This window comes from Perissodus microlepis, chromosome 3 (assembly GCF_051167445.1).
Source record: "Perissodus microlepis isolate ML-2025 ecotype Zambia chromosome 3, ASM5116744v1, whole genome shotgun sequence".
Classification (NCBI taxonomy): domain Eukaryota; kingdom Metazoa; phylum Chordata; class Actinopteri; order Cichliformes; family Cichlidae; genus Perissodus; species Perissodus microlepis.
In genome coordinates, this window is record NC_140463.1 from 34586936 (window position 1) to 34693454 (window position 106519).

The following is a 106519-nucleotide window of genomic DNA, read 5'->3' on the forward strand; positions in this document are numbered from 1 at the left end:
CCACGGCCAAGCAGCTGCATCCAAGCATTACATTACCAAGAGCAAAGTGTTGGATGTGGTGGTGTAAAGTGTGCCACCACTGGACTCTACAGCAGTGGAGATCTGTTCTCTACAGTGACGAATCAAGCTTCTCCATCGTGTAATTTGATGGACAAGTCTGGGTTTGGCGGTTGCCAGGAGAACTGTACTGAGGCACTTCCATTGAAACCTCATACAAATACCTAGGTATTGTGATTGATGACATTTTTTCCTTTAAGCCACACATCAACCATGTATTAAAGAAACTAAGGCTGAAGTTAGGGTTCTTTTTCAGAAACGGATCATGTCTCTTTTTCACCATAAGTTGCTGCCACCTCCCTACCCCTCCTCCTATTGCGGTGACATAATTTACATGAATGCCTCTGCTCACTCTCTTCATCTGTTGGATTCTGTCGATCATGGGGCATTAAGATTTACAACAGGCTGTAAACCTTTAACACACCACTGTACTCTATATTTTCTGGTTGACTTGTCCTCAATGGCCTTACACAGGATGGTTCATCGGTATCACTTTATCTATAAATCTATTACTGGTTTACTGCCTTATTATTTAACAGAGTACATGTTACGCAAACAGTTTAGTCAATGACTAGACACTGTGCTTTTCAAAAGACGTACAAATGTTTTGGTGAAATCATCACCGTCTCATTGAGTTTCAATGGGAATACCTGTTGCACAAACATGGCATTACATACAGTGTGTTTGCATGTTTCTCATATCCCAGTACATTATTTGTGCTTAAAACACACTGACTACCTGTGTAATTAAAGGTTAAATTTAAAAGAAAACTTATATGACTGTACTGTGCAAATGTAAAGTTAGTGGAGGAGGGGGGTTGTTTTTCAGGAGTCTTTGGGAACAGTTTGGGGATTGCCCTTTCCTGTTCCAACATCACTGCACACCAGTGCATCAAAGAAAGGTCCATAAAGACATGAATGAGATCTTTTGAGGTGGAAGAACTTGACTGGCCATCACAGAGTTCTGACCTCAGCCTAATTGAACACCTTTGGGGTGAATTGGAGCGGAGACTGTGGGCCAGTGTGTGACCTCACAAATGTACCTCAGGCAGAATGGTCAGAAATTCTCATAAAACAGCCGTAAACCTAGCGGAAAGCCTTTCCAGAAGAGCTGAAGCTGTTATAGCTGCAAAAGCTGCAAAATATGGGCTGGTCAATTGACTTTTTTACCAGCTTGAAAAACACAGTCTTTTCAAGCAGAGATGTAGTAACTACAGAGGGATAAAGCTGATGAAGGTTAAGAAGTGAGGTGACGATGAGCAGCATAGTTTTATGCTAAGAGGGCTATGATGTTTGCTTTGGTAGTGTTAGTGGTGCTACAGTCTCCTCATGTGAGAGGGCTTTTTCTCATCCTTTCTGCCTTATTGCCATAGCTGAGATGTGTTGCAGCTCGTTAGCCACTGCATAAAGACTGCCATCTCAAACTGCCTTTTTTTGTTCCCTGGGATCTGATCTGCAGTGATCTTGTCTGTAAGTGTGTAACCCTGTGTGGCTTGGTGTGACTTATTTGTGGGTAAATCTGTACATTTACCCACATTTACAAGGCAAGTGTATTGGTTCACAGTGGAAGCTCACCTCTGGCCTCACTTCCACGACTTGAGCCTTTCTCTTGAGTCCACCAATCCGAGTGTTGGTACACGCTTAAAGGTACGTCTTGCCCATCTTGAGCTTGAAGCCAAAAAGAAGGAAAGTAAGGATGAGCTGGAGTTTAAGCTAAAGTGCCGGCAGCTAGAAGCTGAAGCTGCTATTAGAATCCATTAGCTGGAGTTGCAGTCTAGTAAACTGTCCACTAAGCCTTCTACTCCAACTTCCAACAAAGATGAAGATAATGACAGTGTTGTATGTGAACGTGCAAAAAGGTTACCACTTACAATAGGCGGCTGTCCTGGCAGAAGAGTTTGCTCTGACACAAAGATGTTTTGTGAGCAAACCCAAATCTTCCTCTCGTGACCAGATGTAGAAAGAGGTCAAGCTGCAGGTTGCCCAAAATTCTAAGTCAGAAAGATGATGTTCATACTGTCACCAAGTGTGACGTATATTTTCTGACTGTTTGACCCTTAAACATAAGCAGGTGCCTCAAGGACAACAAGACATTTATGAGGTGTGCGGTAGGAGTGACAGATGGGCTCAAGGGTGCCCATCTACCTTCACAGGGTTGACTGTGAAGGTAGATTCCCCTCCCTGAGCCTGATTCTTCCAGAGGTTTCTTTCTGTTAAAGGGGAGTTATTACGTCCCACTGTTGCCAAGTGTTTGCTCAAAGCGTGTCGTTTGACTGTTGGGGATTTCTCCATATGATTGTAGGGTCTCTGCCTGACAATATAAAGCACCTGAGATGACTGTTGTTGTAATTTGGCACTAAATATATGAAATTGATTTGAATTAGACTATGGGATACTTAGGGTTTTTTAACTGACTGGCTCTATATACTGCAAAGTGGTTAACGCATGCTTGAATTATAACCTAAAATGTTAGGGAACTAAATAATTACATATTGGAGAAGTGTGTTTTAAGCATATGAGAAACATGCAAACACACTGTATGACATTCCAAATTCATCAGTCACTGCACAGTACTGGATCAAAACGGCTGGCAGTTGTAGTGTTAATAAAGCTACTGTATGCTCCTGTGTGCGTCTGATCGTTACATACATTGAGGTTTAAACTAGAAACACTATGAAATAATCTCCCTCATAATCTCTCCTAACAGACCCGACGATGTTGCCTCTCATCACCCATCATGGACGCACCTTTGCCAGCGAGACGAACAGCTGCACCGACGGGCCCCTGGGGCTGCTCTCAACCTCTACAGCTGTGCCGGAGGATTTGTGTCACGCCACGGGACTCTTGCATGATCTGTCAGAGAACGCGCTGAATGTTGGTCGTCGTCCATCTCTCCGAGCGCTCAGTGATTGCTGGTGCCGCTTTGGGGATAGGCGGCCGTTTGACCTTTGAATGAATGCGTTGATGGGGGCCACTGAGTCCACTCTGGATCAGTTCCAGAGAGCATATAGATACAACAGTGAGGTCTAATGCAACAGCGCAACGCAGATAGGAAGAAGACTTGTGGAGGATTCATTCACAATGCTGCAGCATATTAACTGTTCTGACTGCAGGCTCTTTCATTAAAGAAAGGTATACACATGGATGAGAGTTACTGTTTCGTTTATAAAGCCTCACACTTTTTTTGCTAATTGTAGTGATTAGTTGGATGTAATAAATCCTTATCGTTAATCCTTTATTTAATACAACATCAGGGTTGTTAAAGTGTACTTAAATCAATTTTTGCTGATTTGGATCACATTCTTTCTACCCCAGGACGGTGACACGTAAAAAGAGACTACTCAACCAAAAATACATGCGTGGTATGTGAACGATAAACTCTATCACTGACGTTTGTTTCCAGTCTTTTTAAAATCATGATTTCCAGATTTTTTTATCCCAGGAAATAAAACAAAATCCACGACATAGATTGGTGCAAATGTTGTTGCCTGTCACACACCTGTCATTCAATCAGCAGCTCTATTTACAGTAGCATGATTTTGAACCAGGTGACCTCACCAACCACTCTCTCTCTCTCACACACACACACACACACACCCATACATGCCTGTGCATGGATAAATAGGTCACGACAAGGAGGAACAGTATTTACACACTGGGTTAGTTGGCTGTGTCATGTGGTGTTTGAGTGCGTGTTTGTGGTTGTGCGACTTTTTTTCGGTTGGATAACAGTAAAACACACACGCAGGTGACACTGTGACATTAAAAACTTTAACTCCTCGGCGCTTCGCTGAGTCTGTGAGGTGTGTTTGTACCGATTTGCCAGTCTTCAGCCTTCCTTGCTCACTCCAAATGAATTCATGTGATACTTTTTGGCTCTGTAATATCATCATCTTAATCCCCCCCGGTTGCGTACATAAACCCCTTAACTGTGCTGGAAGAGGCTCTACGCCACTATTCCGATGGTGTAAAGTTTCTCTGCATTTAGTGAGAGTCACACATGACTGTGCTTGGGGCCCTGGCTTTGGATGAGGGGTGTCGGGTTCTCCCACTGTTTGAGGGCAGCAAAAGGCAAAGGAGAGGGCGGCATGCTCTGACCAGAGAGTGGTGTGAGGTGGGGGTGTGTCTGCGAGGGGTGGTCATGAATCATTTCATTGGGAGATGTAGAGTAGATTTTTTTTTCCACTGAGCTTGCTTGCAGGATCTCCATTCCTCCCGCCCAATGCAAAACCCTCCCACAACACACTCCCTAATCTACGCCTTTGGTCCCTCCCCAAACTTTCCCCCTGACCACACCTACTGTACACTCCTAACTCAGGTGGCAGGGCCCAATTTTAGGGCCCACCTGTTGCCTGCTGGAAGAGGATTAAGCTTTGTTGTGTGCAACAGAGAAGGGAGGAAGGGGGGTTAAATGAGGCTGATGACCTCTTTGGCATGTGATCTGAAATAGAAAGGGATTTATATCTGTTGGGAAGGCAGACAATGGCGACCACAGTGGCAAAGACGAGCCCCCTTTTCACTTCCCCATTAGGGAAGTTGAGTCATAATGGCGGACTCCGACTTTTAGGTCACCTGACATTTAACATCTCCACAACTGTGTGTCCTCCATTTGCAGGTCCAGAAATGAAGTGATTAACCTTGAGCTGTCAGTGATAAGGGAGAAGCATCTTTGCACATGCTTTGCAGATTGAGTTTATCGTTCTTTGGGGGGGGGGTCTATGGCCATTACGCAACAAAGCTCATGAAAACGGTCCAAAATGAGACCAAATTTGGGCCTCTGCGTCGCTCTGGCTTACAGCTCCAGAGAATGATAAATTATTGTTGATTTAAACAGGAATCTGAAAATGTAATCACACCTTTTGTTATTTAATTCTTCATCTCTTAGCACCATAATAAAAACCAGACACCTCTTCTAAATAACCCCACCCCCACCCTCCTTCCACCACCACCTCTTCAGCCCAAGATAGATTAGGTCAGGAGAGCTTCCTGCTTGCGTCTTGACCTCTGTTGCAGGGCCTCTCTGCGTCTGCCTCCCCCCCACCCCGCCCCTCCTCCTGAGAGGCGTGCACGTGGGTATGCCGGTGTCAACTCTTTAACAGCTGGACAGGCAACACAAACTTCAAAGGAGAGAGGACAACCCGCGGGGCACAACGCACCAGAGCTCTTTGTTCTTCTCTTTTGGATTTAGTAGCTCGGTTCGATTTCAGTGCTAAAGTGCTCCAGTTTTAAGACGCCCGGGTTTGTCTCCGTTTGGCACCAGACGCATCTATCACCAGACTCCTACTGGGAGCCAGGAGTTGCCAAAATCATGCCGGCCGGGTTTCAGCAGCTTGGAGCGGAGGTAATTTCTTCTGGAGTTTGTTATAAACAGTTTGTTAATCTAGCTGTGCCTGTTTGGAGAGTTTCTGCAGGGATGTCCGTTATTTGTGAACTTTGCAATGTGTACTTTCAGCTATGGAAAGATTTTACGCACAGCACTTTTTCCTGACCTAAAACCTTTAAATATCTCCTGATTGTAGTGCGCTTCTTTAAAATAATCCCATGAGCCGTTATACACTTTTAACAGAATTTTAAAGGCAAAATCCAAATGTTGAGAAAGTCATGAATCTAGAAGAAGCTTTGAGTAACTCTGTTTCAAAGAGTGGGGGAAGCCTTTCTGTCCTTAGTGGTGACCTTGAGCTGCCAAAACTGAGTTTACAAGTCAGGCCTCATAACTGCAAGCTTATGACAGGCCACCGCCTTTATAAACAAACTCTATGTTTACTGCCCAGCTCAAACTCCATTGGAGAAATCGTTTCTAAGTGCTGGTTTTAAGCCTGACTTTCCCCTGATGTAGATTTCCATCATCTTATTAATAGGAAGAATAGGCTGCTATCCACGCTGAAATTAAGGCAACAATTCCCAAAGTTTCCCCCTTGGGAATAAACTGGAAACAGACTAAACTATGCTCGGATGTGGTGTGTGTGTGCGTGTGTGTGTGTGTGTGTGTGTTTGTGTTTAATGCAAAAATATTTCCCCTAAGCATAAAATCTGAAAAGGGGAAGAAGCAGTCACGTGCTTGTCTCTATTTAAATCACTTAAAGACTGAGATAACCTGCACAACCTGAGATAGCTTTGTGTTTAATCTGGGCTTGTGTTATATCTCACAGTAAATACAAGCAGGTGCAGATTCATGCATAATGCCTGGAAATTTACTGCAAAGTGTGCATGCAGTGAAGTGCGGGATGTGTAATGAAACATTAGTGGCCACTTCTGGCACTTTACCTTTTCCACAAGGACGCACACGCTCACCAGTACACACCTCTTTGTTGTGGTTTGTGAATGTTAAGCAGCACTTATCAAAAGCTCAACTCAGCAAGGTCAAGAGTTACAGATTTACACGGACAACATATTTGCAGAAGGTGGCTGAGCAGAACTGCGGGGTCAAATTAGGTCCAGCAAATTTTACCAGCATCACCAGCATCATGTTGCTGTTGTGTCAGTGCATAAGCCCACGTCACCAAAATGGAAAAAAAAAAGTTTTTAAGGAAGCTCGTTGTTTCGACAGTACCTGTCTGTGGTTGTGTGTTCATCCAACAGTTCATCACAGACTTCTTTGCCTTAAATCTTACAGGCGGAGTAACTCCAAAAGCACAAAAGACCTATAAATAAATGAAATTAAAAATGTTATAACCATGCTGGAGTGGAGGAAGTTCATATTCCCCAAGGTCATCCTGTCTGTCACCCTGCAGACAGGTGGCAGAGGGCTGATGGGAAACTGGAGGGAAGCTAAAGTTCAGGCGTCGACATGAAAGTAGTCAGAGAAGTCATGAACGGCACTGCAGAGATTGTCTCTAGTCAGGATCACGGTTATATATAGTTGACGTTAGCCGAGCAGCAGTGTTATGGGTGTGTGTGTGTGTGTGTGTGTGTGTGTGTGTGTGTGTGTGAGAGAGAGAGAGAGAGAGTGAGTGAGAGTGAGAGTTAAAAAGATAATCGTGGTTGTCCAACAGTTATCTTATTGTTACAGTTATGAAAACACTTTTCAGGATTATTCACTGTTCTGAAAAAAAAATGAGTTTTTTATTTGTAATTCACTTCTTTGTGTTTGTGTGTATCTATATGTGTGTGTGTGTGTGTTTCTGCTGCAGACAGTGACTGGAACCCTCGCTCTATCAGTCTTCACGGCTGTCCTTGGATCTTTGGAGTTTGGATATAACATCGGTGTCATCAATGCGCCACAGAAGGTAAAAAAAAGAAAGAAAGACAAATGGACATAATATAAAATGAAAGGATAAAACATGTAACACTGGTGTCATGCACGAGTCTAACACTGTCATTTAACCAGACGTCAACAAAGTCGCTTCGCCTGATTTTACAAGGTGGTGTGTTTTGACACCACAACGCGCTGCCTGGTGATGTTTAGACAATAAACCAAAAAGAATAAAACTATGTCATGTGAAGCCTTCCGAAGCAAAGTCAGGTGACCACAGACACAGCAGGGTGTCTGTGTCATCACAAAAATGACAACACATCCTTGCTCCAGGTGTCATGGAAACAAGGAAATATTTCTGTTTGCATGATGAGAAAAAGGCGTGAGAAATATGATTCATTTCCCACATCTGAAAGCAAATTTTGTGTGTTTATCCGCATTTATCTCTTTAAACAGAGCGGCCCTTTATTTGTGTATCACGGTACTTGGACGCTGTGTAGAAAAGCCTTTTGCATTTATGGGCATTTAGTCTCAGCTCTAACATCCATCATTAAAATCCTGGCACGGTCAGGACAGCTATCAACTAAACCTTTCTGATACTTGGGAAAATGTGAGCATAATTATCTACAGATCACTTGTTTGATTTAACAAAATACGTCTTTCTTACAAATAGTGTGACACAAAGAGCAACACTCCCTTTAAGGTCACCCTATTTTTAAGCCTTTTTAATCCTGCTTTCTTCTGATTGGCTGCCCCACGTAAAGCGATCGCTTAAACAGCAGCTGGGTGGGGCTGATTTGTGACCATGTTTGGGTTTTCCACTCTCTATGACATCATGTAGATCCAAGAACAGAGAAAAACCCTCTGGAACCGAGTATTTAGAGCACTCTGAACTCTAAACCTCTGGCTCTCGGTGGTTACTTGTACATACAAAGATCTCATTAACTGAAACCTCCCAGCACAAGTGTGTATATGTGAGATAATATAAGTCTATATTTAAAAAAAATGAGGAAAGCATTCTGAAAATATGAACTCATGGGAGTAAGCTGTTACTTACACGGTGTGCTTGTCTATTTAAATAGCCCATGGCCTGATTTACATAGTGCTCTTGCGGTCCATGCAGCCATTCAAAGCGCTTGACGCTGCAAGCCTTTATCTAATCCAAGTTCATATTTAAAGTGACATATAGCTTTTTTTTTCCTGTCGTAGTTCACTGTATTCAAAGCCATGCAGACAAGTGACTTAACCACCAGCCTTCAAGCAGCCCATTTTATATACTCCATGTTTACAAAAGCTGATTTTAAGCTCTACACGGGCCCTGTCTGCAAGACCTCGCTCCAAACTTACCTTCCGTTTTACCCAGTTTGTGCTGCTCTTCTCTCACTCCTCTAGTCACTTGCTCCAACTTATCTTGGCACTCCTTGCAGATCATTGAGGGGGACTACAATGCAACATGGATGTACCGGTACGGGGAGCCCATCCCCACGGGGACCCTCACCTCGCTCTGGTCGCTGTCCGTTGCCATCTTCTCCATCGGCGGCATGCTCTCCTCCTTCTGCGTGGGCTTTGTTTCTGAATGGCTGGGCAGGTGAGACAACGCAGGTCAAGCTTAGCCTTTTCTAGTGGTCTCGAGGGGATACGTTGCTTTTATCCTGATGGGTTCATGAAGCTAAGCCTATGAAATACTGTTTTATGAGATGGAGCAGATAGAACAGGCTGCAGCTCATTAATCTTACACTCTGCTTTAACTGTAACATTTAGAGGATGGTTTCCGTCTGTCCCCATGGTTGCACAGATTACTCAAAGCAAACCACAAGATTTTCTGGAAATCTGAAACAAACTGCACAAAGTCTGAATACATGAGCAAAGATTTAAAAAGGACGCATTTCTTCTTCCTGAATGACACACATGCTTCGCAGTCTCCTATTCGCAGTCTCCTTACATACAAATGAAAGGTCTGATTTTTCATGTGTACATGGATAGAAGCTGTAGGTTAATGAAGAGTGAAGTGGGTAGGGAGTTTGTCTGAAGTATCTTCAGTTAAAAAAAGAAAGAAAGCAGCACCCAGTCCACTCAAACACACACAAAAAGACACACTTATGTAAGGAAAGTAGGATTTTGCATGCAGCTGGAGTGGATCCATATAAACGTGGTTTTAAGGGTGAATGAAAAACAAGAAAGCAATTTTAAAAAGCACCACAAACAGAGACTTCAAGTTTTAATGCACTACAACGATAACCAAGTACCTAAAACTGTTTTAGGAAACAGCCAGGCAGACACGACAAAACACCACACAGTGTTCAACAGCAAATGATAAATCGTCATTATAAACAGAGCAATTAAAACCTTAATCTAAGCAAACGACAACACTAGTCCAAAGCCTTCTCTAGCTAGCCTTCATTGTGATACATAAGCATCTCCTTCTCAGTTCTATATAAGCCCAAAAATAAAACCAGTCATTCAGTGAAAGCTCTGTCCGGGATGTTATGACCCAGTTTCCCGCTGTAACCTGAGTCTGTGCAAACTGGGCTGCAGTCCACAGCTTCCACTGGCTGAAAGGACATCTTAACAGAGTCCTGAATGTGCAGCTTACATAAGCTTACAACCTCATCAGAAGCAACTTTTCAGTGACTTTTAAAATATATATATATAATAAAAAAACATTTTCAACCCAAGGTATTAACAGAATGTTACAAAATATATACGTGAGGTATCTTGTTGCTTGTGTCAAGTAAATTCCTGACAGTGTAAGCTGAGCTGTAGGAACCGTGCTACTTCTAAATTAGGTGGGAAAGACTCTTTTTTGGTTCTGATCATAGTCTAGTAAAGTAAAATAACACCAGACTGCAAAATCTAGTCACACCAATGTTACTTTTCTTTAATACTCCTCTGTGCCTTCTACAGGATTTTGTGGATCAACTAAATGTTAAAGTGCTGAATCAACCAGTTTCTGTGCGATACTGAATAAGTTTGTGTGATACTGCCCTCTAGTGGCTTCTTAGGGTTTTTCACTACTAAACAGTGTGCATATCCAAACTAGATGTGCACAACTCTGCTGGACAGAAAACCTGCTGTTTTATCATTTCAAAATGGTTTCAAAAATGCAGGTCTGTGCTTCTTTCAGGAGGAAAGCCATGCTTATAAACAACTTGTTTGCCTTTATTGGAGGAAGTCTGATGGGAATGTCCAAGCTCTGCCGCTCCTTTGAAATGATGATCCTTGGACGTTTTATCATTGGTGCCTACTGTGGTGAGCTGCCCACTGTCTCTTCCCTCTTTTACTCACCATTAATGTGTCCATTTAATGAGTGGTTTAACAATCTCTTGCTTCCTTAACTTTTCCTTTGATGCAGGATTGGCATCTGGCTTGACACCAATGTACGTGGGTGAGATAGCACCTACGAGTCTCAGAGGAGCTTTGGGGACGTTGCACCAACTGGCTATTGTCACTGGCATTCTCTTCGCACAGGTATGGCAGGAACGACCGTCTATAAATAGCATCGGCATCTTCTCTCTGTCTCCATGTCCCCGACATTCAGTGGGCCTTTCCAGGCCACGTTTAGAAAATCTGCTCACAAAAACCACATCTTGAATCCTCAAATCCATTCTCTTTGTCTGTGCACCTCCCCGTCTTTTCCTTTACTTCCACCTATGAAGGATTGTCTTTAGGTGCTTTATCATATTATCTTTTGAAATGTCACACACTCAAACTTGCTTCCTCTCCCTGTGCAGGTCCTCGGCTTGGAGTCGCTACTCGGCAGTGAGCACTTATGGCCTGTTCTGCTGGGATTAACTGTTGTGCCGACTGTACTTCAGATGGCTCTGCTGCCCTTCTGCCCCGAGAGCCCCCGATTCCTCTACATCGTCCGGTGTCAGGAGCACCACGCCAAGAGTGGTAAGTAGGGCTGCGTTATTTTAAGGTCTTGGTTTGCTATTATTATTCTTATTATGTAACTACAGCCACTGACGTTGTGAAGTTTTACATTATAAACTGGATTTTTAGTATTAGGGGGCAGATAGGGCCTTATAAAATAAGCTGCTGAGTTGCATTTTGGGAAATGTAGGATCTTTTTTTTTTTTTTTTGCAATTTCATTTCAATTCAATTCAATTTAATTTATATAGCGCAAAATCACAACAGCAGTCATCTCAAGGCACTTGATGTTGTAAGATAAAGACCCTACAATAATAAAGAAAAAACTGCACTTAGTGACAGTGGGAAGGAAAAACTCCCTTTTAACAGGAAGAAACCTTCAGTTCAACCAAGCTCAGCGAGGGGCAGTCAGCTACTGTGTTTCAGTTTGTCCCACTTTGACCCATATCACTTTATACTTTCTTATATATAACTGATGGAGACTAATGTTCGTACCTGAGAAGCGAAACTAACTCGAAGTGCCTGAAATCTGCATTCTTTCTTTTCAGTGTTGCCAACTTAGCGACTTTGTCGCTATATTTAGCGAGTTTTCAGACCCCCTTAGCGACTTTTTTTCTAAAAAGCGACTAGCGACAAATCTGGCGACTTTTTCTGGTATTACTGGAGACTTATTTATGAAGACTTTTTGACGTGAAAACGCGTATAGCTCTTACTCTCAACAGGCAGCAGTGCTGCTTTGGGCACCTCACCCTTGCCAAAGCGCTCCCAGGCGGAGGATAGTCCTCCCCCAGCTGCTATCAGGGCAGGAGACGTTCACACCTGTGCGTCCAAACAGCAAATGAATCGCGCATGAGCGAAGCCGCTGCTCCCGCACTGACTGTAACGCAGTCAGTTCTTTTACTGTTATGCTGTTTTGTGGATCACAAGGTTTAAAACTACTTATAAACACACACTCTCACACACAAAGTAACTCCACCAGAGTTCCAATTTCGGGTCACTTTTGCCGGTCCAGGCCCGGATAAAGGAGCAGGGTTGGAATTGTGACATTAAAAAACAATAATTGCTAAAATAAATTTAATTTGTAGTTCTAAATAAATTCTAACTGCATTTAGGACGTTTTTTACTCACTTTATGTGTCTTCCAGGATGTTATTTCTCTCTCCAACAACGTAGGTTACAATGACATTAGCATGACCAATTATGCAACTTAGGCGATGACGTCATTTGGCGACTTCTAGCGACTTTTAGGACAGCCAATAGCGATTTTCCTTACTGAGGAGTTGGCAACACTGTTTCTTTTGGCCAGCAGGGGGAGACTCCTCTGGTTGCAAAAAGAAGTCTGATTTTACAAAAGTCTTATCTCTGACCACAGTAAACTGTTTTTTCTGCTGAGTTTATGGCCTCAGTAATTACTTTAAAATATTTTTTAACTAATTCTGTAAATCATAGTCTCACGGTGAGTTAAATAGTAGATAAATCAGGTTATAGTTTAAACCACGGCTATTTGGCCTTGCCTTTACATGCTGTGTGGTGACTCCAGTTCCTCGGTCAGATCAACTCCTCACTCATGATGTCTGGGTTTATAAGCCAAAATTGCAATTGCCAAAATGCCTCAAGGTTTGGGTGATGTCATGTTACACACAACAGAAAATCTGGATATCTGTCACTTGAGTTTTTTTCAACTACTGTCTTATACAAAAAGTAAGGATTAATGATGACGGGTCTATGCCATCACATCATCAGACATTTACAGGACTCAATGTACAGAGTATCAGTTGGACTTACGGAATTAGCTGCTAAAATGTCAGATGAGTTTTTGTACATGAAAAAAAACTTCCTACATTTCTGCTTTCTGCAGGCCTGAGGAGGCTAACAGGCAGACAGGAGGTGGGTGACATGCTGGCAGAGATGAAGGAGGAGAAGCGGAGGATGGACATGGAGAGGAAGGTGTCCATACCCGAACTCTTTCGCTCTTCGCTTTACCGCCAGCCCATCATCATCGCCATCCTCCTGCAGCTCTCCCAGCAACTGTCGGGGGTTAATGCAGTGAGTCCTTGAAATTACACTGACTCACCTAAAGTTCCAGAAACAAGCAGTCCTTTAAAATCAGGAGCCAGTGCTGTTCAACATTGACCTAAATTTGTTTACTCCTCTGGCAGATCTTCTACTATTCCACCAGTATCTTCATGAAAGCAGGAGTCCAGAGTCCAGTTTATGCCACCATAGGAGCCGGGGTGGTGAACTGTGCCTTCACGGTAGTCTCGGTGAGAAATCGCACCGACGTGCCTTTATCGCACTTTTGAAATTCAATTTGGGAGCGTTTAAATAACTTTTTGAATTTGGAACAATAAACATTCACGCCCTGTCACAGAGTCACTCTATTACTGTTTAACACTGTTATCAAAGGGTAAACAAGATAAGAGGAGTCAAAATTAAGATGTACGACTTTAGCCGTAAGAGTGCCACGGCTTCAGGGTTACAGACTGACTATTGTGATTTGATACAATAGATTGTTTTATGAGCGCACGCTTGTAAAATCACTGCTAAACTATGGTTAACACTGTTTTAGAAGTCCTGAACTGCAGTTAGGTATATGGTAAATGTGGTTTTAGCATGATAGTGACCTGACGTTATACATATTTGAGAAAGAATCTGACAAAATAAAATGCTTTAGCTCCAAATGTCAGCTGAGGTTAACCCCCCATCCCCCCTTTACCTTCATATTAACAGCTTTTCCTGGTAGAGAGGACGGGTCGACGGACGCTCCACATGTTAGGACTTGGTGGAATGTGCATCTGTGCCGTCATCATGACCATGGCTCTTGCTTTACTTGTAAGTAAGCCCCGATCCAAAAAAAGGAAAATAAATAAAATCCAGACTATGGTATTCCAGACTTCGGTATTTTATCTATGATTTCTAGTCTCCACAAACATCTGAATCCACTTTTCTTCTGCTCTATAGGACAGTGTTCCATGGATGAGCTACATCAGCATGCTTTCTATCTTTGGTTTTGTGGCCTTCTTTGAGGTTGGCCCAGGTCCCATCCCCTGGTTCTTTGTAGCTGAGCTGTTCTCTCAAGGTCCAAGGCCAGCTGCCATGGCTGTTGCAGGCTTTTCCAACTGGACTGCCAACTTTATTATTGGCATGTGCTTCCAGTATGTCGCTGTGAGTATCCACAATGGATGTTGTGCATGTCCACAAATGGATTTCCATTTTTCACCCACTTCAGTTTTGTTTTGGCATTCTTTTTTGGCTCGACAATCTTTTATCCTCTTAGATAAACTGATTAGATTTTGGTCTTTAAAGGTCACCAACCTTACAAAATCAAATTTTTTATTCACATTTGAAAAGTTAAGTCTGGACAGACAGATGAAAACATGAAAACCGCTACTTGACCGGTTAATAGCGGCATGTGGCATCAAGTTTGCAATTCTTCCTTAAAGTTAAAGTTCAACTCTTTATAATCCGACCTTCTTCCCATCATTCCGCAGGACCTCTGTGGGCCATACGTCTTCCTGATCTTCGCAGCTCTTCTTCTGTTCTTCCTCATCTTCACATTTTTCCGGGTACCAGAGACACGGGGCAAGACCTTTGACCAGATTGCAGCCAATTTTCACCAGCATTCAGCTGGAGGGATGATGGATATGGATATGAGCATAGGCATGGGTATGGACATAGACAAACCCAGCACTGAGATGGACTACTTGGGGGAGGATACCATGAACTGAAGATGCCCCGTGGAACTGAGAAAAATGGAACTGAGCTCAGCTTGAGAAAAGTTGGGTAAAGGGGCATGACACCAAACTTTTATTTGCTAATATGTATATTGAGATCTTTATTTTTTTTTTCACATAGATTGTGGTGAAAAAGCAGTGTTAAAAGTGTGTGACAATTTGGGTGTTATGGAATTGTCCTTTGGTGGTAGCACTGCAGTACAGGGTTAATAGTTATGAATTCTGGCTTCACTTGAAAGGCTACGAACCAGTGGAGTAAAGGTCGACTGCTGTAGTTTCAAGGGAAGAAGATGCACATAAGAACAACCTGTCTGGCATTGACTGCCAGTGTAATAAGACTTTATTCCATGGTGATGGCAGTCAGTTGCAGTATTGACAGATGGATGTGGAGAGACTTGGGAATTCCTGCACTTTATAAACATATCTACAGTTTTCAAAGTTTTTAGGCATAGAAACAATAGGATGAGCAGCCAGGAGTGTGATGTTTTTACCAAAGATGGGAACACACATTTAAGAGGTTAACATATGAATTGATTTTTTGATCTCCAATGACAGGAATCACGTCGACACACTGTGGGTTTTGAATCTTTTTTGGTGCCAAATGAAGTGTGTCTGTAATACCCGGTATTTATAGCCGTTATTTACTCAAAGCAGATGTAGAAAAGGTAGTATGATGGGTAGGTAGTGTTTTTGTTCTTTAAGAACAGGTAACAGATGCATTTAATCATGTTATACTTTTAGAAACTGATTTTATGTGCTATGTTTATGTATCTAAAGTGTAACCTGGCATCAATGTAAAAATACCAGTCTGAAACTTCTCAAGGGGCATTATCAAGTGGACCAAAATGCCTCTGGAGTTGATTTCACAGACATTGCTCTGAACTCCTCCAGATATTAGCCGATGGAGGGGTCATCCCAGGACACGAGTGTCACATTCATATAGTCTGGACAGTTAATGGTCTTTCCCTGCCAGCTTCTGTCCACATGATTTCATTTGCACAAATTACAGCAAAGGTAATTCAAAGTTCATGTCGACAGGACTGCAACCAATCGGATTATAGTGTGACGCAGTACTGTGTGACCTGAAAGTGTAAACAGTTGTAACAAACTATCCTTGTTGGATGCATGGTTGCGATTGGCTCAGTATGGGTAGTGCTCTGGGGAAATGAGTTTCAGTAAAGAAACAAAATTTTGCCTCAGAAATTTGAACATGAGCCCTCATACTCCTCTGGTTGTTAGGTTACCAAAAGCATTTTCTGCATCAGTACCAAAACGCTGATATTTTGGGTTTTCACATGTGTTCTCAACTTAAGTGTGAAAGTACTCCTCTGATAATAGGAAACTCACTGCACCACAGAAATGCTACTTCTGATCAAGCCTTTTGTATTTCATGTGTACATAGTGTGTTTGAGGGTCTAGGTTTTAATTTCTTTACGCACTCCAGCTGGTGTTCGGCTTTGTAGGCAGACTCGAGAAATTTCCAAGTACAAGCACCGACTTTCAAGGTTTGTGCCACACAAAGTTTTTGTTGTGCTTTCTTTGCATCCGTCACGTGTGCCGTCTATTCTTTAATGTGTCAGACTTTTCAGAGATCTGTAATCTGTAGTGTGAATGTTGATGCAGAGGTTATGTAACCAGAGTGAAAGTACTGCAAATACTGTTAATGAAACCACCTGAAGAACCCTCATTTCTACACCTTCAATTTCTACACTACAACAGTAATCCAATTACTTTGGCAACATAAACATGGTACAAAGGCATCAGTGAATCTTGATTTGCAAACATGATTTATTAATTAGCATTTTAAGTATTAACATTGCACATAATCCCCTCCAAAGAAAAGCACACACACAAGTAAAACAAAAAGGAAATTAAGCTTCTTTCTAATCCAACCTCAACCAAGAAGATTAAGGGAGTAGTACGTTTCAAGAATTGATTTGAGGTGTTAACAGAACTAAACAGACTCCCATTATGCATCACCAATCGCAGACCTGCTTAGCTTTCCCCTCTTTAACCAAATTAATCAGAAGCCAAATTAAACTACATGATGGGCCCCTTCTGCTCTATTAAAGAAAATATTTCTAAGGGGGTGGAATAACATTTCCATTTTTTCCCTCTCTCCCCCTTTTTAAAAGCTGTACTTTCAATTTCTAAATGTGCACCCACCAACTACCTGTATCCCCTTACCCTGCGCTCCCTTCCCACCCTCTCCAGATGTCAGTGTGGACAGGACAAGACAAGATGAGGGGGTGGGGAAGGGGCCTGAAGGATGACTGAGAAGTGGTAGGATGGAGGATTGGGGGAGTGCAGGGAGGGGAGAGCAGTGCATGTGGTCTGAAATAGGTCCAGTCCTCCAACCCTAGGACCTATGAGAAACAAAAGAAAGCGCAGGAGAGATGGATTGAAAGAAAGACCACAAAAAAAAAAAAAAAAAAAAAAAAAAAAAAAAAAGACCTTTAATTTAAAAATAAAAAGGGCACTTTTAATCCCGAGCCAAGGATTATATTGAAAGAAAATCCAATTTCCCAGAATTTGAGCCAAAAATCTTCCCTGTGTTAAACAATAGTCTGACTCCAAACACAGGCAGCGTTCTCAAAGACTCCTTTCAATGCCATCATTCCGCCTTAAATCCATTTACTTGACTAAAGAGTTAATGTCCATCATCAGGCCCTCTGTGACAGACTGCTAATGTTGCACATGCAGCACAAGAAGTGCAACCCTACACCCTCATGTCTCCCACCCTGTCTAATCCAAGGTTGCGCCACTTTAGTGTGGGGTCCCACCTCTTGCCAAGGGTCGTGTGACCATCCTCGTGGTCATCACTCTGCTGGTGCTGGGACAGTTGTTGGAGCTGCCTGCTGAAGGGAAGAACACAGCTGAGATTTGTCAACAAAAACACCTACCAATGAAAAATGAACCAGCTGGGAAAGCAAAGAGCAACTTTAATGTCTTACCTCAGGCGATTTTATCGTTTTGGGGGAGATTTTGGGAGAGGTCTTTGGCGACTTTGATGTGGGTTTTGTATCAGATGGCTTTGAGGTCTGTGGTGGGGTGCTAGGCTCTGATGCAGACTTCTCTGTATCATTCTTCAATACATGGAAAAGACGTGAAAATATTAGTAAAATACCAAAGCTTTAGAACTTCAGAAGATCCAGCTAAACCATCATACAGGCACAAAACCATAGAAATTCATCTAATAGTTAGACTCCTGTCTACCATCTAGACAGTATAAATATTACAGGGACTTAAGGGTTTTCATTGTCAATCAGGCATATTTTCAGATGAGGCAAACTGTAGTTTTTCCACTCAAATTCTGATTAAAGCCAATGAGAATAACACACATTGACTGTAAAATATACAAAAACATCTACAGTACAAGTATATTTAAAAATGATGGCGGCTCTCAGTGCTGCCCCCCAGCCTACTATCAGATGCAACCAAGTTATAAATTTGAAAATCCTAGGTGATTTAGAGAAAACGTGACCTCTGACCTTGAGGTCAAGGTCCCTGAGATTTGAACTTGTACAAGACTTTTGTAGACACACCCATGGTATCCTTTGTCAGTCTGCCCCAGGGCAGCTGTGGCTACAACTGTAGCTTGCCTCCACCAGTGTTTTGTAAAGCGCTTTGAGGGCCCCGAAAAGCGCTATATAAATGCAATCTATTATTATTATTATTATTATTATTATTATTATTACTACTACTACATCACCTCGTTCTTGCATTCAAACTTAGGTGCGTTTCGCCCGCCAGCCCATCCGCCGGGCATGGTGACGATAAGTGTTCAGTATTTTACTGCTTGCATTAGAGCCTTAATATCTTCTGATAATCGTTTTCTGTGACCAGGACAGCTTGGCAGTGAAAAATAAGCTCATGTGGGTACTGATCTTTTCCTCCCCAAACATCACTAACAGCTCATCTGTGCATAGTTTCCTCACTGAGTGATCTTGATATAGCTGAAGATCAAAAATATCTTACTTTGGAGACAGAGGACTCTGAATTCCTTTGCCTGCGTCGTCTGAACTGGCGGCGTTGTTTCTGGCCTTGGCCCTCCCCTGCTTCTCCATTGGTCTGAGGGCTGTCAGGTGCCGCCGCTGCCGCCACCTCATGCTGTGGCTGCTGCTGCTTTAGCTCACTCTTCTCCAGGCTCTCTGCTGGTGCAGCCGCCTGCTGGTCTTCTACAGCCTGATTGGGAGGTGGGCGAGGACGGAATGGCCTGAATCCGAGGAAAGCACATTAAATTGCCTCAAGAATCAAGAAGTCCTTCAAACAGAATATCTAAGCAGGACCGTTAAGTTACCTGCGGTATGGGCGCCAGAATCTGCGTCGTGGCGGCCGCTGGGTCTGATCACTCTGTGTCTGATCACTCTGTGTCTGACCACCCTCTTCGTCTCCATCCTTCTGCTCGCCAACTTCACCCTAAATTGGAAAAACAGACAAAAGACCATTAACACAACATAAGTTTTCAACTACTTCAATCCATCTCAATGTCCAGCATCATCCTAAAGGTTGTAGTCTCCCTCACACCCATCTTTCCGCTTTAGCTTACATCTTGTGTCTCCGGCCGTGGCCTGCGCGGCCTACGGCGGCGTTGCTGAGGCCTCGCTCCCTCACTCTCTCCCGATCTGTCAGTATCAGGACCTTGGCCATCGACTGGTTTGTTCTGGTCGCCGGGCCGAGGGCTTCGGGGAAAGAACCGTCGACGGAATCGCCGTTTGTTGGGCGCATAGCGGCTTCCTTTTACCGGAACACCACCTGGACCGGTAACATTAGCTGCTTCGGAGCCCTTCGGAACAGAGACATGCCTGAAATGCTTTCTCCAAGAGCAGTTTTATTTAAACCTTTTTTAAACAGCCGAGAATGTCACATTTTGTCCCTGCCATACCTTAGCTGCTTCAATCACGTCAAACTCTACAATTTCCCCATCTCCAACGCTGCGGAGAAATTTCCTGGGATTGTTCTTCGTGATTGCTGTCTGAGGAAACATGGCTAGCATTAAAAATGTGGGTACAATTAAATCCCATGAAGAAGAAAAAGAAAGACCTTACCTGATGAACAAATACATCTTCTTTGGTGTCATTCCTGCAAGAAATAAAACTTCATTAGCAAACAATGGACTTAAAAAAGTGAGGAATACTAAAAAAAGTAAGGGAGAATTAAAAACACCTTACCTGTTAATGAATCCATACCCATTACGCACATTGAACCATTTCACTGTGCCTTGGACCAAAGTGGCTACAACAAGAGCAGATCAAAAGAATAAGGAAGTGTTCTAGAGCAAGTAGTCATTCAGAGCTCACACCGTTATCTTGATTACATCAGCGGTGACCTGCTCGCAAGTGGGAGCTCTATGGATCAATCATTAACCGCAAGACTTTGAAACCAGGCCTGCACTAGGTCACGAGGCGACATGGGAACACTTCTGACAATTAAGGAGTTCAAGACGAGTCACACGGACACCTGAACGATGTATTCTTCCTCACAGAGACAAGCTCAAAGCCGGCTCGTTTTTGTGTTTTACGGCAGTCTAAACTCATTTAATTTGGCCAAATTTCCTTCTGCAATGATTTGCAGCTGGGAGGGCACGTGCGCGTGTTTCGCTTACTAAGCGCGTGAACGACAGCTGATAAAGAAGAAAAATTGGGTCATGCGTTCAAAGTGTTCGGTTAACATGGATTTCTATACAGTCTGAATCAGCTCCATACCTACACAAACACAAATATCTGTGATTAAACCAGAGGCAGCCACTGGACTGACATGTGGGGAAAACTTTTTTTTCTTTTTGAAAAAAAAGCACCTGTGTCCTCGAGGCCTTTTATTATTATTAGGCGTGAGCTTTACAAGTCAATATGTGTGACAGTCAAATAACTTCGTTTTCAACAGCACGAGATTAAGCATTTTTTTTTTTTTTTTTTTTTTTTTTGGAATATAGTCCCTACAAAAACCTTAAAAACTCAACCTCAAACACGTGTTGCCTAAAAAGTACCACACCAGAGACAGCAGTGGCACCCCAGGCTGCTGTAATTAACAGAAATTCAACCAGCTTGCATCACACACTTCAAGAAATATCACAGAAGGAAGGGTAAAATATATATATATATAAACACACACATTGTTTTTCACATCCAGCCTCGGTCAGAAGGCGCTAACTTTAAACGTTTTCTGGATATTTACCAAGAAATCTTGGCGGATAGAGTACTTCTACACCCACCTATAACTTTCCTCTCCGGCTGTGGTTTGTCTTCCACCGGTGCCGATGGTGGAGCGCTCTGCGCCTCGGCGTCGGTCATGCTCGCTGTCGGGTTACTACACTTCCACTCCCGAGTCCCCTCCCTCCTACTCTTCCCGAAACTTTCCCAAGCGCCACTGCTAAGTTTTTATCCCGGCATCCCCTCGGACTGCCGGACGGAAGCCGCGCCCTCATTGGTTTCCACGAAAGCGCGAGCTCGAATCTGATTGGTCAAGCGAGGGCGGCAATTGGGACGGAAAATTGTCAGACATGAGTGAAATGAAGCTGTTTGTTTTTCATTTTATATATATATATATATATATTATTAAAAAAATAGAATCGACAATCGTCAGGTTCTATTTATATAAAAATAGTCTGTTTATGAGAGGCCGTTCATCTCTATCTATCTATATGTTATAGCTTAAAAACACAGCCTTGTAGTGTCTTTTTCACAGAACATAAATAACTGCAGAACTTAGCTGCTAGTGGGTAAACGTTTCTTTGTGATACAATGCTGTTTATATCGGTGGGTGAAAATCCCAATATGCATATACAACATGTAGACAGCCAATAGCTGCCAGCAATATAACAGCAACAGTGAAACTGTAGAAGTTAGACACATACAGTCTGATACACATTAGCATTTTTACCTGCTGTTAAACTGTTTCAGGTCTTCAAAAGAACTCAGAGTGATCTGGGAGCATTTTTCCCCATATGTAAATACAGCAATGAGAAGTTTCTGATATTTTTTTCTGCTCCTGAACAGCAAATTTCTCAAAATCTATATTTTTTTAAATGTCATTAATTAATTAATTAAAAATAAAAGCTCAGATTGGGGGGGGGGGGGGGGGGGGCATGACACTGTAAGTTTTCTGCCATATGGCACGGATGCTATGTAGACCAGTCAAATGTGGGATGCTTGGATCAGACACCAAATGACCACGGTATCAGAGTCACAGCATCTGGGGTACAAGAAGCTTAAGGCAAAAGTCAGTAGCAGAATCAGCTTTCTGGTACGTTTTAGATGGATGCTATTTGGATGGATGAAGAGTGCAATTTTAATTGCTCAAAATGTCCTTTATTTCACTATACCCCTGATTATTTATATTCGTCAGCACTTCTAGATACTTTTTTATTTGCATGTGTTATGTTCGCCACAGAAATAAGTTCTTATTTTTTTGCCCACTCAATGGTCAAAAATAGTTACATGTAAAAGGTCATCCAGAGAACTCAAATTTATTCTTCTTTTGTCCAAGAACTGAATCCCAAACTCTTGGAAATATTATTTAGCTGTCTGAAAAGATAGAGAAACTTGTTAGCACACTGGACAAATGGGCAGCACAAAATTTATGTTTTACAATACGTTAAAAATCAAAGGTTAGAAAATAAGTAATATGCTTATAAGTTTAAAGACTGGTATACAGGATTAACCAGAGCAGTGGTGAAGTAGCAGGTACCTTGAGTTTACCTAGAGTGGTAGTTGTTGCAGGAATTTAACTCTCTGCAGAAAAACTGGGCAGTCAGTTTAACATTTTCTCTGGGGGTTGTCCATGGGTCTCCATTATGTATCTCAGCGGTTTGAAATTTCTTTCTGTCATAAAGTTGAAAATACTTTTTTTCAAGATATTCAAACTCAAGACATAGACATCCACTGTCTGTAGAAGCCTGGTACCATTCAACTATGTTGTGTTTGTTGGAGTTACAGGCGTTAAGTTTTCTAGTAGTGAGCTAGAAAAATAGGTTACAGATGTCTGTGAAGGTTCTCAGTCATCCAGGTCATCGTAGTCAAAGGAGCTTGCAAAGAAAAGCGTCTGGACTTCTTTAAGTTACTTGAAGACGTTTCACCTCTCATCCGAGAAGCTTCTTCAGTTCTAAGGTCAAATGGTGGAGAGTCCCAGATATAAACCTAGTGGGAGTATCCCCCCACAGAGGGACAAAAGGACCCCCTGATGATCCTCTAATCGCCTGAGCCAAGGTGTGAAAGCGGGTGTGGGTCCCAATTCACTTGCATACCCACCACGGAGGCCGTGGAGACTGTCAGAAAACGACTACAAGAAGACAGCTCCTTGGAGGACAGGACCAACTTCACACCCGATCAGATTTGCACACTGTTAGACCTCTGCCTCACCACTACATATTTCAAATACAACGAAGGCTTTTACAGACAAAAACATGGCTGTGCCATGGGCTCCCCCGTGTCACCTATTGTAGCCAACCTTTACATGGAGGAAGTGGAAAGGAAGGCTCTTGGCTCTTTCAAAGGAAGAGTACCCAGCCACTGGTACAGATATGTGGACGACACCTGGGTCAAAATCAAGACACAAGAAGTGGAATCCTTCACTGCGCACATTAACGCTGTGGATAAAAACATCAAGTTCACCAGGGAAGACACAAAGGACAACTGTTTGCCTTTCCTGGACTGCGCTGTGCACATTGAAGGGAACGGCAAACTCAACATCGAAGTTTACCGGAAGCCCACACACACGGACCAGTACCTCCTCTTTGACTCCCATCACCCTTTGGAACACAAACTTGGAGTAATTAGGACCCTACACCACCGGGCAGAACATGTTCCCTCTAAGCCTGAAGGAAAAAAGAAGGAACACACACATGTAAAGGAAGCACTCAAAATGTGCGGCTATCCTAAATGGGCGTTCTTAAAGTCAGCAAAGAGGCACAGAAAAGAAGACCAGACACCAGCGAGGGAGGATAAGAAGGACAGACGCAACAACATTGTCATCCCCTATGTAGCCGGTGTATCAGAAAAACTTAGGAGAGTTTTCTCCAAGCATGACATCCCGGTGCATTTCAGACCCAGCAACACGCTCAGACAAAAACTGGTTCACCCGAAAGACAAAACGCCAAAACACAGACTTAACAATGTGGTGTATGCTGTACAGTGCAGCGAGAAATGCCCAGACCTCTACATTGGAGAGACCAAACAGCCACTTCACAAGCGCATGGCACAACACAGAAGAGCCACCTCCACAGGACAAGACTCAGCAGTCCATCTGCATCTTAAGGATAAAGGACACTCTTTCGAGGATGCCAATGTTCACATTTTGGACAGAGAGGACAGATGGTTTGAAAGAGGAGTGAAAGAAGCCATCTATGTCCACTGTGAGCGACCATCTTTGAACAGAGGCGGGGGTTTACGACACCAACTCTCTGCCATCTATAATCCAGTTTTGAGATCCCTTCCCAGACGCCTTAACGCCCACTCACATCCTGGGCCATCTGACCTCAGGAATTCGCATGATAAGGTGGGGCCAGGTTTCACAATGAACACACCCGAAACTCTGGCTGATTGGGACCCACACCCGCTTTCACACCTTGGCTCAGGCGATTAGAGGATCATCAGGGGGTCCTTTTGTCCCTCTGTGGGGGGATACTCCCACTAGGTTTATATCTGGGACTCTCCACCATTTGACCTTAGAACTGAAGAAGCTTCTCGGATGAGAGGTGAAACGTCTTCAAGTAACTTAAAGAAGTCCAGACGCTTTTCTTTGCAAGCTCCTTTGACTAGGTTACAGATGGTTTTTACATTAGTTTAACAGAAATAAATATTTTATAGGCATTTCATCACAGTCCTTACATCGACTCCACAAATCTTTCTAACTGAAATTCTAGGCAGCAGTTTTTACCTCTTGGTTTTCCAAGTTTCATTATTTTAATGGCTACAGTTTTTGGGGGCCCATTCCGACACATTTTGCAACTGTGCCATAAGACCCTTCTCCAAGCAGAGTTAATATTTGGTAGGATCTGGAGGTGAGCCAACCTAAACAGTTTAAATGTTTAATCCTGACCTGCGATGAATCCTTATCTTCGGCAAGCCAGGGACTGTTGTAAATTATCACAGCAGTTTAAAAAAAAGTACATCATAACTTCAGTCATCTGTTTAAAAACAAATTGCATGACTATAGGTAATGTTCCACTCAGCGCTGTCTCTCTGTGTTTTAACGAAGCCTTGTCTTCATTTTTGTCAATGAAGGCGACAGTAAACCAGGCTGAAAGTATTCATTCAGGTTTCATTTTTATTATGAAAAAGGAGCAGATCTTGATAAATGCATATATATGTATGTACTCCTTATATATACACTTCTTTTGTACCTTTTTTGGTTAGTATATTTATCTGTTATTTAAATTTGTGCGCTATGTGAGGCAGTATACGTGTAATATTGTTATGCTTGCACAATGACAATAAAGAGTCTTAAGTGTTTTTCATTAATTTAAATGCCTGTGTATTACATGACCTGGTATAAATGTTTGTCCAGTTATGTATCCATGTTTAAAAAAATAAGCCAACATAGATAGTCTGTGCACCAGACAATATCATATTCCTGGACCTGGAGACCTGGAATGTAAATGTGCACCTTGGGTCAGCTTCTGTTGTTTAAGTGTGCTATAAATAAAATAGATGTGACAGTGAACATAAAAAGGTTCAGGGATTTTTCACAGAGCAATGTTCTGTGGGCTACATACTGAACTTAGATTAGAGAAACAAACTATTGATCATATCGTGCCAGTATTGCTCAAGCACCAACATCAGCATTGGTATCGATGCTCTCGATATTTGGATCAATCCACCCACCTCTACCAAATAAAACCTGGCCAAGGATCAACTTTAAAATTGTACTTGATTGGTGGATGAGCTCTCTTCAGATGTTCGATAGTCATTTTTTTACCCATACATGTATTTCCCCGTTTGAGGACTGTTGCCTTGATGTGTAGGTTGCTGTGAATTTCCATGAAGTTAAAAAGGGGCAACAATAAGAGCCTTTTAATTTGGGGGTTAAGCTGCAGTATACCTTTAACTGCAGCCCTCATAGGTCATAGGACTCTAATTTCACAGCACTAAATTTAACCCAGCAGCTCCAAGAACTGCCAAGTTCAACGAGATAGTTCGCTGGATATGCAGATGCCATGGGTCTCTGGACAGAGAAAAGACGCTAATGAGAAGAGTAATAATTAGTAACAGAGGGAATTGCAGAATGCAGAGAGGCACACTGGCAGGATGGCAGCACTGACTCTGTGGATTAAGAATGTTTTCAGTGATCCGGGTTAAATTATAAGGGGATATACTTGTATCCTGTTTAAGGTCCTGTATGCAACCTTTTCTATGTAACTGTATTTTCTGGACAGTGTATCTGGTGGGCAATGTTCTACTGAACGCACTGCAGCTCTGGAACAGGAATTTAACAGATGGTAGTTTTAAGGAATAATTTCTGCTATTGGAAAAAAAATTGCACTCTGAAAACTGCTGTAAAATCCTTGGTACACACATTGGTCGTAGCGTTTACGAACTACACCCCACCGGGCAAGGTAAATAAGAGCAGGACTGAACGCACGCTGCGCTAGAAAAGCTACGCATGCGCAGAATACACCCAATTGTCGAGGTTTCGTGGACATTGGTATGAAAGTAGCATCAAGCCTCTATAAATTAGCCAGAGAAAGACCGGAAAAGTCAAAACTTCCCCTTCAGTATAAAAGCATGTTATTGTAATAATGAAAGGAGACGTGGTTTTGCGTTTTAACGAGCAGTTATATTATTTGTAGTATTGAATTGTAGTATTGTAGTACTGGGGCACAGCCAGCTTTCGTGTTTTATTGAGAAGCAGAAAATGAAAAAAAGGGTTCAAAATCTGGTCAATTCACACTCTGGTGTCATATTATTCTGTGTGCTTGTGTATCTGTAGCAGTATACACAGTGCTGCTTAGACGTCTTGTGCAACCCCTCATTTCTTTGTATTTTGGCTAGACAAATGGGAAATAGTTGGAGTGATTTATTGAAATACAAATATACAGGGTAATACAGCACATATAAGTACTGTCACTTGTGGGACACAGTTTTTTTCCAGCCCATTTCTTCTTTTGTCCTCCACTTGTTCATTTTCCTCCATTTTTTTAAGAACACACCGATTTTGTGGAGCTAAAAATAAATTCTGTTTTTGTTACAGGCTGCTTGTAACAAAGTCCCTAAAGATACAATCTTTGCTAAGTTGCCTGTTGGGTGCCTTTTTATGCCTGAATGATTAGGTCAGTGTGAAGTGGCTTAACAACAAGAACAAAAACACTCCTCTGAAAATGCATCCAATGTCCAAAGAGAAAAGACCTTCAGAGAGTCGGGAGAACTTTTGCTCAAGACCACTTTTAAGGTGTGTTCAAAGAGTGTGGCTCACTGGAAGCAAAATATAAAGAAATGAGGGGTGGCTTTAGACTTCTGCACATCAGACAGTACTGCATATCACACAGTACATTTACAGTGAGCCCACAGTGCATCTCTAACAGATCTAATTTTAAAGTGTACGCTGTCTTATTTATTTATTTATTTATTATTATTATTATTATCATTATTATTATTATTATTATTATTATTATTATTATCATCATTATATATTTTTCCTATCAAGAAGGCTTGCTCATGCAGTGATGTGAAATGTCAGTGTATTGCCATAAATACTGTAGACATTGCATTGAATGTGCTACACTGTAGCTACACTGCAGTATACACTCTATTCTAACTGCATGTAACTAATTAACCAGTGCTAGCTAACGTTACTGGATAACGAGCCCTCCCTTTGCCCTCTCTCCATCTGCAAACATTAGAATCACATAAAAAAAAAACTTCAGGCTGTATTTTATTTTTTAAAACCCTAGAAGAGCGGTCACAACTGCGCAATAAAGACGCAATAACATGGATGGGGACTTTATTTTGATAGTTCCAAAGGGAAGCGGGCAGTTTAGACTTCTTTTTTTCCCATGCCCTGACAGTGGTGGGGAGCTGGATGAGGGAAGAGACGGAGAAGGTGGAGTGCAGGGTACAGCCAGTACATACATAGCGGGGTTTAGGGCTCTGATTCTTTTGGGCCAGGCGGCTGAGTTTAGCGGCGGTGTACCTCTTTACGAGGTAAACTGCTCTCTGGGACAGGACAGGTGTGCTAAAAGACCCGGAATGAAAGCGGAATAAAGGAGGTAGCGAATAGCTTTTTATTTGTTTGTTTGGAGGAAAAAAAGAGACAGTTGGGGACATCGCAAACGAGCCACCAAGGAGGAAACAGGCTCCGGGCCAGACGACCCGTTAGCACGGACACTGAGAGGCAAAAGAGGAGGAGGAGGAGGAATAAGGGGAGAAAGGCTGACAAGTGACACAGGAGAGGAGACCCATTATCACTAGGGTGAGTTCCTAATCAAAACATCCTATAGACGGGGCGTGTTTGCGCCTGAGCAGATCAGTTATCCTGTGCACATGTCCGTCCGAAGCCCTGTTATAGTCCCTTTAACCCCAACCTCAGGCTGCCAGCAGCAGCCTAATTACCCAGAGCTCCAGCACACCCTCCGCTAACCCATCACATCCTGCTATAGTCTGGTTACACTGACGCTTTTCTCCCTGTTTCTTGTTTGGAGGGGGGGAGAGCGAAACATAGCCGTTTCGACATTATCATTATAATTTATTTTGCTCTTCAAATCCTAAAAAAGGCACTGCTGAAATTGTCAATGAGAGCAGACTCTGCCACCGCCTCTGTGAACTCTCACAGTCAGCGCACAAACTTGGCTAAAAACTCGCAGGCATCATCTCCTCGGACTGCTGCTGTAGCCATGGTATTAGCTTAGTCATTACTGTGAGGTACAGGCACAACATTCAGTCAAATTTCCACGTCTGTGGGCGTGTGGGCTCCCGGCGCCACTGTAATGCAGAAGCTTTCCTTAATGGTGCGGAGGGTTTAAGGGTCATAAAATGCTGTCTGTCCGCCTTCATCTGGAGGGCCTCGGCCAGAGTGCAGCCGCCAGTGCGCATGAATACGGGGGGTACAGCGACGTTGCAGCCGACGGGCCGTGGCACGTCCTGTGAGCTCTAGGCCGCAGTACACTGCGGAGTGAGCACACAGACTTTTACCACCCGGGGTGTGACTTACCGAAACATTTTTTTATTTTGCTTCACAACAAGCGGGTTTAATAAGTCACCTCTTTGATTTACTTATGGATTTCAAATGCGAGAGGAGTAGTTTTAGTCATTTGTACGCACAGAAAGATTTCCCAAAGTTAAAATGTTCGGATTCGTGAGTTAAACGTAAGAAATTGTGCGTAAATGATCAGTATTTCTTTATTCAGGTACGCATTTTGCACTTTGGGTCAACTTCCGTTGTTTAAATGCGCTATAGGCTCAAATAAAATAGACATGACAGTCAGCACAAAAAGATTCAGGCATAATCATGTTAGAAGTATACCCCACCACACACACTCCAAAAAACAAACACACAAACAAAAAAAAACCCACAATTCACACAAACACTACAGACAGAAACAAACTATTGATCCTGTCATCCTTGTATCGATCTGACACCGATACGAGCATCGATACTTGGACCAATCCGCCCACTTCTAGCTGTTAGTGTTGGTAGGACCGGTTAAGCTGGTAAAGATTAAAACTGGATTCAGTTTTAGCTGAAATGCTAAGTACATACACCTCCTTACTCTCCTTTTTTTTGGCCTCTGCAGCAGGCATGGCAGATGCAGAGCTGGATTTCCAGACTGGTGATGCTGGGGCATCCGCCACCTACCCCATGCAGTGTTCTGCCCTGCGCAAAAACGGCTTTGTTGTCCTGAAAGGCCGACCCTGCAAGATTGTTGAGATGTCCACCTCCAAGACTGGCAAGCACGGCCACGCCAAGGTCGGTAAATTCATATCTATCTGCAAAATAAGAATAATGACTGTAATAAAAAAGGTCTTCTCCAATGTGGACACAGTATAAATGCAGTTCTGAAATAATTTTCGTTGGAGCTTCAGCTGAGGGAGAATTAACGATGAGAGTCGGTGAATTAGCACTGCGAGGTCACGGTCACTAATATTAATGCATATGAACTGACGCTTTCAGCCTGTTCAAAAACATTGTGCCTCATCAGGGTTGTAGCTTTCAACTCTTCAAGTACTTGGAAAATTACATGTACTAAACTTGGAAATATTATTTCTAGCAAATCATGCCTTTCAGAGGATAGCAGGTAGCTGAAGTGCTCTCTTTGCACGCCCATTAGAAAGGAGATTGTTCATCCTGTGTGTGTTTGTGTGCGCAGGTGCACTTGGTTGGCATCGACATATTCTCTGGTAAGAAGTATGAAGATATTTGTCCCTCCACTCACAACATGGACGTCCCCAACATCAAGAGAATGGATTACCAGGTGAGACACAGATGCTGCGGCTCCCATGCTGGTAGGAGTAATTCTGCAGCTCCCGCAATGAAGTCGCTCAAAGCGACGTCTTTGATAAGACGTCTCTGTCACGCTGAGTTAACGTTCGTGTGACATTAGAAATCGAGCCTTTCCTTCTCCTCGCCTCTGTGAAAGCTTTGATTTGATCATTAGGAATGCGTTATTTGTCATTACCGGGAAATCAACGTCCCCGCCTTTGACAGCACAGCAATAACCACAAATATGCGTGTCGCTGTTTAATAAGCACAAGATTTTCTGATAGAATTTTTCCGGCTGCTCGAGGACAGTCGGCAGTTAGGTAGCAATTGCTTCCCGAGAAAAGGAGGAGGGAAGATTTGCAAGACGTGGACGCGGAGAAGGAAAGAGGAGATGCTGCCGTTAATGACGTCTTTTAATATCCTGTTAATCTTTCATGAGCGCACGGAAGGAAAACAGAACCCCGCGGCTTTATTACGCAGCCGCACATTTGAAAGCAAGAAGGCGCCGCATGGATATATCAAAGAGAGAAGAGGCAGAATTTGCTGTAGTTGTTTCAGTTTCAGGGTGCTGGTTCACTGATACAGTCGTGACCTCCCGGTGTCTAAAAATAGAACCAGGCCATCAATAATGTTAACAGTAACACTTTTGCTTTACCTGCTGTGACAAGCCAAAGTGTGGACTGGGGGAAAGACCCAGTTTAGATTAGGTGACTTTGAAATCCCCCAAAAATTAAAACCCGTTAAGCTCATTTCCACAAAAACATTTTAATTCTTGGATTCTGCTGTAGTAGCTTTGCATTCCTGAGAGTTTACATTAATCCGTTTTCATCTCATACTCTCCTACGGTGTCGTTTTAGTGCCTCTCTCATTTAAAAAATCTTCTTTTCTGATTGGCTGTGACTCGCAAACAGAAGGTTTTGAAAAGCATGTGATCACGTGGATTACTTGTCCTTATACTGACCTCCTTACTTAAACTTTGGCCGTGTTTAATCTGGGTATCCACCTGCAACACAGGAAGCTTTCCTAGTACTCCCTGAAGTGCACCCTGTGATTCAATAGCTTCTAGAAACAGCTCGTCTGTATGATTTTATTAGTCTTTCACATCACTGCAGAGGAATTTTCTCTTCTATAAAACATTACTTCAGTTCTTTCAGATTTGTGAGCCTCCAACAGTATTTCAGTCAGGTTTTGATGTGAACTTTGACCTTAGTTATTTTCTTTTTCACTCATTCTGTTGTAGATTTAAATGCTTAGGATCGTTGTTGTGCTGTATGACCCAGGTTAGCTTTAGCTGTCAGACGGATGTCCTCACGTTTGACTTTAGTGCTGACTATTGGCTAAATTTCCCAGGATGTGCACTCCTGAGACGACTGTGGTTTTGTGTTACCACACACCTAAATGCTCTAAATCTGCAAAGTGTGAAAACGTCTGCTTTTATAGAAGTTTTCAAACTTGCTGACGATCAGTTAATCAAGTGCATTTCATTGTCAGCATCTGATGCTTGTTACCCTCTTAATTCCTTATGGGAGCAGGAAGAGTGCAGTGACGTTTGCGCTGGGCTACATAGTCCTGTGAAAACTTTCTTGCACAATGCACTGACTAATGTCTTGTATGCACTATGGAGCTATTTAGCATCTTTCAGCATGTTGTTGTGGTTCTGCAGCAGCAGCTTTACAGTTTCGGCTCAGTCTCTCCCAGTGCTCAGGATGGGCAGTTAATCAGCTTTTACTCGCACCCTGACAAGCTGTGGTTTGTTTAGTTCATTTATTTGTTCTGTGTTATTTTATCGGTGGTCAAAAAGACATGTGAGTTGTAATTTTAGATATTCAGTATCCAGCAGCCATGCTCAGCACCAGGTGAAGATGAATACAGGAGAGCATATATCAGAGTCAGGTGTTTCTCTATAGAGTCGAGGGAGAGGAAAATTATAGATAATGTAAAAGAAAAATAAACATTTGTCATGTTCTAATGATTCCTCAAATGTAGACTTAAACCTTCTTTTTTTACCTCAAACCCATCACGTACCGATGGAAACTAGGTTACATCATATTTGTGCAGAGACCAGAGAGAGTATTGAGTGCTGCCGCTGTTGATCAGATATGCTGGATTAAACCATGTTGTGTGCAGCAGTATACTCAAGCTTACAAACTAACAACAAAACTACAGTTAATTAATTAAGGAACAGAAAGATGAAGATGATAAAGTCTCGCTGTGATTAAAGATCCTAATTCATTTAGAGTCTTCTGTCTCTTTTTTTCACTGTTTTTTTTTTTGTTGTTGCCCTGTGTCAGCTGATCGGGATCCAGGATGGCTACCTGTCCCTGCTCCAGGACAGTGGAGAGGTGAGAGAGGACCTGAAGATCCCAGAGGGAGACCTGGGAAAGGAGATAGAGAGCAAGCATGAAGCCGGAGAGGAGATCCTGGTGAGCACTGATGCCTTTTTCTCCCGCGCCTGATACCGGACAGCTTCCCCGGCTGCCTCGTTGCGAATTTAAATGATCGCACTTTACATAAGAACTTCTGCTCTTTCAGATCACCGTTCTAAATGCAATGGATGAAGAAGCTGCGATTGGCATCAAAGCCTTGGGGAAATAAGCCCGTGCAGGTAAATGCAGAGCTGCGGCTGTGGCAGCACGCAGCTGTTCTCTAACTCCTCCCGCAACCGCCGCCCTGACCCCAGCCTGCCTGAAGACAAGTGTGTGTGTGTCTGCGCTTGTGAGTGTGTCTCATGTAAAATTATGTATGTGCGTGAGTTCGGTCATTACACCACGCACCACCAGCATGCGCCATGCTAGTGCGATGTGTGTGTGAAGTCATGTACAGATGTTGTACATGAGTGGAGCAAGGGGAAGGCAACTCTGGACATCAAGATCCGAGGCTGAGGTTTGCTGTACAGATTTGGCCTTTGCTATTATTGAAAATAAATAAATATGACCTTATTTACAATTATTTACAATTACGAATATGCACTATACTGGAAATATCCATGTTTTTAAGTATGAATGCGTGTTTTTGTGTATATACTTGTTTGGACTGGATATGTTAGTGATGTCAGATGACAAAATGTTACAAATTCTGCAAATTCTTTTCAAATTTAATACTGTGTAAGGTGGTGGTTGCAGAGCAGGGTGACCTGGTGGATTTGCCTACCCCTTTAAAGAAACAGTTCACCCCCAAATCAAATATGTGTTTCCATCGGTAGTGCTGTTTATGAATCTAGACTGTTTAAGCATGAGTTGGCCGGTTTTGGAAATATCGTACAGTGGAACTAAATGCCCCGTCCATGACACTGTGTTACGTCCCCTAACACACACCATTGATGGAAAGAAAGAAAAAAGAATAGAAAAATCGTATTACCTTGCTGTGAGCAGTTTTGTGTAGGAACTATTTTGTTTCTCTGGAACTTCAACCGTGCTGTGCAGATGTGGCTGTACCTGAGGTGAGAGGCTCGAACTAATGGCACCTTGTAAACACCGATCCTCCTGGCTTAGCTGTCAGAAGTTGCCCACTGCTAGCTTGTCATAGCAAGCTGTTGAGCTACAGGATACTGTTGGTTGACATATATCCTGGTAATAAATACCTTACATTACCTAGACAACTAGAGCTTGTAAAGTCTATAAAGCAATGCATGACGTGCAGATTTCTTCCTGTGTTGATGCAGTTATTAATAATTGGCTAATTATCTATCTGCATTCTTTCTTTCCTTGTCAACATTTTGATGTTTCTTGATATTTAGTGTTGGATGAAAAATAGTCATCCGCCTATTAGACATACTTCTTAGTTCTTCTAAGACTTTATAACAAGAAAAAGTTAGTTCCAACAATGGTTTCATATTATCATTTTGTCAATTACAAGAATGCAAAACATTCTCAACTGAGAGACCGATCAGAACAAGAAAAAGGAGACACACTGAGGGCAAATTGAACTCCTGATCTCTCACTCAGTGGTTGATTTATTTTCCTGCTGAGCTAACAGATAAAACAATGAGGCAATTACATCACAGGGTTTTTAATGCTAACACTGGGACAGCACAAAAGTGGTGCTCGCAACTACAGGCTGACTGATTTATTGATATTATGGTGATATGCTGGTATTTTATCAGCCATTATTAGTTATATTGCTATCAGTAAAAGTAAAACAGAGATGGGAGAAACACTCTACAACCATGTTGCGAATGTTGATGCTGCAAAGTTTGTCCAGCAGAGGGCACTGTGTAACTCACAAACACTCAATGTTTGGGATGCAGCATAGTACAAGCAGCTAATTTGAGTTGGGCAAAGCGTAAACAAGTCAATAAACTTAAAAAAAAAAAAACTACATTGATAAACTAAAAGTATCAGTATCAGTTTTAACAGTCCAGGCAAGCGAAGTTCACCGTGCAATAAACAAGACAGAATGTACTTGTAGAGAAATGTAACTGATATAAAAGTGTTGATATTAAAATAAAATAAATAATAATTATCTGTGTGCGTGGAGTAGACTTTGTGTAGCGGTGTCTACACGGCCACCTTGTAGCAAAAAACAAAGCAGACACTAAGCTGCTTCACTGCAGTAATATGATCTGCATTCTTGCTTTGAAATAAGGGAACTCCATTCTTCGTGGAAACATCAGCATGTTGTCGTCACACCGTGATCAGGTTTGACTGCAAACACAGCATGCTTCGTGGGTCGCAGGGTTCAAATGGAACCTCAGAAAGAAAATAGTCCCTACATTAAACTGCTCACATCAAGGCTTGTGGACTTTTTTTTTTTTTACTCACAGCCAGGTCATAATTTCTGTTCAGATACTTTACTTCTTGGTTATATAATCAGAATCAGAATCAGAATACTTTATTAATCCCTGGGGGGGATTAATACATTATTTTACATTACATTATTTATACAAATACATTATTTTGGCACTATGATCATCACATTCAGGTTATCTCTACAGCCAGAACTGGGCAACTCATGCCAGAACCATCTAGATGGCTAGAAAACACCACAAACCCGAGGAAAACATATACAAGTTTGTCAAACTTGTGTTTCACAGTAACACTATTAAGAGCATGTGTATCATTCTTATGTATAAACATAAATGAAAAGCTGAAAGTTAATATTGTAATATTTGATCAGTGTTTATCTTTTTTCCTGTGGGTTACACTTTATTTTACAGCCTGTTACTTCCTGTGTTTCTAAAGAAGCAGCTCGCAGCCCTGTTGTAATTGTCGGGTCAAACCTGTTTATGCACTTTCTTTCCTGTAATTCGCCTCCACACTGTGGGCTGTAGAATAAAGTCACTGTTATCTGTGCAATGTTTCCTCTGCAGAGGCCAGTTAAACCATCTCATTAAAGTACATCTCTAAGGACAGATATATATATATTTTTTTTTTTTTCTTAAGCATCTTCCTTCCTGACTTCTCCTTTCCTTTCTTCTCATTCCTCCCTCCCTTCTTCCAATTCTGTTTCAGGGGTAATCGAGATGCACTGGACCTGGGGAAAGGAGGGGATATTGCCTCGTCAGTTATTCTCCCTCTTTGTTTTTCATACTCTCTCCCTCTCACAGTTTTCTGTCCTTGCTTCGGGTTCAATTAGTTAATAAATCATTGGAAATGTCAAACAGTTAAAAAAAAAAAAACATACTCCATGTACATACACGTGTCCAGGCGTAGTGGTAGGTCTCACAAAAGATGGAGGTGGTGTATGATTGAGTAGCTACTTACAAGCTGTTAAAGTCATGACTATTATTATTATTTGTCCCCGATTTATAAAGGGCTTCAACTCCACACCTGCATTGTTCTGTTGAGGCTTGCTGAGCGTGTACCATACAGGAGTAAATACATGCCTCGATTTTGTATTTCTGTATGTCACCATTTCAGCACCGGGCCCCTACAAGCCCCGCCCCCTCCTTCTGCCGTCATATCATCATTAGTTTGGGTTTTTACCGACATGGCACACCAAGGTTCAGCGTGTTTTTGTCTAAAGGTTTAAAGAGACGCGTCAAAGAGAGACAAGAAACCAATCCTCTTCAAGGAGAAATTCTTTTTTCTGTTTTAAAGTCTGCTGGCCAAAACGTTTCACTTCACTGTTTGGAGTATTATTTGTGGTACTCTCAAACTGTGAGCAGTGATTCGGAGGCGGACGAGTCGTGGCGGTTTGGTGTCCTTACTTTGTGTTCATGCAGCCAGTCCAAACTGTGCAGAATGTCTTCTTGGCCAAAACAAATAAAGACGACACAAACTGTTGGCTGTTGCTTATTGTTTATTTAACAACATTTAAGCAAAAGCTTAAAAAAATTAGACCAGACCTAAACCTGATTGAAGCTGTGAGGGATGATGGGAAAAACTTGAGGCAGAAAATGGCTCTCTTACTTTCTGGTAACACATTGAAACAATCTTTCAGTTAATCTGAAGTATTTAGACTGTAGTAGTGTTCATCAATGTGTGTGTTTGTGTGTGTGAGAGAGAGACAAATCAGAAACATCAATTAAATCCAAATACTGTACACGTTCTCTTCCACTTCCTGCTACTTGATAGTGAGCAAAGGAACTCCAGACACACTGGACACGCCCCTGGTGTCACTGTGAATATGAAGGACCGGCTCTGGACCATGTAGTCTGGCTTTTATCAGTGTTACTAACAGTTAAACACACATAAGCACCTCGATGATGGCTTCACAGTGCAAGTAAAATAACAACATTAATTGAAGTAAAATATGAGTCTGAAGCTCAGAGCACATATGTTGAAGAGCTGCTTAGTAGCTTATTAACAACATTAAAACAAAGCTTAAAAAAAAACTATACAAGGAATAAAACAGATCATGTGGCATAATCCAACCTACTTACAAAAAAAAGAAAAAAAAAGAAAGCTATTTAAGCGCCAACAGGATCGCCAGAATCTTGAGTGGACTTCTGAAATCTGAGCACCGGTGAGTTTGATCATCTACTTGCCGTGGTGGTAAAACCTCTGCCCGCTTTGGCTGTGGGGCAGGAAGCTATGACGGGGAGCGCTCTGGGGAGAGCTCTGGAACGGAGCCTGGGGAAGGAAAGAGGAACCATGATCACAAGAAGCAGAACATTAATGAACATAAACACACTGTAGCAGCTCAGACTTTACTTATACTGAATATATTTACAAGAAAAACAAGCAATATACAAGTTACTTGACCACATAACACAGGATTAAAAACAAATGGTGTGTGTGTTTTGGGGGTTCACCTTTGCAGTAGGGATCTGGACCGCCATCGACGATGTGGGCAGCAGACCTGGGGTGGAAGGATGCATGGCTGGGGGGTGCATGGGCCTCAAACCACTCTGACATAACGGAAGGAAAACTGTGGTCAGCTAATGGATAACGTCTATTATTTAGACGATCACAGAGTTTATTTTTGTGTTTGTCTAATATTCCAGCAACATCTGCTGTTTCTGCTTCGCAGCATCTAAAGCTGAAATGGTCTTACTGCGTCAGTAAAGCCCGACTGTTGGTTAGCATGTTCCAGCTGCTTCTGCAGGGGTATTCCTGCTCCAGGGATGTATCCTGCACAAGATGGTCAGGTTACTTTACAACTCCTCTGACTTTTATGTAGATCGTGGAATTAGACATAGGTATAATTTACAGCAGTGAAACCCACCTTGCTGGGAGGTGAAGTGAACAGGGTAACCAGCCTGCTGGTGAGGGAGGTACTGCATTGCTTGAAATGCAGATGCGCCTGTGGGGAAAAAGGCAAAGTCATTACAATCAATACATCTCACTGTGATCTGATTGTTTTAATGATCAATCAGCGGGTTTCTGACATTACTGACGCCACGGCAGCATCTAAATAGCATACCGCCAACTCCACGGTGCAGCCACACTTGAAAAATACAAGCTTAAAGAAAAATGACTTCGCACTCAGTAGGGGATTTTATTTTTCGGCTGAAATCAGGGTGCTTTGAACAAACGAAAGCTGTCGGCTGGACTGTCAGTTTTGCGGTTAGACTGTTTGAGAGGAGAGTTTCAAACTGTGCGAGAAATGATTTCATAGTTGATTTGTATAAACACGATGTACACGTCTATGTCAATGAAAATCAGCAAAGACCGGCGGCACCTGTGGGCTGAGATGGGCTCAGTCTACTAAAACATGCATCTTGCTCATCAAAAGCATTTCTCTTTACGCCAATGAACAACTATTAAAATACCAGCACTGTTTCTAACTTCTGATTGGTTGGACAGTCTTCCCTTTCTTTTCAAATTCAAACATCCACAGGGCTCTGAAGCAGGCCCAGAATGAAGCTTGATGACTCAGACAACACAGACACACACATACATGATCCACTGCTTACCTGAGGTCACACACTCACACACATAATGTTCTCTAAACCATATATGGACTCAAACAATTACATATATTAGTTTAACTTTAGCTATATTTATGTGTATCACGTTTTTTTTATCGTGTATATGATAAAATATGTAAGTCATGTCGCTGTGACACATTACCCAAAATTTTACTGTACCACTGTACACACTGACAGCAAAGAAATCTTATCTCATCTTACCTCTGATCTGAGAGCTGCTTGCGAAACTGACTGGCACTGAGGGTCCAGGGGCGTAGCTGGAAGGATGCTGAGCCTGAGCCACTCCGTAGGGCTCATGGACCCCCTGACCTCCACTGAACTGGCCGTGCTCTGCGGAGCCTGAGCTGAAGCCAGGTGTCTGATAATGACGTGCCTAAAAGAGGACGACGTGCACATGTAAACACTGTAAGAAGCATATTATATAGATTGTATTATATTTTATAAATTCTTTAACTGGAACACTCATTTTACTCACAGGAAGGACAGCAGCTGGGAACAGCTGTTTGCTCCTTTCTCCGAGCAGTGGGCCAGGTCTGCTGTGGCTGACTGGATTGCCTGAAGGAGAGAAAAGGAGAATGTCACTATATGAAAAACAATGACGACTCTGGCAACGCGCAGAACCTGGAACTTTTCTCACCTTGAATGCCGAGGAGGTGCTGTCCTGGGTGCATGGGCAGACTCTGCTGGTAGCTCGCTGATGTCAAAGTTGTAATATCACTAAAGAGGGAGACCAAAAAGCTTAACCGACAATTAACAATCCTTTGACAAAACAACAAACTAAGTGAAGTATATATATAAACCTCTGCTCTTTTCTCCGTCTTTTCTCCTCTTCGTGGAGAACTTTCTTGAGCTGTAAAAAGAGCTGATGTTTCTCTTCTTGTAGTCCCTGAAGTTTTTCCCCCATCTTCATCACCTGATGTTTATTTGAGGAAATCATGGTGTAAGAACACACAGACTTTGTTTTGTATAAAGCTGGGAGCACAGACTAGCTGAAATGTCACATTTCAAACCTGTTCTTTCGTTTCCTCCAAGGACATCCTCTCCTCTATCTCTTTTGTCCTCTTCCTCTCTTCCTCTTCCTTCATCTTCTGCTCCATCATTTTGTCCACCTCTTCCTCCTCTGAAAAAAGTTTCTTTATTAAGGTGAGTATAGTGTAGCTACTTTTTTTTGATTGCCTTTTAGATCTATGACCAAAGAATAGGTTGCAGGCAGACAGCTATAACATATACACTCACCAGGCAATTTTTTGGGTACATTTTGCTATTATAGGGTTGAACCCCTTTATTCTTTTAAAACTGTCTTAATTCTTCACTGGACATATTCAACGATGTGCTGTAAACATTCCTCAGAAATGGTCCGTGCTGACATGGCACATCACACACCTGCTGCACATTTATGATGTGAATCTCTTGTTCCACCGCATCCCAAGGTGCTCTATTAAATTAAGATCTGGTGACTGTGGATGTAGTTTAACTACAGTGAACTCACTGTCATGTTCAAGAAATCAGTTTCAATTTGATTTGAGTTTTGAGACATGCAGACGCACATGTTCATGAACAATACTCAGGCTGACGACTCTTAATTTGTACTAAGAGGTCCACCGTGTGCAAAGAGAAAAATCACCATATAATTGCACCATTGATACAAAGCAGGATGGAATCATACTCTTATGCCGTTTACACCTAAAAGTGAGCCTACAATCTGAATATTGCCGTAGAAATTGACACTCGTCAGATCAGCAAATGTCTGGGTTTTTTGTCAGTCTTCTGTTGCAAAATGTTGGTGAGCCTGTGCAAACTGTAGCTTCAGTTTCCTGTTCTTAGCTGATAGGAGCAGTGCCCTGTGCTGCTTTAACCCATCTGCCTCATGGTTTGACGTGTTGTCCATTCAGTGACACCTTGGTTGTAAAATTGTTTTAGCAAAGTCATTTAAATCACATTTTTTCCTCATTCTGATGCTCAATTTGAACTTCAGTGGGTCGTCTTGACCATGTCGATATGGTAAATGCACTGGATGATTATAAATTTGTACCTAACAAACCAGCAGGTGAGTGTATTATTACACAGTAAATCGCAATCATGGATGGATAGATTATTCGAAGAATATATGCATAAACATAGGACTTGAATCTAAATGAGGCAGATCTTGGTCAAATTTTACAGAATTACGAAGAACGAACACGAAAAGTTAATTCATTTGTTTTATTGACTAAATGCTAAAAACAATTCATACTCTGGTTGGCTGATATTTAATTGTGACCAGGAGTATTACCTATCCAAACACAGCTCAGCGTCTTAACAGTGCTTGCTTATTTCTACAAGAATCCTTAAAGGTGTCAGATGTGACACACTAGAGCTAAAATACTTTTTAAAGCGCATACACACATACACACACACACAATGAGAAAGCACCTTGTCTCTTGCGCTCTCTTTCCCTCATTATGTGTTTGTGGAGAGCTCTGGCCATCGCGTTGGACAGCTTGGGTCTCTCAAGCAGGGCGGGCATTGTGACAGGCAGTGGAGGGGCCAGCTGGTGTGGGTCAAAATGTCAGTAATGAATCGACAAGGTCAGAGGAAATATTTAAAGTTCATTAAACTACATCAAAGTGTACATCTGCGCTCACTCAAACAGGTGTAACAACCACAGGCCTCGCTAGCTAGCCGATATCGGCCTAAGTTAGCACAGATAGCTGTACCTCCCAATACATGACGATATTTAGAGTAAAATGCACCAACGGAAAGCATAGTAATTTAATATAACAAGTGATGTAGCTTACATGTGTAAACCCCTAACGAAAATTACATATTTAAACTTAACCGGGAAAAAACGCTAGCTAGCGAGGCTAGCTGCAGAGCACTTACTGCGTTGCGTATTTTATCCTACATGGTCTACTTTGAATTCAGTGCTGATAAAACTGTAAAAAGCTTACTTTTATTTCGTTGTGAGTCTTTTAATAAGAATCTAACCGTCTGGCGGTTTTTAGCTTGATAGCACTCGAGCGGTTAAAACAGATAAAAGTCAAAACTTCTCCCACAAAACATAAACAGACGGAGCGATTTCCAGACCGGTGATGCTGTTGCATTTCCGGTTCAAAGAACGCGGTCACGCTTCGAAGTGCACTTTGGGAGTTGTAGTTTGGAAATGCAATGCGGCGACTCTCACGTTGACGTCAGCAAAATGAAACTTCCAAGCAGTTTTCTGTATGTCGTGTTTTTATTTCTTGATGCTTATACAGTTTTATAGTTCAAATATTTGATTTCCTATCAAGGGAAAGATTTAGAAAACACCAAAGCCTCCTTGTGCCGAATGTGGGCTAACCAATTTGATTTCATTGGCAAAACATGAGTAATTTCCTCATTACTTACAACAGTAAATTACATGTTCCGCTTTATTTTTCGCCAGTCTGAAATATGTTTTTTTAATGCTTCCATTACATACTACCTTCTTTGTTATTTGCTACTTACACAGAACTATTTAACTATTAGATCAATCAAAGTACTTTCTAACTGCAAGTCTCATTCACCCAAACACTTTTCTTTTCATAAATGCACTGAGGTCAAGTTGGGATTTAGTATCTTGGCTAAACATACTTGTAGGCTAGAGAAGCCAGGGATCAAACTACCAACTCTCTGATTAGTAGAAAAGCTATCCTACCAACTAAGCCACATCAGAGCTTCCTTCCCAACGTTTATTTTTTGTATGCCAGTCTACTTTTGTAACACTTAAAGAAAGCAGGTGGAGGAAAAAATAGATGTTGGAGTCAAATGTCTTTCTTGCATATAACAAAAATTATAAACATACACGTGGACATGCATGACTTTGCAAGTCAGATTATCAGTGCAGCAACAGAAGCTGATATGATAAAGCAACCCACGCAACCAGAAGAAACTAAATCCCAGGTTCATGTTTTTGTATGTTGTGCAAACTGTAACTCCCTTGAAGCGCACAGCATCAAATTAACCAGTGTAATGTTTCATGACATTGAAAGCCACAACTCACATGGCTAAAAAAAGTGTAATTACTTGTTACCCTGTAGCAAAGGGACAAAAAAGACAAACAGCAGGTAGTTTTTCATCACATTTTATTATGTATGGTCATGAATAGAGAGAAAGAGCCAGTTACGCAGCTGTATACAGAGTTCAATTGTAATTTTTCTTCTTACAAAAAAAAAAAAAAAAAAAAACCTTAAAAAAAAAATAGAAGAAAAAAAATTGCACTCAGCTTTACACGATCCTTAGAAAGTAAGCCATCTAAAAATTAACAACAATAACAACAATAATCATTAGCAGTCAACATAATAGTCTTACCACTGAAAGCAGAGGATGATTATTTAGTCTGAATTCTATTATACTCCTTGCAAAGGTCCAATGCAGAGTAGCAAGCTAAATTCTCCTTAACATGCTTTTAAATACATTTTGTCACTTTAGTTTGTTTTTTCCTAGTGAAAGAGTTCTTTCCCTTTCATTTCTCAGCCTAAGCTCAAGCTAACAAAACTGAACAAAAAAAAGCCCCCAAAAACATTTGCGTTCATTCTAAATAACACCCAATTTAAATCCTTTCTCCCTTAAACCCGGAGTAGCTATAGTAAAGGCCTATTTCTAGTATTATTTCATTAATCTCTCTCATTGTTTTTAAGTAAAGTACGATCGGTTTTGACACTAGAAATTGAACTGGCCATGAGACCACCTAGTTACTGTTGAAAAGAAAAGCGGGAGACAAATACAATTCAGACTGCAGAGTAATAAAGACAAAATTGGATGCGAGAGGGGTAATGTATGGGTGGTGAAAGTGCATTTGACATATTCACTCTGGGAACTGTAGGCTGCTGAGCTGGATTTAATATTTAAATGAATGAATGGATGTGGAGGTCTCAGAAAGGTGGGTAGTGGTTGAAGTGGGATCAGATTTCCCTTTGGCTGTCCCCATACACACTCTCATCACTGTAAGCAATGTAGAGGAAAAAGTCCTCTTCATGATGCTCCTGATGGGAGGGGAAAAAAGAAAAAACATGTTAGCGCAATATCAATAATGCAGGGAGAGGCTAAGGAGGAACAACCAAAGGCAACATGCTGGTTAAGCCATAATGTGAGAGCATGCGAGTGAGCAGGAAGCTTAACAGGACTCTTGCCTGGTACAACAATCCCATGGTAGCTGAGGTGGGTGGAATGACGTTGTTTACAAAGAAGAAGAGCGCGTCCTCAGCTCGCAAGTGGATTCTTTTCCGGATGAGGAAGTAAAACTGACCCACTGATGAAAGAGAGAATATGTAATAGTAGAAATTTAACATGTGACATTACCACTCTAAAATAGAAGTCAACAACTTTTTATACTCCAAGGCAATGTTTACCCGTCAGGTCAGAAGGGACAAGGTACTTCTTCTTGTCCAGATCTCCTATTCTGGCTTTGGGTGCTTTCTCCACAATTACCTAAAGGTTAGAAAAACAAAAGAAAAAAAAAAGAAAAAGAAAAAAAACAGGTGTACAACATGTTTTTATTACAAAGGCTGCAATATGGTGTTCGCTTCATTGTCTCAGAAAAGGGATCTGAGAGTGTACCAAACTGTCAGTCAAGCGAGGCCAGGCACATCAAACCCAGACGAAGTGTTTAATATAACACAGATTATATTTCACAAAAGTATTTCAGTGTTAGAAAGAACCTGGTATATTTACACCCCGGCTATCAGACGTGCGGTTTAATTTTTGAACGCCTTCCCTACTAAACCTCTTTAAGTCTCTCTCCAGTCTAAAAATAGGACCGGTAAAATATCACTTGCCCACACGGTAAACACTGACTGCACAATTAATCAGTGTTTTTTCCCCCCTCTTTTTTTTTTTTAATGAATTAGCACCTGATGTGCATTTTTTGTCAGTACCATTTTATGATGGTGAATGATAGTTTTAATTCAAATGATCATACAAAACACGACATCTGTGAATGTTCTCTGGGTCTTTGGGAAGTTATAATGGACTGTTTTCACCATTTAGTGACCAAATAAGTATTCAATTAATAGAGAAAATAAGCAGTGGTTAATTGACTACGATTGTTAATTGTTTGTTGTAGCCACAGAACAAGTTTACGGTAAACTACGATTGAAGGACTGTAAAACGAAAGCTTAAAAGTGATCATGATTGAAAAGCAAGTGAATTTCGTCATACTTTACAGGAAAAACCCGAAATCCCCACATTAAATCAGCTGATAGTTGTGACACAGACGGCCTCGATAGGCCAGACTAACTGGGGAAAGCCTTTATGATTTATCTGCAAGAAGCTGGGCGACGTAAACAACCCCGTTTTGTTGACAGCATCTATTTTAAGGCACTCTACTGTGTTTCAACATCCAGCTACAGACCACTAAAAGAGTCTGTGCACACCTGCATGTCTTCATCGTAACCACCGTCACAGTCATAACCACCATTATTTGGCCACCAATGATGATTCACGGAAGAATAACACGGAGATCACCTGCTGGCCTGCTCACAGCGGCCGAAATTCCTACTTAACCTCTGCCGTTGTTAGCTACCATGTGTGGCGGTTACAACGTGGCAGTAAACAAACCAAGCAATATATTGTGTGGGTAAAATCTCACTACAATATCACATTTAGATTTTAAGATTAAATTAGTAATAAAAAATAAAACAGTGAGCGTGACGAAATTAGCCTGACAGCAGTATAACAGCAAGGCAACCTAGCTAGCTGTCAAGGTGCTAACGTTAGCTACTTACTGGCACCCTGTCCGGATACTTCTTTCTTATTTTCTCGCCTTCGGACCGCCTCTTCTCAAAGGGATGCTCTTCTTTGTACTGAAACTTCATCTTTAAAAGAGATGACAGACAACAAGTCGGTCACTCCGCGGTAGTACGGGTTGCTTAAGAACTGACTCGAATCGCGGACACACAAACACAAACGATGCTAGCTAGCCTTAGCCTCGCCACAGCTGTTTTCCTAGTGCGACTGCAGCGGAGGGATACAATAACAACATGACGTAGAGGAAATGGGTAGTTCGCAGGGGCGTACCTCACCTTGTTTTAAACCCCATTAACGTCGACTGTGTGATGATAATCGACGCGTATTCAAGAAGAAAATAATAATAATCTTGAAATAAACAGTATACGAAGAGCTTACGAATCAACGTTGCCTTTCTGTCTTTTTCTTTTCTTTTACGTGGAACTATTTTATTTTTTATCAGCCGCTGCGCATAAAGACGCGGGGCAGGGCACTGAGGAGGGATCTGTCCTTGTCATATGACCGAGGCCCAGCAGTTTGTGGTTAGGGAGGAGAAACGGAAAAACATGCGACATTTCATTGTGCTGGAGCTTTCGCTGATGCCCGGTGATAAACCCTGAACCAAACACGTTTATTCACATTTCTGCAGCATGTTGGATTATTTTATGTTAGCATAAGTTACTGCGTATTTAATGGTGAACACAGTGCCTACTAAGTTTCCTCTAATTACTCGGGGTTTACGACTCATTACACCATAACAGACGAAAGAAGCAAATAATCAGGAGTTTTATCATTTACGCAAATTGTTGCTAAATGCTGGTTTTAGGATAACTTTATGTGTAACTCTGGGAATTTACTGGGTTATTTTATTCATAATTTATATAAAAAAGTTTAATATTTTGTCATGAACACATTTGATAAACAAACTGTGCCGCCAAAGCTGCCACTCATACATCCTGAAACACTCACCTGCCTATTGCGCATATGACCCACAGGTCTGAGTCACATCCATGTGACATCACTGTGGTTCAAAACCTCATGATCTCCTTTTGTGCACAGTGATGACACAGATTGCATAGATCTAAAAAGTACTGCATACATATTTTTGTTAGAGAAACAACCCTCTCCTGCTTCAGACCAGAACGTTGGCTGATAATTTTAGATAATATTGTCTCTTGTTTTCTTTATTCGTTATACATTTTTTGGGGTTGTATTTTTTCCCCTTTGTGTTCTAGATTTCAGTCTCATGGCTCTTTCACAGCAGGAACTTTAAAAATTAAAGTGTATACTCAGCTGATGACAAACGCTGACTGATCTACATTATATATTATTATTATATTACATGATATTCTCTTCTTTTTTTTTTGCCTCTCCCGTTCGGCACTGTAGCTATCAGAATTATGGTCTGAAGGCCAAGAAAAATGCCTAACGGATTTATTTTTCCAAGTGGATCATTATGGCTTTGCCATGGTCCACTTGATTGATCTTTATTATTGTTAATTATATTATTTTATAATGGGTTACCTGCTGGAAGAAAAAAAACAAGAAAACAAGCAGAAGCAGCCACCGGGAGTGAGCCAGTACATACTTGAGCGCCCAGCCTTGGATAACGTGAACCACCAAAGCACCGACGGCTGAGGGCATCAGCCACCGGCAGGGAGTGTGGTGGGGGGAGATAGGCCCCCATACCTGGGGGGGGGCTGAGATGTTCCCAGAGAGATGGAGTCTAAGACCCGACCTGACACATAGATATAGACAAACATGCATTCCCACCCTCATGCACACATATGCAAATACACAGCACTCGCCCAATGTGAAGACAAACAGAAATGAACACTGTACACACACTCACACCCTCCAGGTCCAGGTACTATCACCCCCAGAGGGGCAATCTGCCCCAAGACTCAGGAGATGTTGCCCTTTGCTCTGGGGTGGAGACAAGCACACCGCCCCCGGTCTTGCAGCAGCAGGGAGGCCCTGCATCCCAGACCCCAACCAGACAGCCAACTCCTCCTCCCGGCCCCCCACCGAAATGTTGAACAGAGAATAGGGATGTGAGATTGATAGATGATAACATGATAGACTCTTCTTGGAGCTCGCAAAGAAATCCGCTCGATTTGCAAGGCGGATGAAAGCAAGGCAGGTTTAAAGGGGCATCTATTTCGGTTTTCCTAATTTTCTATCACATATACACTCGTCACTTTATTAGGTGTCTCAATTCTCTGTGGCACAGATTCAACAAGTTGTTGGAAAAATTCCTCAAAGATTTTAGTCCACGTTGACGTGATCACACAGCATTACAGTTGCTGCAGATTTGCTCATCCATGATGTTAATCTCCTACTTCACCACATCCCAAGCGTGCTTATTGGACTGCGATATGGTGACTGTGGAGGTCATTAAACTAAAGCAAACTTATCTTCAAGAAACCACTTTGATATCATTTGAAGTTTGTGACATGGTGTGTTATCCTGCTGGAAGCAGCCATCAGAAGATGCGTGCACTACTCAAAAGAGATGGACGTGCTCAGCAACCATCATCAGGTAGGCTGTGGTGTTTAAATGATGCTCACATGATACTAAGGGGCCCAAAGTGAACCAAGATAATATTTTCCACAGCATCACACCACCACTAGCAGTCTCAACTGTGAATATAAGGAAGAATGGAACCATGTTTTCATGCGGATGCCAGGGTCAAATTCTGGGTCTACCATCTGAATGCTGCAGCAGAAATTTATCAGACCAGGCAACATTTATTTTTGTGAGCCTGTGCAAATTGTAGTCTGTTTCCTGACCTTAGCTGACAGGAATGGGACCCACTGCTGTAACCCATCTGCTTAAAAGGGTCAAAATCACTTATGTCGCCTTTCTCCCACCTGCCTGTTTGCCCCCGTTTAGCGGGGGCAGCTAATCAGAAGACTTTTGGCTTAGAGGGAAGGTGGAAGGAAGCTTAAACTACTTGTTTGAGAGGATAAACTGAGGAGTATAACAGCGTAATAGGTTTCCTTTAATAAGGTGGCTGGAAGGAAGCTGTGGTCCAAAAGAAATGGCAAAAACATATTTACCTCTTTCTGCGTTTCAGCCTTTAAATCATCAGTGAGAGGCAGGTGTTAGCAAACCAAAGCATATACTGTATCAGCCTTATACAGTGACTAGAAATCACATTCTGAAGTCTTCAGCTTGGGACAAAAAACATTCACACATCATCACACGCACAGCTATGGCTGGCTAGCAGATGTGCAACCAAATCAGGTCTTATAGTAGAGGACTATTGCACTGCATGCTTGATACACTAACAGTAAGAAAAACGTCGATACTTTTCACTGACAGTCATTCATTTGCAAAACAGTCACAAAACAGTACAAAACACTACCTGCTGATTAAGATTATGCAACATGATTGAGATGGTCAGCAGTTCTCCCAAACGGTCTTCATGTGAGGATGTTTTATCATCAAGTAGAGATGCGTATAAAAATAGAAACTAGAAAACTGATTTGCATACTTTGTCTTAAAATTACACTTTTCTTCACAATTAAAACAAATAAACGTACACATAAAAACTTAGAAGCGATTATGGCCTGCAGCAGTGCTTAAACGCACAGCTTACATGAACAAGAACAGCTTCTGTTTTTTGTCTCAAGTTCAAGCTGTAGATAAAATAAACAACAAAGATGGGACAGAAACCCATTGTCTAGAGCTTTGGGGACAAAGGTTATTCCAGTTTGAAAAAGCCTTTACCAAAACAAAGTTAGTCTGAGATCAGTGCAGTTCCCCGTTACACCACATGGTGGCAGCAGATGATTAACCAAAGTGTTCCTCTCACAGACACGGAACTCCAGTGAAGTTAGAGCTGCAAAATGTTAGCGCTCAAACATGAAGGGTGTTACTCGCAGTAAAAGAAAACAAGCTGAATTGTAACTGGTCGATACTGACAAGTGTTTTATTAGTAACACAGACCTGGAGACAGAGCCAATAAGAAGCCGCTGTGAGCCTTGACAAGACTGACATTGTTCAGAAGGCATTTAAAGATGGAGCGTCTAATAGTTGAACCGATACAATAAAAAGGGGAATGGGTAAAAAAAAAAAAATAATAATAATAATAAAATTAAAAAAAATGCAAAGGGGTGGGAAGGCTGCAAGTTTGAATCAACTAACAAACAAACTGCAAAAAAAAAAAACAAAACAAAAAAAACAAAAAAACAAAACAGGAGATTAAGTGCAATTCTTATTAAATGAAACCAGGATGGCATCAAATAGTTTTTTGTTTTTTTTTTTAAAAATGAGGCGAAGAAATTGTTGTGGTATTCAGAAGTCATATTAGCAGATATCATGGTAACAGAGAAACAATCAGATATGGAAAGGCGGAACGGCAGTCCGTGTATCATTACAAGCCATTCTTTTCTTTTTTTTTCCTCACAACTTTAAAGTGTTTATCAGAGTCCCATGAAGAAGTTTGGGGGAAAAAGTTGTTGGTTATGGCTGAGGGAAAAAGAAAAAGAGGAAAAAAAAAAAAACAAAGAAAAGAAACTTAGACTTCTTGGCTATTTGTCCAGAAAAAAAAAATGCCTGTGGGTGGTATGTTGCAAGAAAGGGTCCATCAGTTACATCATTTAAATTGATCCAATCTTGCTGGGGGAGAAAAAAAATAAGAAGTACCTTGGGAATTGATGACTCACCGCTTGGGGTATGATGGTGATCTAAAAAAGGGGGTAGTTTTCTATTTTCCCCTACTCAGTTGCTCCAAGAGGTTAAGACAGTAAACTGATGAGTTTGCTGAAGTGCAGTATGTTGTGATGACGAAGAAGAGAGAGAGAGAAAAAAAAAAAAGTCTTTGTTGCATCGCCGATCCTCCTCGATCTCCCAACTTTATCTTCAAAATTTTTTAAAAAGGACTAATGAACTCAGCAAGCGTACTCCGACTCCATACACACACAGTCAGTATCAGGAGCGATAAGGCAGAGAGGCTCCTCTTTGTTTTGGAGAAGAAAAAAAAAAAAAAAGTACAAATAAAGAACCAAGAGAAAAAAACAACAACAACGAAAAAAAAAAAAAAAAAAAAAAAAGCTGGCTCCCCCTCCCTCCCCAGTAGTTCGTGGGTTCTGTTGATCCCATACTGTTCATCCTGTGTGAGGCGGTCACCTCAGGAGGGGCTCGGAGAGGGCTGGTGGGTCGTCTACGTGGGAATGGAGGGCAGGGTGGAAGCCAGCAGAGAGAAGAGGCTGGTCAACAAGCCCGATCCCTCTCAATTCAGCCAATCACCAGAGCCGGTGCTGGTGGAGGTTTCGACTGAGGACGGAGCGGACATCAGCAGTGAACCTATGACAAACAGGAGGACATTTCAGTGTACTTGCTGCCATCGTAGCAGGGAAACCAATGCATGTTTAACACTGCGAGGATAAAAAAAGCTCATTTATTTGTTTGAGTAAGATCAAAAGATCAGCCATGTTCACGCTGGCAAGTATTCAGAGTATTCCCACTGCAATGCAACACATTAGCTCTCCTTTTCAAGAATTCAGTTATTTATTTACATTTCAGTTATTTACTGTGTAAATCTTAAATTCTGCTGTTCCTTTGATGTGACCAGAGAGAAGAATGCCACACAAATTCACAATGTTTCTGTCTCCTTTTAACTTTTTGGCATGAAGCTGCCAAAAAGTTAAAAGTACATCCAGTCCTATACTTCTGTCAGCGTGTATGCCAAGTCAGGGAATGTGAAGGCAAAGGTGACTGCTTTTATTCTGTGGAAGTATTCTTTGTGCAGCAGTAAAACAGGAGCAAAACCTCTGAAACTACAGCCAGTGACTTTTTGGTTCAGTCAATGATGCCAGCCAAAAGGAAACTGATGAGCCTGCTGCTGGTGTGTTTTGAGGAAGAGATGCTACCAATATTACACACTGTGCAGAGGTAATGCCAGTGCACTAGAGAGGTAAACATGCAGAAGCTTACACACCCCATGGTCATATATCCAACATATACAAGCTAACTGCAAACCAGTGTTTCCTTTTCTCAGTAGATTACTTTTTCATATCAGTAATTATGTAATGTAACAAGTTACTTTTAACAGTAGCTTAATCCAACAATGGATAAATCAACCTGGTGTTAAAAATAACGCCTGACATACACATCTGAAAATCAATGATAAACACTCAGCATCTCCTTTGTTTACCTCATACATTACACACTGTGCAGGTTTGCTGTTAATTCAATTCAATTTTATTTATATAGCACCAAATCACAACAACAGTCGCCTCAAGGCGCTTTATATGTTATCCCTTTGCTTTCATGCAAGCTTTATTATGCATTTTACCTTAGTGCATCCAGCATAGGCAGCAAGTTAAGAAGTGCTGTGTCACTAGGGTCGCTGAACCAGGACTTGATGGGTATTGCATTGTCTGGAGGGCAGAAAACAGCCAGTCAGTTGTGTCAGAAAAACGGACATGGTAGTGATTTTGTGCTGCTCTTCTAAAGAGGCCACAGAGTGTTCAAGGAGCTTCGCACTTAATGTACTGCAACAGCATTTTACAACACAGGCCCTGAAGTCAAAACACCTTCGCTTATGTCCTTGTCACAAAGTTCAATTCTACCAAGACAAAGATTTGATTTAATTGATCTGTTAAACATGACCGAAAACAAGCAGCCAAATATATAACTCAACTCGTTAGCAGGTATCGTACCATTTCTCATTTATGTGTGTGTACTTACAGTGAGGGGAAAATTCTAATAATCCAGTGACCTTATGTATAATTAATACGTGTGAACCAAAAGCTTCAAACTACTCAAATGCTCCACTTCTGACAGTCAGTGAGAGGAACTATAACTAATATGGTCGTGTCAGGCCCACAGCTCTAGCTGTGAGCACAACAGCCACAATCTTCTGCTGCTCACATGCAAAGGTGCTCTATGTGACCAAAATAACGTAGCTTCAAAGCATCCAAATAGAAAAACTTACACCTATACTCTAAACCAGCAGTCCCCAACCTTTTTTGTGCCACGGACCGGTTTATGCCCGACAATATTTTCACGGACCGACCTTTAAGGTGTTGCGGATAAATACAACAAAATAAAACTAGTACCGGTACCGAAAAAAAGACCCAGGAAAACAGAGTTAACGATAAAAACGATAACAAAATAACGCCGAAAACCGATAAAAACCCTGAAAACCATACATTTCACGCCTGAGCCTCAACTCTCGCGGCCCGGTACCAAACGACTCACGGACCGGTACCGGTCCGAGGCCCGGGGGTTGGGGACCGCTGCTCTAAACCATTTCTTTCTTTTTTGAGCTTGACAGGTCTAAGACATACAAAACAAAGGCAGAAATTGGTGCTCTGCTCCATGTCTTTATATTATCAGTACAAACTACTCAACTATCTATCTCAGCAGCATTAATAAAGCTTTGATCCAGGAATCAGCAGGACCCTTTGTTATACTTCTGTTTGACACTTTCTGCTCTGAAAACATGCATTAGATTTGTTCCCATCAGTCGCAACTGGAAGGTGGGGATGCTATTCACCTATTGCACTGTAAATACATTAAACAACTTCTAATGAAACTTCATATGGACGTAACTACTGTGATGTCACTCGTGGTTTCTGAGATCTTGTTTTGAAGCCCATTTACACTTTGAAATCTTACCTGGATGGCTTCGATAAGCACCAGGCGAGTTGTCCAGGATAACAATACTAGACAGGTCATCGTGTACTACAGACAAGTCTTTAATATAACTACCTAGATCCAATGTACAGTGCTGGGAAAAAAAAGAAAAAAAATGTAAATATAATCATCTACACCAACAAAAGTGAGAGTGAAAGCAGAAACTCGATCAATATTAGGTTTAACACGGGCTGTCAGAAGACAGCGTAGAGCGGTACCTGTCTGTAGTATCTTCGTTTCAGAATGTTCCTGTTGTTATCCAGTTTGTCTGCCACTGCCGAGCCGTAGATCTCCATACTGGCTGTGAAAACCACTAGCTCATACCACTGGCTCACCTATATACACAAGAACATAACAGTCTATGTTCACAAATTACCATCAGTGTTCAGCAAGTCACAAAGGGTCAATACAAAAAATAAATACACTTTTATGAGTGTGAGAGTGCAGTACAATGGAGATTAATGACAAGGATGACAGGCAGGATTCAAAGGAGTGACGATGTTTGTGATATACTGCTTGTTACCGTCGCCACACACACATACACACTCACACTTGCACACGGTTGTTTGAATAACACTCACCACTTCTAAAAAGAAGTCAACATGTGGCCTTTTATGTACGAAGAACCTGACTGGGTGCTTATCAATGACGACCTGTAAGGAAAGGGGAAACGGGTGGAACCAGCTCATTTAGGCAGAAATGGTATTTCAACTGGGAGTAACTCATGCTCATATATGGTTGGCCACCCGTACTTTGAGGATGAAGTCCGGCGGTGTGCCAGGTCTCACTGTGGGCCTCAGGACGCCGTCATGATGAGAGTGGATCAGGGTCTCATCTAGGTCCAGAACCAGAATCTTCCTCTTTACTGCATCTGCATTCATTTAATAGCATCAAGCTTCATTTAGCACATCTACACAAACAAAATTATTAAGAGAAATTAGGCTACGTGAAAAATCATGCACTTCAGTTAACTTTTGTACAACATGTCGGTGTCAACAAGCAGGTTTCTCTTTTACTTCTAACATGTCAAATAGGGCTGCCACGATTAGTCGACTAGTCACGATTACGTCGACTATCAAAATCGGCGACGACTGATTTAATAGTCGCTTCGTTTGAAGCTTTGTAAGATCCCAAAAGACGCAGGAATAAGTAGTAGGATTTAAGAGTGTAATAACGGACTGAAACAGAAGATGGCAGCACTGCATGTACAAGGATGCCAGCTGCCGTTAAACCCCAAAGAAGAAGAAGCTGTGTCCCAGAATTCATAGCTCAGTTTCCAACAATGGCGGCAGCTAGTTAGTTTTAATATTACACTTATTATACTTTCTGGGTCACAAAATAAACGTTTAACATATTTTCAGGCGAGAATGTAACTGTGTAAACCTCAAATATCTGCTCAGTTTAGCAAGACACCACATATTTTCAAAAGTGCGCCGACATTTTCGGAGACGTCTGTTACCCACTAGCTCGATAGCTAGCCGAGGGCAAGGCTCACTAGAATCCGTGAGAACACCGGACTCCCAGCAAATCGTTTTCAAACCCACCGCCGTCTTTCGCTACTCAGGTTAAATATATATAAGTCACTTAGATAACTTAAAAATGTTATTGTTTGGTTTTTTTCAGTATTTTATTTGTTCCTGAGTAAATCGGTCTGGCTGAGATTAAAGTTATAGTTTTTACACAGCTGAATAAATGTCAAGCAGACAGCTGATTATCAGAAGTGTGAGATGCTCGAGAACATACTCAGGTGTTATATTTTAGATAGCAAGGAGCAGATGGCCAAATTTATTAAACTCCAACGAAACAATCTGCAAATTTCATTAAACTTTAATAAACTATCATCTTGTCTTTATTTTTAGTTAGCACATACCTTAAACACTTAAAGCTGTAAGCTAATGATAGTTATATAAGAGCAGATGCATGCTGGTGCAATAAGCTGTGTTTTATGTCCAATGGATGCATGATCTGATTAGTCGACTAATAGCAAAAATAATCGGTGACTAGTCGACTATCAAAATAATCATTTGTGGCAGCCCTAATGTCAAACAAGGAACTGCTTATTTTAAGTCTTGACCCAAAAAAAGGCAAGCCATTTTATTTTTTCCAGAGCATTTAGACAGCACAGCGAAAGGACAAACTTTTACAAAGTCATCATCAGTTTTGTTGTTAACTTCCTTAGTCTTTTTTCAGTTTTAATTTTTAGAACAGAGTGTACCACCATGTGTAAAGATCTCTTTATTATTATTTACTGACTCCAATACTCTGATTGATGCACTTAAACGGTATGCAAATGAAAAAAAGGAAACCCATTATGTGAGTTTCCTCTATGCCTGGTGAGGATATAATGTACTTCACTTTAATTCAAAGTCAACAAGAAATGATGGGCTGAGTAAGAATTGTTTATGATTAGGTTTATGAAAAGTATCTTATAACAATATTATAACACATCCTCTTTTATAATTAATAGTGGAAATTAAAGCCCTGACACCCAGGTGCCTTCATTTTTTCCCCTCATCTCTTTGCAATCCCTGACTTGATGAGTTTCCTAATGTGTTTCCAGCCAATTCCAGTTACTTTTTCAGTAGACTCATTTATTCCCCCAAAGACACTCCAGCTGATTCCAGTTAAGCGCTTCAAGGACTCTGGGTAACCGTTTTAACCTTTGAAGCTGACCTTATTGGAATGCACAGATTTGGCAACCACACTGCCGCTTTACTTCTAGCAGAAATACCCACCATCTGCAGCTAAGTTAATGTACACTTCACTAGAGACTGGACCTGGATGTGCTGGTGACGTCAGCGGAATGAGTGAGAGGCAAGTAAAGTAGACTGAAATACAATCCTTCCTCTAAGTCAAGAGTGTGCTGTTGAATGAGCTCTCAGCTGACAGAAGGGAAGTTCATTCAGAGCTCACAAACCAAACCAGTCAGTGCCTGAGCAAGTGGTGTGGCCCAGCCTGTAACATTTACATATCCTATCCTTTAATTCAAAACAGAAAGCCAGTTTTTGTTTTTTTTTAATCAAAGATAACATTGCATTATGTGGATGCTCACACGTTGATACTGTTATAATTGTTAAGTTTGTCGGTTGGTGTTGGTATATACAGCTAGTGTGCATCTACACATTAGGCATTCACAACTTTAGCACTGCTGTCACACATCTTGAGGATATCTATGGTATATATACTAATCCTTAATCACTAAAGACTCTGCGTGCAATGCAGTTTATAATGTCAAAGACTATTTACATTATGCAGTGTTGACATTGCTGCTAACACGAGTTATCTCACTCATGACTGTATCAGTACGCTTCACTGGAAAACTTTCAGTCGACATTTACAGCTCTGCAAAAAACCAACATTTGTTTTATGTTTACAATTGTTCTTTTTTTTACTTTAAAAAACAAATAAAGTCATCTAATTGAAATGCTGCGGTGCCAATATACAGCCAAATACCTTTTGTGCAAAACCACACTCTGTTGTTAAGCTGTTAGTTGGTTAAACAGCGCAAAACAACAGACCTATGCAGCAAACAGGTTTATGAAAAAAATTGACAAAAAGAATACAGCTGTGCATGAACCCATTTAATGCAACTTAATATTTGTATCTATAAAAGAAGGTCATGGAAAAAAAAAAAGTATCTAAAAGCTAGTGTGATTTTCCTTATGTGGAGAAGCCAGTCAGTTTGACATAGTGGCCATTTAGTCTTTACTTAAAGGTGAACATGAGGGGGATAGTTTCCAAACTGTGCATCTGTTCCAGAAAAAGTCCCAGTCAGCACAATCACTTCTTACTTGACAAACTTGTTTATCACCTTCTTCTGTCCACATTACAAAGATGCTTTTATGGTTCCTTCATTTTGTGGCCAACACACCGATGTGCCTTAGCGAAAGCATCTTTAAGACTTACCAAGATAAGCTTTTATACAGAGAAATACCATGAAAACAACAGTGTACTCACTGAGCCTGTTTCTGGAGATGGGGGACAGGGGCAAAGTGTCGTATCGCACCGTCTGATACTGGATTATCTGCAAATGAACACAGGGAATCAAAAAGCGAATTCTCAATAGAAGGAGCACATACTGTAACATGCACTAAACACTTAAACAATGACTTAAATATACCACGACCAGAGCTTAAACTGTGATATATTTGACAACACCATACATTCCAAGTACACAGAAGCCTCAAACCCCTATTTACAATCGCTCTGACCTCAAAGAACTTTTCATGTGATTTTACAGAAGAGGAAATGTTTCATCTTTTAGGAATCTTTCAGGTATAACAGTAAAAACGGAAAACTAATTGTGCCTTGGGTTGATAAGAGATTTTACCAGGATCTGAAATTTTTATTTTTCAGCTCCTTAAGATAAAGCATTCTTAGGAAACCAGATAAAGTAAGGGGACAGAGGAGGGCACCACACTGAAATAACGAAGTGGCTTGCGTCCAACCCATAGCGCTTCCTCTGCTGCGATCCAAATGACTACAGCGAGGATCCTTCCCAGTGCCGCTCTTGCCCAGGGGCTCTGCACTTTTCTTCACAGGGCTATTTTTATCCCCCCCAGCTGTCGGTGGGTGTCAGCGTTGCATGGGGCACACACACAGAAAGGGAGACTCACAGGGTGACTTTGACTGAGCTGCTTGGTACCTGCCTTGGACAGGACCTCCCTCTATGCCCTGCTTCCAACAGTAGGCTTCCCCCCCCCCCCCGGGGGGGGTACCAAGCAGCTGCTGGGTACCACGGGGGAAATCTCACCCCCGACTCAGCTCTCTGTATCTTTAAAAACGTCCATCTGAAAACCTGGCACGCACACATCCTGTGCCTCCAAACTAAGGCAACAATAAACAATAAAATGTGGACTATTTTTATTTGTTTTTCCAGCCCATCATCTAAAGAAAACTATTAAATTTTACATCAACATGTGCAGGGTTTTTTCCTGGTTTAAAACTGGTCTATGGGGGTGTGTGACTGTACACCCAGACAAAAGTGCCCTGCATAGATATATCTTAAATGACAGATGTCTGCTTATTGTCTCATTATTTCTAACCATTCGACAAACAAAATTCTTTTTGTTACTAAATTAAACTCTTATTCAACAAAGATTACTTCACAGTCCTGATGTTTCCCCTTAGGGATGAATCAAAACCTCGTGGTGGGTGCCCAAATCTTTCAAACGCAGGAAAAACCCTCATGTAGCAGCGGGCCTCTGCTTGCGTGTTCCTTTAACCAGAACACTCGGGACATAACTAATGACTATAAATGGACGATGGCAGCAACTAACATTTTTTCCCCTTAATTAATTTGTAAAACAATTTAATTAATTGGTTCGTGTTTGTTTCAGAGCTGAAGACAACATATTCAGGCTGCTTGTTTTGGATTAATAAAGACATTAATTTAACCATTAGATCTGCAGAAAGAAGATACAGCGGATGATTTGGAGCAACGCTGCTTTAAAAAAAGTATATTATTCTTTAATTAGTTATGAAAACCATTGCAGATTTATTCTTAATCAGCTAATCAGTGAAGTACAAATATCAGCTATGTAAGCTGGTAGTTATTTTTTGCTTAGCCAATTGTTGCATGCAGAATGATAAACACAACGATTATGTAACACTGATGTGGGTAAGATTAATAACCAACCACCTCGTCATTTGTTGACATGGGATAGCGTGCCTGGGATTATGACCGGTTCCTAAAATACATAATCCAATTAATCTTATCTTCATTTAGATCTACGTATTGTGGATAAACAAGAGGTTATTATTAAGTGTAGAAAACTGGTTATCCCAGTTGTGAGAACATATATACACACACACACACATTTCCCTCTAAACAGCCCCAACCCCGCCATATCAGCATAATAGATGCCCTGCACTTGGATCATCATGACAAATTTCCAGTGCATCACAGACCGTGCACAAGAGAGCTAAACTGCGAGTGAGAACGAGAGAAACAGAGGCAGAGAGAGGGAGAACAGTGCACTCTCTGTGCTGACTTAATCCCTCTCACTTCAGCCACAACATGGACTGAACTGTTCACACTCAGGGCCTGAGGTGTTACTGCCACACAATCAACTACAGACAAACCTCTAAACAGCAAGATGATTACAACACACGGGGCAGTCCTCCAAGCTTTGTTGGTTTGATATGGCGCTCGAGCCGAAGTCCACTCATGTTACACCACATATGCACATCTATTAACGACACCACGACACCTGCGCATATGTCTAAGTTACAAACAGGTGGCTTATGTCACCTTAAATGCCATGTTTATTGTGGAGGCATTTCTGAGCGATTGAAGGTGACCTACACGCTTAAGGCACTTTAAATTTAGGGTTTGGATGTAGCAGTTTTCACTGAGCACTGCAGCCAGATAAAGCAGTCCTGCAATTAAAAAAGACAAACAAAAAAACGACACACAGTTTTGATGTTTGACCAATCATTCATAAATGAATCTGCAACAGTTTTGATAACTTATCATGCAATACATGTGGGGGGGTGATGCTAATTATCGAAAGGTTTTAGATTTAGAAACATTTTGACATTTCTTTTTAAAAATTTAACTAGCCTTTTAGGTTTTAGACCATTTAAAGACTTGTGACCATAACCTAAAGAGATTTGACAAGTACCAATTTAAAATGAGATAATTAGTGGAACTTTTAAATAATTAATTAAAGCAGTCATGAGGATATTTTGGCGCACTTGACTCACTGACTCATTATATACTTCATTTGCGGGAATGTGTCTGATGCTTTACAATAAAGGTTCAATTTACTGTTTTAACTAAAAGAAAACTTAGTTGTGGAAAAAATAGTTGTTATGAATAATTAAGCAATACTTTTTGATAACTAACTGGGAGGTTGAGGCTTCTGACATGTAAAAAACTGTCATAATATTATGACATCTCAGGTGGAGAGCGCCAGTAATTTGGCTCTTTGAAAACCAACCAAGCTTTTCATCAGGTGGGATTCATTTAAAACTAAAACATTCAGGCACACTGGAGTCATAGCAAAGTAAAGACTTGCACGGAAAAGTGTCACACATTATTCAAAGCCCCTCTCACCGTTCGTAGGTGCTTCCTGAGGATGTACATGATGAAGCCCCATATTCTGGACGTAACGCCGAGAAAAGTGCGGATGCCAAGTAAACACTGCCGGGTCTTCAGCATGTTAATAACTAGGCAACGCGGTTTTCACCCAAGTTGCTGGGAAGGGGTAATTACTGAAAGGACTTGCTTACTACAGAGTCAAAATTCTGGTGTTTAGCCACAGCCGCCAAACTAGCAACTCTTAATTATTGGAGAGGCCAAGCAAACGTGTGAGTACCTCGCTCTGCACAATTGCGGCACAATTAGCATCAAACAGGGTAACTTCGCATTGTAACGGTGACAAGCAAACGATGAGGTGGTCGAAGAAAAAGCCGGAGAACGACGACTGCTGCTGTGTGGACCTTAGCACGCAGCTCGTTGACAAGCTAGCTCAGGAGCTAGCTGTATGTATACCAGCTACCGTTAGCTCGTAGCCACCGAGCTACCGCTAGCTCGACAGGGTGACCACCTTGAACCTTGGAGAAAAATAGACCACAAAAAAGCTGTGGGGTCCTTTCTTGACAGGCACCACTTCAACGCGACTTGAGTCTGTGCGGCTTCTGAATGGAGACAGTGTTGCAAAAGTTCCCCAAAGTCTAACCGGGCCGGTTAAAATCAGTTTGTAGTCCAGTGGAAATCCGGAATGAAACTGCGAGCCGCCATCGCCGCCTTGCCGTCACTTCCGCGACCAGCTCGGTTGCGCGCAGCACGTCCACGTGGAAAGAAAACAAACCTACGAGGACGAGCATGTCAGCTAAAATCTTCAAATTAACAACTTTTAGTTTGCTCTTTAGCTCTTCAGCTGTACTCTTACATAAATACTTATGTGGAGTTGTACGTAAACATAACTCTTGCTGAGAAAGCCGTGTGACTTGGTGGTAATGGACGGGCCTGTATATTTTTAAGAGGAAATGTAATGATTTATTGGAGCATTGTGTAGCTTGTATAACGACAATATCAAACCAAACTGAAATGAATATGTGACTGTATTTGACAGCTGTCAGTAAATCACGGACTTGGTAATTGTAATTCAATGCTAAAAAGTTGCTTGAATCAAATTTCTGTAAACTATCAGACTATTAAATCTGACACTGCAATTGGCATCGGTGTTTATGTCGAACTGTCGCTCAAAACTAATTATTTAGTGCCATCAGACCTACCTGCTGACATCATCTATAAATCAGTATACATTTTCAACTTCTTTGGACTGCTCCCTATAGAGGTCACCACAGTGGATCAACTCACCCCCTCCCTAGCTTCTCCTCTGTTGCAGCAGCCCTCTGCACATCCTCCTTTGTGACATCCATGAACTTCCTCTGTGGCCTTCCTCTTTCCCTCCTGCCAGGCAGCTCCAACTTCAAAATCCTTTATCCAATGTATCAACTATCCTTCCTCTGTACATGTCCAAACTGCTCAGCCTGAGCTGTTCCTCTGATGTACTAATTTCTAGTCCTGTCAATTGTGGCCACTCCTAATAAGAATCTTAATATCTTCAGCTCTGCCACCACCTGTCTTTTTGTCAGTGCCACTGTCTCCAAACCATACACTGTGGCAGGTCTGAGTACCAGCTTGTAAACCTTCCCTTTCAAATCATATTTTAAACATATATTGATTATAACTCAACCTCAAAGGCTCATAAATTTAAAAAAATATTTAAGTATTGTACCCAAAAGAGCAACTGGTTTGAGATCATTTTTGCCAATGAGACAATATATATCCAGGACATTTTCTGGTTGTGAGCAGCATTTGATTTAATTCCTACTAGAGGATGTTTAGAGGATGTAGCTGATGAACAGATATCCAGGATTTTTAAGATGCACACAAGTAATAAATACTGTTTTTTGTAAGAGAAACCTGTTTGGTTTTTTTTTGGTCTTTAAGCACTTGTGAACTCTCATTTATTTTTGTCCCAGTCACTGCAATAAATCATAGTGCGAAAAAAAAAACAGTAATTTCAGTGCAAAAGTCACAAAATCAAAAATAAATTATTTTGTAAATAACCAACCAGAAAAAAATAAATAATTTATCCACAAACAACAACATAAAGTTTATATTTTTAGAAAAAGTGAAATGATAACGTCTGTACATATCCAACAGATAGCACACATGAAATAAGTTTAAAGCATTGAAAGCTTTTCAGTCCTTCAATGGCAAAAAAAAGCAGATGAAACGTGGATCTTCAGCAGATTTTCCTGCCTTAAATCTAAACATCAAGATCATCATCAGGGTCCTCCTGGTCGTAGTCATCGTTGGCATCGGGCTCATACAGAATTCGACCGGAACCTGGGCCCGATTGCAGCAGAGCGGTTTTCCTGCAAGATTAAAAGAGAACTGTATCTTTAGGTTGTTTGTTAAAAAAGTTTTAAAAAGAAAGAAAGAAAATCAACATATATTAGATGTGGTCACTGAAAAAAAGTCTGACTTCTCTTTGCTGAAGACAAAGGGAAGAGCAAGTTTCTCCTTGGCCTCGCGCTCTGTGTCAGACAGGCGAATGTTGAAGGTCAAGTTAGCTGTTGGGTCCGTCTACACAGACACAAAAAGGACACTTACGTCATAACAGGTTTGCTTATTTATCCATATAATGTGTGAAGCTGTTGTACACATGTTACGCTGTACCTGCTGTTCCTCTGGTTCAGTCTGTCTGCGTCCAGCATGGCTGGTTTTACTCACTACAGTAACTGAGAAATCCCCTTTGATGCTGAATATCTCCTCCTAATGACAAAAAGCAGAACAATAAATATTTCATAAAAGTTGTAGGAATTTAAAATAGTAATTAAAGTTCAAGCTCTTCTTACATCTTGCGTAACTTTCCCCGACTTTGATCGCTTTGTTATTTTTGCCACCGCTTCATCTCCCTTCGTTCCAGGTGCCACTGTGATAACTGAAGTAGCTAAGTGGCAGACGCTTCCCACAGTACCCCTCTGGTGCATATCTGCGTGGAGCAGACCAATAACAGCTCTCACGGCTCCCCCTAATGAAAACAGAACGTAATCGTTAAACAGGGGAAGTGCTGCACAGCCTACTAAAAATAAGCCACCCGTGAAGGACTGTGAACACAGAGAGCCTTTTATGCATAATATGCTTTTTAAAGAAAGATAACCACTTAATAGATTTTTGGGGGTGAAGCCAAGACGAGCATCTTTTCTACGTTACGTTTTGTTTTGTATCGCTGCAGATCGCACAACAGAAATGCTGATGCGATCCGATTTGTGGTCAGTTAGGCTCAGGGAAAGATGGGTAAAAGGTCAAAGCATTAAAAGCATGCTCAGATGATGGGCGTCAGACCTCCTCCCATTCTGTAAAATTACTGAAGACATGGACCTTAAATCACACACACAGAGACACAGAAGATACATTATCACCTTTCTTAAGCTGCTGAAGAGTCTTGCAGACAGCAGGTGGACTCACGTGTCTCAATATCCATGACAGCGAGTCGATTACTAAAGTCACTGGTTTGGGGTGTGATGTTTGTTTGAGCAGATGAGTGAGTTCCTCCACACAAAACTGGTGAACTGTAAAAGCCGACCGATTAGTCCACCCAAGGGGGTCCGTATAAGCACTGTGAAAGTGCAACCTGAAGTAAAAGAAGCACAAGATGAACATTTGATTCCGTGTTAAAGATCCAGAAATGGTGTCAGCGGAAGGAAGGCTGTCAAGAAGCTATTGTTAAGGAAACAGTGAGAAAGGGCTGAAGTATGCCAGATTACACAAGAACTTGGCTGAAAATCAGTGAAAACAGGTCTGATAGAGTTATGAATCCACATTTGGACTTCCACATTACTGAAGCAGTGTGGGACCATCTCAACAGCAAACACAACAAAAGCCAGCCAAAATCTAAAGAAGACCTTTGAATGTCCTTCCTAAATACTTCAAGAAATTGCAAGAAAGCTTTGTGAGAAAGTTCAGGCTGTGCTGAAAAATAAACATTGACTGAAATTTTAAAACATCAACTTTAAAGAATTTTGAAAACTCAGTTTTTGCCCTGAGAAGGCAGGGACCGAGGCCTTCTGAGGAAGAAAATAGTCTGCTGTAATAGAATCTGCCATGTGCACCAAATACATCAAGAATTTCCTTGTGTATCATGTTTCCATTTAGCTGTCCAATGTGTGGGTCTTTGGTTAGTCTATATATGGTATATGGCCATTAGAAAAAACACATTACACACTCCTTTAACGGAGTAACAATGGCTCACACTGGAAAAAATTGAAAGCAGGTACTGTTATGCATTTTGCTTGGTAGATGAAGTAAACTTTTAAGCAAAATCACATCATTTGTTGTTGATCAAATAACTGTTTCAGCATTAAAGTTCAATACCTCTGAGTAGATGCTGTTAATCCAGCTTTCAGTTCTTCCTCACTGACATCAAAACCAAGCACGTGGACAGGTTCTTCTCTAAAATCATAGCACAGGCCAGTTACTGTTTAAGCCAATACACAACTTAGACATATTTTAGGCAACAATAGGTATACAAGGAAACACGGTTACATACTTGTTCAATGCGGCACTGATGAAGCTCTTAAGTAGGTGCTGCCCAGAATAACTACAAGAATCTATGAAAGTATTACATCAATTAATGTCATCATTATTGATAACAATGTATACGTATGGTCGACAACGTTCACATATTTACCTTGTATTATAAGAACCGCCCCAGTATCAGTGCCTTGCAATAGTTCAGACAACATGGTAGCATCAGCTAGTTAGCGTGCCTCTGCTTCACCGCCGTTTAAAACATGAATACTTAAGAAAACATGAGTAATTTGCCTTCACGAGAACGACATAGCTTAAAGCTAACAATTATAAGTAGCTAAAGTCGCTACAAGTAATGTTTCGCAGGAAAATAAAGCTTTCCCTGTCCAGTGAAAGTACAGCAGATTTCGCTAGCTACTATGTTTGGGGTGGTTAGAGTAAATAAAAAAAACTTCGTATCCCATAGTTCCCTGTGACTTCGATCGTCTTCATGAAGGAAAATGTAGTTTATTAAACGTTTACGCCCGTAAACGCGTTTGGTGAAAGGCTGAAAACTAAACTACATTACCCAGCATACACTACAGCACACCCTTCGCTGGCAGCCTCAAGAGGCTTCTGCCGCGCACGAAGAGGACCGTGCGGAATAAAAAGCCCCAACTTCGGTCGTTTTGTATGTCTACGACGAAGAAACGAAAAACTTCATCGAGGGAAGTTTCCGTCATGGATCTGCAGTGATTCGGAGCGTTAATTAAATGAAAGTTTACACTTCTGTTGTGGTTAGATTAGTGCACTGACGAAGAGTGGGAGATTTGAGAACAAGCGGCGGTGGTATTAGTATTTTGTTGGGCTAATAGTGTGGCGACAGGTCGGTGGTGGTTTGCCCCCGTTTGGGATTCCCCCTCGAGGGAATACAAGGACGACTTCGACAAAGTGTGGAGTTTCTTTGAAGGACAGCATCTTCGATCCTGCACACACTTGGCTTTCTGCTGCCAAAGTTTCCCGGTGCTAAGGTGCAGCCACGCCGGGAGAAGGCGCAGAGCGACGGCCGCCACTCTCCGGCTAGCTCGCCTGCTGTTTCTGCTTCTCGGATCGAGGCCGTGTCGGCGAGGCGACAATGCTTGACATAATGTCTGAACACCAAGGTATGCTTATGGACTATCAACAAAACCCAACGAAAAACAGTCCTCACTTGATGTTAATCTGTTCATCGCGTAAAGCTGTCGTTTTGAGGACAGTAAGCTAAAGTGAGTTACGGCTAACGTCGTTGTTGCGTGTGTTGTAATAATGTCACAGCTAGCTATTGACCGACAGTCGGACGTGTTGTCGTTAAACTACCGTGAAAGTTCTTTAAAAGTGAAGACTGTGTGATTCCAACTTTTTGTACAGTGATTGTAGTTCATAGATTTGACGTTAACATTTATTACACAGTTCCCGTTAGCTTGCTAGTTAATTAACGCGCCGAACCACATAGCTTAATAGCTGCATAGCCACGGTTGCAAACCAACTCACCGAAGCCTCTCTAACGTGTCAGTTGAGATAACATGGCTTACAAATATAATTCAGGAAAATACCCCCTTTTTTTGGACATTAGCTCAAACTTCAAAGGTAGCCAGCACGACACGCCCGATTAACATTAGCCGATAGCACAAAGCTATCTCTGCTATGGAGCCTCCCACTACTGTATCAAGAAAGCTACCTTGGTTTGCTAGCTGATCAAGAGGGTGTTAGCCACAAGACAACCCTTAAAAATATCAAATTAAGCCTTCGACCACGCAAAACTATCATTGTAAAAGCTCAGTAAAATGAAGTTACTCTCCCTTGCCCGTTTACCGTTAACGCTACAAACTGCATAACATTCAGTTAGCTTCCCCTCTAAACGTCACCTAGCATTAGCATACACACAAAATGTACCAAAAGCATGGTGTCCAGCAAACAGACGCGTTTTTAGCAATCCAGTCAACTTTTCCTTATAAACTTGGCGTGAAAACAACGAACTCTTCTTCTAGAGTGATTTTTTTACACACCCACTAATTTTGTGAAGTTCAAGCAGTCACAAAGTGACACCGGTTGCGTTGTTTAAGGACGCAGAAGTTGTCTTGAAGATGTTAGTTGGTCTTTTTTTTTTTTTTTCGCTCAATTGACCTTCAGTCAAATATGGACGTTAATTTAACGTAGCTTTTACAAACACACTGTTTTCAAATAAGACCAGCATGCGCTTCATCGTTTATAATCCCGATTAAGGTATTGAGCCGTGTTAGCAAGCTAATGCTAGCATTAGTCCACTCTCTCCCTCGGCAACGGTATGCTTTGTAATGTAGGGGCTGTTAAGCAGCTGAAAAGTGGTCACTTGTGACTTACAGACGTGTTTTGTGTTTTTTTTTTTTTTTTTTTTTTTTTCTTCAACAGATTCACTGTTAACGTGTAAAACGGAACCTCTGGTGAGTATTTTTTATCATTTGAGCACTTTATTTGACTCAGCTGCCCTCTGTTGTGGAGGGCTGTGTAGGTTAGCTTCACTCTCTTAAACAAAGACATGTGTTTCCTGTAGCCCCCAGAGAAGAAGAAGAGGACTGTTGAGGACTTCAACAAGTTCTGCAGCTTTGTCCTGGCTTATGCCGGTTACATCCCCAGTCCAAAAGAGGTGAGCTGTTGCTTTTTTTTTTTTCTCCCCCCCCCCTCATTTTCTTTTTAACGTATCATATTAGATGTAGTGACTACTTTGCAGTTTTGACAGAAGATGTTTTTGTCTGCTTTTATAGGAAAGCTCGTGGTCCCCAACATCATCCAGCTCTGCACACAGTTCGGGGTTGTCAGCAGATGGTGGAGGTGGAGGGAGCAGCTCCAATGGCAATGCCTGGGCAGATGGGGGCTCCGACATCCACACCATCCATACATTTGTCCGCAAAGCTCGAGCAAATAAGGGCAAAAGTATTCGGCGCATGCACTCTGACAGCACCCTGCTGGATAAGATGCAGCTTAAAGACTCTCTTTATGAGACCCAGGCCAGCACTAAGGGAGAGCGCAAGAAGGATAAAAAACTGAAAAAGCTGTCACTGGATTCTGCCATGGGAGCAGCAGATAGTGGCAGCAGCGAGGGTGAGAAAAGAGCCCGTATCAAACGCAGCAAGAACTCAAAACAGCCCAAAGCTAAGAAGCTCAAGAGTTCAGCTCCTCAAAGCGAGACTGACTCCGAGGCACGGAATACGCACTCCGAGGTACGAGCTGGCAGGGAGGAGCTGCCGGGGCACGGGGGCTCCTCTTCGAGCATGCAGAGCATGGGGAAGGTGCAGCCAGACGAATCCATCAGGGAAGCAGAAATGAGCTCCAGTGAGGGTGAGACATGGATCGCTGATGAAGACATTATGGTGGAATCGGGTAAGACACTGTAATTTTGACCTTTTGTCTGTTATTTACTTGGTGGTTGCTTACTTTGAACTAACTCACAACCGTAATCCCCCTGTAACTCTGGTCTGTTTATCCACACAGGGGATGATTCATGGGACTTGATCACCTGTTACTGCGGGAAGCCATTCGCGGGACGGCCGATGATCGAGTGCAACCAGTGCGGCATATGGGTGCACTTGTCATGCGCAAAGATCAAGAAGTCAAACGTTCCCGACATCTTTTACTGCCACAAGTGCAGGGACTTGAGGCGGTCGGGACACAAAAAAGACACTTAAAGCTGAGCAGGACTGGAGAGGAAAAGGAGCGTTTGATCTGTTTTTGCTGTCGTCTGACACTTAACTTTCTTTGATGCCTACAGCCAAAACAGCCTAAACTATCACCTGGAGGGCAACTGTAAAGTCAGTTTGTTGGATTTCTTTCGACAATCACAACCATTCTTATTTATCCCTCACGTCTAGTTTTCGTTCCCCCTTTTGCTACTGTGAAGAACTGGAAAAAAAAGGCAATATTGACAGTTCCAAATCATTTTTAAGTTCTTAATTGACGTCAGCATTGATTGGCTTTAGTATTATAGTTCTGGTGGTGTGCATATACTTTTTTTTTTTTTTTTTTTTCTCAATAGTTCTCATATTGACTGAAGGTCCACTTTTGACTTGTAAATTATTTCTTGCGCATATTGACAAATTAGTGAAAACCTTCTCCTTTGGTCTCCGGAGTACCACCCTGAGCTTGGTCCAATCATTCCCAACACATGCAGAGTTGGGGAGAGGGAAGCCCAGCTTACATTGTCAGTTAAGAGGTGGATAATGTCACTCCCGTTATTACTTTATACGCACGTCATAATGCCAGACGGGCAGTTCGTTTTGGTTTCGATCGTACTCTGGTAGTTTGTGTTGAGCTTCTTCTTGGGTTGTCTTTAAGCCTCCTGAAATAAGAAGTTTCAATTCATTGACTCGGATAAGATTTATCACTTTGCATCTTCATATGCATCTAGTTGTACTCAAACTATCCTTTCAGCAGTGCACTTTTAAAACCTAAATACACCCCCGCCCTTTTTTTTTTTTTTTTTTTGAAAATTGGGGGCGGGGCTAAGATGAGCTACAGCTAATTAAAACCGGACTTGGTCATGTGCATTCATGACAGCGTGCTTAGTGTTTCTCACAGTCCGGCTTATTAATCGGTTAGCCATTAACCGTGAGTCAGTTTTTACTTATGTGTTTGTTTGGGGTTTTTTTGTATTTAAATCATCTGATATCGGGGCGGGGGGGAACGTTGCTGTAAGACGACTGGTTTGTTGCCGTGCTTTACGATGTCAAAGTAGCTCTGAGGCTCGTTTATGAATGGTTGTTTAAAAAAAATATATATATATATATGTATTTTTTATTTCTAGGCTTTCTGAGGAAGGGGGTGATTAGAGATGCACCCCGCATCAGAAAAAGGACATATGATTGTCTCACATCGAGAACAAAGTTGTAGTGTACAGAAAACAAGTTGAGGCTGTCTAGGTTGTCATTTTGTTTATGTTGTTTGGTTTTACCATGTGCGTTTTTTCTTTTGTTCGTGGGAGAGTCATGGTAAGTCTCCAGTAGCAGTTGCATTCTCCGTACAACTTAAAATTCTGTGTACATATCCTGTTCTTTGACAACTGTACATATGTGAAAGTGAAGAGAGAATACTCAAGCAAATTCTATATTTTCTGCAGTCTGATATTGTTTTGGTTTTTTTCCTTTAATTGTAGCTTGAAAAATAAAAGTCTTTGGGAACATGCTGGTCGAGTTTTTTAATTTTCTTTAATAAAATGACACACAAAAAACAAACAGTTACATATCACAGTTTGTTAGGTGTTGGCACACAGCAGTGTTTGTCAGGTTTTGTCTTCTACCAGCAGAGGGCGACAGCTGGCAGGAATCTCACTCGTTAGTATGGCACAGATACTGAATAAATGCCAAGTTATACAAAAGTTCATGCGTAATATTTAGCAGGCTTTCTAGTTCTGATAATCTTCCCTGTGGAGGTCTGGTTCATCCTGCAAAACAAATATATAAATGCTCAGTTCTTCATATTAGACAAGTGCAAGGTTTTTAAATTATTAATGCTGAAGCATTGTTGTAGTATGGCTAGAAATGGCTACCAGTGTCATAGAAAACTTACACAAGCCATGAAAGATGATAACTGCTTATACAAATAGGACATTCAAGCAATAATGACTCAAGCACATGCACACATACATATATATGTATTTATGTATATTTTAAACTATTTATTAGATATTTTTGTTCATAGAATACAAGTTTAGGAATAGATTGCTTTCTTTGCACTGAATGGGACATCATATAGTTCTGTTTGAATATTTTTTACTTTGCAGTCTGCTAAAAATAATCTGAATAATAACTTCTGTTTACAGCTAAAGCCATCGATGTTTCAGGCCCACGCGTATACTTTATGTATCAACAGTGCGAGTGTGTTGAGCTTGTGGCATTTAAATGTCACTGCGATGCAGGGGAAATGGGGATAAGTGTCATTTGTCGCTCACCATTCGGGTTCTGAAGCTGGATATTTGAAAGCCGCCGATGGGGTCCAGAGGAGCGGCCTTCCTCCTGTAGAGAGGAAAGCAGTCAGAATTCAACACAACATCAGGGAATCAAAGACGTGCAAGCATCAAATCAAAAGACATCATTTGGCTCCGGACTCATCATTTGATCTTCTCATTTTTACATCAGAATACATAAAACTTTAACATTACATGTATTTTGGCCAAGAGCTAAAAATCTTCAAAAGCGTTAAGATATTCATCTTCATCTACTTGACTCCAAATTTATGAGTGTCCTTTGTTGTAAATTACATCATAGGATTAATACATCTAATATAAGTAACAATCATCCCCATAAATCATAACTTGTCAGTTTATATAAGCTGCATAAGCACATAGTTGCTGTATTTACAGCTAATTTGCACTATTTACACCTTTTCTCTATCACGTGTGGCTGAATAACCAACTGTTCGACAAATATCTAGAGCCATTTGTCCTAACCTCTTCGCATTGGCTTTCCGGTTATGCTGGTGCTGGTTCGGGTGCTGCCGCTGGGCGGGAAGGTGTTCTGTCGGGGCGATGAAAGTCTCTGACTGAAAGGAGCCATTGTCCACATCTCCCACCATCCCCCCTGCGTCACCCACAGAGAGGTCGCTCATGTCCAAGTGATCGAACAGGTGGGAAAAGACTTCTTGGTCCAGTAAGGTGACCTCCTGAGGACGTAATCAGATCATTCAATAAGATGGCAAAGGATTAAATGCCAGTAGCTGTTTAAATTGCTTGTCCGAAAGTGGTAATAAATTTAATGTCTGTTAAGAAAAAAAAAAGAGGGCTTACCCTCTTGTTTCTGGATCTGCTTGGTATGACAGCAGCAGATATCTCCTCCAGCAGCAGGTAAAGAGCCAGGAAGGGCAGCATCCATCTAGAGCCAAGCATCTGAACAGCGCAAAAGAGAGATTGTGAGTCTTGATTCCCTGTAAGGGTGCAGTCACACAACAAAATGAATCTGAAAACAAACCCTTTGCTCACCTTAAAATCTCTGGTTTTCTCTTTGGATTTCGACTCTAAGCTGTCTCGGGTCCAACTGTGCGTCTCTGTGCGGTTCCCTCTCTGCTGACCAGTGTGGAGAGGAGGGTATTTGTAGCCATGCTTCCAGGGTGGGTTTATATTTTGGGACTATTATGGGGCTGTTTAGGCTAAATGTGTGTATGTGTTTGTGTGAGAGAGACTATGTGACTTCAGACATGCCAATTAAACCTGCCGCCTCGCTTCCTTAACATCATTATTGTCAATCATTATTGTCAAAACCTTAAGAGATTTCAGGTTCAGACAACATGCCCTGACACACTTACATACAGCTACACACACACATGGCTTCGGCCCCACCACGCCCTCCTCCGCTTTCATTATTGCTGCTGCGGACAGATGAGAGTATGATAAGACCACTTAGTTTACAAGCTCGCCCGGAGTAATGCATACCCTCAGGCTTTACATCCTCCCATGTCATTTATGCAGGCATGAAGCTGAGAAGCATGAGTGAAAACAACATCTTTATACTCTTTATACTGCATCACATTGAATGCTCGTCAGCCCGGTTTTTACAAAAGCAGAGATTTAGGTGGAGTTACGAACCGTGAAGTGATCTGCAAATGCAAGCATGTCGATTTACCACCCAGTTTTTTTTAGGATAAGATAGCTTAACATAAGATAACACATACTTTATTTACTACTATGTCACGGCTGTCACAGAAGAAAATAGCTCAAAAAACAAAATTACACTAAACAAGGAGCTCAGTTAAGAAAATACAAAAAAGCGAAAAGCTCAGAATCTCAGTGTGATACAATGAAGAGCTTAAATGTAAAATCAATGCAGGTATTGTGGTATGAGGTAGTAAAGTTTTTCTCTATCTGTCCTCGTGGCAGTGGAGCTCAAACAGGTGTTAGACAAAGTCTTCAGCTGCATGTGCGTTAAGTGGAGCAGAGGCTGGTCAGGATCCAAAACCACTGACCACAGCTGGAGTCATTTGAATGTCCTCTGCGTCATCTGATGGAGGAATCCAAACAATGTGTTGATTCAAACTGGATTCAAACAGCACCAACAACGACGAATTCCACTGACAGATCCACTGACGGTTCAATATTCAGGGCCCCGAACATCTCCACTGCTCACCCGAAGTCCTGAAGCCAAGTACGGTCACACTGTGGTCGGAGAGTGGGTGTAGCAACATCTCACTCCATCTTTGTGTTGGCATTCTCTTACTGAATTAAGCAAGGGCTTCCTTGAAAAGGAAAAAGTCATTTGGGTGGCATCAGATGTTCCTCCTAAACCTGCACATATTGTTCAGATGTGCCATGTGCACTGATGTACCGCCATACCATTGCAGATGCTGTATTTTGAACCGCGGGTCGATATAAAAACAGCTTGAGCATACAGCATCTGTGAATGTTTGAAAAACAACAACACAATTTTTTACTCACCATTTTAAAAGACAACTTTTCCACCTCGCCTTAAAGGAACTCAGGCCCAGTAAAGACACTGCTGTTTGTGGAGACTGTTTTAACATTTGTGTGTAAAGCAACTATATTCTTTGAACATGGTATTCAGAGGTGCTCCTAAGCCCGTGCAGTGAATTCAGCTACAGACATCGAAAACTCAGCTTTTGTTATTTCAGCTGCATTATTCTGTCAGGTTTCTACAGACTTCATTTTCTTCAAACAAGTTCCTTTATGCAGCCTATAGTTATCAGACTTCAGCATACAGGGAACTTATTTTGAAAGAGTTGAAAGATTAAAAGACTTTTGCTGCACCGTGCAAACATCAGATGACAAATAGCATCTCAAATGAAGGTTCATTCTCTCTCTGATAAGAACAAAATATGCTGTACTCCTTTTGCTCTCTGCTGGAAACCGCTATCTGTTTAGCATCCACCCAGTGAACACATAACTTGCTCAGTTATTACAGAAACCCATTTAAATGCATTTTGCAGTAAATAAGTGTATCTAGATTACCTAATCGATCATTAATAATTACTGACCAATGAAAACTGTAGTAAGTTTACTAATTAATTAAAGTATTTGTGTAAGTCAGCTTGTTTTTGTGTCGTAAATCCCCAAAGAAAAGGACCCATCCACAGCAATCAGAGATAGCATCAGTGTGTGTGGTAATCTAAAGCACTCTGCTTCGCCCGACTTCAAATCACCACCCCACTGAGACCACACAGACAGCCCTCTCCACCCGTCTTCCTCCCGCCGGCCTGCTGCAGAAAACAAAACACAGGAGAGACAGTGTAGCCGGGATGGATAGAGATTGGCAGAGGATCGGGTGGGGCCGGTGGGGGTCTACTCGAAGGGTATGCGCTTTGAGACACGTTTTCACTTTTCCTCTTTTTCCGCCCTGTCCTAATTATTTCTATTTTGGGACACTGAGGCTCACCAAACATAGAGCCAGTGTTGATAGATCAGTCATGTATAAATAAGCCACGACAAGGCTGGCAGCATGTCAGCACGGGCAGAGGCCAGATAGGCTGCACTGATTACCCCCATTATCGGGGACAGGCCTCATTAGGAGCCTCGAGCTGGGTGTGCGACTGTACGTGTCCTTTTGTTACAACACAGGACCAAATGTCCTCCCGAAGATGTAAGCGTGAGGACCATCTTTCAGATATTAGGACATTTTGTTGGCTCTCGTGTTTAAGAGGTTACAGGTTTCAGTAGAGAGGATTGGTTAGAGGCTAAAGGCTAGGATTAAGCCAAACAAATGCTCCTGCATCTTCGGTTTTTAAAGATGTGCTACGATACGACTACTTGCACTTGATCTGAGCCTAAATTTAATGCTTTTTCATTTTGAGACTGAGAGGAGAGTAGTGATGCCTAGCAGCTGGCTGGCTTAAAAGCTGACCAGTGGGCACATTTAATCATGTTTAATAGCTTAATGTTTATTGAGTATTGCTGATTTTCTATTCTCAAAAAATAAAAAAATCAATCAATCAATAAAGCAAATAAACCAGATCACATAAATCACAATGCACACAGTAAAATTTGCACACACAAAATTGTCATTGTGTGTTTTTCTATCCAGTGCATTGGCAGTGTGTTTGGGATCATTATCATGCTGAATAATGAACTTGTCGCCAATCAAACTCCTTGGAAATGGTACTGCATGGTCAACCATAATCTGATGGCACTCTTCTACCTCCATAATTCTATTAATTTATACAAGATCTCCAACACCACTGGCTGAAACGCAGCCCTAAAGCATGACAGGTACAAGAACTGGGTTGGAAATGAGTGAAAAAGCAACCGATGAGCAAAGAAAAATCTCCAGAAAGCCTGGAAACTTTTAAAAAAAATTTAGTGGTCTTCTATGTCTGGCTCATTGGTAGCAAAATACTAGAAATAAGTGGAGGCTTCACAATTTTGCACAGTGCAGTGATTGGTAGTATGTGTCCTGTGTATGGCCCTCTCTCTCTCTCTAACTGTGTGTATGAGCTGACACACTCCGCCCCGTCTTTTTTCCCTATAAGTATCAGGCATTGCAGCAGGTCCCAAATATAGACTCGCAGAGACTATCCTCATTCACAAAAAATATTAATGAGAAAAATAAATAAATAAATAATAATAAATTAAAAAATAAATAAATATATATATATATATATATAGCTGTATTTTTCTCCGATTGAATCTGCATTGAAATGCAATGTAAGTTCAGCTATTTGTGTTTGTGTTTTCACACAAAGAGAGATGAGCAGAAATATCAAAATGAGCAACGTATCAGTTGCGTAACAGAGACAAAAGACATATGTCGAGTTTACTGTGAGCTAGTACAAGGTGAGACAGCCAAAACAAACCACACTGAGCTGCTGATGGGAGCCATTTCTATTTCTACTTTTATACAAACTACTCATATGTTTATTTTTGTTCATTTTTTTAGGACACTTTAGTTGCCCCATAAAGTCCAACGTTTTGCATCAGCTTATATATAGCAGCAGCAGTACAAGATCTTACCAATGTAAAATTGGTGTTTACCCATTACTGAATCTTAGAATTAATCTTAATTTAATAATTTAACTGAAAGTTTCCATTCTGCTTATATAAGTATGACTATTTTGATTTTTGGTTCAAGTAGCCTACATTTCACTGCTAATCCTTCCTTGCTTCTATGAATACTCAAATTTCCCCTTACGTAATGTTTTGAATTAAGTTATTGCTATTTTTTTAACTTCTTGCTATGTTTGAAAAGCAAAAATATAGCATTGGAAAATGCTCAATAAGAAGAACAAGTTAGTTTTAAACATTATATTTTGAGTTTAAGTTTATTTTTACATTGTTCTTAAAGCTGGATTAATTGTACAGGGTGGGCCATTTATATGGATACACCGTAATAAAATGGGAATGGTTGGTGATATTAAAGTCCTGTTTGTGGCACATTAGTATACGTGAGGAGGTAAACTCTTGAAGATTGGTGGTGACCATGGTGGCCATTTAGAAGTTGGCCATCTTGGATACAACTTTTGTTTTTTCAATAGGAAGAGGGCCATGTGACACATCAAACTTATTGGTAATGTCACAGCATGGGAGATGGGTGGTCTCGTAGGGTGTCTTGCATTGAAATCTGCTGCAATGACCCGGTTACTGCGTTCACCAGATATCAACACAATTTTGATCCGCTCCTCACGTGTTAACCTCTTCGACATGTCAATGGCTGTGAACAAAGAGAAACTTGTAAATAACTCATGAAAGAATAAAGTTACGTTGATACCAAGCACACCATTTTTTTTCTTGTGACATTACCAATAAGTTTGATGTGTCACATGGCCCTCTTCCTATTGAAAAAACAAAAGTTGTATCCAAGATGGCCGACTTCTAAATGGCCACCATGGTCACCACCCATCATGAGGAGTTTGCCCCCTCACATATACTAATGTGCCACCGACAGGACTTTAATATCACCAACCATTCCCATGTTATTACGGTGTATCCATATAAATGGCCCACCCTGTACTTTTGATCATTGGGGGCAGATTCATTTAGCAAACATCAAGTATGGGTGGATATTAGGATTTATGGTTATGTGAGTTTCTTGTACGCTGACAAATACATCAGTCCAACATAACTCTCATTATATCTGTATCTAAGATAACAATGTAGAGACCTTTAAGATGGCAATCTGCCACATCTTCCACTAAACCTGTTAAGTAAATTCAATTCAATGTTATGTATGCACCAATTCACAAAGGTCGCCTCAATGCACTTTTTATGAAAAAGTAAACATTAAATAAACCTACAATGTTAGAAAGAAAACCCCAACAATCAGATGTTCCCATGTGAGCAGCACTTGGTGACAGTGGGGAGGAAAAAAATCCTTTTAACAGGAAGAAGCCAGAACTGGGCCCGGGAAAGGGCGACCTTGACTGGTTGAGGTGAGGGGAACGAGACAAGACAAAAGACGTCTTCTTTTTTAGTCAGTAAATTTCTTCACCATTCAGAAGGCCACAGTGTGCATCACATTCAAACCTTTGTTGTTTCTCAACTTTCTTGGGGATTTTTTTGGTTTTTCTTTCAGGTGATTTCTTCACCTTTCACACACTTTTGACACTGAACACACAGCAGAGGCAGATAGGACCTATGCCACTTAGTTAAACTTAGATATTAACTTTGTCATCTAGTGGATGCCACATTGTGTAAAATTAGTTTAAACAGACAATTGATGCTAATAATTCAGCTCCTATCACATTGTACTCTTTTAATATTCATTTTGAAAGACAGTTAAATATGCATCTTAATTTTGGTCTAAATTAATTGAAATTATCTATTATTATTTATTTAGTCCTATGTTGTTAACATTGTCATTTGCTTTTGTGCTATTTAGAGAATATAAAGTAAACAGTTACCTAGTGTTAGGTAAAATTAGCTAGATAGCTACTTCAGTATTTTCGATAGTTAAATTGCTGTAAGATCTATGTCATACATATTATTATAGTAGAATAGAATAGAATAGAATACATCGTCTTTGTCACTGTTACAAGAACAATGAAACACAGTCTGGCATCTCTCCATTAGCAGCATGTAGATTTTTACATTAAAAAAAACAGTTTTTCCCTGCCTACACAGGGAATGTATGTAATAACATAAGTATCTACAGAGATATGTACAAATTATATGTGCCATATAAGGAAGCAGGTGCAATGTAAGGAGCAAGTGATCAGTGCAATCAAAGGTGCAATGTGATTGGTGGTAGTGCACACTGAGTATGAGTTAGGACTACAGGTAGGAATGCTGGTAGCTGTTATAATAAATACAGTTTATAAAGACAGGTAGGAATGTTGGTTGTATTATACTATAATAAATATGGTTTATAAATACAGTGTAATTATTATAGCAGACATATTATTATAGTATACATATTATTACTACTGTCTCAAACAACATCAGTCTTACTTTTTACTCTTCTTTAACTTCAGCGTTGTATAATCAAAAAGTCTTACAGCACACTCTGTGTGTATTTACTGTAGTGTCTGGGTTTCCTGAGGAGGAGGAGCCGGAGAAGGTGGCTGTGATTTCTGGCATTTTGGCGCCCCCTGGTGGTCGGAGCTGCCCCAGTGTTTCACAGGTCGCACCGCTCCTTCTCGTCTTCCTCCCGCATCTGCAGCGAGCGATAACAAGTTCAGACGTCCCTGGTGACGCCGGTCTCCTCTTCCCGCCCAGTGCACAAAAGCCCTCATCTCAATGACCCACCAAAGCCTTAGCCCACGTAAAATCCCGCAAAGGGGGAGGAGACTAGAAAGAAGTGGAGGGAGGCGTACAGCAGAGCTGCAGCTAACAGGTTAAAGGAAGAGCACAGCAAGCTTCTGCTTTCCCACCACTTTCTTTCCATTTGTTGTCGCTGGAACTTCAGGGAAAAAAACAGCCACTGAGGTGAGATATTTTTGTGTGAGTGTGTGCTGTTCCTCACCATATTTTAGCTCGAGTGTTTTTTTCTTCTTCTTTCTTTTACTACGACGTAAAGACTGCTCACGAGGCAGGAGATGCTCGCGACCTTTACTTTAAGAAGCTGTAGGTGTTTTTCTCTTTAATGAGCTCTCATGGGAACATGAGTGGGAACTTTAATGACGTCTAAAGGGGCAAAAAGAGCTCAATGCTGACATTTAGTGGCAGTTAGCTGCCAGTCTTGGGCTGACACGGGGCACACCCACTCCTTTTATTTTTATGATTTAGGTCTGAAATACTGTGCATCAGGGACAAAAGGGCCACGACTTTGAACGCAACATTGTCAGGATTGTTTTGGACCTCTGGGCTGTGTCTGGATATTATCCGTGAAGCTTTGTGTCGGGATGCCACATAGGGCACATTTACACACAACTTCGAGTCGCTCGCCTTGAACGCATGACCGATTGCAGTTAAAAATTCACGTTTGTGTTATTGTCGCTCTCTGCGCACCCTCCTCCAGTCCTGCTGGTTTCTATTACACCCACCCCTCCCCTTTTTTTTCCTCTTCTTTCCTTTATCCTTTCAGTTTCCCATAGAAACCGTGCGATTGCGTCGGGAAGTGTGACCTTATTTTTCTTCCTCCGCCCAGAAAAGCTCTGCACCATGTCTGCTCCTGGTAAGTGCCTAGATTTCACATTTATGCTGACTTTTGTTTTCATTTTTTTCTTTGGACGAAAATATGAAGGCGTAAGAGTGTTTTAAAAACGTGAGCAGTGTGGCGTACTTTAATAGCTTTAACACTTTGTTTCCATTACGTCACGCTTTGTAAAATGCTAAAAGTTTTCTCACACTTACCCCGTTAGCTTTCCACTAAACCCAACAGCCTGAATAATGAGCACACTGTCCAGCCCACACAGTAGACTCCTGAAGGTGGGGGATGTTTTTATTTTTTCTTCCCCAAGAAATTCCAGGAATACTTTTTTGAAAACACATCAGAGTCTTTGGCCCAGCAGACTTCTCTCACTGAGTGGAAAAGGTGAAAGGTGCTATTGTTTGTGTATGCCAGGGCAGTGGGTGCACCCACACTTTTTTCTGTTTTTTGTTTTTTTTGTTTGTTTAATGTGAAGTAAAGAGAGGGATGTTGAGCAAAGGCAGACCTCTAGCTTCACACTGTCTAACTTCCTTTTTTAACTTTCATTACACACAAATGGCACAAGAGGTTGTTTTCTGTCTTAATTGTAGTCCACAAGGCTTTATTACATTCATCAGCCTTTGCCAGCAGACTCGTGACTAAATGGGCGTTTCCAGTCACCTGGTCTTGTTCGTTGTGGTTGTAATGACTCAAAAGAAAGTAGTGCTCCACTCATGAAAGTAAATCTTTTTGGAATTTTTTGGCCTTCAGACAACAATTCTAATGCCGAGACAGGAGGGGGGAAAAAACAACACAAAACGTTGTCAGCTTTGTATTTATCCTTACTGCTGAGTGGGAATATCAAGTACAAACTGATTGAAAACATCATTTTATAGTTTACATGTATTCCTCACTGGTGAGTGAGCCTGACCTGCACATAAGTGGTAAAGCAGTGAGGGGAGCATAAATAGAGCAGGGACAGAATCTGCATCAGTGATGGCGTCACTTCACCAGAAGGATCCTCCCGGGATCCAACCAGAGATCTTTTGCTTGTTAGGTGAATATGTAAACCAATATTAGCCATAATATTAAGAAAACATGGGGGGAGGAATCCTTCCTCTTTCCCAGGCAGAGTACTAGCTGTCATGTCCACCTCGTTTTTGAGTGTTTTTCTCTGGACAGGATTTAATTAATAATTTAATGAAGGAATAATTTCAGGAATGTTTTTCTGAGTAGTTTCTCGCTTCTGGTTCTCCATCTATGCCCCCGCCCTGTGCTTGTAGTGCTGTGGAGACACTCTGAGGGAGGATCTGCTTAGCTGAGCTCATGGTGCATTTTCACCCTTCCATAGAAGTCCATGCTCACTCACAAGAGGAAGTAAAATTTTCTAGATGAGACTGTGGAAAGATCATCAGGCACTCCTGCAGCTGCCTTCCTCTCACAATCTTTTACTTGGTCACGTGTGTGCGTGTGAGAGAGGGGGGGGGGGGGGGGGGGGGGAACCATAGGCTAGTGACCTTTAGAAAAGTTAGACTCATGTGCTTCAGGTAATTGCATGTGAATAAAAACCAGTTTGGCCAGTCTTGAGACCAAAATCCCTTATTGACATGTTATTTCATTTAAATGTGCATAGACCTTTTTGTTTAGTTTCTTTTTCCATTACCAGTATACTCGCTGCGATTCACATCAAAAAGCACATCTGTAAAGAACATACAGTGCAGAAAAGCAGCTCATATATAACATTCAGAGAGAAACCCAACGGGCATGTGGAGGCTCTCGTCAGCAAAAACAAGCTGATCTAAATTTGATCTTTCTAAATTCTTTCCTAATTATGTCCCGGCTGCTGTTAGAAAACGTCACAGCACACATACTTTCACATGACGGTCTGTCAGCAGGTGTGACTCAGGAGGCTCGTCACGTCATTTGTGTTAAGGCAGTGACTTTATGGTTTATGCTTCCTGTGTAGTAAACACAGGAAGTTTCTATATAGATTTATATATTTAGTGAGCCATTAAGTAAACAATAATTTCTCTACGAGCAAAAATGTCTTCAGCTTCCTTTTTCTTTTCTTCCTTGGACAGTTCACAACTTTCCCCAAATGAATATCTGGTAAAGGTAAATTTTGTTTTTTGAGGGTCCCGTCATAAACTAGAGCTGTTAACCAAAGTCAGTTTGTCATTTATATTTCTATATAGATTTATATATTTAAAATAAGCAGAAAACACTCATATTGGAAAAGACTGCAAACACGGGAAAGCGAGATTACAAAGCTGTGTTGACCTTAAAATGAGTTTTCTGTGTGTCTCATTAATACATGAAGAGCCCCACTTTGATCCCAGGTGGAGACACACATCTCCTGGTGTAGTTAAAAAAAGAAATCTGTCACACTGAAATATGTGGAGCTACCCTTTGTCAATAAGGGAGCCGCTGAAATTAACTTTAAATCACCGTAGTAACCTTTGCTGTGCACGTAACCTGGTCAGAAGCAGGTTATATGTTCAGTTTTGGTTTAAAATGGGCTGGAAGTGGCACGTTTTTACTGATTGTTTTATTTACAGCACGTTGTAAGTGCGATACAGATTCTCTGCTGGCTACTACGTTTTGCACGAGCAGCTTGTAAAGCCGTATCTTGGCAAGATCGGGAATGAAGCGCAACAGTAAAGTTACAGCAGCTCACACTGAGCTTTGCAGTGTCAGAAAATGTATAAAAATGATTTGAGATCAGATTCTAATGTGTTGCTAAGTCTGTTTTACATGCATCCACATGTCTTTTATTAATTTATGGGATGTTAATGTTTATTATTAGTTAAATGTGTAGCTGTCGTGTTAGGGGAAAAAAAACTAGAGCACCATGCAGTGTTTCAATAATTTTCTCAAATTAAAATGTTAATTTTTACTGCTCTGTTTACTAAATCGCAAAATCAACAAGTTTCTGCAGCTTTAATCTCTTTTGTTTGTAACAGTGGTGAGTTTCACCATTAGGTTTTTATTATCATCACCATTTATCATCATCATTTGATAATGTCTCTGATTGGTGTAGGAGACACTCGCAGGGAGGCAGAAAGCCCAGCTTAACCCTTTAAAGCCGGTCGGAGCGGACACGCTCCATTTTGCGTAACTATTTTTAAATCCCGGTAGCTCTGCAACCACGTAAGCTAGCGCAATAATTTTTTTTGCATATGAAACCGGAGGAGTTGTACTTACATCTTATGCCATCAGCTTGTCCTAAGTCACAGTTTCCTTCCACATATAGCTTTGCAAAAACTGCATAAAAAGCACTTGCAGCAACAAAAACATAATATTCCAGAAACACGCTTTGCCATCTGATCAGCTGTTTGTAACACTTCCTACGTCCATCAGCGCGAACTATCGCATGTCCGGCATGACCTGCCCGAAACCGGAAGTGACGTCATTTTGCGGAAATGTAGTTTTTTACCATCGTGGCCTTATGAGCCTATACTTGTGTTTTTAAAAGTTATGTTTGACTTCATGACTTTCTGTGTCGTTTCTGGGATGCTGAGGACTCATATTGCACTGCTGGAAATATTTTATTTTGATGAATATGCTGTTATTTTGCAAATTTGCACTATAATATATTTTTTCGTTTTTCCTGCAGTATATGAAAATTGGTGTATCTCAAAAATAAAACTATGAAGACACTTAAAATAAATTTCCTTTGGTGGGAAACTAGTTTGTGCAACTTTTTTGTATTTACAGTTTTGAGGGATAAGCCTCTTAAATTTCTCTAACTAGAAATATATGTTAAAAAAACAAAAACGATTTTAAATTTTTTTGTAGTTTATTGCACTTTTTTGCAATTTATGTAATTACTATGCACTTAATGCAGACATATTATTAAAATTTGGGCTATAATGGTTGTATTGATGTATAGCAACTTGAAATGCTCCAAAAAATGGCTCCACAGCATGTAAAAATATACTATAAGCTCTGGCGGACTTGGTTCTATGGTAGGTCTTAAAGGGTTAATAGAGGAAGTTGATAACCATTATCGTGATATTGGGGTTTTAGGTCAAGCCGGCTTACACACAGTTCTCAGGGCTAAAGGAAACCGTCCTCAGTACAAGTACAAACGACCACCACGATGCATTAGACTTGCACTATTAAAATTTTCTACATTTTCTGCCTCTCCACCACACCAGATTTCTTTTTTTTAATCTTGTCTGTTACAAAACAAATTGAATGGCAGCAGCAGTCCTATGATAGTGAAACTATTAACATTTTTTTTAACCTTTATTCTTGGAAGCAGGATAAGGGAAGGTGGTTAATAAAATTCGGCATTGATTTTCCATTATCTCTGACATTTCACATTTTAGTGGGGCTTAAATGCTGTGTTCTAAATGAGGTCTGTACTATGGAACGAGATATGCGTACGTGTGTGCACGACTGTAGTAGTGAGGGGAAAGGTGTCTTTTTACACACCAAAGACTGATCGGTCAATGCTGTATAATTTTGACCAACGTTGTTGTCGTTGTTGTCACATTTTTGCATTTTAAACAAGGACATTACAAACCATTTAACTCAGTTTAGACGTTATTGGCATAACATATGATCATACGGACAGCTGTGTTCCAGTGGACCTTGCAGTTATCTGATAACAGCATTTTACACATTCATAAAAGTAAGCAATCCCCAGTTAGTCATTGTTATGAATCTTGTGAAAGTGAGTCCCATAGCACACAACAAAGGTGCAACTGGCCCTGTGTAGGGTCTTATGGCCCCTCGTGGCGTTCTCCAGGGCAGCCACAGAGTAGGCTGGCTGCTAGCCTCTTGAGACTAGTGTGCACTTATGGTTCTGTTGATTTAACGCAACAGCTGCTTTAAATAAGATGCAAACACTCTGAGAGACAAAGTTACATATCCCTGTGCTGACGGCGTCCGTTCTTCCTAACTGAAATCCTCACTTAATGTAAGAATCTTCAGTTCCTGTCCCAAAAAAATCCCCAAATCTCAGTTTTCACATCACATATTCAGTTTTTCCACCATGGAAACACTGACAATTGGTTTCCACCATATCATGGATCCAGTTTTTCCAGTATAGGTAGGTCATTACTGTTGTGTTGCAATCACCGGCCAATTAGCTCTGCCCTGTCTACTAAAAAAAGAAAAAAAAAAAGGGCGGATGATTCACAGCGTGCGCACACACGCACTCACACTCAGCAGAGAGTAGCTGCTTCTAGCGAGACACTCGGCGATCACTGCTCTCAGCTTCTGTCTCTGATCTGACTGGAGGGTAAGAACCTGGAGACGACCAGCCGTGGTCAACACAGCTGGTCTATAATTTTTATGTGTGTATATTTATATTATCATTCATACTCAGAGTTGATGGTTTCTTTTAGTTTTTTGTGCCCTATCTTACATATTACGGCTTTATTTATTTTCCTTGTATTCTCTGGTTGTTTTATGGTAAAAATTGAGCTCTACTTTCTAAAGTTTGACTGTCATAGTTTGTACAGCAACAACCGAGCTCATGAATTCAAATTCAGTCAAATCAGACTGTCGGTATATCTGAACAGGTTTTGATTGTGTCTATTCCCCCCCCCCCCCTTCCAGTTTACCCAGGTGCTCCAAACCAGCCACCCTATCCCATGTCTCAACCCGGCGGAGCACCGTATCCAGTTCCTCCTGGATATGGAGATCCCAGTCAAGCCCCTGCACCGGGCTTCAACATGGGCTATTCAGGACAACCTGCGGTCATGTACCAGCCAGCACCCATAGGGCCAGCTCCAGGCCCTGAATACGGTGGCCCACCAGGGGGGATTTCACCACCTCCTGGAGGTCCAGCAGTCCCCGTTGGTGTCCCACCTGGACTCGAGTACCTCACACAGGTAGGGCAGAGAAAGGTTAAACCAGCACAGTTTTTGTTGTTGTTTTGTTTTATATGCTGTCCTGTTCAGCAGCTTTTGGAGTCACAATTATGATCTGAATGCACTTTTGTGCCAAACATATTTTGCTTTTCCAAGATGAGCTCTGAAAATTCACTGTAGGCTCCACTTGTTCATGTCTTTCTTTTATCTATCGAGTTATTCGTTCCTATTAGTGTTATATCAGGCATTACATTGTATGTTTAGTATTACAATATCCAAGCTGACAGGCAGATTAAAAAAAAGAAAAGTCAGTGCAGTCAGGGGATTTTGAGAGCTACGATTGGTTCCACTGTCTTCTTAAATGTCACAATTTGTTTTTTTTGTCACGAACTCTAAGTAAACTTTCTAACAATGACCGATGACTCAATTAATCCTTCCATTTTACTTGGAATTTGTATGAACCTGAAAAGCTGCTGGCCATGTGCGTAACCCGACACAGTTCCTGGATCTGTTGCATGCCAAGTAGTAAGAGAAAAGGTCACGTTTAAGACTATAGTGGGTAAAAGTAGCGTTTTGTAGTTCTGTTGGCTCACCATTGAAATACTTGCAGTTTGCTGCACTTTTTGGTGATTATTAATCTCAACTAGGATTTGTGACGCTAAAGTCAGTTTCCTTTTTAAAACAATATGTGAGGTCATACGTGCTTTTAATTGTTTTTAGAAGGAAGAGACTTTCAGATTGCAGGATGTGCTGCAGAGTTGCCTTTTTCAGTTTGCTTTCTCTCCTTCGGTTTTAGATTGACCAGATCCTGATCCATCAGAAAGTCGAACTCCTGGAAGGTGAGGCGCGCATCTTGTTGAACACAAAATATTTAATCCTTCAGCAGCTCATAGGCAGCTGTGTGTGAGGTTTAAAGCCTCTCAAGATGAATACGAACGGAAGAAAAATGATATCCGCCCTTGAAATTCCTTACTTATCTTTACTTTACTGCTCACCCTTTTCCCTTCTCTTCTCCCAACCACGCCCAGCATTCATTGGTTTTGAGACAAACAACCAGTATGAAATCAAAAACAGTCTGGGTCAAAAGATCTACAAGGCCAAAGAGAAGAATGACTGCTGCACCAGGAACTGTTGCGGCTCTCTGCGCAGCTTCGACATGAAAATAAAGGACAACATGGACAGGGAGGTCATCCGTCTCATCAGGCCTTTCCGCTGCGTCTCCTGCTGGTGTCCCTGCTGCTTGCAAGAGGTCTGTCCATTGTAATGTTTCTGTGTTTGAGTAGAAGTGACTTGGCTAGTGTTGAAAGAGGTTAATGGAGTCATATTGCATTCATTTACCACACCTAGACCAATATTGTTCCCGGTCAAAAGCATTTTTGGTGTGAAATCTGAGAACTCATCCATCATATCTGGATTATTGTATTAGATCTAGATGTGCTGGTTAATCTTTAGCTATATTAAATATCTGAAGAGACTGATAGGGAAGAATAAACTCTTTACTTTCTGTAGCACTCTGTTCGTAGTTTATGTTAAGACATACCTAATCACTTTTTTGATTAAATAAAGATAGATACAAAAGTTAGATCAGATAAAGACAAATAAATCAAGACATTACAGTTTTATAAGGGGCAATGAAATTTTTTTTAATGTAATGTAGAAATTAAAGGATCGATCTGAAGATTTTAAGAGAAACACGAGCTCTGTAGTTTATTTTGTGACACTTACACTTACGACAGCTCATCTCCTGTTCAGGATTTACTTCTAGTCTTCAGGAATGTTTTTAGTGGAGCTGCTATACAAGTCTGATTTATTCGCCTGCCTCTCTTAACCCTGCTGGATTTAAAATAGTTTTTCTGGGTGGGAAGTGGGCTAATTTACTGCTGATTGGTCCAGGTGACCAAAGAAACTGCTCTGAGTTATCAGTGTGCTCTGTCCTGGAACCAACCGCATGCAGATTAATGTTCTCTGCATTGACAGTCGATTGGAGCTGCAGACCCTGCCTGTATCATTAGTGATCATTGATGTGAAATTGGAGTCAGTTTGACAAGGACACTGGTATTTGCTTTTTATGCAAGTTTGAGTTTTATGGTGAAATGTACAGAGTGCACAGTGTAAGCAGTTAAAAGGAGGCTTCCAGTGAGCAGTCAAAAAATTAACAGCTACTAACCGGAGTCCATCCAGGCATGCTCAAGAAGATGGTCATGAGGCCAAATTTAGAATCAGGGAAAGCTTTTGATTCAAGAGCTTTGTGATCACCCATTAAACACTGTTCTACAGCCTGTTTAGAACATCAAATTCAAATGTTATTATCAACAGACTTTGATTATTAAATTGTCAGTGTGTTTACCACTTTGATCTGCTTTTCCCCCTCAACAGTAAATGCACTGTGGAACAGATGCACACAGTTTAATTTCTTGAATTTCCCTCAGAACATCTGGCATCAGATGGTTATTTATCAGTTATTTAAGACAACCTCTACAGATGTTATGAATGGGGATGCAATACATAAAGGCTGATACTGTTTGGTACCATGCTGTAAATATGCTTATTAAAGGTCTTGAATTCAACACGGGGAGACTGTGTGGACAGACTCGCTTTGGCGTTGGCTTCTCTTGGAGATGATGTTAAACATGTCGTTCACAGTCGGATCCGTTAAAATAACTTTGTTTTTAAGCACGAGCTCCCTGCTCTTGTGGCTCAGATGCAAATAACATGTAAGAAAGCTACTTATCAACACATCTCTAACACATTTACAGCTTAGATTTAAATCACAAGGTTCTGGCATGGCCGGGGTAGAGTCAGTATCAGCAGGAAAAGCCAAGTCCATTATGTCATCCTTCACATTTCAAAAGCTGTCCAGAGGGTCAGATCTGAGTCTTTGCCAGGACAATTCTGGCCCCCAAGACATTTGAATTCACCATAGTCTAGTGCATGTTATAGTGCATGTAACTGACACTTGATACTGCTACTTACAGCCAGACTGGAAGAAAACCTTAGTCCTGTGTTTAAAGTAATAAATAATTGTTAGTCTTTTCTCATGTAAAATACAGAGGTCTATCAGTTCTTCGTTCTTCATAACAACCTGCAGCCTCACAGTGCCAGTGGCTCATACCTTTGCCTTTCCTCTCTTTGTCTTGAGTTACTGTTGCCGAGTGGTTGCTGCTGACCGGTGTTTCAGTGCCTTTGTGTGCCACTCTGCTCAGGCAGGGTTTTGTTAAGACCATGAATGGCCCTTTTGTCTGTCCAAACTATCTCCTAGACTCCCTGATCCTTTGCCATCCTTCCACTGAGACCTTTTTCTCTTTGCCCTTGTGTAATCACATCGTTAGCGGTCTGTCTACAGAACGTTCCCAATGGCACAAATCTAAGAAGATATCCAATCATACTGCAGCTCTCGGTTTACTGCCCAGACAGGAACCATGTGAGATGCATTCCCTTTGTTTACATGGTTTAACAATCAAGCAGTCAGCCTCACTTATCATTCCTGCTGTCCAGCGTGACACCGCGTGACGTTTTATTTATAGCTGTCAGTGTCCAGGAAAGAGAGCAAACCAAGCTCTGTGAAATAGCTTTCTAATTTTGTGCAGAGCCACTATGTGTCTAACTATGTGACCAACAGATGGAGGTCCAGGCTCCACCGGGGACCACCATAGGGTACGTCAAACAGGACTGGCACCCTTTCCTGCCAAAGTTTTCCATCCAGGGAGCAAACAAGGAGACACTCATGAGACTGGAGGGGCCCTGCTTTGCCTGCAACTGCTGTGGAGATGTCAACTTTGAGGTGAGCTCAGAGGGTCGTTGTTTGTGGGGGAAACCGAACTCTGAGTAAATTTCATCCATCAGCCAACAGTGATTTGTTACAGATCCACTCAGATAATCTAAACAGGACTGGTAACAGTCACAGAGATGTTGATGATGATTTTAATTAAGTCAAAGGAATAGTTGATAGTTTTGGAAAACACTTTCTATTCACTTTATTGTAGAGTTTAGTGAAAAGGTTGATACGACTCTTATCTGTCCATAAAATATGAAGGTACACCTCGAAGTCAGGCTACTATCCAGCCTGTGCAATGAAAAAATTAAATCTTCCTATTAGTCTCACTTCCTGGTTTCCCACATGACATCCTGCACACATTACTTGAGAATTGACATGATACAACTACTGGCTGCAAGTAGTTGTGATTAGACGCAGGAGGCATGCAGGGGAAATGCAATTGTAGGCAGGCTAAAGCAGCTTAAACAGCAGATCAGGTCAGCTGATCTGCCAGGATTGCAGCAGAGCCTGATTTTTGTCATCTGTTTGCACAAAGATTGTGCTTGAGATTTTGTTTATTACGTAATCTTCTTGTGTCTTGGTGAACTTGCTTGTCAGTATTTTCTCCCACTCGTCCAGTTACTTTTCCAACCCTTAAGAGCATCCATGACTCTAATTTTTCCCATTATTTTGACACCAAGTGAATGATCCTTAGTGCTGCTGGTGGTCGGATTGTGTTGCCTTTCATAGAGAACCAAAAAAGCTGTTTTATCTCCTGATAAGTGCATGTTAAGCTTTTATTTCTCAGCAAGAAAATTTTAAACAAATCGGCAGCAAGGCTGATGTTGTTTCCATTGTTTAAAGAAAGTGTGTGCGACAGGATTAACAACTTGTGACGAACGCTGGTATTGTTATTGTTTTGCAGCTGAAGGGGAAAGATGGTGGCACACCCATTGGTCGCATCAGCAAGCAGTGGAGCGGCCTTTTGAAGGAAGTCTTCACTGACACAGATAATTTTGGCATCCAGTTCCCGCTGGACTTGGACGTGAAGATGAAAGCTGTGCTGATGGGCGCCTGCTTCCTCATCGTAAGTCCCCAATCTACAAGAACATAGTTGATTTTGAAATATGTGGTGTGTTGCTGAATAAAATAATTCATTACTTTTGACGTTGCTTTGCAGGATTTCATGTTCTTTGAGAAAGTCGGAGAGGCCAACCAGCGCAGCAGTGTGTTTTCATAACAGAGGAAAGAGGAACCGCGGGGGGGGGGCGGCCTATGATGATGTTTTCCTGTTACGTAACATTTGTAATTTTTTTGTTCATTTGTTACCAGTCCCATAATCCATTTATTAACACATACAACTCATTGTGAGTGAATAAACTCTTGATTAGATTTAAAACTTTGAATCTCTCCAAAGTCAAAGACTGAAGATCTCAGTGTTTCTGTACAGTCTGTAGATGTTTCACGTGTTTTTAAGCACATCACTGTATTCATAGCAAACAATTTACGCTACCAAAGTTAAACTTAGAAACAGGTGTGGACACGCATCCTTTTGAATGTGTTTTTGCTGCACTTGTGTTCACATTTCATTTCTTTCTTCTTTTTTGTCACCATCAGTTTGTCTTTTATTGTTAGTAATTTTATGTGCTTGCTCGAGCTTTATAAAGATATAACAGTATATCTAGTAGAAGTACAATACTGTTTTGTAGAAGATGTATTCATTGCTTTGCCTTCATTTATCCAGTTAAATGGTGGCAGAGTCGATCTGTCAGTCCATTGCTTTGGTATGATGATAATCATAATCTGTGTACAGATATTTTTTTAATTTAAAAGTTGGCTTTTGTTTATTACTTTGGTGTATGCGCTACAAAACCTATTACATTCCTTTGAGCCTCCACTGCAGGCTGTATTTAGTGTTAATCAGCAAGTGTTGGCATGCAAAACACACTAAGATATGATGCTTGACATGGTAAGCCTCAAACCTGCCTTGGCTTCATTATATCAATGTCACTGTGAATATCTTAGCATAAGCATTTGGCACTAACCACTTGTGGGCCAGAGTTCCACTACACAGAGCCACTAGCACATCTTTTAATCTTTTTGTCACTTATCAGAAGCCATATAGAAAACCTTGACGTTAGCCACGGGAATCCCGCTCTGGTTGTTTAGCTCAGGGTGGCATCATGTGCAAATGTTAGCGTGTAAATACACTGAAGTATAATTGCAGATATGCTAATCATTAAACCTGCTTGACATTATTTTATCATCCATGTAAATAGTTTATCTTTAAGCTCAGTTTGGGCTAAATGCTAACTACAGCCAGGAGGTGCATCACCCTAAGTCTTTTTGTCATTAACTAAAGCTTATGGGAAACATTTAGCCACAGTAAACTGGCTGTTAGCATTTAGCCCACATAAGGAAGTGACATCGTACTAGCATGTAGACATGCTAACTTAGATGGTTGAAATGGCAAGCATCTTAACTACTAAACAGCCTGTTGTTAACATGTGCCACTGCTGAGGTTTTAGCATTTAGCCCAAAACTCTATTGTGCCTACGTACAGACAGTACCTGCCTTGTCCTAATTGTGCAGTTAGTTGACTGCCTTACAAAAAAGTCTGAACGAGTTAGCCGCTGTCACTTGTTTAGGGATGCGTTGCCTTTATTGGTGTGAAGTTGTGAATCACACATTTTTACCAAAGTGCACTCTTTCTATTCAGCAACATGTCTTCAGCCACAGTGCATGATGCAAAGCTGTTGCACAGGCTTTACTCTAAATGGTCCTGTGCTCCCTTTATGGAGTTTGGTGGTTGCCTGTGACACTGGTGACACCTCACCATCCAGTTTCCTTCACATACCACTGTGTTTGAACGTGCCTGCGTAATGACATAGGGGAGAGAGAAAATGCAGGCTGAGGGAAAAATTTAAAAGCAGATGTTGAGGTTAGTGAGCATTGATCTGGCCTCAGAATGGTTGGAAAACCCCACAGGCAAAGCTTGCATGAAACACTGTGTAGTTCCTAAGTCCCTGGAAAGAGTTGGTGAAGTTATTACTGCTGGTACAGAGAAATAGAGAGGAGACCAGAATCTTAACCGAATCAATTGACTTGTTTTTTTATTTGGTTGCTTCGCTCTACAGTGTTTGATAGATGAGAGGTTAATGTTGCACTTCTGTGTTTAATAATCACTCTTGTTCTGGGCACGCCTCCAGTGTGAGATCTGGTTGCCACAAGTGCTTTCAAATCCAGCTAGCTGTTTGCCATCACTAACCAAATGTATTGTATGTGCATGCATAACTATATGTATATGCTGAGTGGCCAGTACTAACCAAAGCATGTACAGTTGATTTAAGTTGCGCACTCACAGTTTACTGTTCCTCTGGAGGCTTTCTTTTTTCTATCATATATGTGCAGCTGGGAGGGGCTGCAACATGTTTCCTGTGTTTTTTTTGTTTGTTGTTTTTTTGTTTTTTTTTAATCAAAAATGTTTTGTAACACTTTTCTTGTGATTGGACATTTTTACATATACAAGCAACGATGTATTTCTCAAATAAACAAATGCAACGATAAGCCTTTATTAAAATCACAATCGTCTCTTGTTTTTCTGCCCACGTGATGCTGCAGGAAAATCTGGGGAAGGTGCTCTGTTGTCGGCCTAAATGTGGACCATCTGGTTGCACTTGGAGAAAATGAGCTTTGGTTTAGTAGGGGAAATCTAGTCCCTCATGCTCCGCCTCAAAATGAGCTCCATTCAAATCGTGCTTTAGCCAATTTTATTTTTTTAACTGTTGAATGGCATCCTCACTTCAGTCTGAACTTTCTGTACTATTTGCCTATTAACAGAAAGTTATTTATATCCATGCCGTTGTTCAGAAGCATGAGTGAAAGACAACAGCAGTGCTACTGGGTTAGTGCTCCATCTCCTGGGAGCATGTGAGATGTTCATGTATAGTATTTCAGAACATGTCTGCACATGTCCATCCATCCCTCAGAAACACTGAAGCATGGCTTTGGAGTTTGTTTTCATACATGATCACCTAATATTTTACCTGCTATTGCTGTGCAAATATTTAAACCAGTTGTAGCGTGTCGGTGTACACAGGGTCAATCTTAGCAGGCAGTAGAACAAAGGTAAGAGCCTCTCTTAGAGAACTAAAGAGGCACAGAGCTGAGATCCTGTGTTCAGGCCACCAGAGATCAGTTTTATTTAACAAAGTTTCTACTACAATATGTACAAATGTATTAAAACAGCAAACCTATGTGCAAAAGACGTGCTATTTAAAACCACATCATGTCATCTTTCTTCTAAGCTGTTTCAAGAATATTAGTCAGTTTTGTCTTCGCCCACCTTCAGTATATGTAAATATTATTACTTTTTTTTTTTAATGCCTTTTTATATAGAGCATATATTGTTTTGATTTTCCTTGATGGCCATTTATATTTTACATGTATAAAATAGATTCCTATGGCTTATATTTTATCATTAGCTTCAAAAAACAGATGTAGGCAAGTGGGATTTTTTTTCTTTATTTGATGGTCTGACCTTTAGTTGCTGTTCAGCTCGCACTGGGTTCCAGTCATTTCATTGAAGTGCTTTATGAACCTCCTCTGTGGTCACGCCATGTACCGTCTCCATAACCTGAACAGAGAAATGAAAACAGCAGACAGTGAGCAGGAATACTGGAATTGCTACCAACCAGACAAGCTGTAGTTTACATCAGTGTAAATATGGCCGCAATTTGTTCTTCTGTCTTTTATAGTGTTCAGTACATGTACAGGACAGAAGATGGATTTAGACAGGGTGACATCATCGGTTTACGCTGTCACCATCTTGGTTGCTAAAAAGCTGATGTGGTGAGAAAGGCAGGTTGCAAAACCATTGCTCAATGGCAATGTGGGTAACCTGTGATTGAAATTAGCCAATGAACATGTGGCTTTATACCACAGATAATTCTCCGTTTTCAAATAGAATTTGACCAAGGCACCATTTTTATTCAATATGACTCTCAAATGACTTACTATGACTTACTGAGCCTATAAACTCAGGAGCAAAGTTTTTGCTCACAGGAAGCTGTGTCCCCATACCCTTCTATATGACTGGAACTCGTTTTGCAACCACAGCTACTGTGGCCTTCAGATAGAATGTAGATTTGAGACACTTCCACATTGGCTTCATTTTTTTCCAAAGCGGAAGCTATGCCCATGTTTTATACTGTGTATGGTTCAATAATAGCCAGAAAAGGGTTTCTTTTGAGATATAAAATTTTTATTCGTTATCAAGAATAGCATAAAACATAACAACCAAACAGAAAAGAAGAAAGAAAAAAAACAAAAAAAACCAAAAAAAACCCACATCCACACAGACACACAAAAAAACATATTTTCACTCAATTACCCACAGATATAGAAAGAGAAAAAGATAAACTCCAAGAATGAATTGTCCTTTACACTTGCTTCCTATTTAACTGAGAACATCTTAATCGCAACCACCCCCCCCCCCCCCCAACAGTTGGGACAAATCATTTGGCAAATAAGAAAGCAAAGGGGACCAAACATTGAGAAAGAGACCCTCATTTCCTCCTAAAATAGCAGCAGTTCTTTCGTGAGGAATAACTTTAAATAATTCTCTGTACCACAACGTCACAGAGGGAGGTTTATCCTTAACCCAATTAATGAGAATACATTTCCTAGCTACCAGCAATAGTTTGTGACATAATTTGCGCTGCAAGTGATTCAATGTTAATTCTTTTGAGGGTAGGCCAAGAAGAAAGTACCCGGGGTCCCTTTGAATCAGGTTGTTAAAAATATTACTTAGTTCTTGAGATATGAAGCTCCAAAATCTTTTGATTAATTTACATTCCCAAAAGTAATGAAAAAAAGTGCCAGTTTCTTTTTGACATTTACTACAAAGATGGGAAATATGAGGTGCAATCTTATGCAAGACATTAGGAGCTATATAAAGGCGATGTATGATTTTGTATTGGGTTTCTCGCAAGCGGTTACAAGTAAAAGTGGAACTACTCATGTTAATGGCTCCTTTCCAGAAAAGGGTTTCTGCATAACACATGATGTTACAGTGATGTTGACCTTTGATTTTTTGGTTATAAAATGTTTTCTTTTTATAACATAAGACATTTTTCAAGTGAGCACTTGTTTCCCTATAGGTGTTTCACAAAAATTGCTTGAACAGGAGGTCTGACCTTCACTTTGGATCTAAATAATTTCAGTTTTATCACTATAAAGGCATAAAATCATGTTGATCAGTAGGAATCTCATCACTTGCCTGTGCAATGAGACCCTCTCTTGTGTTCCGGGGCATTTTCTCCCGTTCTCTTATTCGCTCCTGATCTCTTTCCTGCTGTCAGAGTACTCATCCAGCTGGATGGCACCCGCTCCACTCCACAGTATTGAGGCACCACGCTCTACCCCCGACAACCTGCTGAGGCTGGGGTTGTGTCTGGTTTAGATTAGAGATGGACCGATCCGATATTACGTATCGGTATCGGTCCGATACTGACCTAAATTACTGGATCGGATATCGGAGAGAAATAAAAAATGTAATCCGATCCATTAAATATCACGAAAGCACCTCACAAAACTTGCGACACGGCGTAACTCGGCTCATAACCGTAGCATGTTGGAGCAGTGTGCTCAGGTGATAGAGCGGCTATGTGTATTTGTAGCCTCACTACCAAACCGGCATTTCATCTCTGAGGAAGTTTTCCCAGAGAGAAGTAAAGCAAGTGTGTAAGTTCATCTCTGAATGCTTGTAAAGCATTCCCATGTTAAGCTTAACAACCGATATATGGAGCGACTGCCTCTTCTCTCTCCCTCCCTCTTCTGTTGCTACTTCAATCGTGAAACTGATCAATGATCAGCTGATCGGCTTTTCTGTCTGTCTCTCTTCTTTGTTTTTGGCCCACTTTGCACCAGAAAGAGGAAACCAGCGGCTGAACAACAGCAGCACGTTTAACCTTGATAAGCTGTTGTTAGAATTTATTTAATATTACTTTCTACACCAGGATCCTTTTCTACGTAGCTGACGGCTGGTAACTGTGCAGGGGCGGATCTAGCAAAGTTTAGCCAGGGGGCCATACTTTTCTTTCTTATTCTCATTTAAAATATCTAGCTTTTAATTATTTAATAATTATCTGAATCTTACACCCAAAGTTTTAATCTGATGTAAAATGTATAGAAGTCCATTACTGTATATAGTAACTGTTAAGTCTAATATACCCTAGTAAGCTATAGTACTTTGTCCTTTGGGAAGATACCATCTGTGCAGTCTGCAATTCTGTAGAAGAAAGATGTTGAATCTATTTAATTATTCTTGAAAAATAATTTATTTCTGTGCATTTTTTCCCCACACTGCATCAAATTAAAGTTGATTACATCGATTAAGCATCATGAGGAAGAGGGTGGGGGGTGGTTCCCTATTTTTTTTTGCTGGGAGTTTGCAACCCTATTAGTTAGCAGAAATATTAAGCAACCTAAGTACTCTTTAAAATACCAGAATAGGGAGGATGGTGTAGGTTTAAGTTTATTAGATTGATCAGTGTTGCTGAACTATGAAATATTTTGGGTGCAGTGTGTTTTTTTACATACAGGTATAACAGAATAGCTTTAGTGTTGTTGTTTATTTAAACTTGAGTATGAACTTATACAAAATGCAGCAATATATTAAAAAAACAGTTTTATTGATTGAAAAACACACTATATCGGATTCATATCGGTATCGGCAGATATCCAAATTTATGATATTGGTATCGGTATCGGACATAAAAAAGTGGTAATGTGCCATCTCTAGTTTAGATTGGAGGGAACCATTTGCTGGGGCAACGTTTTGCCCTGACCTTGGTTAGTCGTGGTGTCCTTTGGGCTTTTCTAAACACTTTCAGGTTGGGAGGTGGCGGTCGAGGAGGGGCAGCAATACTAGCCTCGCTCAACGGACGAGGATCCTGTTGCATCACCGCACTGTGAGCCGGCATCACAGGAGGAAGGAGTTTGCTGTGCTGATCCACTCTGAACACTCCTACTGTATGAGCTCGGGGCCGATGTCCACCTAAGACTGACTCCAGGCTTCTAGTCATAGCTGAAGACAAAGAAAAACAGTGTTAACACGGAGAAGCATGTTTAGCTTACTTTGTCATTTAACTAAAAAAGAAATGAGAAGCGATCAATGTGGCCTAGTAGCTACTATTAACCGAGTAATTAACAAAGGCTTAACATGGGTTACTACAATAACTTACTAGCGATGTGAGTTCTTAAAATTAGTATATCAGGGTATGCCAGCAGGGTAAGCAAGCTGGCCAAAATCTGGAGGCATTTCACTCAGTGAGGGATTTCACTAAACAAACTGCTCTCCATCAACAACCCATCACACCTGCTCCACTCCACAGTATTGAGGCACCAAAGCTCCTTCTCCCTCAGACTGATTCAACCTCAGTATCATAAAGACAACTTCAGGAAATCATTCCTACTATTCTCTATAAACCTGTATAATAACTGTATAGTAACCTCACTCTGTGACAGGTAAACACAGACATGGTATTCCACACACATACCTCAAGAAGCTGTTTCTTATATTACATATTATTGCTACTCTCTCACACAATATTAGTCTTACTTTTTACTCTTCCTTAACCCCAGCGCTGTATTATCAAAAAGTCTGACAGTACACTCTGTGTGTATTTACTGTAGTGTCTGTGTTTCCTGAGGAGGCTGAGGAGGAGGAGCTGGAGAAGGTAGCTGTGATTTCTGGCATTTTGGCGCCCCCTGGTGGCCGGAGCTGCGCCAGTGTTTCGCAGGTCGCACGCACCCCTCCCTCTCGTCCAAAGGTGGAAAGTAACGAATTACATTTACTTGCGTTACTGTAATTGAGTAGTTTTTTGTGTATTTGTACTTTTTAAAGTCATTTTCCAAGTCGGTAATTTTACTTTTACTTAAGTATATTTTTTAAAAAGTATTGTACTTCGCTACATTTTCAATCACACCCGTTACTGAGTAAATTAAAAGAACAAACAAACAAAAAAACAACAACAACATTGCGCTTCGGAAATACTGCAGGGAATGATGGGTAGTAGAACAAATTAGCGTTGGGTCACGATAAAAATGGAGTCTGACATCGGTGGTACGGATCCAGCGAAAAAAGAAACCCCATCGAATTCTACTGACCCTGAACTCGAAGAAACCGATGTGAACCCCTGGCCGTATTTAAGGGACCATTTCGGCTTCAAGTGCAAGAAAGGCAACAGCTTTATTATGCAGTGTAAGCTGTTTGCGCCCAGAGAGACCGAGTTAGCAGCTTTGTAGAGGTAAGTTAAATGAAACTTGTACATTTATTTTAGCAAAAAAGGCTGTGCTCAAGTTAATCACATTAAGTTAAGACGTAAGCTGTTATTGGGCACGTTGTTGTCCACGCAACTTAAAATATTTTTACTTGATTGGTAAATTGCCAAAAGAAAATGTGTTCACTTTTCCTGTTTGTTAATAATAATAATTTATTTAAAAAAAAAATTAGTTAAATTAGACAGAAGACAGAAGCGGCTTTCTTACTTAACCCAAATATGTTCACACTGCAGGCAAAAGAATAACATGTGCTATGTGCAGAGGTGTTTTTTTTCTGTTCTCAAACTGATCTCCCTGTTGGAGCTCAGTCTAGGGGGACTTATTTTTTTCTCCTTATCTTTCCTCACGTGGTGCATTTTCCATCGTTATACCTCTCTGACCTGTCTTCCCCATGTGATGTTTGTGTAATGTATGTATGGTCGGAGGGTAAGATGACGCTGGCAAAGGTCGGCAACCTTAACCCAATTTCCTTCGGGGTCAACCTTCAGGATCAATAAAGTTTTATTGAATTGAATTGAATTGAATTGCTCCTCAAAATTAACAGAGCAGGGCCAAGTTTAAAAAATGAAAACACATTTTTATAGCAGCTGCCGTACAGCTCAATTCAGTACTTGTTCTCTTATTTGACAGTTTAAAACACATTCACATGTAAAAGAATTATATGGTTTTGACAGTTTGGTTGGTTGGTTTGGTGACCATTATCCATTTTGATGTATAGACTTGCAGTTTAACTGCCACTGCGCTTTAATTTGTAAAGTTTTTCTTTTAATTAAAAAACAACTACTTTGAGATTTATCCCATTGTCTTTTTTGCACTACTCAGAAGAGGCTGTCCTCCTGCTGACAAAAAAGTAACTATGTAACTTTTACTCTGAGTAAATTTTAAATGAGCTACTTTTTACTTTTACTTGAGTAAATTTTAAGACAGGTAATTTTACTTGTACTTGAGTAAAATTTCAGCAAAGTAATAGTACTTTTACTTGAGTAAAATATTTTAGTACTCTTTCCACCTCTGCTCTCGTATTCCTCCCACAGCTGCAGCCAGCATCAACAAGTTTAGACATCTCTGGTGACGCCAGTCTCCTCTTCCCGCCCAGTGCACTAAAACACTCATGTTCACAGCTCAATGATCCACCAAAACCTTAGCTTTAAAATCCTGGAAAGGGGGAGGAGACTAGAGAGAAGTGAGAGGATGAGAGGCGTACAGCACAGGTTAGAGGAAGTGGGCAGGAACCCTCTGCTTCCCCCCCACTTAAGTTTCGTTTCTTGTCGCTGGCACTTCAAGGCACTTCAAGGGAAACAGCCAGAGAGGTGAGATATTTTTGTGTGAGTGTGTGTGCTGTTCATCACCTTATTTTTCTTATTCTAAGGAGCTTGGAAAGAAAGCGTCTGGACTTCTTTAAGTTTCTTGAAGACATTTCTCCTATCACCTGAGAAGCTTCTTGGGTTCTAAGAGCAAATGGTGGAGAGTCCCAGATTTGCTCTTAGAACTGAAGAAGCTTCTCAGATGGTTGGAGAAACGTCTTCAAGAAACTTAAAGATGTCCAGACGCGTTTCTTTCCAAGCTCCTTAGAGTACGATGACCTGGATGACTGAGAACCTTCACAGACATATTTTTTTCTTATTCTTTCTTTTACTACGACATAAAGAGTGTTCACGAGGCAGGAGATGCTCGTGGGCTTTAAGAAGCTGTAGGTGTTTTTCTTTTTAATGAGCTCTTATGGGAACCTGAGTGTACTTTAATGACATATAAATGGGAAAAAAAGGGCTCCATTAGCTGCAAGTCCTGCGCTGACACGGGGCACGCCCAATCCTTTGATTTTCATAATTTAGGTCTCCATCAGGGACAAAAGGGCCACAAGTTTGAACCCAACTTTGTCAGGATTGTTTTGCACCTCTGGGTTGTCTCTGAATATTATCCGTGAAGCTTTGTGTCAGAATCCCAGACAAGGCACATTTACACACAACTTCGAGTCGCTCGCCTTGAGGGCATAACCGATTAAGGTTAAACATTCATGTTTGTGCAACTGACGCTCTCTGTGCACCCTCCTCCTGCTGGTTTCTATCTCACCCACCCCTCCCCCTTTTTTCTCTTCTTCTTCCCTTTATCCTTTCAGTTTTCCATAGAATTTCCATAGGATTGCGTTGGGAAGTGTGACCTTATTTTTCTTCCTCACCCAGAAAAGCTCTGCACCATGTCTGCTCCTGGTAAGTGACTAGATTTCACATTTGTGCTGACTGTTTTCCTTTCTTCATTGGGAGAAAATATGAAGATGTAAGAGTGTTTTAAAAATGTGAGCAGAAATTCCGGTCCACCCCCCCAAAAGAAAAACTACTCACTTGTTATCACTGTCACGGTCAGCGATGGCAGACTGTGGAGTTGAGGAAAGTGGGACCCAAACGCTGGACTCTTATAGTGAAGGACAGTGGATTTATTTATAGTGAGTGGAAGAACAACAACTATGTACAGATCCAGCACTGTGGCTCCAGTGGCGATTCCTCTGTGAATCCCACACAGTGCACGTGTCCATAAACAGTGAAAAAGGTGACAACTCCAAAACCCGATTCTGCTCCGTGATTTCCCCTCATGACGACGCTCTTCACTCCCGACTCCTGGTGACACAAAAACACACACAGCTCAGCAGGAAACCCACAGTAGCGATGTCGTTCACACAAACACCCATCAACAGAGGTACTTTACAGGTTTGACATAGTATAATCCCGCACTGACTGGAGCCCCGCCACCTTCTTAAGCAGGACTCTCTTGATGAGGCCATCAGCTGCAGCTGGTGAAGGCTAACGAGCAGCAGGTGCAACAGCCTCCAGTGCGGGAACACTTCCGGGTCACAGTCCCCTCAGCGACCCAAAAAATCCGGGAGCGCGTATGACCACACACACAGGAAGGAGGAAAAAAGGAGAGAAAACCACCAAAACACAACACACGGAAAAATAAACATATCCAAAAAATACATGAGCCCTGGGTCCTTAGACCCAGGCCATGACATCACATCATATATTCAGTTTTTCCACCATTGGTTTCCAACGTATCATAGTTTCAGTTTTTCCAGTATAGGTGTGTTCTTACTGTCATGTAGCAATCAAACCATGCAGGCACTTCATGCTTTATAGGCTTTATATATCTTATACACATGCTACGGCAAGGGGGAGCCAGGACGACAGTTGATGAGAGACACCCAGAATGGCTAACCGAAGGCCCCCAGCAGGGACCGGTCCCATCCAACTATCAACCAATAACCTGTCTCAATACAACATGGAGGCTCCTGTCAGGCATAAAAGCGGCTAAGATGAACAGGTATATGGCTCAATACATGAGTGGAGCACAAAAAGGGATTGCCAAGAATACCAGAGGTGCAAAACGCCAGCTACTGATAGACCGAGCAGTTGCCCGAGACTGCACGACTAGGCTGGCCAAACTGTGTACTGCCTGGATTGATTACATGAAGGCCTATGACTCAGTGCCCCAAAGCGGGATCCTGGAATGCCTAGACCTATACAAGATCAACAGGACCCTAAGAGCCTTCATCAGGAACTCAGTCGGATGTGGCCCCAACTTCAAGCCCATAGCACAAGTCACCATCAAGTGCGCGATCTACCAAGCAGATTCTGTGCCTCCACTTCTGTTCTGCATAGGCCTGAATCCCCTCAGTGAGATCATTAATAAGACTACGGAATGGAGCAGTTGTCAGCCACCTCCTGTCCATGGATGACATCAAGCTGTATGCCAAGCGTGAACAAGACATCGATTCACTGATCCACACCAACAGGATATACAGCAATGACATCGGAATGTCGTTCTGACTGGAGAAGTGTAGTTGGACGATAACAAAGAGAGGGAAGGTAGCCAGAACTGAAAGCACTGAATTACCAGAAGGCAACATTGCAGAAATCGAGGATAGCTACAAGTGCCTCTGGATCCCACAGGCAAATGGAAACCATTAAGAGGCCGCTAGGAAAGCTTCAACCACCAAGTACCTACAGAGGGTCAGGCAAGTCTTTAGGAGTCAGCTGAACGATAAGAACAAGATCCGGGCTATCAACACCTACGCCCTGCCCGTGATCAGGCACCCTGCTGGGATAATAAATGGGCCAAAGGAGGAGATAGAAGCCACTGACATCAAGACAAGAAAGCTCCTGACCATGCAAGTCCAGCACCCTGAGGCTGTACGCTAAGTGGAAGAAAGGAGGTCGGGGACTAGTGAGTGTCAGCACCACAGTCCAGGATGAGGCAGTGAACATCCGTGAATACATCAGGAAGATGGCCCCAAATGACCACGTGCTCAGTGAATACCTCAGGCAGCAGAAACCCGAGGAAGAGGAGGCACCATCATAGAGGGACAGGACCCTGCACAGTATGTACCACCGGCAGACAGAGGAGGTGGCTGATATCCAGAAATCCTACCGGTGGCTGGACAAAGCTGGACTGAAAGACAGCACAGAGGCACTAATCATGGCAGCACAGGAACAAGCTCTGAGCACAAGATCCATTGAGGCTGGGGTCTATCACACCGGGCAAGACCCCAGGTGCAGGCTGTGTAAAGATGCCCCTGAGACAATCCAGCACATAACAGCAGGGTGCAAGATGCTAGCAGGCAGGACATACATGGAATGCCATAACCAAGTGGCCGGCATAGTATACAGAAACATCTGGCCGACTATGGCCTGGAAGTCTGGAGGTCAAAATGGGAAACGCCAACTATGGTGGTGGAGAATGACCGAGCTAATCTGTGGGACTTCCAGATACAGATTGACAAAATGGTGGTGGCCAACCAACTGGAGATAGTGGTGGTAGACAAACAGAAGAAGACGGCCATAGTGATCGATGTAGCAGGTCCGAATGACAGCAACATCAGGAAGAAGGAACACAACAAACTTGAGAAATACCAAGGGCTCAGAGAAGAGCTGGAGAAGGTGTGGAGGATGAAGGTAACAGTGATCCCAGTGGTAACTAGCTAAGCAAGTGGCTCCAGCAAATCCAGGAAAAACATCAGAGATCTCTGTCCAGAAGAGCACAGTCCTAGGAACAGCTAAGATACTTCGCAGGACCCTCAAGCTCCCAGGCCTCTGATAGAGGACCCGAGCTTGAAGGATAGAGAGGGGAATTTATATATATATCTGTAGCGTAGTTTTTATGTGTGTATATTTAACTCAGAGTTGATGGATTGTTTTAGTTTTTTGTGATCTCTTACATTTTATGGCTTTTTCCCCTTGTATTTCTTATTTGTGCTAAATATTGGTAAATATTGAGCTCTACTTTCTCAAGTTTGACTGTCATAGTTTGTATGGCAACAACCGAGCTCATATATTCAAATTCAGTCAAATCAGACTGCCAGTATATCTGAACAGATTTCCCCTCCAGTTTACCCAGGTGCTCCAAACCAGTCATCCTACCCCATGTCTCAGCCCGGTGGAGGTCCATGTCCAGTTTCTCCTGGATATGGACACCCCAGTCATGGCCCTCCACCGGGCTTCAACATGGGCTATACAAAACAGCCTACGGTCCTGTACCAGCCAGTACCCATAGGGCCAGCTCCAGGCCCTGAATACGGTGGCCCATCAGGGGGGATTTCACCAGCTCCTGGAGGTCCAGCAGTCCCCGTTGGTGTCCCACCTGGACTTGAGTACCTCACACAGGTAGGGCAGAGAAAGGTTAAACCAGCACAGTTTTTTGTTGTTTTGTTTTATATGCTGTCCTGTTCAGCAGCTTTTGGAGTCACAATTACGATCTGAATGCACTCTTGTGCCAAACATATTTTGCTTTTCCAAGATGAGCTCTGAAAATTCACTGTAGGCTCCACTTGTTCATGTCTTTCTTTTATCTATCTAGTTATTCCTTTCTATTAGTGTTATATCAGTCATTGGATAGTAGAGACCTTCCCAAAGTGTGGGGCCCGTCCCCTAGGGGGGGGCGCAGAGCCATGGCAGGGGGGGCACGGGATGAAAAGGGGGGAAAAAAACAAAACGCTTGGACACTGCTAGCATGGGCGCCTACAGAAACGCAAAGCAGGAGATGAAGCATCGCTGAATATGTTTCCAAACCAACTTCATTCTAAGCCAAAGACTAGAAAATATGGTGAAGCATATCTGCCCTTTGGTTTCACATGCACAAGTGCCGAGGTAGGTCTCCCCTGCAGAATTGCTTTTCCCTTCGTCGGGAGCAGCGCTGGGCTGTTTAAATCACGGACAAACAGTATCCCACATTCTGGATTTTTAGTTCACAAACACTTGTTGTAATGACTAACTACTCCTGACATTTTGCAGATGTTAGCTCTTTATACAGTAAAGTTACAGTGGGATACAAATAATATCAAGCTGATCCTGCCACGATTTGTTCCCCCGGTTCAAATCACGGACAAACAGTATCCCACAGCTGTTTATGTTTTTAAACCCATTTTGCACAGAGAGACATTTTTTGAAAAATGTGTTGATAGCAATGTTGAAGATTATTACACAGGAAAAAAAACAACTACACGTAATATAATCACATCGTGACGCCTCTGCCTTTGTAAATAGAGGGACATTTACACGTATGTAAGCGTGTAAAACCTGCAGATAGTCAGATTAACAGTATTTTGTCTCTATCTGCCATTCTGCAATTCATCTCATGTAAACAATAACGTGGCGCATAGTGTGACGTGGAAAAAGGCACATACCTTTGACGTTGCGTGACGAACTCTGTATTCCTCGTCCACACGTAAACGCAAAAAAGGAGTTTTAAAAAAATCTCAGTTTTCGGTGATTCGAAACGCCGTTTACGTGTGGACGAAACAGCTGCGTTTTCAAAAATACCCGTGTAGGTGTGGACGTAGCGTAAAAGAGTTAGTAGTTTATATTCTTACTACCTGTAATTTATTGCAGATTACTTGTATTTGCTTAATTGTTTACTAAATGTTTGAGGTGTGAAATAAACCGCAATGGAGCAAAATATGGGTGTGTGTGGTTGGAGGATGTGTGCGTGCGTGTGCGTTCGGGGGGGCGCCAACAACACGAAAAATGTTCGGGGGGGCGCGAACATTTTTCTTGTAAAAAAAAAAAGGGGGGCCTAGCAAAAAAAGTTTGGGAACCACTGGCATAGTATGTTTAGTATTACAATATCCAGGCTGACAGGCAGAATAAAAAATAAAAAGTCATTGCAATCAGGTGATTGTGAGTGCTGTGGCATTGGTTCCAGTGTCTTGTTAAATGTCATGAATTTTGATCAGAATCGCGTTTTTATATATATATATATATATATATAAACAGGGCGTTGTTGGAATGCTACTACGCAAGTAACCCTGGCGGAAGGGGTTACATGAATAGGATGAGGGACCTATGGATTCTTCGATACCCAACATCCACAATGACGGCAAAACAACTAGTAGCTCAGTGTTCCAACATTCGAAAGAAGGGACTGCTCTCACAGCTAGAGATTGACGAGGTACAACATAAATGCTACGGCAAGGGGGAGCTAGGATGCCAGGTCAGGGGGGAGATATCATCACCCCCACCCAAGATTGGGTACCATGTGCGATAGGAGAAGGATCGTTGAGTGCGAGAGGAACTCACCTGAAAGATAGGATCATGGCCAAGCTTGAAACCTGGACCCCCCGTAGCCGGTTACCAAGATTACGTGAAGTACCCTCAGAAGGTCTGCTAGATGATGTTAATGCAGCACTACGGACGATACCTACAGCCACGATTACTGACACTAACAAGCTGATCTACAATACGGCAGCAGTGATCAGTGAGATGCTTGGCTACAAGTTGAACAGCCACAAGGGGCAGTACCCTCCATGGAGAAGGAGGCTAGAGGCTAAGATCAAGGTAGCACAGAGGGAGGTTAGCCAACTATCGGAGTTGCAGAAAGCCGCGATGAGGAAGGTGCCTAAGAAGTACAGGAAGCTGTCCATACCTGAGGTCTTGGAAACTGCCAAGCAACGACTCACAGCCTTGGCTAGCCGCTTGAGGAGGTACACCAGAGAGATAGAAGGCAAGAGAATAAACCAGCTGTTCTCCATGGAACCAGCAAAGGTGTACTCTCAGTGGCAGAGGAACAATATGAGAACAGCACCACCAAGGCTGGAGGCAGAACAATACTGGAAGAGCATATGGGAGAAGGACGCAACCCATAACGGCAATGCTCAGTGGCTAGTGGATCTGAGGGCAGACCATAGCGACCTCCCCGAACAGGGTCCAGTAACCATGATGTATGGAGAGTTGGACAGCACCAGGCCCTGATATGGTTCACGCCTACTGGCTGAAGAAGCTGACTGCACTCCACGAGCGCCTGGCAGCACAAATGAACCAGCTGCTAGTTGATGGGAGACACCCGGAATGGCAAACCGAAGGCCAGACAGTCCTGATCCTCAAGGACCTCCAGAAGGGACCGGTCCCCTCCAACTACCGACCAATAACCTGCCTCAGCACCACGTGGAAGCTCCTGTCAGGCATCATAGCGGCTAAGATGAACAGGCACATGGGTCAATATTTGAGCGGGGCACAGAAAGGGATGGGCAAGAATACCAGAGGCGCAAAACACCAGCTACTGGCAGACCAAGCAGTCAGCCGAGACTGCAGGACCAGACTGATCAACCTGTGCACTG

The 106519-nt window shown here is 41.6% G+C and overlaps 11 protein-coding genes across 20 annotated transcripts in view; 5 read left to right on the forward strand and 6 right to left on the reverse strand.

The window, feature by feature from the left end:
- The first annotated feature begins 5193 nt into the window (after window positions 1-5193).
- Window positions 5194-17263, forward strand: LOC146391309 (solute carrier family 2, facilitated glucose transporter member 4-like). Its single transcript, XM_084924172.1, has 11 exons — window positions 5194-5397; window positions 7187-7282; window positions 8676-8836; window positions 10373-10497; window positions 10601-10716; window positions 10980-11142; window positions 12977-13164; window positions 13278-13382; window positions 13849-13950; window positions 14080-14283; window positions 14610-17263. The coding sequence occupies exons 1-11, from the start codon at window positions 5365-5367 to the stop codon at window positions 14844-14846; spliced, it is 1530 nt and encodes a 509-aa protein (XP_084780298.1). The 5' UTR covers window positions 5194-5364; the 3' UTR covers window positions 14847-17263.
- On the reverse strand, window positions 17104-21231 carry LOC146391310 (Y-box-binding protein 2-A-like). Of its 3 annotated transcripts, none has more exons than XM_084924178.1 (10): window positions 21064-21231; window positions 20024-20087; window positions 19901-19934; window positions 19738-19827; window positions 19402-19638; window positions 19153-19271; window positions 18831-19068; window positions 17807-17938; window positions 17636-17707; window positions 17104-17218 (listed from the first exon to the last, which is right to left on the reverse strand). In XM_084924178.1, the coding sequence occupies exons 1-9, from the start codon at window positions 21140-21142 to the stop codon at window positions 17672-17674; spliced, it is 1029 nt and encodes a 342-aa protein (XP_084780304.1). In that variant the 5' UTR covers window positions 21143-21231; the 3' UTR covers window positions 17104-17218; window positions 17636-17671. The 3 variants fall into 3 exon arrangements, with proteins under 3 accessions (XP_084780304.1, XP_084780303.1, XP_084780302.1); XM_084924177.1 differs by having other exon boundaries at window positions 17636-17710; window positions 21064-21230; XM_084924176.1 differs by lacking the exon at window positions 17104-17218 and having other exon boundaries at window positions 17244-17710; window positions 21064-21230.
- Window positions 21232-27828: 6597 nt separating this feature from the next.
- Window positions 27829-36487, forward strand: LOC146391311 (eukaryotic translation initiation factor 5A-1). 2 transcript variants are annotated; one of them, XM_084924185.1, is made up of 6 exons: window positions 27829-28256; window positions 29581-29750; window positions 30151-30255; window positions 32555-32686; window positions 32796-32868; window positions 35714-36487. In XM_084924185.1, exons 2-5 carry the CDS (start codon window positions 29583-29585, stop codon window positions 32856-32858), a joined length of 468 nt encoding a protein of 155 aa, XP_084780311.1. In that variant the 5' UTR covers window positions 27829-28256; window positions 29581-29582; the 3' UTR covers window positions 32859-32868; window positions 35714-36487. The 2 variants fall into 2 exon arrangements, with proteins under 2 accessions (XP_084780311.1, XP_084780310.1); XM_084924184.1 differs by having other exon boundaries at window positions 27830-28256; window positions 29578-29750.
- Window positions 36486-41679, reverse strand: gps2 (G protein pathway suppressor 2). Of its 2 annotated transcripts, none has more exons than XM_084924180.1 (11): window positions 41440-41679; window positions 40990-41107; window positions 39588-39697; window positions 39378-39490; window positions 39215-39294; window positions 39053-39132; window positions 38779-38950; window positions 37872-37949; window positions 37701-37777; window positions 37459-37554; window positions 36486-37276 (listed from the first exon to the last, which is right to left on the reverse strand). In XM_084924180.1, the coding sequence occupies exons 2-11, from the start codon at window positions 41081-41083 to the stop codon at window positions 37184-37186; spliced, it is 993 nt and encodes a 330-aa protein (XP_084780306.1). In that variant the 5' UTR covers window positions 41084-41107; window positions 41440-41679; the 3' UTR covers window positions 36486-37183. The 2 variants fall into 2 exon arrangements, with proteins under 2 accessions (XP_084780306.1, XP_084780305.1); XM_084924179.1 differs by having other exon boundaries at window positions 41508-41678.
- A 963-nt stretch (window positions 41680-42642) lies between these two features.
- LOC146391313 (gamma-aminobutyric acid receptor-associated protein) lies at window positions 42643-45546 on the reverse strand. Its single transcript, XM_084924187.1, has 4 exons — window positions 45300-45546; window positions 43926-44004; window positions 43707-43825; window positions 42643-43559 (listed from the first exon to the last, which is right to left on the reverse strand). The coding sequence occupies exons 1-4, from the start codon at window positions 45387-45389 to the stop codon at window positions 43479-43481; spliced, it is 369 nt and encodes a 122-aa protein (XP_084780313.1). The 5' UTR covers window positions 45390-45546; the 3' UTR covers window positions 42643-43478.
- A 3670-nt stretch (window positions 45547-49216) lies between these two features.
- Window positions 49217-60741, reverse strand: ctdnep1a (CTD nuclear envelope phosphatase 1a). The gene is made up of 8 exons (XM_084924183.1): window positions 60011-60741; window positions 56908-56974; window positions 53703-53821; window positions 53532-53603; window positions 53169-53285; window positions 52933-53044; window positions 51605-51689; window positions 49217-50613 (listed from the first exon to the last, which is right to left on the reverse strand). Exons 1-8 carry the CDS (start codon window positions 60113-60115, stop codon window positions 50553-50555), a joined length of 738 nt encoding a protein of 245 aa, XP_084780309.1. The 5' UTR covers window positions 60116-60741; the 3' UTR covers window positions 49217-50552.
- Window positions 60742-61915: 1174 nt separating this feature from the next.
- Window positions 61916-64946, reverse strand: elp5 (elongator acetyltransferase complex subunit 5). The gene is made up of 8 exons (XM_084924182.1): window positions 64665-64946; window positions 64524-64584; window positions 64349-64426; window positions 63397-63608; window positions 62830-63005; window positions 62651-62746; window positions 62457-62557; window positions 61916-62346 (listed from the first exon to the last, which is right to left on the reverse strand). Exons 1-8 carry the CDS (start codon window positions 64717-64719, stop codon window positions 62238-62240), a joined length of 888 nt encoding a protein of 295 aa, XP_084780308.1. The 5' UTR covers window positions 64720-64946; the 3' UTR covers window positions 61916-62237.
- A 160-nt stretch (window positions 64947-65106) lies between these two features.
- phf23b (PHD finger protein 23b) lies at window positions 65107-69676 on the forward strand. The gene is made up of 5 exons (XM_084924181.1): window positions 65107-65646; window positions 66911-66942; window positions 67053-67145; window positions 67264-67879; window positions 67991-69676. Exons 1-5 carry the CDS (start codon window positions 65619-65621, stop codon window positions 68182-68184), a joined length of 963 nt encoding a protein of 320 aa, XP_084780307.1. The 5' UTR covers window positions 65107-65618; the 3' UTR covers window positions 68185-69676.
- Window positions 69638-74372, reverse strand: LOC146391317 (uncharacterized). The gene is made up of 5 exons (XM_084924186.1): window positions 71469-74372; window positions 71277-71375; window positions 70941-71152; window positions 70443-70506; window positions 69638-69935 (listed from the first exon to the last, which is right to left on the reverse strand). Exons 2-5 carry the CDS (start codon window positions 71373-71375, stop codon window positions 69897-69899), a joined length of 414 nt encoding a protein of 137 aa, XP_084780312.1. The 5' UTR covers window positions 71469-74372; the 3' UTR covers window positions 69638-69896.
- A 3670-nt stretch (window positions 74373-78042) lies between these two features.
- LOC146391318 (phospholipid scramblase 1-like) lies at window positions 78043-92161 on the forward strand. 5 transcript variants are annotated; one of them, XM_084924190.1, is made up of 8 exons: window positions 78043-78353; window positions 78886-79041; window positions 84568-84842; window positions 85618-85660; window positions 85850-86070; window positions 88441-88602; window positions 89501-89662; window positions 89756-92161. In XM_084924190.1, the coding sequence occupies exons 2-8, from the start codon at window positions 79029-79031 to the stop codon at window positions 89813-89815; spliced, it is 936 nt and encodes a 311-aa protein (XP_084780316.1). In that variant the 5' UTR covers window positions 78043-78353; window positions 78886-79028; the 3' UTR covers window positions 89816-92161. The 5 variants fall into 5 exon arrangements, with proteins under 5 accessions (XP_084780316.1, XP_084780314.1, XP_084780318.1 ...); XM_084924188.1 differs by having other exon boundaries at window positions 78952-79041; XM_084924192.1 differs by lacking the exon at window positions 78886-79041.
- A 7873-nt stretch (window positions 92162-100034) lies between these two features.
- The window catches only part of LOC146391319 (phospholipid scramblase 2-like), a 14076-nt gene continuing 7591 nt past the window's right edge, over window positions 100035-106519 (forward strand). For both annotated transcript variants that reach the window (XM_084924195.1, XM_084924196.1), the window contains exons 1-2: window positions 100035-100127; window positions 103297-103571. In XM_084924195.1, the coding sequence (XP_084780321.1) occupies window positions 100115-100127; window positions 103297-103571 (288 nt within the window). In that variant the 5' untranslated portion in view covers window positions 100035-100114. The remainder of the gene's footprint in view (window positions 100128-103296; window positions 103572-106519) is intronic.

What these genes read in the sequence shown, in the direction of transcription:
- LOC146391317 (XM_084924186.1), bottom strand. Translation starts at nt 71,375, where the DNA reads ATGCTTGGCTCTAGATGGATGCTGCCCTTCCTGGCTCTTTACCTGCTG. An exon ending in CGGAAAGCCAATGCGAAGAG is followed by an intron (nt 70,507 to 70,940) that starts GTTAGGACAAAT and finishes TCCTCTCTACAG; the next exon opens with GAGGAAGGCCGCTCCTCTGG. An exon ending in CCAGCTTCAGAACCCGAATG is followed by an intron (nt 69,936 to 70,442) that starts GTGAGCGACAAA and finishes TTTGTTTTGCAG; the next exon opens with GATGAACCAGACCTCCACAG.
- gps2 (XM_084924180.1), bottom strand. Translation starts at nt 41,083, where the DNA reads ATGCCCGCCCTGCTTGAGAGACCCAAGCTGTCCAACGCGATGGCCAGA. An exon ending in AAGCAGCTCTCAGATCAGAG is followed by an intron (nt 37,950 to 38,778) that starts GTAAGATGAGAT and finishes TTTTCCCCACAG; the next exon opens with GCGCATCTGCATTTCAAGCA. An exon ending in AGTCGGGCTTTACTGACGCA is followed by an intron (nt 37,555 to 37,700) that starts GTAAGACCATTT and finishes CCGTTATGTCAG; the next exon opens with AGTGGTTTGAGGCCCATGCA.
- LOC146391310 (XM_084924177.1), bottom strand. Translation starts at nt 21,142, where the DNA reads ATGACCGACGCCGAGGCGCAGAGCGCTCCACCATCGGCACCGGTGGAA. An exon ending in AAGATGTATTTGTTCATCAG is followed by an intron (nt 19,828 to 19,900) that starts GTAAGGTCTTTC and finishes ATGTTTCCTCAG; the next exon opens with ACAGCAATCACGAAGAACAA. An exon ending in ACGTGATTGAAGCAGCTAAG is followed by an intron (nt 19,639 to 19,737) that starts GTATGGCAGGGA and finishes TCTGTTCCGAAG; the next exon opens with GGCTCCGAAGCAGCTAATGT.
- phf23b (XM_084924181.1), top strand. Translation starts at nt 65,619, where the DNA reads ATGCTTGACATAATGTCTGAACACCAAG. An exon ending in CATAATGTCTGAACACCAAG is followed by an intron (nt 65,647 to 66,910) that starts GTATGCTTATGG and finishes TTTCTTCAACAG; the next exon opens with ATTCACTGTTAACGTGTAAA. An exon ending in CGTGTAAAACGGAACCTCTG is followed by an intron (nt 66,943 to 67,052) that starts GTGAGTATTTTT and finishes TGTTTCCTGTAG; the next exon opens with CCCCCAGAGAAGAAGAAGAG.
- LOC146391311 (XM_084924185.1), top strand. Translation starts at nt 29,583, where the DNA reads ATGGCAGATGCAGAGCTGGATTTCCAGACTGGTGATGCTGGGGCATCC. An exon ending in GCAAGCACGGCCACGCCAAG is followed by an intron (nt 29,751 to 30,150) that starts GTCGGTAAATTC and finishes TTGTGTGCGCAG; the next exon opens with GTGCACTTGGTTGGCATCGA. An exon ending in TCAAGAGAATGGATTACCAG is followed by an intron (nt 30,256 to 32,554) that starts GTGAGACACAGA and finishes GCCCTGTGTCAG; the next exon opens with CTGATCGGGATCCAGGATGG.
- ctdnep1a (XM_084924183.1), bottom strand. Translation starts at nt 60,115, where the DNA reads ATGCTGAAGACCCGGCAGTGTTTACTTGGCATCCGCACTTTTCTCGGC. An exon ending in CATCTCCAGAAACAGGCTCA is followed by an intron (nt 53,822 to 56,907) that starts GTGAGTACACTG and finishes AAATGAATGCAG; the next exon opens with ATGCAGTAAAGAGGAAGATT. An exon ending in TGCTTATCGAAGCCATCCAG is followed by an intron (nt 51,690 to 52,932) that starts GTAAGATTTCAA and finishes TCTGCCCTCCAG; the next exon opens with ACAATGCAATACCCATCAAG.
- LOC146391313 (XM_084924187.1), bottom strand. Translation starts at nt 45,389, where the DNA reads ATGAAGTTTCAGTACAAAGAAGAGCATCCCTTTGAGAAGAGGCGGTCC. An exon ending in TGTCCCTTCTGACCTGACGG is followed by an intron (nt 43,826 to 43,925) that starts GTAAACATTGCC and finishes CTCTTTCATCAG; the next exon opens with TGGGTCAGTTTTACTTCCTC. An exon ending in CCATGGGATTGTTGTACCAG is followed by an intron (nt 43,560 to 43,706) that starts GCAAGAGTCCTG and finishes CCCTCCCATCAG; the next exon opens with GAGCATCATGAAGAGGACTT.
- LOC146391309 (XM_084924172.1), top strand. Translation starts at nt 5,365, where the DNA reads ATGCCGGCCGGGTTTCAGCAGCTTGGAGCGGAG. An exon ending in GTTTCTGAATGGCTGGGCAG is followed by an intron (nt 8,837 to 10,372) that starts GTGAGACAACGC and finishes TGCTTCTTTCAG; the next exon opens with GAGGAAAGCCATGCTTATAA. An exon ending in GGAGCACCACGCCAAGAGTG is followed by an intron (nt 11,143 to 12,976) that starts GTAAGTAGGGCT and finishes TGCTTTCTGCAG; the next exon opens with GCCTGAGGAGGCTAACAGGC.
- elp5 (XM_084924182.1), bottom strand. Translation starts at nt 64,719, where the DNA reads ATGTTGTCTGAACTATTGCAAGGCACTGATACTGGGGCGGTTCTTATA. An exon ending in TCTTCAGCAGCTTAAGAAAG is followed by an intron (nt 63,006 to 63,396) that starts GTGATAATGTAT and finishes TGTTTTCATTAG; the next exon opens with GGGGAGCCGTGAGAGCTGTT. An exon ending in CTGAACCAGAGGAACAGCAG is followed by an intron (nt 62,558 to 62,650) that starts GTACAGCGTAAC and finishes GTGTCTGTGTAG; the next exon opens with ACGGACCCAACAGCTAACTT.
- LOC146391318 (XM_084924190.1), top strand. An exon ending in GAAAGTCGAACTCCTGGAAG is followed by an intron (nt 85,661 to 85,849) that starts GTGAGGCGCGCA and finishes AACCACGCCCAG; the next exon opens with CATTCATTGGTTTTGAGACA. An exon ending in GTCCCTGCTGCTTGCAAGAG is followed by an intron (nt 86,071 to 88,440) that starts GTCTGTCCATTG and finishes TGTGACCAACAG; the next exon opens with ATGGAGGTCCAGGCTCCACC.